The sequence below is a fragment of the Amia ocellicauda genome, chromosome 10, assembly GCF_036373705.1.
Source record: "Amia ocellicauda isolate fAmiCal2 chromosome 10, fAmiCal2.hap1, whole genome shotgun sequence".
In the NCBI taxonomy this organism is placed as follows: Eukaryota; Metazoa; Chordata; class Actinopteri; order Amiiformes; family Amiidae; genus Amia; species Amia ocellicauda.
This window is the reverse complement of record NC_089859.1, coordinates 41,988,492-42,130,327: the sequence shown is the minus strand read 5'-3', so window position 1 is coordinate 42,130,327 and position 141,836 is coordinate 41,988,492. Positions and strand designations below refer to the sequence as shown.

Here is a 141,836-nt window from a genome sequence, read left to right as displayed (position 1 = left end):
AAATCTGGAAAACACACTTTGAAAAACTTTACCAAAATGTTGAAAACAATCCAAAGCCAGAACAGGTTAAAATATTAAAAAACCTAAATAAATTGGAAGAAATCATTAAGAATAACCAAAATCCCTTAGATAACCCATTTACAATATAGGAACTAAAACATCAACTCAAAATCCTCAAACCCAGGAAAGCCAGCGGCCCCGACAGCATCAGCCCTGAGATGCTGAAGCACAGCAGCCCGCAGCTGCAGGAGGCTCTGCTCAAACTCTTTAACCTGGTGCTGAGAGCCGGGTGTTTCCCTGAGGTCGGGAATCAAGGATTGATCACCCCGATTTTTAAAAGTGGAGACAAATTAGACCCCAATAACTACTGGGGCAGCTGTGTGAGCAGTAACCTGGGGAAGGTGTTCTGCAGTATCATCAACGCCCAGATACTGGCCTTCCTTACCAAGCACAGTGTCCTGAATAAGAGTCAGATTGGCTTCCTACCAAAACACCGCACAACCGATCATATTTACACTCTACACACCCTCATAAATAAATATACCCAAAACAATAAAGGAAAAATATTTGCCTGTTTTGTAGACTTTAGAAAGGCATTTGACTCAATCTGGCACAAGGGATTATTTTATAAACTTCTACAGAGTGGTGTAGGGGGTAAAGTTTATGACATCATTAAATCAATGTATTCTGAAAACAAATGCGGAGTTCAAATTGGCAACTCAAGAACAGAGTTCTTCACTCAGGGGCGGGGAGTGAGACAGGGCTGCAGTCTGAGTCCAACACTGTTCAACATCTACATCATCGAGTTGGCCACAGTGTTGGAGCAGTCTGACGCCCGCAGCCTAACTCTCCATGACACAGAGATCAAGTTCCTGCTCTATGCAGACGACCTGGTGCTGCTGTCGCCCACAGAGCAGGGGCTTCAGCAGAACCTGGCGCTGCTAGAGCAGTACTGTCAGAAATGGGCCCTGGCAGTCAATCTGGACAAGACCAGAGTTATGGTTTTCCAGAAAAAAGCCCCATCTCAGGGAAACAGGTACCGCTTCACTCTGGGCAGCACTGGATTAGAGCACTGCACCAGATACAACTACCTTGGCCTGACCATCAGTGCGTTAGGGAGCTTCAGCCTGGCTATAAACGCATTAAAAGACAAGGCACGCCGGGCATTTTATGCCATAAAGACACAATTTGGGAAAACAACAATACCAATAACTATTTGGATTAAAATATTAAACTCCATCATCCAACCAATCCTGCTATATGGGAGCGAAGTGTGGGGTCCCCTCATGAACCTCAATAACAACAATTGGGACAAAAGCCCCATGGAAATATTCCACCTAGAATTTAATAAAAACATCTTACACGTACACAGAAACGCCCCCACGGCTCTGAGGCTCACAGAGCCCGAACACACAATGACCAAAACAACAACAATTGGGAAAATTGACATGTACCTGAAAAGCAAATACACAAAAGATTAGAGACACGAATTAGAATTACAAAACAAATTGGAATGCTACCGGGCCCTGAATAGAAACATTACATTGGCTGAATACTTAAAAATCCAAAATATAAAAGAGAGACAAAATCTAACTAAATACAGGCTCAGTGACCACAGCCTCGCCATTGAAAAAGGCCGCTACAGAAAATTCTGGGTTGCCAGAGAAGAGCGGCTGTGCAGCCAGTGTGACCTAGGGGAGGTCGAAACACAGGCGCATTTCCTGCTGTCCTGCCCTAAATACACAAAAATCAGGGAGACATACTTTAAAATATTAAAAATGCATATCCCTGAGTTCAGCATGATCCCCGATTGCTGCAAACTCCCCGTCCTGCTGGGAGAGGAGGAGCGCACTGCCTTCTTAGCAGCGCAATATGTATCCACCTGCCACAGCCTGCGAGACAGTGTGTAGACACCAGCCTGTGGCACTCCATTTGCAAAACAAAATAAAAACAGTGATTTTTCTGATGTCATGACACAAATTTTGATACAAACAACAAATATGGTTTATATCCTACTTAATTTTATTTCAATGTGTACTATATTTGTTCCACTGAATCTTGTATTGCAATGTTTTGTCTTGATTGATAGAACATTTGTATCTGCTTTGGCAATATTGTGATAGATCATGCCAATAAAGAACCTTTGAATTGAATTGAAATGAATTGACAGACAGACAGACACACGCACACACACACACACACACACACACACACACACACAGAGCCAGCCAGCCAGACAGCCAGCCAGCTCAGCCATGACATCACGAGCCTCTCTCAGCTGACTGCTATGACATCACAGAGCACGTACATTCCATTGCTTGCCGTCTGTCAACCACTCAGTCACTGCCAGCCAGACTGGCTGGCTGGCTGGATGGGGGGGCTGCTTGCTGCTGCTGCGTATCTTAGCAAGCTAATTTGCCTGACCGGCCTTCCTACTCCTATGCCCAAATGCCCACCTAAGCCTCGTTTGTAATGCATGTCATTGTATTTCAAAAAGGAATCTGGAAATAGTAAACCTATTTTCTTTATTTGAATGTATTAAAGATCACATTTTATTACATTTTCTTTTTCTGTACTTCATTACATTATATTGAGATTCATAATTCTATTATTTATTTTCCGTATGTATGTATGTATGTATTATTGTATGGAAGGAAAGTTAGAAATGATTTTCTCAAACCTGTTTTTCTCTCTTGTATACTTAAGAAAGATAAGGTCAAGCTAGAAGGTCAGGAGGCCATAAGGTAGTTTGATTTCTGTTTGTTATTTACGATGAGAACCTTGGAGACAATGTCAAACGGTATGACCTACGTGCCTGTTCCTTAAAACCATGTGTAGATCTATGAACTCTGTTCTATAATGAAATATGTTCTGCTTAGTTAGCCTTTAAGATAACATAGTAATGATTTTCTAGCATGTATGTATGTATGTATGTATGTCCAATTGCTTTGACAATGAATTGAATTGAGAGGGAGAGAGAGAGAGAGAGAGAGAGAGAGACAGACAGACTGACAAACACAAACAGACACACACACACACACACACACACACACACACACACACAGACACACACACAGCCAGCCAGCCAGCTCAGCGATGACATCACAAGCCTCTCTCAGCTGACTGCTATGACATCACAGAGCATAAACATTCCATTGCTTGCCGTCTGTCAACCACTCAGTCACTGCCAGCCAGACTGGCTGGCTGGCTGGATGGGGGGGCTGCTTGCTGCTGCTGTGTACCTTAGCAAGCTTATTTGCTTGACCGGCCTTCCTACTCCTCTGCCCACATGCCCACCTATGCCCGATCTGCTGTTCACCTGGATCACAGCTCCGCCCCAACAAGGCAGATCCTCCCAAAAATGGTACAAACTGATCCACGTTCCCCTCCACAGAAAGCTTTAGCCCAAAATAAGGGACACATTCTGCCCAATATGTCAGCGCCAACCACAGCCTGAGGGACACAGTGACACACGAGCACCGGCTGTAAATATAATGTAAATACTCGTTTGTAATGCATGTCATTGTATTTCAAAAAAGGAATCTGGAAATGGTATACCTATTTTCTTTATTTGTATGTATTAAAGATCACATTTTATTACATTTTCTTTTTCTGTACTTCATTACATCTTATTGTGATTCATAATTCTATTATTTATTTTCCGTGTATATGTATGTATGTATGTATTGTGACAAACCAAGGGGCAGGGTCATACATGGCAGATATGTCAGGCCAGGTCTGCTGCAAGGTGTGTACTCTAGGGTAGAATACCGACCCTAGGCAACTACACTCCCCAGAAACCCTCAGGCAGCCATTCTAGCACCTAATGTGGTCACTTGGTGTTACTTCCTCAATTATTCACCAGGTATATAAGGCGGGCCTGAGAGAGAGAGAAGTGAGAGACAATAGGGTGAGTTATCTGGAAAACAGAGGTAGCTCATAAGGAGAAAGCCAAGACTTATTTATTCCAGACTTTGTTTAAAATAGAATGATTATGTAAGATTAGTTACAACTCCAGTGTGAGTTAGGTTTTGTTTTCAGATTTGTTTTGTTTGAAGTAAACATACAGGCACAGCCCTGTATTTGCAACCTCCTCCCTGGGTCATGACTGGTTTTTACTCCTAAGAAGATCACAGAGAAGACCCGCACATGTGTACAGCCAAGGCGTTTTGTCACATTTGGTGTAGAATGCGGGCAGCACCTCATGAAACCCAGACTGGCTGAGTGAATTTTTTTATCCAAAAAAAAAAAAACTACAGGCTGTAATAGCCCAACAGGAAGCGACCAGGGTGCAGCAGGTGGCTCACCAGGATGCTATGCGGATGCATCAGGAAGCACTGCAGGTCCAGCATGATACAAATAAAATGTTTAGAGAAGAGCAGGAAAAGGTGACTAAAGAGCTGAAAGAGAGTGTTGAAGCACTTGCAACCAGGATTGGGCCACAGGGGGCTGCAACCCATTCCACTCCCCGCACCAATCACTTTCTGCAGAAAATGACAAAACAGGACGATGTTGAGGCCTTCCTTATGACCTTTGAGAGGACAGCGGAGAGAGGGATGGCCAAAAGATTCCTGGGCAGGGCTTGTGGCACCTTATCTGGCAGGGGATGCACAGAAAGCGTACTTTGATCTGGAGCTGAAGGACGCCCAGGACTATGATAAATTGAAAGCGGAGATAATGACCCGATTGGGCGTGACCACCGCAGTGAGGGCACATCGGTTTCAGCAGTGGGCCTACCAACCAGGACAACCAATCCGAACGCAGATGTTTGATCTGATCCATCTGGCCAGGAAATGGCTACAGCCAGAGGTCCATTCATCAGCCGAGGTGGTGGAGGCCATAGTCCTTGACAACTACCAACGCTGTTTGCCCAAGGACGTTCGACGCTGGGTTGGCCAGAATGAGGTGCTGTCCGCTGACACCTTGGTGGCCATTGTAGAGCGGTTCTATACAGCCGGAGCAGCAGAGCATGTACCGGAGGTTAAAAACTCGTTCCCCAGGCCATGACGAACCAGCGGACCGGGTAAGATGGTTCCAAAGTTCTCTGGGAAACATGACGCGCTGGGTTGGAAGAAAAGAGCAAGACTGGGGGGGGCAAAGGTGGGGCCTAAAGCCGAGACTAAGGGTTATAGGGGGTCACCATCACAACCAATTGTCTGCTACAATTGTGACAAAGTAGGACATATTGCGGCCCACTGCCCAGGTAGAGAGGAACCAATGCAATGTAATGTGTGTGATATGGGGAAAGAGAAACCGGTATTTTATGCCTGCCCTGTTGGGACGGATGTTTTCATAGGCGGAGTACCTAATCCAAAACACATGTGTACAGTGATAGTCGATGAGAAAGAAGTGGCTGCTCTACTCGACTCTGGCAGTATGGTTACACTGGTCACAGAAAAATTAGTAGCGACCAACAAGCTGGATAGACATCAGGAGCTCAGTATCACATGCACACATGGTGACACACGCCCCTATCCCACAGCCCTTGTAAACATACAGACAGAGGCCGGGAAACTAGATTACGAAGTCGGTGTGGTACCCAACATGCCATATGATGTGATACTGGGACGATATTTTCCTAATTTTGGAAAACTAGATAGAAAACATAGTAAATTGGAAATGCACACTGAAAACTGTAAGCCAGAAGTTGCCTCGATCCCACAACTAGAGCTAAAAGTAGACCTGGTTCCAGTTGAGTCGACAGTGAAGGTTTTGGTTGGGGAAAATTAAACTGAAAACATAGGGGTGGAATGTAGTGACGTAGATGACCCTATGGAGGGTGAGGAACCCAGCACTAGCAGGGTGGGTGAGAATCCATTCATAGAGACCCCTGAAGCTGACAATGTAGAAGTGTCAGTGTTAGAGGGACTCCCCACTGATTTTGGCAGCGCACAGGTGCGAGATCTCACTCTACACTATGCTAAAGAAAATGTGAAGGTAGTAAATGGGACCCCTATGACTACTGCAGACCCGCCAACAGCTTATCCTTATTTTATGGTAAAAAATGACCTATTGTACCGTGTAAATAAGATAGGGGTGGACATTGTGGAGCAATTGCTAGTTCCCACCCCATTCAGACGAACAGTTCTCAATCTGGCACATGGGCATATCCTGGGGGGACATCTGGGGATGGACAAAACCAAGGATAGACTCCTGAGGAGGTTTTACTGGCCAGGCGTACATGCAGACGTGACAGAACATTGTAGCTCATGTCCTGAATGTCAACTACATGCTCCTAAACCAGCCTTCAGAAGCCCACTGGTCCCTTTGCCCATCATAGAGACCCCCTTTGCTAGGATAGCTATGGATGTGGTGGGACCTCTCCCGAAATCAGCCAGAGGGCATCAGTATATACTGGTTATTTTGGATTATGCCACCAGGTACCCAGAAGCCATTCCACTGCGGACCATGGCTTCAAAAGGTATTGCAAAAGAGCTAATGTTGATGTGTAGTAGGGTGGGGATACCGAGGGAGATATTAACAGATCAGGGCACACCCTTTATGTCTAAGGTTATGACCGATCTGTGTAAATTGTTGCAGGTTAAGCAGTTGAGAACATCAGTCTACCACCCACAAACAGATGGGTTGGTTGAGAGATTTAATAGGACCCTGAAGTCCATGCTAAGAAAGGTAATCGATAAGGATGGGAAAAATTGGGAATTCATGCTGCCCTACTTGATGTCTGCCATTAGGGAAGTCCCACAGGCTTCCCTGGGCTTTTCGCCTTTTGAACTGTTATATGGGAGGCACCCCAGGGGGATATTAGACATAGCCCGTGAAACGTGGGAACACGAGTCCACTCCTTTCCGGAGTGTAGTCGAGCACATCAATGCTATGCAAGCGAGAATAGCCACAGTCACTCCCATTGTGAGAGAGCACCTAAGGCAGGCACAGGAACACCAACAATTCGCCTATAATCGTCAGGCTACACTGAGGGTGTTCCAGCCTGGTGATAGGGTGTTGGTGTTGGTTCCCACTGTAGAATGTAAATTTCTGGCTACGTGGATGGGACCTTATGAGATTATAGAGCGAATACGGGAAGTGAACTATAAGGTTCAGCAACCCGGCCGCCGACCCCCAGAACAAATATATCATGTCAACTTAATAAAAGCCTGGAAGGACAGGGAAGTGTTGATGTTGACTTACCCCCCTCAGCCACTAGGGACACCGAAGGTGAATATTGCAGCTGCCTTGTCACCTGACCAGTTGAAGGAGGTGAACGACTTGATAATACGTAATAGGGAAGTTTTCTCAGGCATACCGGGGCGTACCCATTTAGTCTCTCACAACATTGTGTCTCTCCCAGGAAAGAAGGTAAATATGAGGCCTTACAGGGTACCAGAAGCTCGCAGGAACACTATTAGAAATGAGGTTAAGGAAATGCTGGAGGCAGGGGTTATTGAAGAATCCCACAGTGAGTGGTCCAGCCCTATAGTCATGGTTTCCAAACCTGATGGCTCCTGGAGATTCTGTAATGATTTTAGAAAGGTTAATGAAATTTCAAAGTTTGATGCATACCCAATGCCCCGAGTAGATGAATTGTTAGAGAATATTGGGAATGCTCGCTATATTTCAACTATTGACTTAGCCAAGGGCTACTGGCAGATTCCCTTGACCCCGGGTGCCAAAGAAAAAACAGCCTTTGCAACCCCAGATGGTCTGTTTCACTACACAGTGATGCCCTTTGGCCTGCATGGTGCTCCTGCCACCTTTCAAAGGTTGATGGACCACATACTTAGACCACACAGGACGTATGCGGCAGCATATTTAGATGATGTGGTCATTCACAGTCCAGATTGGGAATCACATTTGTCTCAGCTCCAAGCGGTATTGGATTCAATACATGCAGCAGGCCTGATGGCTAATCCAACCAAATGCAATTTGGGGTTGGAAGAGGCCAAATACTTGGGCTATACAGTAGGGAGGGGTATGGTGAAACCCCAAATATCCAAGGTTGAAGCCATAAACTCTTGGCCTAGGCCTGTCAATAAAAAGCAGGTTAGGGCATTTTTAGGGTTAACTGGGTATTACCGGAGGTTTATTCCCAACTATGCTACCTTAGCGGCCCCTCTGACTGATATGACTAAGGCTACAGAACCCAATATGGTTAGATGGGGTGATACAGCAAACCGGGCTTTCCGGAGCCTACAGGAGGCGCTCTGCCGCAACCCCGTTTTAATGGTACCTGACTTTCAGAAAGAATTTATAGTCCAGACGGACGCCTCTGAGGTGGGGATCGGAGTGGTTTTGTCCCAAAGAATGGGTGATCACGAACACCCGGTGTTGTTCCTTAGCAGAAAGTTGGAATCCAATGAAATAAATTATTTGGTAGTTGAAGAAGAATGTTTGGCAGTGAAGTGGGCTTTGGACAGTCTTCGATACTATTTGTTGGGCAGGCACTTCACCCTGATCACTGACCATGCCCCCCTCACTTGGATGCATCGTTCGAAAGACAGGAATGCCCGTGTGATGAGGTGGTTTTTGAGTCTCCAACATTTTCATTTCACCCTGCAGCACAGGCCAGGGAAGGCCATGGGGAATGTTGATGGGCTGTCCCGGGTGCATGCTTTTTTGCGGCTGTCGCTCGACCTATGGGGTCGCAGCTGGGGGGGAGGATGTGGGACAAACCAAGGGGCAGGGTCATACATGGCAGACATGTCAGGCCAGGTCTGCTGCAAGGTCTGCACTCTAGGGAAGAAAACCAACCCTAGACAACTACACTCCCCAGAAACCCTCAGGCAGCCTAATGTGGTCACTTGGTGCTACTTCCTCAATTATTCACCAAGTATATAAGGCGGAAAGATAGAGTCAAGCTAGAAGGTCAGGCCAGAAGCTAGTTTGATTTCTGTTTGTTATTTACGATGAGAACCTTGGAAACAATGTCAAACGGTATGACCTACGTGCCTGTTCCCTAAAACCATGTGTAGACCTATGGACTCTGTTCTATAATGATATATGTTCTGCTTAGTTAGCCTTTAAGATAACATAGTAATGACTTTCTAGCATGTATGCATGTATGTATGTATATATATATATATATATATGTATGTATGAATGTATGTATGTCCAATTGCTTTGACAATACAAATGAATTGAATTGAGAGGGAGAGAGAGAGAGAGAGAGAGAGAGAGAGAGAGACAGACAGACTGAAAAACAGACAAACAGACACACACACACACACACACACACACACACAGACATACACACACACACACAGAGCCAGCCAGCCAGCCAGCTCAGCGATGACATCACGAGCCTCTCTCAGCTGACTGCTATGACATCACAGAGCACGTACATTCCGTTGCTTGCCGTCTGACAACCACTCAGTCACTGCCAGCCAGACTGGCTGGCTGGCTGGATGTGGGGGATGCTTGCTGCTGCTGCGTACCTTAGCAAGCTTATTTGCTTGACCGGCCTTCCAACTCCTCTGCCCACATGCCCACCTATGCCCGATCTGCTGTTCACCTGGTCACAGCTCCGCCCCAACAAGGCAGATTCTCCCAAAAATGGTACAAACTGATCCACGTTCCCCTCCACGGAAAGCTTTAGCCCAAAATAAGGGACAAATTCTGTAACAACATAATGGATGCCCACCCAACCTGTGACAAAACTGAGAAAAAAGAAAAACGCCAGTCCTCCTGGGGGAGGGACACACAGCCACCCTGGCTGCCCAATATGTCAGCGCCTACCACAGCCTGAGGAACACAGTGACACACGAGCACCGGCTGTAAATATAATGTAAATACTTGTTTGTTATGCATGTCATTGTATTTCAAAAAAGGAATCTGGAAATAGTAAACCTATTTTCTTTATCTGTATGTATTAAAGATCACATTTTTTTACATTTTCATTTTCTGTACTTCATTACATCTTATTGTGATTCATAATTCTATTATTTATTTTCCGTGTAGATGTATGTATGTATGTATGTATGTATGTATATGTATGTATGTCCAATTGCTTTGACAATACAAATGAATTGAATTGAGAGGGAGAGAGAGAAAGAGAGAGAGAGAGAGAGAGAGAGAGGAATATGAGCTCCTAAAAAACATTTGTTTTTATACATAAGCGGATTTAATTTGTCATTTACAAATGAATATATAGCACTATAAACATACACAGAAGACATGGAATAGAAATTCAGAAGAAAAAGTATTCAAAAAATAATAATTTTAAGAGAAACACAAAAAGAAGAAAGCAGAGAGACAGTTCAGGAAGAAAAGTCAGAAAAGAAAAGCTGAAGACAAGAATTGGAGGTAAGACCTTTCACCTATAGAGACAAATAATTAAACAAAAAAATATGTATTAATAAAATAAATAAGCATTCTCAGTAGTTGACTCAGCCAATGAAAATGCAGAGCTCCAATTTGAATAGAGTGACAGTAGGAGAGAGCCCAACTGCCACTGAGACTGATACAAATCTATCGAACAGCAGTCTGACTGCAGAGCTGCCTTTTGAAATCCGATACCCTGAAGACATTCGCTCTGCACAGGCTAAGAAGGACTACAAACAAGCTGTGATGAGAGCATCTCCTGAGACCCTCATCCTAGACTACACCGGTAAAGGAGAAAACAGGGTCAAGAACAATCTACTGTTCTACACCGCCTTTCACAAAACCCTGTGCCAGACATACCCCAATAACAACAAGAGGGGCATTAGCAGAGGCAGGCAGATCTCAGTGCTGGTAGAGAAAGACACAGACAGTGTGATGCTCACTTTTAATGTATACCACAACGGGACCATCATGGTGCAGGACAGCGAGAGCAGCCTGGACCAATTATCTCTCGGCTTCCACACCTCAAAGCAGCAGACTGAGGTAGAGAAACACGAGCCAGAGCCGGCCACCCTGCAGTCTGCCCCCAGCCACACGGAGCCAGACAGTGCCCCATCTCCCACAGACTGCCCCCCTGTCTCCCCAAAACTCTCCAGCAACATTAAAACACTAAAGGAATGCCTATCAGTGCTGGAGCTGAAGTTTGCGGAGTTCAGGGACTAAAGATGCACCACAAGGCTGAGATCCATAAGCTGAGAGCAGCAGTAAGAGACCAGGAGGAGCAGAGCCAAACCCTGAGGACGGAGCTGCACAGAGCGAGGGAGGAGCTGACCAGGACACCCCAGCACAGCCAGCTGAGGAGCCTGCAGAGCCAGCTGGAGAAGCTAAGAGAGGAGCACAGAGACTGCACTGCACTGACCCCACAACACCTACAACCCCTGACGCACCCACTGACGCACCCACTGATCCACCCACACTCCCCACCACTCCTGACACCCCCACTATCACCAGACCTGCCACTAATACACAAACCCCTGAAACGCCACTCCCCTAAAACACACCCGCTGCCCCCACCACTCCCGACGCAAAACCCGGAGTGGCAGGTCAACACAGAGGTGGTCATTCTGAGCGACTCCAATGGGAAGTTCCTGGATGAGAGGCGCCTCTTCCCTGGGCGAAAAGTGAAAAAGCTTTGGTGCCCGACAGCACAGAGAGCCCTGGAGCTGCTCTCCAAGAGGAGGCTGTGCCAGGTCAAATACATCCTCATCCACACTGGCACTAACGACCTGAGTGCCCGCAGGGGCGATGTGGCCTCAGCCCTGAGACAGGTGGCAAAGAAAGCCACAGAGGAATTCCAAACTGCCAAAATCACCATCTCCACACTGCTGCCCCGCACAGACGTGCCCCTGCACATCATCCAGGCCATCAACGCAGAAGTATCCCGAAGATGTGCCCTCCTCCCCAACGTCCACCTGGCACACCACTGAGACATCCAGCCACATCACCTGTATGACCACGTCCACCTCAACAAGACGGGTGTGAGGAAGGTCCGTTTTTAGTGTTTCTCTGAACACATCCAAGCTTACCTAGGCGCTACATATTATTTTCAATTACCCGTAATTCTGATCTGTATTTTGGCTTGTTAATAGAAGTTATTGAAGTTGGACTCCTAATTCAAAATAACCAATATGTATCTCAACGTAATTTACTGACAGACATCACTCTTTATCACTTTCACTTTTGAAGGAACTGCTTTGTATTCTGTGTATTGTTTTATTGTAGTGCTGCTTCCTTTCTTGGCCAGGTTTTACTTGCAAAAGTGATTTTATTCTCAATGTAAGCTCAAAGTCAAATAGTTTAAATAAGAAAACAATGTATTGAAATGAGAACATCATGAACCTGTGTAATTGTGCTGAAGGACAAGCACTGAAAGCAGAGAGAATTTTGTGTTTGGCATTGAATAGCCTTAAAGAAAACTATGCCGTTTTTGGAAACTTTCATATTTAAGTTGAATGTAGGCAAAAACATTCCAGTCACTCTGAAGAGAGAATACAGTTTACTGTTCGAATAAGTAGCCCCTGAATTGAAGATAAAAATCAAAAGTGCTGTTCGTAATTAGTTTACACTTTTACATCAGATGTCTTGTTTTTGCGTTCCAAATTGAGGAGTTGTGGCATATAATGTAAATGAAGTTACTTCACTAGTAGTGCGATTTCTACGTTGTGTATGTGTGTTTGTATATATGAACTCATACATTTTTTAAAGATTGTATTTGGAAAACAAATTCAGGTATAGCACGTGTCCCCCTTTTGAATGGGTTCTATATATAACATTTTAAAACGAATGGTTCTGTGTAGAACGCTATGTTTGGGGGTTCTTCATGTAACCCCTTTGAAGGGGTTCTACATAGAACCATAAAGGGATCCACCAGAGCGATTACTCGAGGAACCCTTTATGGTTCTGTGCAGAACAATTTCTTCTAAGAGTGTGGAGTGTCGCCACACAATTTCTCTCAGAGGGCTTTTGACCAATGGCAATCCAATCCTGAATGACGTCACCACTATCCTGTTGTACTTTATGGGAGAGATGTATTAAGTAGTTTATAATGAGAAGAATAACAATAATCACCTGTTTTTCATAGGTTTTGTATCCATGGTCTCCTTCATATTAGGAAAGGAAGTTGATCCATAGCCTACTCAGAGACAACTGAGAGTTGGTCTCTGAGCAGCAGCACAAAGGGGTCGAGTCTCTCAATGTCCGTGTGTTGGAGATATTCCACCATATTGGTCCCAGCCTTTAAAACAATGTTAAAGAAGATGTTAAAGATATTGTAGAAATATATTGCAGAAGAGCAGAACTACAATCACACTTTTTCAATGCTATTGCTGTTTTCTACCTCCCTGGTGAGGTACCAATGCGGGAAGTTTGAGAGAGTATTTCTAAAATGTGTATGATCCAATACACACAGTTATTTAAAAAGCTGACGTCTTGTACATGCTCACCAGAACCAAGCCTAATTAAATAACACATTTAATATTAAATAAGTACATGTGCAGTAGCCACTTGGACAATTACAGATCCCCAGGTCAAAACACAACAGAAAGACATGGAAGATCGTATTTTCAAATCACATCTGTGGCCCCCATAACTGTAATTTGGTATTAGTGGGTCAAAGGATTTATTTGGTTCAAGTGATAATAAGATCATATTTTGAAATGAAACACTACAGGATGTCATATTTAAAATGACTGTGAGTACCTTTCATTAGTGACGGTTCTGAGGGGGGCAGGGATTAGTTGAGTGTGCTAATTGGAGCTGTGAAGTGTGCAGAGAAAATACAAATGTTTTCTTTTAATATGAAAACAAAGAACTTTTTTTTAACACCGACCTGGGATTGTGTTTCTTTCCAAGTTTCCTTATTGTTTCTGAGAAGAGACTGTTCACTTGCAAAGTGAACTGGACCCGTGTGACTCGCAGGTAAGGAGAGCCCGTGTTGAACTAAGATGGCTACAGTGAGTTTTCCTGGACAAAGCTCGGGCAAAGGATAGCGCAGAGTGCACCTGCACCTGAGATTGTGTTGAGAAGCTTTGTGATAAGAGCAGGTAAAGAGGGAAAAGAAACACAAGTATTTTCTTTGTTTGAAGAACACATTTTGTTTTAACTGAAACGGGACTACAACTTTTGAAAGGGAAATAGTTGCTAGTGCACTGTATTTTTATTGAGTTTATTAGAAGAAAAAAGCTTATATTTTGGACAGAACGAACTCGTTTGGCATGCAACTAGCAGCAAACGATGTGAAGCAAACAAAACAGTTAGCAAGTTAGCAAGTTAGCAAGTTACAGTCTGTCCTAGGTCCGGGGGTGCTTATGGTTGTTTATGGGTTCCCTTACCTTAGCCAGTGTCATGTACGGGTGTCCGTACCTTACTGGAGTGTTTGTTTTTATTATAATATATATACATAAAATAATATATAATAATGTAATATTTCAGATAAATCGTCACAGTGAGTGACACCAGCATTATTGGTTTTTTGAGAAATAAAAAAACAGAATGTAGAGAAGAAAATGTTGGAAGGAAGTTGGGAGAAAGACTGGTCTCCGAAGGAGCACCGGGACTGGTGGAAGCAACAACAACCAGATAAGACAGAGAAAGGAATTGTGATATTGTGTCAGGTTGGTGAGAATCAAGAAAAGAAAATAACAGAAATGGAAGATCATCATAAACAGTAATGTGAATTGAGAGAAGAAGTTGTGAAAAATACGATAGAATTAATAGAACTACAAGGCAAATTAGAAGGGCAAGAAAAGTGGTCAGAAAAGGTGAAGGTGTAGGTGCGCGATGTGCTGCCGTGTTAGCAGCGCGTCGCGACACAGATCACTCCGAGGACGACAGGCCCGATTGGGATGATTTAGATCGCAAAGCATGGGAATATGAAAAAGGAGGTTTTGCTAGCGCTCCTCCCCCATATAATCCGGAATATAAATCAATCACTGATTTTGGTTATAATAATACATTGTATCCAGATCTGACCGCTCTGAAAACGGTCCCAGCTGCACCCATGCAAGTCAAAACTAGACAGAGTAAAGAGGAAGGTCAATCAATAGTCTATACGACTAAACCCATGTCCCCTTCTCCCCAGGAGAAAAAGAAATGATATGGGTGTCCCTCCCAAAATTAAAACCAAACCAGGGTAACACAACTTTTTGGGATATTCTAGATGAAAAGATGGTTATTCACCTCCTTCACCCGCACGATGTACACATCATCGTGAAGGCTAAATGTCCGCCCAACATTTGGATACAGTTACTACGAGAATATCAGACCGGGGAGTGGGCTAATGTAGCCTCTACAGATGAGGAGGAAATAACAGAACTTTTTCACAATGGATCAAGAAAACTGAGATAGTGAAATAATGAAATAATCGAGTGGGATTATTTGACATTTTATTCTAAATAATCATAAGCTTAAATAATAAGTTATAAGGGCTGTTTGAGACACTGCAGGGTCAATAAAACATGCCACAGATCGGATATCTGAATTATCTTTAGATATCAATGTGTATGTGCTTTGTGTGTTTATGAATATGTATAGTTTGAAGGTGATATAAGGTAAATGTCTATGTTTTGGCAATCATTTTAGAATTATATTTAAAAATGTAACAACAGATTTATCATATTCATGAGGATCTTTGGCTCTATACAGAGTGCCTCAAGCATCAGAAATCAGAAAGAAAGACTATTATAAGAAAAGTAATCCAAAATATACATTGAATAAACAGATGGATAATAATAGTAATACATAAATAGTCATGGTGTCTCCACAAGAAGAACCAGAATTTGTTTGTTAAACATCATGTTATGGACAAGCTCTGTCAAAAGTCAAATTCAAGGAAACGAAAGGCTAGAAGAGAGCCTGGTGCAGCCCTGACAGCCTGTGAAAGCAGGAGAATGTAAACAGTCTGGTGACATGTTACAGTCTTTCAGAAAATGTTTGGTTATTGGTGCCTAGCATATAATACCTGAAATGAAAGTCAAAGTAGACCATGGTTTTAAGATGAGTGATGTAGGAAAAGGGTAAGATACCGCAGAAGTATAAGATTACAACTATAGAATAAGTAAGCTCAAGTAATATAAAATGCTTTACAGGAGAAAAGTAAGAATGGAAAGGAAGAGTAAAAGAGAAGGTGTCCTAGGATTATGGGAATCATTATTGAGATCAATGGCCTATTGGCTAATATTTTGTTAGGTACATATATGACTTCAATAAACGAATAATGGAGTGACATCTGTATAAATATAAATAAAACATATTGATAAAAAAACCTGAATACATTTCTTGTAAGAAATTAAGAATAGGAGAAAGAATAGCTGTTAGAATGCAGAGCAATGTTAACCAAAGTTGAAGAGGGTTTGAGTAAGTTGACGAGGGTCTGAGTAAGTTGATAAGGCTTGGGAAGCAGGAAAAGGTGAGTTTGATGTGTGTGAGACAAATGTGCTGCCACTTTTAGCACAGAGAGCTTCTGATGGTGATTGAATGAAACGTGGGAAAATAAATAAACTTGATGTAGGATAAATGAATAAATAATTGAATGAGATATGAGCCGCAGAGACCTCCCACATTGGAAAGTGGACTACAGCAGATAATCCTCTCCTCTCCCAGGGCAGGGTGATTAAGTGGGGACGCGTGTGAAGAGTGCAGGTGGACCCAGGTGAGTTGTGAAAGAAAGAAGAAACAAAAATAATAAGGCACGCGTGCAAACAATCAAAATAATACTAAGTGAATAACAAATTAAACAATAAAGTGAAAGATAATCAACACACAAAATAATGGCAATATAGAACCAAACAAAATACACAAGCCATATTGCATAAAGTGAAGTGAAATATAAATATAATAAGTAATGGTGATTAAGGAGCTAATTAACACCGTCCGTGACATTTACATTGGTTGGGTGTGTGGATACCAGTAATAATTTTTGTTTTATTGAAATACAAAATAATTCTATTTTTCCGAAGTGCTGAACTTTAATACAGTCTAGAAAGATTAATATTTTTTGTCTTGGGCTATATTATTATTACCATAGTTTTTCTATTGTATAAGTATCTTGGAGTAGAGGCATAGGTGGGCATGTGGGCAGAGGAGTAGGAAGGCCGGTCAAGCAAATAAGCTTGCTAAGGTACGCAGCAGCAGCAAGCAGCCCCCACATCCAGCCAGCCAGCCAGTCTGGCTGGCAGTGACTGAGTGGTTGACAGACGGCAAGCAACGGAATGTACGTGCTCTGTGATGTCATAGCAGTCAGCTGAGAGAGGCTCGTGATGTCATCGCTGAGCTGGCTGGCTGGCTGGCTGGCTGGCGGGCTGGCTGGCTCTGTGTGTGTGTGTGTTTGTGTGTGTGTCTGTTTTTCTGTTTGTCAGTCTGTCTGTCTGTCTCTCTCTCTCTCTCTCTCCCTCTCAATTCATTTGTATTGTCAAAAGCAATTGGACATACATACATTCATACATATATATATATATATATATATATATATATATATATATACATGCATACATACATGCTAGAAAGTCATTACTATGTTATCTTAAAGGCTAACTAAGCAGAACATATATCATTATCGAACAGAGTTCATAGGTCTATACATGGTATTAGTGAACAGGCACGTAGGTCATTCTGTTTGACATTGTCTCCAAGGTTCTCATTGTAAATAACAAAGAGAAATCAAACTACCTTATGGCCTCCTGACCTTCTAGCTTGACCTTATCTTTCTTAAGTATACAAGAGAGAAAAACAGTTGTGAGAAAAGAATTTCTAACTTTCCTTCCACACATACATACATACATACATACATACATACATACATACAAACCAGAGGCATGCAAAAAAATATAAAGAGGAAGAAAATGTTGTATAGCACATACAAAAGGGATGGTGATGAAACAAAATACATAGAATATGTTGAGCTGCAAAGAGATCTTAAGAAAGGGATCAGGAAAGCAAAGAGGGAAATAGAAAGAAACATAGCTCTTGGAGCTACAACCAATGCAATGAGCTTTTTTCAAAATTACAACAGCAAGCGGTCAATTAAGGAGGAGGTGAAACAGATAAAGGGCAAAAATGGAGGTATCTTGGAAAACGAACAAGATGTGGCAAATATTCTAAATGAGTATTTCACAGAGGTTTTTACAAAAGAAAAAACAGATGACATGCCACAGGTTGACAATCAATCCAGTCAAACCCTAAGAGAGATCAGGATAAATGAGGAGGAGGTACTAAAGGGACTAGCAGAATTAAAATCAAACAAATCACCTGGGCCAGATGGGATATTTCCAACAGTACTTAAAGAAATGAGGGAAATTATGTATAGGCCGTTAACTCGATTATTTCAAATGACACTTAGAACAGGGGATGTTCCCACTGACTGGAAGACAGCAAATTTCATACCAATCCACAAGAAAGGGGACAAAACTGAGCCAGGAAATTACAGACCAATCAGTCTCACCTGCATCACCTGTAAAATGTTGGAAAAAATGATTAGACAGAAAATAGAGGAGCATCTCAATGAAAACCATATTCTTGGAGATAGTCAACATGGGTTTAGACGAGGCAGATCATGTCTTACTAACTTAATACATTTTTTTGAACATGCAACTGCAGCTGTAGATCACGTGAAAGCATATGATATGATATACTTAGATTTCCAAAAAGCTTTTGATAAGGTTCCACACCAAAGACTGATCCTCAAATTGGAAGCTGTAGGCATTCAGGGTCATGTAAGTAGATGGATTATGAACTGGTTGATGTATAGGAAACAGATTAGAGGAGTCACTTCTAACTGGAGTGAGGTTGTTAGTGGAGTTCCACAGGGATCAGTACTAGGGCCTTTGCTTTTTCTAATCTATATTAATGATCTGGACTCTGGGATACTTAGCAACCTTGTCAAATTTGCAGATGATACTAAAATAGGTGGCTTAGCACATACAATCTTGGCAGCACATGCTATTCAGAGGAACTTAGATAAATTCAGTTGTGGGCTGACACCTGGCAAATGAAATTCAATGTGGACAAGTGCAAGGTAATACATGCAGTAAAACAAAAATGTCCACTATAATTACACTATGGGAGGTACAGATCTAGATGAAGTAATGCATGAGAAAGACCTAGGAATCTATGTGGATTCACTTTCTCCATCCAAACAATGTGGGGAAGCAATACAAAAGGCATACAGAATGCTAGGGTATATCGTCAAAAGTGTAGAATTTAAGTAATGTTAAGACTGTACAATGCGCTAGACCTCATCTGGAATACTGTGTACAGTTCTGGGCACCACACTTCAAGAAGGATATTGCTGCTTTAGAGACAGTTCAGAGGAGAGCAACCAGACTTATTCCAGGTCTGAAGGGAAAGTCCTACTCGGAGAGACTGAGGGAACTGAACCTTTTCACCCTGGAACAGAGGAGATTACGTGGGGACTTGATCCAAGTCTTCAAAATCATGAAAGGTTCCTCAAACCAGAGGAGCTTTTCCAGATCAGCAGGGACACACGCACCAGGGGACAACAAATGGAAATTGGGCTTCAAGGCATTCAAGATGGAAAGTGGTAGAAGCTGAAAGTTTGAGAACATTTAAAAATAGACTGGATAGGATCCATGGATCACTTAGATATTAATGGACACCAAACGAGCATGATGGGTCGAATGGCCTCCTCTCGTTTGTAAACTTTCTTATATTCTTATGTTCTTATGAATGTTCCCTAAGCATGTTTCAAATGTTCCCTAATTTATGTTACAAATGTGCCTTAGCACCTCTCTCTCTCTCTCTCTCTCTCTCTCTCTCTGTCTCAATTCAGGATTTAGCATTTCCTCTCCATTTTGATAAGTATCCTTAATCATTTCTGCAAAATACTTCTATGATACCTATGTATGTTTTTTACTTGTACTATATTATACTATCAAGTATCAGTGTACACATACAATGTGACCTGTTACATTAATACAGAGGCCACGGAAGGCCAGATCAGTAATAGCCACTGTCCCCTGATATTACACTTTTTTACAATCACTTTGGCACTCATTTCAGAACCTTGATGTCATTTTTCAAAACTCTAGACACAAAACTCACACCCGATGATCAAAATGCACATTTTTCAATTGCTTGGATACAATACACATCAACCTCAGATCATTTGTTCATTGAACTAAAATGATACAACTTAACGTCAAAGTATTACCATTTCAAAATGCAATTCACACATTACATCTGAGATCACTGTCTATTCATTTCATTACAAAGATCTAACTATCAATTGATACAGCTGCTCAAAATGATAAGTGACTGTTGCATTACTCTTAATTCATAGTTTTATGGAAACTGACGAACAGTATTCCATGTTTCGATCATGAAAGTTTCAGGATAATGAGATCCATTGACACCAATAACCGAGGAGCATGAACCAGTTGAACTACATTATCTATGGATGTAATATTTCATCATCATTCATCATCATGTAGCACTTTTCCACACCATGTTTTCAGTGTGGAAGGAAAGTTAGAAATTCTTTCTCTAATACCTGTTTTTCTCTCTTGTATACTTAAGAAAGATAAGGTCAAGCTAGAAGGTCAGGCCAGAAGGTAGTTTGATTTCTGCTTGTTATTTACGATGAGAATCTTGGAGACAATGTCAAACAGTATGATTGAAGTGCCTGCTCCCTAATCCATGTGTTGATCTATGAACTCTGTCCTATAATGATATAAATTCTGCTTAGCTAACTTTTAAGATAACATAGTAATGACTTTCTGATTATAACCAGCTCTTTGATTTTTGTGTATAAAAGCTCTGACTGTTAAAATGAAGGCAGAGCGACTTTGGGATCTTCTTGAGTCACTGTTCCTCTCCACGCTGCGTGTATTAAAGGCATTGCAACTAACGCTCCAACCTGGTTGAAGATGATTGTTCTTCCACATCAGATTTGACATTACTGTACGTATGCAGGCCCTTGTAATTGCTATTCCAATACTGCCAACTGGTTATTGATGATTGATTTCACATTGTGGTACGAGTATCGAGTGAAATGAGTGCTATCCACCCGAGCAACACAGTGATAACATGGAGCCGGCAGGTCATCCAGGTCACAATAGAGGTCAAGCAGTGGGAGGAGGAAGACGTGGTGGTCAAAGGAATGGAAGGGGACATGCACCCCTTCTGAGAGGTGGTCGTGGGCCTCGTCATAGAGGAGGGCTTAGGCCTCACCAGAGAGGCAGCCATGGGCCTCATTTGAGAGGTGTTGGGGGAACGTGGTAGAGGACAAGGCCACGGACCAGACAGCGGCAGCAACAGCAAATAGTGTCCAGTGAAATCCGAGAAATAGTTGTAGAACATGTTGTAAATCATGGCATGACCATGACTGAGGCAGCTACAATGATTCAATCAAACCTCAGAATCAACTCAGGATCAACTGTGGCCTCAATCATCAGAAATGTCCGTACTGAGAAGCGGCAAGTCTTCAGCATGCACTAAACATTAGGCTACTCTCAATTGTCAAATGACTGTATACTGCATACCAATGTGTAGCACAGAGTATAGTGTGCCTTTTGAAAGAAATGCAGACAGAGTGAAGCAGCTGATGACTGAGTATGTTCAGGTATGTTCAGTTTCAAGATGCCTCTTGTGAAAAATGGTTGTGAGAACCTGAACCTGAACACAGGGCTGATGGAAATTTAGAAGTACAGTAATCAATCCTTTGTTTTGCTTTTTACACTAAGCCAGGTGAGGAACACTGCAGTTGACATTTTACTGTAGTTTTGTTCGTTTTTGTAGCTAATTATTTTTGCATGGATTCAAAGAAACCTATGGTGTGATTTGATTGTATTGCATCAATACATTTCAGATTTTGTTCAATGATTCCACTGTGTCTGTAGTATTCTCTCTACTAGTCCTTTTACAGTGATGTATTTATGTGTAGTACCATAATGAAACATGTATCACATATTTTGTACTACAATATTTAATGATTGTACGAACAACTACACAGTGAAACTATCGGTATCTTCTGTGTTACTATGTTACTATGGTATTTCATGATAAATGAGTTATTTGAACCAACAAGTCTGCAAGTGCTAGGTTTCTATAAAGATATGAATGCACAATGCAATGTTTTGAACATTGGACAGCCTGTGTTACAAGTGATGACCGTTTTGAGTTTTGTGTCTAGAGTTTTGAAAAATGACATCAAGGTTCTGAAATTAGTGACAAAGTGATTGTAAAAAACTGTATATTCATCCTATTTAATGTGCTCTTTTAAAATGTACTTTTCTTTTTTATGTTGCCATTTCTGTTCTACCAATGTTTCAGTTGTTAGCCAAAGATTGACAGAGTACATCTCATACACACAGGCCAGACAGCAAAGATTTCTTTTTGAAATTCAATTACAAATGCTGCATGAACTCATCAATACGATTAGAGCTCCTGAAAGCAATATAACTAACTCACTCTACAGCATCTCATTAGCAGTGAAAAGAAACCAAGAAAGTTGGGACAGTCGACTGTTTACCACTATGTAACATCACCTTTTCTTTTAATAACACTTATTAAGCACTTGGGCACTGAAGACACCACTTGGTTAAGTTTAGCAAGCGGGATTTTCCCCCATTCATCCATTATGCATTTCCTCAGCTGCGCAACTGCACAGGGCCTTCGTTGTCTTAATTTGCACTTCATAGTGCGCCACACATTCTCAATTCGGAGACAGGTCAGGACTGCAGGCAGGCCATGCTAGCACCCGCACTCTCTGCCTATGCAACCATGCGCTTGAAATCTGGGCAGAATGTGGTTTGGCGTTATCCTGCTGAAAAATGCAGGTACGTCCCTGGAAAAGATGATGTCTGGATGGCAGCATATGTTGCTCCAAAATCTGTACATCTCTTTCTGCAAAAATGGTGCCCTCACAGATGTGCGAGTTACATGACAGACACTCATACACACTGTCACACCCATACACACACAAACACACACTTTCACAGACAGACACACGCACACACACACACACACACACACACTTTCACAGACAGACAGACAGACACACACACTTTCACACACAATCACTTTCACAGACAGACACACACACACACTTTCACACAGAGACAGACACACACACACTTACATACATACATACATACATACATACAGTGAGGGAAAAAAGTATTTGATCCCCTGCTGATTTTGTACGTTTGCCCACTGACAAAGAAATGATCAGTCTATAATTTTAATGGTAGGTGTATTTTAGCAGTGAGAGACAGAATAACAACAAGAAAATCCAGAAAAACGCATTTCAAAAAAGTTATAAATTGATTTGCATGTTAATGAGGGAAATAAGTATTTGATCCCCTATCAATCAGCAAGATTTCTGGCTCCCAGGTGTCTTTCATACAGGTAACGAGCTGAGATTAGGAGCACTCTCTTAAAGGGAGTGCTCCTAATCTCAGCTCGTTACCTGTATAAAAGACACTTGTCCACAGAAGCAATCAATCAATCAGATTCCAAACTCTCCACCATGGCCAAAGAGCTGTCCAAGGATGTCAGGGACAAGATTGTAGACCTACACAAGACTGGAATGGGCTACAAGACCATCACCAAGCAGCTTGGTGAGAAGGTGACAACAGTTGGTGCGATTATTCGCAAATGGAAGAAACACAAAATAACTGTCAGTCTCCCTCAGTCTGGGGCTCCATGCAAGATCTCACCTCGTGGAGTTTCAATGATCATGAGAACGGTGAGGAATCAGCCCAGAACTACATGGGAGGATCTTGTTAATGATCTCAAGGTAGCTGGGACCATAGTCACCAAGAAAACAATTGGTAACACACTATGCCGTGAAGGACTGAAATCCTGCAGCGCCCGCAAGGTCCCCCTGCTCAAGAAAGCACATGTACAGACCCGTCTGAAGTTTGCCAATGAACATCTGAATGATTCAGAGGAGAACTGGGTGAAAGTGGTCTCAGATGAGACCAAAATCAAGCTCTTTGCCATCAACTCAACTCGCCGTGTTTGGAGGAGGAGGAATGACCCCAAGAACACCATTCCCACCATCAAACATGGAGGTGGAAACATTATGCTTTGGGGCTGTTTTTCTGCTAAGGGGACAGGACAACTGCACCGCATCAAAGGGACGATGGACGGGGCCATGTACCGTCAAATCATGGGTGAGAACCCTAAGCCAGGGCATTGAAAATGGGTCAAATACTTATTTCCCTCATTAACATGCAAATCAATTTTATAACTTTTTTGAAATGCATTTTTCTGGATTTTCTTGTTGTTATTCTGTCTCTCACTGCTAAAATACACCTACCATTAAAATTATAGACTGATCATTTCTTTGTCAGTGGGCAAACGTACAAAATCAGCAGGGGATCAATTACTTTTTTCCCCCACTGTACATACATATATATGGAAAAGAAACATTACAAGTATAAATCACAATAAGATGTAATAAAGTACAGATAAACAAAATGTAATAAAATGTGATCTGTTTGAAAATGCAGGGACGTCACTGGAAAAGATGATGTCTGGATGGCAGCATATGTTGCTCCAAAATGTGTACATCTCTTCTGCAAAAATGGTGCCCTCACAGATGTGCGAGTTACATGACAGACAGACAGACAGACACTCACACACACTGTCACACCCACACACACACTTTCACAGAGAGACATATACACACACACACACACACACACACACACACACTATCACACAGAGACAGGCACACACACGTACAGACACACACACTAACTTTCACACAGAGACAGACACACACACACACACACACACACATACATACATACATATGGAAAAGAAACAATACTTTTATAAATCACAATAAGATGTAATAAAGTACAGAAAAACTAAATGTAAGAAAATGTGATCTTTAATACACACAAATATGTATGGCTGGTCGGATGCGTCTTGGACTCGGGTTCCTCTTCATTACGTATAACGCTTTTGCCTTTTGCTAAAGCTTTCCGTGGAGGGGATCGTGGGTGAGTTTGTACCATTCTTGGGGGGCTCTGCCTTGTTGGGGCGGAGCTGTGATCCAGGTGAACAGCAGATCGGGCATAGGTGGGCATGTGGGCAGAGGAGTAGGAAGGCCGGTCAAGCAAATAAGCTTGCTAAGGTACGCAGCAGCAGCAAGCAGCCCCCCCATCCAGCCAGCCAGCCAGTCTGGCTGGCAGTGACTGAGTGGTTGACAGACGGCAAGCAACGGAATGTACGTGCTCTGTGATGTCATAGCAGTCAGCTGAGAGAGGCTCGTGATGTCATCGCTGAGCTGGCTGGCTGGCTGGCTCTGTGTGTGTGTGTGTCTGTGTCTGTCTGTTTTTCTGTTTGTCAGTCTGTCTGTCTGTCTCTCTCTCTCTCTCTCTCTCTCTCTCAATTCAATTCATTTGTATTGTCAAAGCAATTGGACATACATACACACATACATACATATATGTAGCGTAAGGTACACTTATACATTTCAATTAAAGAAGTGAATTCATAGTATCACCTTATCACGAATCCTGGAGTCTTGTAGAACTCAATTTCTGTAATAATTGGACGCAGACACCAATTCCAAAGATATAAATTGTCAAATTTATTTAAAAACAAAGACTAAATGTAGCACTACACTAATTATACAAAAGGGAAAAACTAATTAAAATTCAACTCTAGATCAACAAATCAAAGACAAATCACTTCCGTGACCAAATCAAAGACCATGGGATCCCATAGGATAACACACAAATCGTTAAACAAAAAAGGTTATAAACACATTGACTACAATACCGGTTAGTAATTCTAGGAATCACTAAGAAACAGTTGAAAGTGCTAAATTGCAGTTTCAGAAGATGAAAAAAAACTGTAACTGATGGGATATGTAGTACTTTATACTCGAGTGGTCTATGCGATTACACCCTGTTGGTGTTATTAAGAACGCCAAGTACCAGAATGCAGAGCGGGACTGTTTTTTGTGCCGTGACTTGTCGGGGGAAAAAGGCGCAGAAAAAACGGACGAGAAGGTGAAGGTAGTATGGCGGTGATGCACGCGTTGGTGAAGTGGGAAAGCGGGGTCGACAAAGACTCTTACAGCGTGATTCCCACTGCTTGCTTTCGCAATTTTGATTTATTCAGCATTGCTGATGATGACGAAGAGACGACTCGAAACTTCAGAGCAGAGTGGAGAGACACGAACAAACCTCCAAAAGGTGGATGGCCTGTCCATGAAGCGCAGATCATTATGACTGGTAACAATGTTTATTTAAAAAAAAAACATTAAAGTCTTTACATGCTATTTGATATATACAATCACAGTATATTTGAAATGAATGTTTAAGTTATTAATGTGTTGTACTTCTAACATACTCTTATAACATGGTAGGTGGTGGTGAGGGCGCTAAAAACTCGTCATACTTGACTGGCATTTGTAAGAACGATTTATTGTGTGTTGTGCTTTACAATAAAATCCCCCAAATCACAAAATAAATTAAACCAGATATAATTTAACTTCAGTTTTGATTCAGTGTTGGCTGTTCATCTTAATTTGTATGGTCAAAGCACAGTATTTTTATGACAAATAAATATAATCCCCAAATATCTGTGGACATAATGCAGGGTTTTATTTATTTTATTTTTATTTTAGGAAAAGAAGGCAAACTAAGAAGAAAACTTAATGACCTAACAAAAATGCCCTCTCCTAAAATGAAGAGAGTACCTAAACCAAACAAAAAACTTCAAATTTCAGATGATAGTGACCTTGATGAACCACAGTTACCGGTGAGATAATTACTGCAAATATTAAATAAATGTATTGCAGGATTGTTTTTTTTTAAATCATTTTCATATATATATATATATATATATATATATATATATATATATATATATATATATTCATTTTAAACTCTTTTCCTCTCTGAATACAGCACAAAATAAGAAAAAACCGATGGAGCTTCAAGAATTAGATCCCGTCATATTCTACAGACATTTAAAGAGTCCAGTGAAGTTGAGCTACAGCAAAAAGTTAAGCAGCTCGAAAAGGAAAACACTTAAAAAGACTTAAAAATGAAAACCAATGTCTTCGAAACCGTATGGTTGATGGTAAGTTTTTTTATTTATAGCAAATAATTCCTTACCTTGATAAATGTTATTCTTCAGTAATTTATATTCCAGAGTAATGTATTATAGTTGATCATACTGAAGTAATCTAGAACCACAATACAGACTCTTAATGTGCACTGTCTAATAGTTTAATAATACTGATTATTAAATAAAGTTTTTCAACATAACTTCATAATCCTACATTAATGACTATATGCATTACATTAGACCTGGTAATTCTTGTATTTTATCTTTTTTATATTTTTCGTAGCTAATGTTAATGACCCACAAAAAGGTCAGTTTGCCAATAACATAGAGCAAGTCTCTCAAGTATAATTGCAGGCATTGATGGTTTTGTTTTCACTTTGTATTAAATATATTATTAGAAATGATTATCATTTAATACTAAGGTTTTTTTCTCCAGAGATTCCAGACCTTTTGGACAATCTGAAAAAAATTGTAACAAAAGCCACATTTATCAGCAATGAAGACAAAAGTGTGTCACCATCAAGTGGTTCTGACAGCCCCACAGCAAATTGTTCTGAATCTGACAAAGAATCACCAAAACAGGTATAACACTCTTGGTCTACAATATTACAAAGACAAGGTAAAAATATATATATTGAAAACAAATATTGGTTGTAAACAATCTAATGATGCTACATTATCAGTTATATTCATAGTTATAGTTGATAATAAGAATGTAATTGAATTATGGGTGTCACAGATTCACTGACTTTATTATGTCTGTAAATTAATAAACTTAGAATTGAGACATACTGTGGTCTTTAATAACACATTTCTGTAACAAAATCACAGCCTTACTGATAATGTATTCCACTTAACATAATATAAGAATAGTTTGGGGATAAACTTGTTTTTTATTTACCATTGTCTTTTAGGTGGAAATATTCCCAGGCACTGGAGTTTACATTGACAAACTGTCCTGGATCCTTGCAGAGAGGTGCAGCACGAATACGTCATATGCAAGAACCCTGACGGTTGCTGTCTTTGACTTTCCAACATTATTAAAGAGCAATCTTCGTGGTGGTGGCAGCAAGAGAGATCCAACTTCGGAGAAAAAGACACCTCTGGATCGCTTAAAGGTGGAAGCCATATATGGTATGTAAATGCTGTTGTACAAAATTTCTAACTCTCCTTTTTAACTGTATAGAACACAAAGGGTTAGCATTTGAAATGTTCCTTTGGCCTTTGTTTTAGTTTCAGAGACTAGAGTTAATTTATTAATAAATAATAATACCTTACATGTAGCAGCTGGAAAGATCCCAAAGTGCTCTACAGACTCACTTCACCCACCACCCTCTGGGGTGCAGCCATTTTGTACCAGCAGATTACTACACAGCAGTAAAGGTGGAGTCATAACAAATTTGTTAGACCTGATTGAGGGAAGCCTGACTTAGAATTCAGCCACGTCACTCTTTCAACAACACCTTGTAAATCACCTTGGATTAATGCTTCAGACATATTAATACATAATAATAATGAATAGTGCCATGGGATCCTTGACAATATAAACTTTCATGTCTCATTTAAATTTGACTTTTGAGCAAATACTTCACATTTCAGTCCAGTTGTGCCACATCAATGTAATGCTTAAGCAAGGTATTAATGGAGAAAAGACTGCCTTTGCATAGCTGCTTCGCCAAGTACAGATTTTACTATGAACTAGTGTAAGACAAGTTTAAGAGCATACACCAAAACGTTTAAATACACCCACACACAAAAATGTTGATTTACTGTGGCAATATGTAACTAATGAACCCTTCTCAAAGATATGTGGTATGTTTATTAAAAGATTTTTATATATCTATGTGCAAGTCATTAAATCTATGTGATACATGTTTTTTAGGGGCTACCTTGAAAAAATTGCCCAGTAACCCAAAGAGTGTAATTGGTGGTGCAATTAACAGCAAGATAAATGAACTACGACACAGAATGAAACCAGAGTGAAGATTTGAAGAACCAGATCTGTATTTTTTGTTTTGTTTTCAACAGGGTTGGGGTCAATTCCAATTAAATTTTTAATTCCCTTTTCAATTCAATTCCAATAAAGAATATTCTGTGAATGCAAAAAGTAATTGCAATTTTGAATTGATTTGTAGGAGGAATTGGAATTGAAAAACAGGAATTGACCCCAACCATGGTTTTCAGTGAGTGTTGTACAAATTGATAGGTCAGGGTTTCTGTAAAAACTTAATAGAGGCCAGCAGGCGTGCACGATCTGGGAAAAACTGCTCCACTACAACAGACCTCTTTCCCTTCGTTTTCTCTAAAAACCTCCTGATATCCTTCACTGCAGCTCTGACTCACCGAGGACGAGGAGGCGAGAGAGGAATCCGTGAAGCCGCCCTCACTGTCACTCCGAGCCCGAGGCGTCCCCGGTGGCTGCCGCGATGCTCCAGCGTGTAGCCGGACCTTTCCCCACCAAGCCGCTCGCTACCCCAGCTTCACTACTGTGCCACCACTTCTTTTACTGCCACTATTTACCAACACCGTCCGTGCTCCCTCCCAGCACCTTCTTAGTGCGTTTTTTCCACCCGGTGCCTCGGCTTGTACCGCCGAGCCTGGCCCTGCCTCCTCCTCGGCTACACCCTGTGTGTCTGTCCGCCCGTCTGCTGGCTGCTGAGGTTGTTCCTCGTCACTAACCAGCGCCCCGTGCACCGCCTCAACACCATCTCCCCCCGGCGTCTCGGTCGTCACTATCCCCCGCTGCCTCGACCCCGTCCCCCAGCTGTGCGTCATCGCCTCCGGGCAGCTCTTCCCCCGTCACGGCATCAGTGGTACCATCGGTCCGACCGGCGACTGTCTCCTCCGCCGGGGCTCGATCTCTGTCTGCCCGCTGCATCTGTGGCTGCGGGCCGGTGTCTCTATTCCTCCCCGCGTCGCCCCGCTCCTCCTCCCGCTCCCTGTCCTGTTCGGGACAGTTCCTCACGACATGCCCCTCGCTCCCACACCTGAAACACTTCATGGACTCCGAAGTAGCGAACACGACGTAGTCGGTATTGTCGATCTTAAATTTAAAAATGACATTAAGATCCTCATTGATGTTATTGAGGATCATATACAGCTGCCTTCGGAAGGACACGACGTGTTTCAGTTGCGGGGCTTTGCAGCCCAGCGGGACCCTCTTAATGCCGGACATCAGCTGCCCGAGCCGGTGCGGATGAACGGAGGGACGTTAGACAGCGTTACCTTCCGGGCAGGAGCAGCGAGCGGCAACACCGGGGTGAAAGTGTCGTCTAACACTGTGCCATTAGCCACTAGCTGATTGAGCAGATCAGTGGTTTTTAAGAAGATAACAATGGCAGCAGACTTGATATTTTCACACCCTGCTACCTCCCCAACCGCTAACACACACTGCTCTAGGGGGCAGAACTGCACCGGAGCGATCTTGACTCCATGGCGTCGGGTCAGTTTTTCAAAAGACGCATTCAGGGGGTCCGACCCCCCGACCCGGGAAGAACTACCGGTACTCCCCCCTCCCCTCCCCTGTTCCCCCACAATAAGAAAAGCACTGAAAACAGAAGACAAAATAAACAAACTGAAAAAAGTAAAGCAACAAAAAAACGCAGCCAAAGGACAGAGCTCTCAGCAGCACTCCCGCTCACTGCAGACCCCTCCCACACACTCCCAGCTGAGAGAGAGAGAGAGAGAGAGAGAGAGAGAGAGAGAGAGAGTTAGTGTCTGTCTGTCTCTCTCTCTCTCTCTCTGTAGATGCATCATAGGGAACATATGTAACAATCTCTCTTTTTGTTTACCAAAAATGAGAATGAACGTATTTCAAGTGGGTGTTGCCTTGGTTGGAAACGTTTTAAGATTATTTATGAAGTGTAAAGTGGATTTGTCTCAGTTCTCCGTAGTTTTCAATGTATGTGCCATTCAGTAGCGTTCATGTTACAGATGTGCCCTATGCAGTGGTAGGGTCAATAAAATGTCAGTAAAACTTTATTTTAGCAATTATGGAGGGGAAGAACTGCAAATAGCGGGTCCCCACTAATTATCTAACTTACCAACAACGTTTAAAATTAGGTCTTGCGAAGCTGCCAAATAATGCTGTATAATCGTATGTGTCTTCATACACCGGCTGCTATAGTCTGATAGCTTTGATTATATATACATATTTTCTCGTGAACCACAAATGCTATTTGCTTGATTTTTACAGAGTATGTTATAAATACCATTGTTATGAAGCCTGACAAATTGTATGCTGTAATTATGAATATTTTCAAATCATTTGTTTGTTTTTCCTAACATGTTACAAATGTTCCCTATGTGAAAGATGCATTATATCTTAATAACGTCTAAACAATTAAAGATATACAGATTATTATTTTCGGTAAAGTTATAACACATTGCTATTAACTATGTGTGTCAGTAAAAGTTTAAAAAATCCTAATAATTTTTTATTGATCCTGCAAAATAGGTGTTTAGGGAACATTTGTAACATTAGGGTTACGATTTGCCATAGACGCGGAATGAGTTTGATTGTGATGTTAAATGGGGTTTAAAGACGCAGTCGCCTCGGTGCTGATTACTATTGCTGTGTTTCTCCACTTCTACTCCATGCTTGGGAACGCCCACATCCAGTGACGTCAAAACCGGTGGAAAAGCGGGCCGGTTCAAAAAAGATCAGCTGGATCCCAGGCCGAGCAGCAGCTCCGGCTCCAGCACCGGCACCATGTCGCTGGAAAAGCGCTAAGTGAGCTCACAGTGAGCTCAGTGTAATGTCTGCTCTGGTGAGCTCACAGTGTGACCTAGTCGTGAGTTCACGTCTTCACTGGGTAGTCCTTGACAACTTAATTGACTCAATTCTTGGGCTTAATTGGTCAAAATGACCATTGGTTGAAGGTACTCAGGGACTGATGTGTAGAGAGACTTATTAAACCTGCAGGATTGTGGTTTTCCCAGAACAGAATTAACCAGTGTAGCGTTATGTTGGGTGTATTCTGATAAGAGCATTTTAGCTCTGAGCTGAAGCACTGATCTAAAGAAGACCTCTCCCCCCCAAATTTATCAGATTTCCTTAACTCATCAGCATGTGAACTGGTTTACATCAAAGTGACAGTCTTGGGAGGATGGCACCGAGAATAGGCCAAATAGTTTGGAATCCTGCTATGAGATAGGAGAAAGGGGCCTGTAGGTAATAAAAACTCTTTGAAGTGGACGAGAGCCGAAATCCCGACATAGAGCTACGAACCCGGGCCAACCGGCATTTCCAAAAGATAGCATGGATTGACATCAGTCATAAATCAAGCCCCCCTCCAATAGGACACTGGGGGCTGAAACCGAAATCCAATCTAAAAAAATCAAGAACCAATCACCTATTGATCTGACAGACTATAAAGAACAGCGTACGGTCTCTCTCTCTTACTCTCTCTCTCACCTGAACCAGAAACTCGCAACCTGTAGCTCTGTTGCCAGAACCGGAACCAGAAACCAACCAAGTCTTTGCCGGTAACAGAAGAATTAAACTGGGAGAAGGAGATTGAGCCGTACGAAGAATTCTTTTAAAGGACTTTATTAAATAAATAACTTTACAGACCCACCTGATCAGTGGAGTTTTACAGCTGGACAATTGACTAAGTCGACTGAATACGAAAGTGTCAGTCATTTAAATAGCTATTTGAGTCTTAAGAAACTTGACCCTTGGAACGAACAGGGCCCTGCTTTCCTCAAAGACTTTGTCTTCAAGTAACTACGGTGGAACCCTGCTTACAAAGAAGATTTTGTGCACAACCTTGGAGCCTTCAAACCAATGGAAAATCTGTTTGGAAAAGACTCTACATTCGCGAAACCCCAACTTCCAGGTGCATCGACTGAGTGGAAGTTCTTGGACAAAGCCGAACCGGACTGCCTTTGTTCCAAACCACACGGACCTCGTGCCGTGTGCTGTTATCTGAGCCCGAAGCCAGAGAGGCCTCTCTGCGACGAAGTTCACATAAGTTTAACAGTTTGGAGTTTGTGATTCATGACATTTAAGAAATCAATTAGAAATGTTAATCTGTGATTCATAACTCTAGAATGTGTAATATCATTTAGTTTTCTTAAATATAAATGTGTGTTGCATTCAACTGTTTTGTTGATAATTTTAGAAATAAAATCTGTCAACGCCGAGAAATATCTTCTCATTCCTGTTTAACTGTTTAGTCTGAAATTGACACAAGTGAATAGACATTAGATTATTGGTGGCCCTGCCTATCCTTAATCATTGAATAATAATCAGTTAAGGGAAATTGTGGTAACAAGTAATGATAGGATCTTTCTCTGTACCTAAACGTTAATGAGACTGATATATATATATATATATATATAACGAGAAGTTACCTGACATAAATACTAACCTGCGTAGTTATTTAATGTCTGACTAACAATACTAATGAGAGACTCACCTTCGTCTTACTAACCGGTGTTGTAGTCAATGTGTTTATAACCTTTTTTGTTTAAAGATTTGTGTGTTATCATATGCGATCCCATGGTCTTTGATTTGGTCACGGAAGTGATTTGTCTTTGATTTGTTGATCTAGAGTTGAATTTTAATTAGTTTTTCCCTTTTGTATAATTAGTGTAGTGCTACATTTAGTCTTTGTTTTTGAATAAATTTGACAATTTATATCTGTCTGCGTCCAATTATTACAGAAATTGAGTTCTACAAGACTCCAGGATTCGTGATAAGGTAATACTATAAATTCACTTCTTTAATTGAAATTTATAAGTGTACCTTATACATAATGTATCTATTAAATTAACTGAACAATATGAAGCTAGTAACTATGTTTAATTAGTGCTGGTTTTACAGTTATAAATTGCTCAAATATTGTAAGAAAGACAATTTGACCGCCTGTTCTAAAGTGAAAGTTATATTCACATTAATTATTGCACTAATTCAGTGATATTTATGTTTATTGGCCTAGAATAAGGCAATAATTATGGCTAAACTGCCAACAACACAGTACTAAAGAGAATTGGACTCCCTGTTGTAAAGATTTACACTAGGGGTGTCCCGAAGCACAATACCTTATTCGGAAAGGCACGGATAATGGCTTCAAAACCAATAACGAATAATTTTGCCGAATAATATGCGGCTAAGGCTGAGACAGTCACAGCTTGTGTTTGATGGATAACAGGTGAGCCAGGGGATCATATCACGAAACTTAAATGTCTGAAATCACTAGGCAATAATGTCCGTGTGAAATGAATGTGTGTAAACTTTAGGAATGAAATGAGCGCAAATCAAATAGCAGCTCTCTGCGCTTCTCTCTGAAATCAGAGCTTTAACGGGGTGCTTGAATATGATTTCACTTTTCTAACTTTAGTTAGTGTGTAATGTTGCTGTTTGAGCATAAACAACATCTGCAAAGTTACGAAGCTCAAAGTTCAAAGCAAAGGGAGATATTTGCTGTTAAAGAAATCGTTTTTTAAGGACTACAACAAACGGCTGGGTTAGTGACATCACTAACCCTAGAATTGACATAAACCCCGTCCCCTGAACACAATTCAGAGATTATCAAGACAGAATATGCTAATCAATGAGTAGAAGATAACTAAACATAGTCCAGTTAACATAATAGATGGTGAGGTACATTACTACACACAAATAATATGGTTTGCTAAGTTGTTAATATGAAAGAATGTTGATCCTTCAAATGTTTAATACATGTTAAATAATGGGTAATATGTCCTTACTAATCAGAATTACTAGTGTACTTATGCTTAACTAATGCATCATTCTGGACTATTCAAATAAAGTGTTACCACAGTTCTTAATGACATGCATATTTTGGACATAGTCAGGTGCAAAAACAAGAAGGTTACTTTGTTGTCGGTGTTTGCGCAGAGGTTGCGTATGTTTGCGCACAGATAGCGGATAATCGCTCGCACCTTGGAACCTATTTCCGGGAGCGCGTTGTTGAGCCACCAGGCTCTGTTTTGTGCGGATGGGCGGCCGGAGCGCGTTAAGGGTTTTCTGTTACAACGTTGTCGTTAATAACTAATGATCTTCGCATGCAAGTCAATCAATCAAAACTAACTTGAGCTGGACAATAACTTTATTCTAGAGCTGCTGTAAAGCCAAAACAATCTCTGTCACTTTCATTTCTTATCACTGGAAAGCTGCTTTCAAACAATTCATATTGTTAAAAGCGCTATATAAATGAAGGTGATTGACTTCCCTTGCATAGACTTTTTGTCACTGCTGGTTTTACTGTTCTAAATAACAGTAGGACTTAGCCTAGATTTAATACCAGATTTCTTTGTTTTTTAAGTTCAAATGTATTATTATGTGAATTGGTACTTAAGTAAATGGTGTGTGATTATATGCATGACATTCATTCGGTGACAGTGGAATACAAACAGTCTTACCGGTGTATTCTCAACATCAGTTTCATCTGAATCCGTATATCCGTGTATCATAACAGCTTCACATTATTTATTGGCCCCGACAGTGTAAAAACAAATTAAATGCATTAGATAGGTCTACTTACTGCTCACAAACTTGATAGAGGCAGCGTACACTGGCCAGCCATGTTTTGGCTTTTTCCCTTTCTGCCATCCCACAGCAGCTGAACAGTCAGTTTGCGGGTATCCATCGTCATCCATCTTGGTGTCATCATATTTACGTATGGCTTCGGTTTCCACCTCGCTATACATCCCAGCATCCTCCCCACTGACCCATTGGACCACTGCAAACTTTCTCATCACACCTTGGGCTTTAGAAGAGTTTGGCTTTTAGTGAATTTAGATCACGGCTGTTTCATCAGATCTCACATGGGAAGGTCACAGTTTTGTGTCTTGTGAGTCTGATTGTAGCGTCATGGGCATCATTTTTGCTTTGTAAGACCAGTTTGCCAGACACAGACATAATGCTAGGCCAGCTAAATGTCAGCTGCATGCAAGTTAGCTGCAGATCTGTGAAAGATTAGTACAATCGATAATGAGGGCTGTCGATTTAACGCGGTAATCTGATTCATTAACGTTAGTTGTGAGAAACTAACGCGATTCAAATATTTTAACTCAATTAACCCACCCGCCCCTGACCAACGTAGGTAGATTTGTGTAATGAAATAGATTCAAAACTGAATCGCTTGACAGTAAAAAAAGTAAATGTAGTCTAATGTTAACGGTATAATACCCATTCAACATAAACCAACAAATACATGAATCCAGTTCACGTTACCTAAATACACGAAGCAAGGGCAATATCAAAGTTGTTGCTGGCTCAGTTAGCTCCTAGCAAGGTAACCTTAACTCTTGCAACTGTTGTCTTATTGAACAAACCAACTACTTTGCTTATAAATTACTAAATGAACCAACCTGAATCAACACAAATCCCTGAGTAATAATTACAACAAGATACAATTATTCTTTCCTTCGGGGTGACGTTAGAAATCCATGTTTAATCGATCTGAAACCTCTGTTGAAACTTAAAGCAACGGCCCGTTTTACCGCTGTCTGGCTGCTTCAATGAGTCAGTGATCTGGATTTCTATTGGATCCCGCGCAGCAGTTCAAACATCAACCAATCGGCATATTGTATGGTCTTATGGCCCTAATGCACTTGCCTACATGTAGCGATGTGTTTTCTATTATGCAAAATGGCGAAACGAAAATTGTGTTGCTTTAACAGTTGCCAAGAAGAAAGAATGATTCCTCGTCGTACTCGGACCAGGTGGAAAACAAGGCAAAACTTGTTTTTCCAGCAAAGTTTTGGTCATATTGATAATTTATAGGCCCTAGAAATGTGTGTATTAAATATGATAAACTATAATATATTCATAAATAGGCATTATACTTATTGTTGAACATAATTGTACAAATAATGTTTAGTTTAAGTTATGTTAAGTTTTAAGGTTTTAAAAATGTGTTTAAAATGTTGTAAAATGCATTGACAAACATATCTGAAGGCGAGTAGATTTCCCACTACAGCTGGTCATGTTGTTTTTAAATGCTGCCCGTGAACTGAACAATGAACGAAGTCACCATATCTAAATATTCACAACAAACACCCTTTCGACATGAAACCAAGAAATGAGAGCAATGCTTTCACTGCTCGCCATAGCGTCTCAATGTTAGTGTCCCTCAGCAGGATATGTCGCCCATTTTAGGTTTACAGACATTCTATAAATTAGCAGCCTGGCATTAGTACTGTCAGTAAAATATTATGCATGGCTAATAATTTTATGTCATAATAATATATTCATCTGTAGCCTATGGAGATGGCTTCCATCTCAAGACACCAATATAAATCTAAGCACAACAGCAATGCTAAAATGTAATGTATTATTGTGTCTGTAAAAGTGAAAGGAGCATACAGGTAGATGGTGGGGTGGGTTGTGAACACTAGCTTTAATCTTGATGAACATCCTGGGAATTAATAACAGTCAAAACAGCTTGCCATATTGTTGAACAAGAATATCAACATTTAGAGTAAAACAGGTTTCTTTTGGTACACACTTTGCTTATGATCACTCAAATTTGGATTCTTTCCCATTTGTTACAGAATACCAACCAATCAAACCTGGTGTCTTCAGGTCCCTCAAATGACCATGTCACAGATGCCAGTTGGCTGAACATCCTCGCATTTTCCATGAAGCACAATGTAACAGAGGCTTTAATGGAGGACCTACTGAAGCTGTTAAGGTTATGTAGTGGGGATGCTGCAAGCATCCCAAGTAGCAAGTACATGCTAGAGAAGGAGTTTAAAGATTATGTAGACAAATCAGAATACCATCTGTGAGACAAAGTTTAGAGCTGGGTCAATTTTTTATTTGTATACCTTTGAGGAATCAACTTCAAGCTCTTTTGGAGAATGAGCCTATTCCAAATATTTACAATGACCAAAACAGATGGAATAACAGATTTTTCAGATGGGAAGTTGTACAAATATCTGAAATCAGTTAGTGATTCATTCTTTTCCCTGTCTTTCAATTGTGATGGAGTGCCAGTGTTCCAGTCATCTAAATACAGCATATGGCCCTTACTATGCTCTGTTAATGAATTACCCCCAGAGGAAAGAGATACAAATGTCATACTATGTGCCTTGTGGTTTGGGTCATCAAAACCACAAATGACTAGCTTCCTCAAACCTTTTGTGGAGGAATGCAAAAGTCTTGGACAAACAGGTCTTCAGTGGCAGGATCCAGTAGATCACTCAATCAAAATGACAAAGGTCTATGCATTATGTGCCATATGTAAACGTCATGTAAAGAATTATACTAGATATGACTTGCACTTGGAGTGCCAAAGATTAGGCCAGTGTCTGAAAATAATATGAATGCATTGCATGCATTGCTAGATGTACCTGGGACCTCTATTGGCAGGTACTACAACAGAATAGTTATCAACGGAGAGGTCATTCAAAGCCAAACATACACAAAGACAAAGAAAAGGAACAACTCGGTTGTGATATTGAAAGATGGCAGTATTTTCACGGTTTCACACTTTCTCTGTGTCAGTGATGACCAATATCACTTATATGCAGTTGGCAAATTTGGAAATTGTACAGTGCAGAAACTGGTTCGAGGATCTGCTGTCAAAATATCACTGACCTTTATGCGGACTGTTCATTTTCCTACAGGATTTGAAAGAGCAGTTGATCTAAGGTTGATTATACAGTATATGACCATGTTTGATTATAGGCATAGGGCTCCACTTAGGACAAGGCAAGAGCATGAGTTAAGTACAGCCTTATACTGCTAAACTGCACTGTGTTTTATACATGTCTTCATATGCTGGACATTCATATTAAATTTGCACTATTTTCCTATGTTTTTACTTCATCAAAAACTATATGCCTTTAGTTGTATGTAGGACATATATGATTAAAAATACATTAATATTATGCAATTTATATATGTGTTTTTTGCAGCATATATGTCCCTTACAATATTCGGTTTGAACATATAAGAATCACAGGTTTTTTTAGGAAAAGGAAAGGATCCAAGTGCAGGCTTTAGAGTTGAAGCAGATAATCCAATAAGGGCAAAACGAGAGAGCATAAACAGGGACAGTCCAGGTCAAACGATCAAGCGAACAGGCTAGTAGAGAGATCCGAAAGGGGTAAACGAGAGAAGGAAGCAAGAGGTCAAAAATACACGGGAAGGCAATCAAGAAACAAGGCTTAGAATTGATTCAGGAGAGAATGCAAGACTTCGCGATGAATCTAGGAAACAGAGGGGTACTGTGTACTGTGAAGGAGAGAGGGATTGAACGAGGTGAATGAAGGATTGACCAATGATAGGAGAGGAGGACAGAACAGGTGCACCTGGTAGGGAAGAATGTGGAAAGACTGGTTTGACTGGACAAAGGACAAGAGAAGCACTAAACTAGTATTTGGGAGAGGGAGACCTCTGGTGGTGAACTAAGGTAGAAGCAGGGGAGACCGTGACAGTCTCCTAGGTTCTCATCGTAAATAACAAACAGAAATCAAACTACCTTCTGGCCTGACCTTCTAGCTTGACCTTATCTTTCTTAAGTATACAAGAGAGATTAACAGGTGTGAGAAAAGAATTTCTAACTTTCCTTCCACACATACATACATACATACATACATACATACATACATACATACATACGGAAAATAAATAATAGAATTTTGAATCACAATAAGATGTTATCAAGTACAGAAAAAGAAAATGTAATAAAATGTGATCTTAAATACATACAAATAAAGAAAATTGGTTTACTATTTCCAGATTCCTTTTTTGAAATACAATGACATGCATTACAAATGAGTATTTACATTATATTTACAGCCGGTGCTCGTGTGTCACTGTGTCCCTCAGGCTGTGGTAGGCGCTGACATATTGGGCAGCCAGGGTGGCTGTGTGTCCCTCCCCCAGGAGGACTGACCGTTTTTCTTTTTTCTAAGTTTTGTCACAGGTTGGGTGGGCATCCATTATGTTGTTACAGAATGTGTCCCTTATTTTGGGCTAAAGCTTTCCGTGGAGGGGAACGTGGATCAGTTTGTACCATTTTTGGGAAGATCTGCCTTGTTGGGGCGGAGCTGTGATCCAGGTGAACAGCAGATCGGGCATAGGTGGGCATGTGGGCAGAGGAGTAGGAAGGCCGGTCAAGCAAATAAGCTTGCTAAGGTACGCAGCAGCAGCAAGCAGCCCCCCCATCCAGCCAGCCAGCCAGTCTGGCTAGCAGTGACTGAGTGGTTGACAGACGGCAAGCAACGGAATGTACGTGCTCTGTGATGTCATAGCAGTCAGCTGAGAGAGGCTCGTGATGTCATCGCTGAGCTGTCTGTCTGTCTGTCTGTCTCTCTCTCTCTCTCTCTCTCTCTCTTCCTCTCAATTCAATTCATTTGTATTGTCAAAGCAATTGGACATACATACATACATACATACATATATACACTCACCTAAAGGATTATTAGGAACACCATACTAATACTGTGTTTGACCCCCTTTCGCCTTCAGAACTGCCTTAATTCTACGTGGCATTGATTCAACAAGGTGCTGAAAGCATTCTTTAGAAATGTTGGCCCATATTGATAGGATAGCATCTTGCAGTTGATGGAGATTTGTGGGATGCACATCCAGGGCACGAAGCTCCCGTTCCACCACATCCCAAAGATGCTCTATTGGGTTGAGATCTGGTGACTGTGGGGGCCAGTTTAGTACAGTGAACTCATTGTCATGTTCAAGAAACCAATTTGAAATGATTCGACCTTTGTGACATGGTGCATTATCCTGCTGGAAGTAGCCATCAGAGGATGGGTACATGGTGGTCATAAAGGGATGGACATGGTCAGAAACAATGCTCAGGTAGGCCGTGGCATTTAAACGATGACAATTAGCACTAAGGGGCCTAAAGTGTGCCAAGAAAACATCCCCCACACCATTACACCACCACCACCAGCCTGCACAGTGGTAACAAGGCATGATGGATCCATGTTCTCATTCTGTTTACGCCAAATTCTGACTCTACCATCTGAATGTCTCAACAGAAATCGAGACTCATCAGACCAGGCAACATTTTTCCAGTCTTCAACTGTCCAATTTTGGTGAGCTTGTGCAAATTGTAGCCTCTTTTTCCTATTTGTAGTGGAGATGAGTGGTACCCGGTGGGGTCTTCTGCTGTTGTAGCCCGTCCGCCTCAAGGTTGTACGTGTTGTGGCTTCACAAATGCTTTGCTGCATACCTCGGTTGTAACGAGTGGTTATTTCAGTCAAAGTTGCTCTTCTATCAGCTTGAATCAGTCGGCCCATTCTCCTCTGTCCTCTAGCATCAACAAGGCATTTTCGCCCACAGGACTGCCGCATACTGGATGTTTTTCCCTTTTCACACCATTCTTTGTAAACCCTAGAAATGGTTGTGCGTGAAAATCCCAGTTACTGAGCAGATTGTGAAATACTCAGACCGGCCCGTCTGGCACCAACAACCATGCCACGCTCAAAATTGCTTAAATCACCTTTCTTTCCCATTCAGACATTCAGTTTGGAGTTCAGGAGATTGTCTTGACCAGGACCACACCCCTAAATGCATTGAAGCAACTGCCATGTGATTGGTTGGTTAGATAATTGCATTAATGAGAAATTGAACAGGTGTTCCTAATAATCCTTTAGGTGAGTGTATATATATATATATATATATACATACATACATACATCCATACATGCTAGAAAGTCATTACTATGTTATCTTAAAGGCTAACTAAGCAGAACATATATCATTATAGAACAGAGTTCATAGGTCAACACATGGTTTTAGGGAACAGGCACATAGGTCAAACCGTTTGACATTGTCTCCAAGGTTCTCATCGTAAATAACAAACAGAAATCAAACTATCTTCTGGGCTGACCTTCTAGTTTGACCGTATCTTTCTTAAGTATACAAGAGAGAAAAACAGGTGTAAGAAAATAATTTCTAATTTTCCTTCTACACATATATACATACATACATACATATGTAGCGTTATGTTGGGTGTATTTGGATAAGAGCATTTGGGCTCTGAGCTGAAGCACGGATCTAAAGAAGACCTCTCCCCCCCCAAAGTTATCAGATTTCCTTAGCTCATCAGCTTGGAACTGGTTTGCATCAAAGTGACAGTTTTGGGGAGGATGGCACCGAGAAGAGGCCAAATAGTTTGGAATTCTGCTATGAGATGTCTGGAGAAAGGGGCCTGTAGGTGATAAAAACTCTTTGAAGTGGATGAGAGCCGAAATCCCGACATAGAGCTACGAACCCGGGCCAACCGGCATTTCCAAAAGATGGCATGGATTGACATCAGTCATAAATCAAGCCCCCCTCCAATAGGACACTGGGGGCTGAAACCGAAATCCAATCTCAAGAACTCAGGGACCAATCACCTACTGATCTGACAGACTTTAAGGAACAGCGGACAGTCTTTCTCTCTCTCTTTCTCTCACCTGAACCAGAAACTCGCTGCCACAGCTCAACCTGTAGCTCTGTTGCCAGAACCGGAATCAGAAACCAACCAAGTCTTTGCCGGCAACAGAAGAGTTAAACTGGGAGAAGGAGATTGAGCCGTACGAAGAATTCTTTTAAAGGACTTTATTAAATAAATAACTTTACAGACCCACCTGATCAGTGGAGTTTTACAGCTGGACAATTGACTAAGTCGACTGAATACGATAGTGTCAGTCACTTAAATAGCTATTTGAGTCTTAAGAAACTTGACCCTTGGAACAAACAGGGCCCTGCTTTCCTCAAAGACTTCGTCTTCAAGTAACTACGGTGGAACCCTGCTTACAAAGAAGATTTTGTGCACAGTCTTGGAGCATTCAAACCAGTGGAAAATCTGTTTGGAAAAGACTCTACATTCCCGAAACCCCAACTTCCAGGTGCATCGACTGAGTGGAAGTTCTTGGACAAAGCCGAACCAGACTGCCTTTGTTCCAAACCACACAGACCTCGTGCCGTGTGCTGTTATCTGAGCCCGAAGCCAGAGAGGCCTCTCTGCGACGAAGTTCAGATAAGTTTAACAGTTTGGAGTTTGTGATTCATGACATTTGAGAAATCAATTAGAAATGTTAATCTGTGATTCATAACTCTAGAATGTGTAATATCATTTAGTTTTCTTAAATATAAATGTGTGTTGCATTAAACTGTTTTGTTGATAATTTTAGAAATAAAATCTGTCAACGCCGAGAAATATCTTCTCATTCCTGTTTAACTGTTTAGTCTGAAATTGACACAAGTTAATAGACATTAGATTATTGGTGGCCCTGCCTATCCTTAATCATTGAATAATAATCAGTTAAGGGAAATTGTGGTAACAAATAGGATCTTTCTCGGCACCTAAACGTAAATGAGACTGATATATATATAACGAGAAGTTACCTGACATAAATACTAACCTGCGTAGTTATTTAATGTCTGACTAATAATACTAACGAGAGACTCACCTTCGTCTTACTAACCGGTATTGTAGTCAATGTAATTATAACCTTTTTTGTTTAACGATTAGTTAAACGGAATGTACGTGCTCTGTGCTGTCATAGCAGTAAGCTGAGAGAGGCTCGTCATGTCATCACTGAGCTGGCTGGCTGGCTGGCTCTCTGTGTGTGTGTGTGTGTGTATGTGTGTCTCTCTGTCTGTCTGTCTGTCTCTCTCTCTCTCTCTCTCTCTCCCTCTCAATTCAATTCATTTGTATTGTCAAAGCAATTGGACATGCATACATACATACATACATATATATGGAAAATAAACAATATGTGTACATCTCTTTCGGCATTAGTGGTGCCCTCACAGATGTGCAAGTTACATGACAGACAGACAGACAGACACACACACACTTTCACACACAGACAGACAGACACACACAGAAACACACACACATACTTTGACAGACAGACAGACAGACAGACACACGCATATTATGGGTCTTTGTTGGGTAGTGAAATGGATAGCATCAGTCGCAGTGTGGGTAATGTCAGGGAGCCAATCATAGTCCCCGTTATTTGCATATCGTGGCGCAAAGCATTCTGGGAAAAGCAACTAAACACGTTTAGTCATGTATTTGTCCATAGTTTACACATGAGATGAAAGAGACAGTATGACGTATTGAGCACCTGGGATTCCTCATGTGTATGTGAGGGGCAGAGGAACCGGATCCCAAGTGTGCGTCCCAGGTGCTATAGGTTTCAAAGCATGCAGGGGAATAGGCACCCCACCCTGACACCTATAGAAGACTGGATAGGGAGATATAAATAGCAATGGGGAGACTCTTGTACTTGGTGTGGCTCTATCCATATAGTGGGGCCAGCAGGTGCAGCAATAGAAGCTCAGCCTGGGGAGACTGGATTTAGCATTTCCTCTCCATTTTGATAACTATCCATAATCATTTCTGCAAAATACTTCTATGATACCTATGTATGTTTTTTACTTGTACTATATTATACTATCAAGTATCAGTGTACACATACAATGTGACCTGTTACATTAATACAGAGGCCACGGAAGGCCAGATCACTAATAGCCACTGTCCCCTGATATTACACTTTTTTACAATCACTTTGGCACTCATTTCAGAACCTTGATGTCATTTTTCAAAACTCTAGACACTAAACTCACACCCGATGATCAAAATGCACATTTTTCAAAACTCTAACACTTTTTTACAATTGCTTGGATACAATACACATCAACCTCAGATCATTTGTTCATTGAACTAAAATGACACAACTTAACATCAAAGTATTACCATTTCAAAATGCAATTCACACATTACATCTGAGATCACTGTCTATTCATTTCATTACAAAGATCTAACTATCAATTGATACAGCTGCTCAAAATGATAAGTGACTGTTGCATTACTCTTAATGCATAGTTTTATGGAAACTGACAAACAGTATTCCATGTTTCGATCATGAAAGTTTCAGGATAATGAGATCCATTGACACCAATAACCGAGGAGCATGGTTTCTTAGGGTTACCATAGACTTGACTGTGTCTTCTTGTTTGTGAAGGAACAGGACTGTGTTTTCCTGTCTGGGTTCCCGCAGGCTTAAGTGTGTTTGTAAACTGCAGCGTAGGTTTGACCTACTATTAGAAAAAAAAAAAAAAAGGAGCGCTAATTAATTGTTCAATATCTGATACGCCGGTGATAATATAAAATAACATGTTTATAGTTTATAGAAGTTTATAGTGTTTATGGTAAATGAAGAAAAGTCATTAAGTTATATACAAGTTCTATAAATGCAAACATTGAAAAGCATGTTTGTTGTTATTCCTATATAGGATTTAGTATTATTTGTGTTTTCTTGTTTTTTGCTATGTTTTCTCCCCTGTCGTTTATTGTTATTTTGCGGGCTTGCACGCCTTGGTTGTTGTGTACAAAACGATACATAGAAAATGGGAAAACGTGTTACTGTGTGGGAACAGCTCTAGTAAGACGGGCGACCCGCCACTTAAAGGTACACATGTAAGGTACATGTATGATAACTATGGAGTGAAGCGGTGCGTTTGACTGGACAATAGGTGACAGAAAATTAAGGTTTCCAGAAGATGGGACTTTTGATTCAGATAGACTTGAGCACCTAAAAACGGTTTTGCAAAATAGGAATACAAAGCATTAAGAAATGAGAAACCAAAGCTAGCTATCTTAAAACATTTGTTAGAGAAAAGAAAGAAAAGACAACAGGCATAATTCAATCTGAATGCCCCGAAGACAAATTAAATATATATATATATATATGTTTTTCAGTATAAATGACAGTCCTCAAGATACTGAAGGAAAATTACTAGATAAGTAATAAATAAGGGTAGTTTGAGACACTGCAGGTCAATATAACATGCCAACCAAAACCATGGTATCTGAATTTACTATGGATATAAATTAATATGTGTCTCTTTGTATGTTTGTACGTTTTCAGTTTGCGCAAGGTAAATGTCCATAATTTGACTTTTTCATGTACTGTATAGTCCAGAATATGACTAAGAGAGTCATAAGTCACAAATAGTTACAGAATGATAGCTAAAAAACGCCAGTTAAATATGTTGTAATAACAGACCTACAAGAAAGTCAGCATTTAACTGTACACAGAATGCTATTGCAAACAGAAATAATAATACAAAATTAAGTTATTTAAATAGGTCTTACGAATACAGAAGTTAAAAGTAACATGTTAGAAATGGAATTAGAGCCAAATTTAGAAATAGGAATCCGAGGCAACCACAAACATTCGGTGAAGGTTTCTTACATATTGATAAATAGATAACCAGATACTCCAGGAAATTAACGATGTGCTCATTTGGAAGCTATGAGTTCCACAATGAAGAGTTTTTAAATCCCTAGAAATAGATCCCTAAATACAATGTGTAGGTAAGAAATTAACTATTGATCAGTTCAATCTGGATTCGGGAACAGTTCTTCTGAACCTGTACTGGTGTAGATTGGACTTCAATAGGAGGAAGTGACACAATAAAGACATGAGCCGCGCAGGAGGACAGTCTTAGTGCCCACGCAGGTTCTTAGTTGGGGAAATCATTGACTGGACACATTTTTTGAAAATGTGCTTTCCTGAAGTACCTGGACATCATTATTGAGATCAATGAAAAGGCTTATTTTCCAAAGATTAAATACATTCATTAACTACAATAATGTAGTGAAATGTATATAAATAGTAATAATACAAATCGATCAAATATAACTTGCATTTTCTTGTAAGAAATTAGGAATAGGAGAAAGAACAGCTGTTGGGATGCAGTGCGATGTTATCCAAAATTGAAAGCGGTTGAGAAAGGAGAGTTTGTTCTGTGTGAGACAAATGTACTGCCACGAGAGACTCTGATGGTGATTGACTGGAATATGAGGGAAAATAATGAAGTTACTACAGGTATAACTAAAGGTGTAACATAACTAATTTAATGAAACATAGTCATGGCAAGTTATAAAACTGTTTGGAAATAGTCCTTTCACAAACAGAAATACCCTATCAATTAGGAAGAGGGGGGCAGGGGGCAAGGGCCGTATGTGCTCCTCTGCTCCCCCTGTTCGCCTGAGCAGACAAGCAGCCTGAGATGAGAGAGAGAGAGAGAGAGAGAGAGAGAGAGAGAGAGAGAGAAGTCAGAGACAAGGCAGAGACTGTAAGTACGTGTAAGGGTTCATAACTTATTACAAACAGAGCAAGAGTGTAATGAATGGTAATTTACACTGCTTGTATTAATAATGATAATAATATTGATGTTGATACAGACGAATACATCACATACTAGATGACAACCGCATAAAACTAATAATAATGAAAATAGGAATAATAGGAGTATGGAAATAATTTCAAATTATGGTTTATTGGTAAAAAATGAATTGAGAAACAAAGATTAATAACTGCCATCATTTACCCAACTACTATTAACTATGGTGTTGAAGGAGCTGCTGTAATAGTTATTGTAATGTTCTCAGGTATTTAAGTTAGATAAAAGGACAAAGATAAGCACATTGTTTTGAAACTTTGACAACTCCACACAAAAAGAGTATCTACACTAGGAAGTAAAGCTGATTCAATAAACACAGGAGATATGATGCTGCTGACGACAGCTGAGTGCTGTACTGAAATAATTTGATAAATGAGATAAATTGGAATCAAGATTATTATTATTTTGAATTGTCCCTTTACTAGAAACCTTATAGATTGTGCGAATGTCAACTAATGTGATAGAGATGCCTTTTATAAGGACGATCTCTGATGTTGTGTGAACCACACATTGTGTCTTCAGACTGATTTATTCCACATGGCAGATATGCATATTATGAATCGTGTCCTGAAGGAACCGATGTCTGACCCATATGGAGAAGATGCTGGTGTTCTTGTTGAGACACAGTAGGCCGAGGGCGCGGCTTTAAAGACAGCCTCACAGCAACTTGAACAGACCAATGCTGAGGTCCACTACGCTGAAGTGATGCTTGACTCAGTGGAGAAATAAGTTAAAATACTATAATTAAAGGTTTTCCAGATTATAGGAATCTACAATATATTGTGAAACTGCTCAGATGACGTCCGCAGTAGCACATATTCTTCTATTGATAGTTTAATTTATAATGTACTATTAGTGGAGATGTCACATTATTCAAATGAATAGAATGACAGCCATGAAGTCAGAATCAGTCCATTGCCCTTCACTTAAGATTTGTACAATGTATAATGTTTATAAATCAAAACGCAACAAATATATGTACAATACAGTTTACAAACTGAATTTGTAAAAAAGAATGTTTTGCTGACTTTTGTATTCTCTTTGAAGCAACAAAATGTATGTGTTATGTATGTCGTAACTAGGGTTTGACTTTTATGACCTGGGGCTGGATGAAATTTAATTTGAGATGCACTGTAAAAGCTCCAGGAAATTGCAACTGGCCACTGCACCTTCCATAAGAGAGCTCAAACATTTGCTAATGCATTGGTTGCCTCACAGGCACTCTTTCCCTGGTTTGCCCATGTGGCGCATGGTGTTGGCCACACGGGCAAAGGGGGGATGTGTGCATCAGTCTTTTAAATTGGTTTGCCCCAGGTTTTATAGTAACAGCTTAGCAATATTGTAGAACTTGCCACATTTGTCAAGCTCATAATCCTGCAATATGCAAATAGATTGTGTTCAAAAGCTTAAATGTTGTGGATATGAATATATACTTGTAATAATATATAGGTGTTCTAAATGGGTTGAAGCCTATCCCGTAGGAAGGCTGAAGTAGTAAAAGTAGCAAAAATACAGTTAAGGGATGTTATATGTAGATTTCGCATTCCAGGGAAATTTCCAGTGATAGGAACACTCACTTCACTGGGACAATAGTGCAGGAACTATGCAAAGCCCTGCGAGGTAAACAACATTTTCACTGCCCCATCAGGCTCAGTCAGCTGGAGCAGTGGAGAAACAAAATGGGATATTAAAGAATAAGCTGTCTAATATATGCAAACAAACAGGACTCAAACGTCCAGATCCCCTTCCTATAGTCCTAATGACAATGAAATCGTCAGCAAATTGAGAAAAACAGGTCTTTCTCTGTGTGAGATTATTATGGGATGACTTATGAGACTCTCCATCACTCCTCCATTGTCTGTAAGGGAAATGGACATCCACTTGATGGATGATGCTCTGTTGTCTTTTTGTATGGGACTAACACGTGCTTTCGAAGCTGTCCATTCACAGATGAAAGCCGCCCAGACTGAACCATCCCAGCAGGTTTACCACCCCTTCCAGCAAGGTGACTGTGTATATCAAAGCACACAAGAGAAAGTCCTCCCAACAGCCCAGGTGGACAGGGCCCTACCAGGTGCTCCTGACCACCCACACAGCTGTGAAGTGCCTAGGAACGACGACATGGATCCACTCCTCACACTGCAAACTTGCCAATCGAGGCGAACAGCACAACCCTGGTGGAGAACAGAGGGATAAAGGAATTGTTCTTCCACATCAGATTTGACATTACTGTATGTATGCAGGCCCTTGTAATTGCTTTTCCAATACTGCCAACTGGTTATTGATGATTGATTTCACATTGTGGTACGAGTATCGAGTGAAATGAGTGCTATCCACCTCAACAACACAGCGATAACATGGAGCCGGCAGGTGATCCAGGTCACAATAGAGGTCAAGCAGTGGGAGGAGGAAGACGTGGTGGTCAAAGGTGTAGCGTAAGGTACACTTATAAAATTCAATTAAAGAAGTGAATTTATAGTATCACCTTATCACGAATCCTGGAATCTTGTAGAACTCAATTTCTGTAATAATTGGACGCAGACACCAATTCCAAAGATATAAATTGTCAAATTTATTCAAAAACAAAGACTAAATGTAGCACTACACTAATTATACAAAAGGGAAAAACTAATTAAAATTCAACTCTAGATCAACAAATCAAAGACAAATCACTTCCGTGACCAAATCAAAGACCATGGGATCGCATATGATAACACACAAATCATTAAACAAAAAAGGTTATAAACACATTGACTACAATACCGGTTAGTAAGACGAAGGTGAGTCTCTCATTAGTATTGTTAGTCAGACATTCAATAACTATGCAGGTTAGTATTTATGTCAGGTAACTTCTCGTTATATATATATCAGTCTCATTAACGTTTAGGTGGAGAGAAAGATCCTATCATTACTTGTTACCACAATTTCCCTTAACTGATTATTATTCAATGATTAAGGATAGGCAGGGCCACCTATAATCTGGTGTCTATTCACTTGTGTCAATTTCAGACTAAACAGTTAAACAGGAATGAGAAGATATTTCTCGGCGTTGACAGATTTTATTTCTAAAATTATCAACAAAACAGTTGAATGCAACACACATTTATATTTAAGAAAACTAAATGATATTACACATTCTAGAGTTATGAATCACAGATTAACATTTCTAATTGATTTCTCAAATGTCATGAATCACAAACTCCAAACTGTTAAACTTATGTGAACTTCGTCGCAGAGAGGCCTCTCTGGCTTCGGGCTCAGATAACAGCACACGGCACGAGGTCCGTGTGGTTTGGAACAAAGGCAGTCCGGTTCGGCTTTGTCCAAGAACTTCCACTCAGTCGATGCACCTGGAAGTTGGGGTTTCGCGAATGTAGAGTCTTTTCCAAACAGATTTTCCACTGGTTTGAAGGCTCCAAGGTTGTGCACAAAATCTTCTTTGTAAGCAGGGTTCCACCGTAGTTACTTGAAGACAAAGTCTTTGAGGAAAGCAGGGCCCTGTTTGTTCCAAGGGTCAAGTTTCTTAAGACTCAAATAGCTATTTAAATGACTTTCGTATTCAGTCGACTTAGTCAATTGTCCAGCTGGATGGCTGGGCACAGGCGGGCAGCGCAGTCTGTAAAGTTCTTTATTTAATAAAGTCCTTTAAAAGAATTCTTCGTACGGCTCAATCTCCTTCTCCCAGTTTAACCCTTCTGTTGCTGGTAAAGACTTAGTTGGTTTCTGGTTCCGGTTCTGGCAACAGAGATACAAGTTGAGCTGTGGCAGCGAGTTACTGGTTTAGGTGAGAGAGAGAGAGAGATGCCGTGCGTTACCCTTTATACGCCTGTCAGATCAATAGGTGATTGGTTCTTTAGTTTGTGAGATTGGATTTCGGCTTCAGCCCCCAGTGTCCTATTGGAGGGGGGCTTGATGTATGACTGATGTCAATCCATGCCATCTTTTGGAAATGCCGGTTGGCACGGGTTCGTAGCTCTGTGTCGGGATTTCGGCTCTCGTCCATTTCAAAGAGTTTTTATTTCCTACAGGCCCCCTTCCCCAGACATCTCACAGCAGGGATTCCAAGCTATTTGGCCCATTCTTGGTGCCATCCTCCCAAGACTGTCACTTTGATGTAAACCAGTTCACATGCTGATGAGTTAAGGAAATCTGATAAATTTGGGGGGGAGAGGTCTTCTTTAGATCAGTGCTTCAGCTCAGAGCTAAAATGCTCTTATCAGAATACACCCAACATAACGCTACACTGGTTAATTCTGTTCTGGGAAAACCACAATCCTGCAGGTTTAATAAGTCTCTCTACACATCAGTCCCTGAGTACCTTCAACCAATGGTCATTTTGACCAATTAAGCCCAAGAATTGAGTCAATTAAGTTGTCATGGACTACCCAGTGAAGACGTGAACTAACGACTAGGTCACACTGTGAGCTCACCAGAGCAGACATTACACTGAGCTCACTGTGAGCTCACTTAGCGCTTTTCCAGCGACATGGTGCCGGTGCTGGAGCCGGAGCTGCTGCTCGGCCTGGGATCCAGCTGATCTTTTTTGAACCGGCCCGCTTTTCCACCGGTTTTGACGTCACTGGATGTGGGCGTTCCCAAGCATGGAGTAGAAGTGGAGAAACACAGCAATAGTAATCAGCACCGAGGCGACTGCGTCTTTAAACCCCATTTAACATCACAATCAAACTCATTCCGCGTCTATGGCAAATCGTAACCCTAATGTTACAAATGTTCCCTAAACACCTATTTTGCAGGATCAATAAAAAATTATTAGGATTTTTTAAACTTTTACTGACACACATAGTTAATAGCAATGTGTTATAACTTTACCGAAAATAATAATCTGTATATCTTTAATTGTTTAGACGTTATTAAGATATAATGCATCTTTCACATAGGGAACATTTGTAACATGTTAGGAAAAACAAACAAATGATTTGAAAATATTCATAATTACAGCATACAATTTGTCAGGCTTCATAACAATGGTATTTATAACATACTCTGTAAAAATCAAGCAAATAGCATTTGTGGTTCACGAGAAAATATATATATATAATCAAAGCTATCAGACTATAGCAGCCGGTGTATGAAGACACATACGATTATACAGCATTATTTGGCAGCTTCGCAAGACCTAATTTTAAACGTTGTTGGTAAGTTAGATAATTAGTGGGGACCCGCTATTTGCAGTTCTTCCCCTCCATAATTGCTAAAATAAAGTTTTACTGACATTTTATTGACCCTACCACTGCATAGGGCACATCTGTAACATGAACGCTACTGAATGGCACATACATTGAAAACTACGGAGAACTGAGACAAATCCACTTTACACTTCATAAATAATCTTAAAACGTTTCCAACCAAGGCAACACCAACTTGAAATACGTTCATTCTCATTTTTGGTAAACAAAAAGAGAGATTGTTACATATGTTCCCTATGATGCATCTACAGAGAGAGAGAGAGAGAGACAGACAGACACTAACTCTCTCTCTCTCTCTCTCTCTCTCTCTCTCTCTCTCTCAGCTGGGAGTGTGTGGGAGGGGTCTGCAGTGAGCGGGAGTGCTGCTGAGAGCTCTGTCCTTTGGCTGCGTTTTTTTGTTGCTTTACTTTTTTCAGTTTGTTTATTTTGTCTTCTGTTTTCAGTGCTTTTCTTATTGTGGGGGAACAGGGGAGGGGAGGGGGGAGTACCGGTAGTTCTTCCCGGGTCGGGGGGTCGGACCCCCTGAATGCGTCTTTTGAAAAACTGACCCGACGCCATGGAGTCAAGATCGCTCCGGTGCAGTTCTGCCCCCTATAGCAGTGTGTGTTAGCGGTTGGGGAGGTAGCAGGGTGTGAAAATATCAAGTCTGCTGCCATTGTTATCTTCTTAAAAACCACTGATCTGCTCAATCAGCTAGTGGCTAATGGCACAGTGTTAGACGACACTTTCACCCCGGTGTTGCCGCTCGCTGCTCCTGCCCGGAAGGTAACGCTGTCTAACGTCCCTCCGTTCATCCGCACCGGCTCGGGCAGCTGATGTCCGGCATTAAGAGGGTCCCGCTGGGCTGCAAAGCCCCGCAACTGAAACACGTCGTGTCCTTCCGAAGGCAGCTGTATATGATCCTCAATAACATCAATGAGGATCTTAATGTCTCCGAAGTTGGATCTCTCTTGCTGCCACCACCACGAAGATTGCTCTTTAATAATGTTGGAAAGTCAAAGACAGCAACCGTCAGGGTTCTTGCATATGACGTATTCGTGCTGCACCTCTCTGCAAGGATCCAGGACAGTTTGTCAATGTAAACTCCAGTGCCTGGGAACTTTTCCACCTAAAAGACAATGGTAAATAAAAAACAAGTTTATCCCCAAACTATTCTTATATTATGTTAAGTGGAATACATTATCAGTAAGGCTGTGATTTTGTTACAGAAATGTGTTATTAAAGACCACAGTATGTCTCAATTCTAAGTTTATTAATTTACAGACATAATAAAGTCAGTGAATCTGTGACACCCATAATTCAATTACATTCTTATTATCAACTATAACTATGAATATAACTGATAATGTAGCATCATTAGATTGTTTACAACCAATATTTGTTTTCAATATATATATTTTTACCTTGTCTTTGTAATATTGTAGACCAAGAGTGTTATACCTGTTTTGGTGATTCTTTGTCAGATTCAGAACAATTTGCTGTGGGGCTGTCAGAACCACTTGATGGTGACACACTTTTGTCTTTATTGCTGATAAATGTGGCTTTTGTTACAATTTTTTTCAGATTGTCCAAAAGGTCTGGAATCTCTGGAGAAAAAAACCTTAGTATTAAATGATAATCATTTCTAGTAATATATTTAATGCAAAGTGAAAACAAAACCATCAATGCCTGCAATTATACTTGAGAGACTTGCTCTATGTTATTGGCAAACTGACCTTTTTGTGGGTCATTAACATTAGCTACGAAAAAAATAAAAAAGATAAAATACAAGAATTTCCAGGTCTAATGTAATGCATATAGTCATTAATGTAGGATTATGAAGTTATGTTGAAAAACTTTATTTAATAATCAGTATTATTAAACTATTAGACAGTGCACATTAAGAGTCTGTATTGTGGTTCTAGATTACTTCAGTATGATCAACTATAATACATTACTCTGGAATCTAAATTACTGAAGAATAACATTTATCAAGGTAAGGAATTATTTGCTATAAATAAAAAAACTTACCATCAACCATACGGTTTCGAAGACATTGGTTTTCATTTTTAAGTCTTGTGTTTTCCTTTTCGAGCTGCTTAACGTTTTGCTGTAGCTCAACTTCACTGGACTCTTTAAATGTCTGTAGAATATGACGGGATCTAATTCTTGAAGCTCCATCGGTTTTCTTTCTTATTTTGTGCTGTATTCAGAGAGGAAAAGAGTTTAAAATGAAAATATATATATATATATATGAATATGATTAAAAAAAAACAATCCTGCAATACATTTATTTAATATTTGCAGTAATTATCTCACCGGTAACTGTGGTTCATCAAGGTCACTATCATCTGAAATTTGAAGTTTTTTGTTTGGTTTAGGTACTCTCTTCATTTTAGGAGAGGGCATTTTTGTTAGGTCATTAAGTTTTCTTCTTAGTTCGCCTTCTTTTCCTAAAATAAAAATAAAATAAATAAAACCCTGCATTATGTCCACAGATATTTGGGGATTATATTTATTTGTCATAAAAATACTGTGCTTTGACCATACAAATTAAGATGAACAGCCAACACTGAATCAAAACTGAAGTTAAATTATATCTGGTTTAATTTATTTTGTGATTTGGGGGATTTTATTGTAAAGCACAACACACAATAAATCGTTCTTACAAATGCCAGTCAAGTATGACGAGTTTTTAGCGCCCTCACCACCACCTACCATGTTATAAGAGTATGTTAGACGTACAACACATTAATAACTTAAACATTCATTTCAAATATACTGTGATTGTATATATCAAATAGCATGTAAAGACTTTAATGTTTTTTTTTTTTAAATAAACATTGTTACCAGTCATAATGATCTGCGCTTCATGGACAGGCCATCCACCTTTTGGAGGTTTGTTCGTGTCTCTCCACTCTGCTCTGAAGTTTCGAGTCGTCTCTTCGTCATCATCAGCAATGCTGAATAAATCAAAATTGCGAAAGCAAGCAGTGGGAATCACGCTGTAAGAGTCTTTGTCGACCCCGCTTTCCCACTTCACCAACGCGTGCATCACCGCCATACTACCTTCACCTTCTCGTCCGTTTTTCCCCCGACAAGTCACGGCACAAAAAACAGTCCCGCTCTGCATTCTGGTACTTGGCGTTCTTAATAACACCAACAGGGTGTAATCGCATAGACCACTCGAGTATAAAGTACTACATATCCCATCTGTTACAGTTTTTTTTCTTCTTCTGAAACTGCAAGCGCACTACATAAAGTTTGGCAAATGAAGAAATTTGGATGATGAGTTTACAATCTTATAAACAGTATTTAAGTAAACCTAGATATGCAATTCCAAAAAGAACAGCATCGAGATGGAGAAACAGGATACAAAAATAATAATACAATGTTTATACTTTTTGTATTTTAATTACAGTATGTAATTATTGCCTTTTGATTTACATTTACAGAAAAAGAACGGCGGCAAACGTGGACTACCCAACAAGAAGCAACAAAGTTACTAAAATATCAGATTCTCAGGTAAGCTTCATGCAGCCATACATGTATAATTATAAAATCAATCCAAAAAATAGACCTTGTTTACCCTACAACTGATTTGAGTGTTAATTCTATTTAAGATATAAAAAAATATTTTATTTTCTGAACTAATAATCTGTGAACATTCTATTATCTCTATAATTTTAATTAATACATTTATTTTATTATTGGTGGAACATTATGTTTTTCAGCTCAGATGATTTCACGTACCATCAATTTTTCTGTTAATAAATGTGCAAAAACAAATCAGATGGATAGGCCCCTACATATGAACATTAAGTTAAAGGTCTAGAGTGAGTGTTCTTCACTTCCAGTCATGGCGGGCCACAATCCAGCTCTTTGTAACTCATCAACAACCAAAGACCTGGGAAAAGGGTTAAATGGCTTCAGTTAAGCCAATTAGGTAATTAAGAGCTCAACTGGAAAAAAAACAGCAGGCATAGGGGTACTTTAGGACCACAGTCACTGATATAACCTACAATGTTGTTGTAATGAAAATCAGCAGACAGTGGGCCTCCTCCAGGACTAAGGTTGAGAAGCACTGGTCTTGAAGACCACAATAACAATCGACCTCAAGGGCTAGGGATATTCGAGGTGATGCTAAACCAGTCCTGAATGTTTAAATATAATGTTATTTTCTTGTAGTGTGCCGTTGCTGTTAATGCAACCAGTTATATTGAGCCATCAAATACAGAAGCTGACGAAAGACATCAACATGTAAATTTAGTTGTAAATTTAAAGTGTGTGTGAAAAGTATTTTGTATATGGAGATTAACCCATAGTTTCACAGATAAATTGTGGACCAGTGATATTCAGGATCTTCAAAACAAGTCCTGAATGCTCAAACTTAACACTTCTTTTTTTAGAGTGTCGTTGCTGTCAATCCAGCCAGTGATGTGGAGCCATCAGATACAGAAGCTGATGAAAAACAACATGTAAATTTCCTAAATTAATATGGTGCATCAAAATACTTATTTAGCACTTTCAACTGTTTCTTTGTGATTCCTAAAATTACTTTACAGGCTGGGGCTGGGGGAAGACACTGCGCCCGCCTGGAGAAGCCTGTACAAGCCCCCCTCAATAAGAGAGCTGGCAATCTGCAGTGGAGGGTGTTACACACCATTATTGCTGTCAATTCTTTTATTACTGTTCTTAACCCTGCTGTGTCCGACGCCTGCCCATTCTGTGCTCAGAGAGAGACCGTGTTTCACTGTTTCAGCACTTGCTCTCGGTTGTCACCCATTTTTAGTCTTTTAACTCGTCTTTTTACTGATCTTAACCTGATTTTTAACACAAAGGTTTTTATTTTAGGGGCGCGATACACCAGAAAGACCAAACATGTGGACCAGCTGGTAAACTTCTTGCTGGGCCAGGCTAAAATGGCCGTCTATAAGACTAGGAAGAACAGAGTGTGTGGGGAGGGCAGTGAGGATGCAGTGAGAGTGTTTGCCATGCTGGTCAAGTGCAGAGTCAGACTAGAGTTTAACTATTACAGGCTGATGAATGATTTGGAGAGTTTTGAACAGGTCTGGTGTATTAATGATGCCCTTTGTGAATTGTATGACGGGGAGTTGGTTTTTATTATGTAATTCATTTATAGGGTTTAGTATTTGATGGTTGTTTTGTTGTGTGTATTGGGTTGCTTTCTTTAAAAGTGTACAGATCAGTGGCGGAGTTAATGCTTGTTGGGGGGAGACAAACAAAGGGGAACACTATTTTTTATTTATTTATTTTCTTTTGTATGAATTATTGCGTGTTGCAAACAGGCAATGAAGTCTGATAAAAGTCAAAAAGTCTCTCTCTCTCTCACACACACACACACAGCCAGCAAGACACACAGAGCCAGCCAGCTCAGCGATGACATCACAAACATCTCTCTCAGGTGACTCCTATGACATCACAGAGCACGTACATTCCGTTGCTTGCCGTCTGTCAACCACTCAGTCACTGCCAGCCAGACTGGCTGGCTGACTGGATGGTGGGGCTGCTTGCTGCTGCTGCGTACCTTAGCAAGCTTATTTGCTTGACCGGCCTTCCTCCTCCGCCCACATGCCCACCTATGTCCGATCTGCTGTTCACCTGGATCACAGCTCCGCCCCAACAAGGCAGAGCCCCCCAAGAATGGTACAAACTCACCCACGATCCCCTCCACGGAAAGCTATAGCAAAAGGCAAAAGCATTATACGTAATGAAGAGGAACCCGAGTCCAAGACGCATCCGACCAGCCATACATATTTGTGTGTATTAAAGATCACATTTTATTACATTTAGATTTTCTGTACTTTATTACATCTTTTTGTGATTTTTAAATGTATTGTTTCTTTTCCTTATATATGTATGTATGTATGTATGTATGTGTGTGTGTGTCTGTGTGAAAGTGTATGTGTTTGTGTGTCTCTGTGTGAAAGTGAGTGTGTGTGTGTCTGTCTCTGTGTTTGTGTGTCTGTCTCTGTGTGAAAGTGAGTGTGTGTGCGTGTGTCTGTCTGTGAAAGTGTGTGTGTGTGTGTGGGTGTGACAGTGTGTATGAGTGTCTGTCTGTCATGTAACTCGCACATCTGTGAGGGCACCATTTTTGCAGAAAGAGATGTACACATTTTGGAGCAACATATGCTGCCATCCAGACATCGTCTTTTCCAGGGACATCCCTGCATTTTTCAGCAGGATAACGCCAAACCACATTCTGCCCAGATTACAAGCGCATGGTTGCGTAGGCAGAGAGTGCGGGTGCTAGCATGGCCTGCCTGCAGTCCTGACCTGTCTCCGAATTGAGAATGTGTGGCGCACTATGAAGTGCAAATTAAGACAACGAAGGCCCTGTGCAGTTGCGCAGCTGAGGAAATGCATAATGGATGAATGGGGGGAAATCCCACTTGCTAAACTTAACCAAGTGGTGTCTTCAGTGCCCAAGTGCTTAATAAGTGTTATTAAAAGAAAAGGTGATGTTACATAGTGGTAAACAGTCGACTGTCCCAACTTTCTTGGTTTCTTTTCACTGCTAATGAGATGCTGTAGAGTGAGTTAGTTATATTGCTTTCAGGAGCTCTAATCGTATTGATGAGTTCATGCAGCATTTGTAATTGAATTTCAAAAAGAAATCCTTGCTGTCTGGCCTGTGTGTATGAGATGTACTCTGTCAATCTTTGGCTAACAACTGAAACATTGGTAGAACAGAAATGGCAACATAAAAAGAAAAGTACATTTTAAAAGAGCACATTAAATAGGATGAATATACAGTTTTTTACAATCACTTTGTCACTAATTTCAGAACCTTGATGTCATTTTTCAAAACTCTAGACACAAAACTCAAAACGGTCATCACTTGTAACACAGGCTGTCCAATGTTCAAAACATTGCATTGTGCATTCATATCTTTAAAGAAACCTTGCACTTGCAGACTTGTTGGTTCAAATAATTCATTTATCATGAAATACCATAGTAACATTTATTTAGATCACCCACACAGAAGATACCGATAGTTTCACTGTGTAGTTGTTCGTACAATCATTAAATATTGTAGTACAAAATATGTGATACATGTTTCATTATGGTACTACACATAAATACATCACTGTAAAAGGACTAGTAGAGAGAATACTACAGACACAGTGGAATCATTGAACAAAATCTGAAATGTATTGATGCAATACAATCAAATCACACCATAGGTTTCTTTGAATCCATGCAACAATAATTAGCTACAAAAAAGAACAAAACTACAGTAAAATGTCAACTGCAGTGTTCCTCACCTGGCTTAGTGTAAAACAAAGGATTGATTACTGTACTTCTGAATTTCCATCAGCCCTGTGTTCAGGTTCAGGTTCTCACAACCATTTTTCACAAGAGGCATCTTGAAACTGAACATACCTGAACATACTCAGTCATCAGCTGCTTCACTCTGTCTGCATTTCTTTCAAAAGGCACACTATACTCTGTGCTACACATTGGTATGCAGTATACAGTCATTTGACAATTGAGAGTAGCCTAATGTTTAGTGCATGCTGAAGACTTGCCGCTTCTCAGAACGGAAATTTCTGATGATTGAGGCCACAGTTGATCCTGAGTTGATTCTGAGGTTTGATTGAATCATTGTAGCTGCCTCAGTCATGGTCATGCCATGATTTACAACATGCTCTACAACTATTTCTCGGATTTCACTGGACACTATTTGCTGTTGCTGCCGCTGTCTGGTCCGTGGCCTTGTCCTCTACCACGTTCCCCCAACACCTCTCAAATGAGGCCCATGGCTGCCTCTCTGGTGAGGCCTAAGCCCTCCTCTATGACGAGGCCCACGACCACCTCTCAGAAGGGGTGCATGTCCCCTTCCATTCCTTTGACCACCACGTCTTCCTCCTCCCACTGCTTGACCTCTATTGTGACCTGGATGACCTGCCGGCTCCATGTTATCACTGTGTTGCTGGGGTGGATAGCACTCATTTCACTCGATACTCGTACCACAATGTGAAATCAATCATCAATAACCAGTTGGCAGTATTGGAAAAGCAATTACAAGGGCCTGCATACATACAGTAATGTCAAATCTGATGTGGAAGAACAATCATCTTCAACCAGGTTGGAGCGTTAGTTGCAATGCCTTTAATACACGCAGCGTGGAGAGGAACAGTGACTCAAGTAGATCCCAAAGTCGCTCTGCCTTCATTTTAACAGTCAGAGCTTTTATACACAAAAATCAAAGAGCTGGTTATAATCAGAAAGTCATTACTATGTTATCTTAAAGGTTAGCTAAGCAGAATTTATATCATTATAGGACAGAGTTCATAGATCAACACATGGATTAGGGAGCAGGCACTTCAATCATACTGTTTGACATTGTCTCCAAGATTCTCATCGTAAATAACAAACAGAAATCAAACTACCTTCTGGCCTGACCTTCTAGCTTGACCTTATCTTTCTTAAGTATACAAGAGAGAAAAACAGGTATTAGAGAAAGAATTTCTAACTTTCCTTCCACACTGCAAACATGGTGTGGAAAAGTGCTACATGATGATGAATGATGATGAAATATTACATCCATAGATAATGTAGTCCAACTGGTTCATGCTCCTCGTTTATTGATGTCAATGGATCTCATTATCCTGAAACTTTCATGATCGAAACATGGAATATTGTTTGTCAGTTTCCATAAAATTATGCATTAAGAGTAATGCAACAGTCACTTATCATTTTGAGCAGCTGTATCAATTGATAGTTAGATCTTTGTAATGAAATGAATAGACAGTGATCTCAGATGTAATGTGTGAATTGCATTTTGAAATGGTAATACTTTGATGTTAAGTTGTGTCATTTTAGTTCAATGAACAAATGATCTGAGGTTGATGTGTATTGTATCCAAGCAATTGTAAAAAAGTGTTAGAGTTTTGAAAAATGTGCATTTTGATCATCGGGTGTGAGTTTAGTGTCTAGAGTTTTGAAAAATGACATCAAGGTTCTGAAATGAGTGCCAAAGTGATTGTAAAAAAGTGTAATATCAGGGGACAGTGGCTATTAGTGATCTGGCCTTCCGTGGCCTCTGTATTAATGTAACAGGTCACATTGTATGTGTACACTGATACTTGATAGTATAATATAGTACAAGTAAAAAACATACATAGGTATCATAGAAGTATTTTGCAGAAATGATTATGGATAGTTATCAAAATGGAGAGGAAATGCTAAATCCAGTCTCCCCAGGCTGAGCTTCTATTGCTGCACCTGCTAAGTGGCTGCTGGCCCCACTATATGGATAGAGCCACACCAAGTACAAGAGTCTCCCCATTGCTATTTATATCTCCCTATCCAGTCTTCTATAGGTGTCAGGGTGGGGTGCCTATTCCCCTGCATGCTTTGAAACCTATAGCACCTGGGACGCACACTTGGGATCCGGTTCCTCTGCCCCTCACATACACATGAGGAATCCCAGGTGCTCAATACGTCATACTGTCTCTTTCATCTCATGTGTAAACTATGGACAAATACATGACTAAACGTGTTTAGTTGCTTTTCCCAGAATGCTTTGCGCCACGATATGCAAATAACGGGGACTATGATTGGCTCCCTGACATTACCCACACTGCGACTGATGCTACCCATTTCACTACCCAACAAAGACCCATAATATGCGTGTGTCTGTCTGTCTGTCTGTCAAAGTATGTGTGTGTGTTTCTGTGTGTGTCTGTGTCTGTCTGTCTGTGTGTGAAAGTGTGTGTGTGTCTGTCTGTCTGTCTGTCATGTAACTTGCACATCTGTGAGGGCACCACTAATGCAGAAAGAGATGTACACATATTGTTTATTTTCCATATATATGTATGTATGTATGTATGCATGTCCAATTGCTTTGACAATACAAATGAATTGAATTGAGAGGGAGAGAGAGAGAGTAAGAGAGAGAGAGAGAGAGACAGACAGACAGACAGACAGAGAGACACACACACACACACACACACACACACAGAAAGCCAGCCAGCCAGCTCAGCGATGACATGACGAGCCTCTCTCAGCTTACTGCTATGACATCACAGAGCACGTACATTCCGTTTAACAAATCGTTAAACAAAAAAGGTTATAAACACATTGACTACAACACCGGTTAGTAAGACGAAGGTGAGTCTCTCGTTAGTATTATTAGTCAGACATTAAATAACTACGCAGGTTAGTATTTATGTCAGGTAACTTCTCGTTATATATATATCAGTCTCATTTACGTTTAGGTGCCGAGAAAGATCCTATTTGTTACCACAATTTCCCTTAACTGATTATTATTCAATGATTAAGGATAGGCAGGGCCACCAATAATCTAATGTCTATTAACTTGTGTCAATTTCAGACTAAACAGTTAAACAGGAATGAGAAGATATTTCTCGGCGTTGACAGATTTTATTTCTAAAATTATCAACAAAACAGTTTAATGCAACTCACATTTATATTTAAGAAAACTAAATGATATTACACATTCTAGAGTTATGAATCACAGATTAACATTTCTAATTGATTTCTCAAATGTCATGAATCACAAACTCCAAACTGTTAAACTTATGTGAACTTCGTCGCAGAGAGGCCTCTCTGGCTTCGGGCTCAGATAACAGCACACGGCACGAGGTCCGTGTGGTTTGGAACAAAGGCAGTCCGGTTCGGCTTTGTCCAAGAACTTCCACTCAGTCGATGCACCTGGAAGTTGGGGTTTCGGGAATGTAGAGTCGTTTCCAAACAGATTTTCCATTGGTTTGAAGGCTCCAAGGTTGTGCACAAAATCTTCTTTGTAAGCATGGTTCCACCGTAGTTACTTGAAGACGAAGTCTTTGAGGAAAGCAGGGCCCTGTTTGTTCCAAGGGTCAAGTTTCTTAAGACTCAAATAGCTATTTAAGTGACTGACACTTTCGTATTCAGTCGACTTAGTCAATTGTCCAGCTGTAAAACTCCACTGATCAGGTGGGTCTGTGAAGTTATTTATTTAATAAAGTCCTTTAAAATAATTCTTCGCTCAATCTCCTTCTCATAGTTTAACTCTTCTGTTGCCGGCAAAGACTTGGTTGGTTTCTGATTCCGGTTCTGGCAACAGAGCTACAGGTTGAGCTGTGGCAGCGAGTTTCTGGTTCAGGTGAGAGAGAGAGAGAGAGAAAGACTGTCCGCTGTTCCTTATAGTCTGTCAGATCAGTAGGTGATTGGTCCCTGAGTTCTTGAGATTGGATTTCGGTTTCAGCCCCCAGTGTCCTATTGGAGGGAGGCTTTATTTATGACTGATGTCAATCCATGCCATCTTTTGGAAATGCCGGTTGGCCTGGGTTCGTAGCTCTATGTCGGGATTTCGGCTCTCATCCACTTCAAAGAGTTTTTATCACCTACAGGCCCCTTTCTCCAGACATCTCATAGCAGAATTCCAAACTATTTGGCCTCTTCTCGGTGCCATCCTCCCCAAAACTGTCACTTTGATGCAAACCAGTTCCAAGCTGATGAGCTAAGGAAATCTGATAACTTTGGGGGGGGAGAGGTCTTCTTTAGATCAGTGCTTCAGCTCAGAGCCCAAATGCTCTTATCCAAATACACCCAACATAACGCTACATATGTATGTATGTATGTATATATGTGTAGAAGGAAAATTAGAAATTATTTTCTTACACCTGTTTTTCTCTCTTGTATACTTAAGAAAGATACGGTCAAGCTAGAAGGTCAGCCCAGAAGATAGTTTGATTTCTGTTTGTTATTTACGATGAGAACCTTGGAGACATTGTCAAACGGTATGACCTACGTGCCTGTTCCCTAAAACCATGTGTTGACCTATGAACTCTGTTCTATAATGATATATGTTCTGCTTAGTTAGCCTTTAAGATAACATAGTAATGACTTTCTAGCATGTATGGATGTATGTATGTATGTATATATATATATATATATATATATATATATGTATGTATGTCCAATTGCTTTGACAATACAAATGAATTGAATTGAGAGGAAGAGAGAGAGAGAGAGAGAGAGAGAAAGAGAGAGAGAGAGACAGACAGACAGACAGACAGCTCAGCGATGACATCACGAGCCTCTCTCAGCTGACTGCTATGACATCACAGAGGACGTACATTCCGTTGCTTGTCGTCTGTCAACCACTCAGTCACTGCTAGCCAGACTGTCCCTAAGACAAAGTGTACAATACTTCAATTATATCTCCTCCAGACAGATAAAGAGTATTAAGAGCTACGATGAAGATACCCAGGAGACGTAAAAAGCTTGCATCACCTGGTATTTCCTGGAGGTCACCCATCCAAGTACTAACCAGGCCCTGGCCCGTTTAGTTTCCAAGGTCTGACGAGACCGGGCACGTTCAGGACGGTGTGGCCGCAAGCCGAGATGCCTGGCTGCATGATGTCTCTTAAAGGCTGGCGGGTATTGACGGAATTTCCAGCAAAAAATAAAAAATAAAAAAATAAAAAAATGGAGGGAAAAATATCAGTTCAGCAAAGGGTGTTGAAAGTAGCCGGGAACGTGTACATTTCTTCAATTATATCTCCTCCAGACAGAAAGAGAGTATTAAGATCTACGATGATGTTACCCAGGAGACGTATAAAGCTTGCAGCACCTGGTATTTCCAGGAGGTCACCCATCCAAGTACTGACCAGGCCCTGCCCTGTATAGCTTCCGAGATCTGATGAGATCGGTCGCGTTCAGTACGGCGTGGCCGCAAGCCGAGACGCCTGGCAGCATGATGTCTCTTAAAGGCGGGCGGGTTTTGACGGACCTTCCAGCAAAAAAAAAAAGAAAAATGAAAAATGGAGGGAAAAATATCAGTGCAGCAAAGGGTGTTGAAAGTTGCCGGGTACGTGTACATTTCTTCAATTGTATCTTCTCCTGACAGAAAGAGAGTATTAAGAGCTACAATGAAGTTACTCAGGAGACTAAAAAGCTTGCAGCACCAGGTATTTCCAGAAGGTCTCCCATCCAAGTACTGACCAGGTCTTGCCCCGTTTAGCTTCTGAGATCTGATGAGATCGGGCGCGTTCAGGACGGTGTGGCCGCAAACCTAGAGGCCTGGATGTATGAAGTCTCTTAAAGGCTGGCGGGTATTGACGGAAGTTCCAGCAAAAAAAAAAGAAATAAGAAAAATGGAGGGAAAAATATCAGTGCAGCAAAGGGTGTTAAATGTAGCTGGGTACGTGTACAATACTTCAATTATATCTCCTCCAGACAGAAAGCGAGTATGAAGAGCTACGATGAAGTTACCCAAGTGATGTAAAAAGCTTGCAGCACCTGGTATCTCCAGGAGGTCTCCCATCTAAGTACTGACCAGGCCCTGCCCCGTTTAGCTTCCGAGATCTGACGAGATCGTGCGCATTCATGATGGTGTGGCCACAAGCCGAGATGCCTGGCTGCATGATGTCTCTTAAAGGCTGGAGGATATTGACAGAACTTCCAGCAAAATAAAGAAGAAAAAAGAAAAATGGAGGGAAAAATATCAGTGCAGCAAAGGGAGTTGAAAGTAGCCGGGTACGTGTACAATTCTTCAATTATATCTCCTCCAGACAGAAAGAGAGTATTAAGAGCTATGATGAAGTTACCCAGGAGACGTAAGAAGCTTGCAGCACCTGGTATTTCCAGGAGGTCTCCCATCCAAGTACAGAATAGACACTGCCCCGTTTAGCTTCCGAGATCTGATGAGATTGGGCGCGTTCAGGATGGTGTGGCCGCAAGCCGAGAGGCCTGGCTGCATGATGTCTCTTAAAGGCTGGCGGGTATTGACGGAACTGCCAGCAAAAAAAAAAGAAAAAAGAAAAATGGAGTGAAAAATTTCAGTGCAGCAAAGGGAGTTGAAAGTAGCCGGGTACGTGTACAATTCTTCAATTATATCTCCTCCAGACAGAAAGAGAGTATTAAGAGCTATGATGAAGTTACCCAGGAGACGTAAGAAGCTTGCAGCACCTGGTATTTCCAGGAGGTCTCCCATCCAAGTACTGATCAGGCCCTGCCCCGTTCAGCTTCCGAGATCTGACGAAATCGGGCACGTTCAGGACGGTGTGGCCGCAAACAAAGAGGCCTGGCTGCATGATGTCTCTTAAAGGCTGGCGGGTATTGATGGAACTTCCAGCAAAAAAAATAAGAAAAAAGAAAAATGGAGAGAAACAAATCAGTGCAGCAAAGGGTTTTGAAAGTAGCCGGGTACGTGTACAATTCTTCAATTATATCTCCTCCAGACAGAAAGAGAGTATAAAGAGCTACGATGAAGTTTCCCAGGAGACGTAAAAATCTTGCAGCACCTTGTATTTCCAGGAGGTCACCCATCGAAGTACTGACCAGGCCCTGCCCCATTTAGCTTCCGAGATCTGACGAGATCGGGCGCGTTCATGACGGTGTGGCCGAAAGCCAAGAGGCCTGGCTGCATGATGTCTCTAAAAGGCTGGCGGGTATTGACGGAACATCCAAGAAAAAAAAATAAAAAAAAAATAGAAAAATGGAGAGAAAAATATCAGTGCAGGAAAGGGTGTTGAAAGTAGCCGGGTACGTGTACAATACTTCAATTATATCTCCTCCAGACAGAAAGAGAGTATTAAGAGCTACGATGAAGTTACCCAAGTGACGATAAAAGCTTGCAGCACCTGGTATTTCCAGGAGGTCACCCATCCAAGTACTGACCAGGCCCTGCCCCGTTCAGCTTCCGAGATCTGACAAGATCGGGCGCGTTCAGGACGGTGTGGCCGCAAGCCGAGAGGCCTGGCTGCATGATGTCTCTTAAAGGCTGGCGGGTATTGACGGAACTTCCAGCAAATAAAAAAAAAAAAAAAAAAAAGAAAAACGGAGGGAAAAAAATCAGTGCAGCAAAGGGTGTTGACAGTAGCCGGGTACGTGTACAATTCTTCAATTAAATCTCCTCCAGACAGAAAGAGAGTATTAAAAGCTACGACGAAGTTCCCCAGGTGACGAAAAAAGCTTGCAGCGCCTGGAATTTCCAGAAGGTCTCACATTCAAGTAATGACCAGGCCCTGCCCAGTTTAGCTTCCGAGAGCTGACGAGATGGGGCGCGTTCAGGACGGTGTGGCCGCAAGCCAAGAGGCCTTGCTGCATGATGTCTCTTAAAGGCTGGCGGATATTGACGGATCTTCCAGAAAAAAGAAAAAAGAAAAAGAAAAATGGAGGGAAAAATATCAGTGCAGCAAAGGGTGTTAAAAGTAGCCGAGTACGTGTACAATACTTCAATTATATCTCCTCCAGACAGAAAGAGTGTATTAAGAGCTAAGATAAAGTTACCCAGGAGACGTAAAAGCTTGCAGCACGAGGTATTTCCAGGAGGTCTCACATTCATGTACTGACCAGGTCCTGCCCCGTTTAGCTTCCGAGATCTGACGAGATCGGGCGCGTTCAGGATGGTGTGGCCGCAAGCTGAGATGCCTGGCTGCATGATGTCTCTTAAAGGCTGGCGGGTATTGACGGAACTGCCAGCAAAAAAAAAAAAGAAAAATAGAGGGAAATATACCAGTGCAGCAAAGGGTGTTGAAAGTAGCCGGGTACGTGTACAATTCTTCAATTATATCTCCTGGAGACAGAAAGAGAGAATTAAGAGCTACGATGAAGTTACCCAGGAGACGTAAAAAGCTTGCAGCACCTGGTATTTCCAGGAGGTCTCCCATCCAAGTACTGAGCAGGCCCTGCCCCGTTTAGCTTCCGAAATCTGATATGATCGGGCGCGTTCTGGACGGTGTGACTACAAGCCAAGAGGCCTGGCTGCATGATGTCTCTTAAAGGCTGGCGGATATTGATGGAACTTCCAGCAAAAAAATAAAATAAAAAGAAAAATGGAGGGAAAAATATCAGTGCAGCAAAGGGTGTTGAAAGTAGCCTAGTACGTGTACAATTCTTCAATTATATCTCCTCCAGACAGAAAGAGAGTATTAAGAGCTACGATGAAGTTACCCAGGAGACGTAAAAGGCTTGCAGCACCTGGTATTTCTCGGAGGTCTCCCATTCAAGTACTGACCAGGCCCTGCCCCGTTTAGCTTCCGAGATCTGACGAGATCGGGCGCGTTCAGGATGGTGTGGCCGCAAGCCAAGATGCCTGGCTGCATGATGTCTCTTAAAGGCTGGCGGGTATTGACGGAACTGCCAGCAAAAAAAAAAAAGAAAAATAGAGGGAAATATACCAGTGCAGCAAAGGGTGTTGAAAGTAGCCGGGTACGTGTACAATTCTTCAATTATATCTCCTGGAGACAGAAAGAGAGTATTAAGAGCTACGATGAAGTTACCCAGGAGACGTAAAAAGTTTGCAGCACCTGGTATTTCTAGGAGGTCTCCCATCCAAGTACTGACCAGGCCCTGCCCCGTTTAGCTTCCGAGATCTGACGAGATCGGGCGCATTCAGGACGGTGTGGCCGCAAGCCGAGAGGCCTGGCTACATGATGTCTCTTAATGGCTGGCGGGTATTGACGGAACTTCCAGCAAAAAAAAAAAAAAAAAAAAAAGAAAAAGAAAAATGGAGGGAAAAATATCAGTGCAGTAATGGGTTTTGAAAGTAGCCGGGTACGTGTACAATACTTCAATTATATCTCCTCCAGACAGATAGAGAGTATTAAGAGCTACGATAAAGTTACCCAGGAGAAGTAAAAGCTTGCAGCACCAGGTATTTCCAGGAGGTCTCACATTCATGTACTGACCAGGTCCTGCCCCGTTTAGCTTCCGAGATCTGACGAGATCGGGCGCGTTCAGGATGGTGTGGCCGCAAGCCGAGATGCCTGGCTGCATGATGTCTCTTAAAGGCTGGCGGGTATTGACGGAACTGCCAGCAAAAAAAAAAAAGAAAAATAGAGGGAAATATACCAGTGCAGCACAGGGTGTTGAAAGTAGCCGGGTACGTGTACAATTCTTCAATTATATCTCCTGGAGAAAGAAAGAGAGTATTAAGAGCTACGATGAAGTTACCCAGGAGACGTAAAAAGCTTGCAGCACCTGGTATTTCCAGGAGGTCACACATCCAAGTACTGACCAGGCCCTGCCCCGTTTAGCTTCCGAAATCTGATATGATCGGGCGCGTTCAGGACGGTGTGACTACAAGCCAAGAGGCCTGGCTGCATGATGTCTCTTAAAGGCTGGCGGATATTGACGGAACTTCCAGCAAAAAAATAAAATAAAAAGAAAAATGGAGGGAAAAATATCAGTGCAGCAAAGGCTGTTGAAAGTAGCCTAGTACGTGTACAATTCTTCAATTATATCTCCTCCAGACAGAAAGAGAGTATTAAGAGCTACGATGAAGTTACCCAGGAGACGTAAAAAGCTTGCAGCACCTGGTATTTCTAGGAGGTCTCCCATCCAAGTACTGACCAGGCCCTGCCCCGTTTAGCTTCCGAGATCTGACGAGATCGGGCGCATTCAGGACGGTGTGGCCGCAAGCCGAGGAGCCTGGCTACATGATGTCTCTTAATGGCTGGCGGGTATTGACGGAACTTCCAGCAAAAAAAAAAAAAAAAAAAAAAGAAAAAGAAAAATGGAGGGAAAAATATCAGTCCAGTAATGGGTTTTGAAAGTAGCCGGGTACGTGTACAATACTTCAATTATATCTCCTCCAGACAGATAGAGAGTATTAAGAGCTACGATAAAGTTACCCAGGAGACGTAAAAGCTTGCAGCACCAGGTATTTCCAGGAGGTCTCACATTCATGTACTGACCAGGTCCTGCCCCGTTTAGCTTCCGAGATCTGACGAGATCAGGCGCGTTCAGGATGGTGTGGCCGCAAGCCGAGATGCCTGGCTGCATGATGTCTCTTAAAGGCTGGCGGGTATTGACGGAACTGCCAGCAAAAAAAAAAAAGAAAAATAGAGGAAAATATACCAGTGCAGCAAAGGGTGTTGAAAGTAGCCGGGTACGTGTACAATTCTTCAATTATATCTCCTGGAGACAGAAAGAGAGTATTAAGAGCTACGATGAAGTTACCCAGGAGACGTAAAAAGTTTGCAGCACCTGGTATTTCTAGGAGGTCTCCCATCCAAGTACTGACCAGGCCCTGCCCCGTTTAGCTTCCGAGATCTGACGAGATCGGGCGCATTCAGGACGGTGTGGCCGCAAGCCGAGAGGCCTGGCTACATGATGTCTCTTAATGGCTGGCGGGTATTGACGGAACTTCCAGCAAAAAAAAAAAAAAAAAAAAAAGAAAAAGAAAAATGGAGGGAAAAATATCAGTGCAGTAATGGGTTTTGAAAGTAGCCGGGTACGTGTACAATACTTCAATTATATCTCCTCCAGACAGATAGAGAGTATTAAGAGCTACGATAAAGTTACCCAGGAGAAGTAAAAGCTTGCAGCACCAGGTATTTCCAGGAGGTCTCACATTCATGTACTGACCAGGTCCTGCCCCGTTTAGCTTCCGAGATCTGACGAGATCGGGCGCGTTCAGGATGGTGTGGCCGCAAGCCGAGATGCCTGGCTGCATGATGTCTCTTAAAGGCTGGCGGGTATTGACGGAACTGCCAGCAAAAAAATAAAATAAAAAGAAAAATGGAGGGAAAAATATCAGTGCAGCAAAGGCTGTTGAAAGTAGCCTAGTACGTGTACAATTCTTCAATTATATCTCCTCCAGACAGAAAGAGAGTATTAAGAGCTACGATGAAGTTACCCAGGAGACGTAAAAAGCTTGCAGCACCTGGTATTTCTAGGAGGTCTCCCATCCAAGTACTGACCAGGCCCTGCCCCGTTTAGCTTCCGAGATCTGACGAGATCGGGCGCATTCAGGACGGTGTGGCCGCAAGCCGAGAAGGCTGGCTACATGATGTCTCTTAATGGCTGGCGGGTATTGACGGAACTTCCAGCAAAAAAAAAAAAAAAAAAAAAAGAAAAAGAAAAATGGAGGGAAAAATATCAGTCCAGTAATGGGTTTTGAAAGTAGCCGGGTACGTGTACAATACTTCAATTATATCTCCTCCAGACAGATAGAGAGTATTAAGAGCTACGATAAAGTTACCCAGGAGACGTAAAAGCTTGCAGCACCAGGTATTTCCAGGAGGTCTCACATTCATGTACTGACCAGGTCCTGCCCCGTTTAGCTTCTGAGATCTGACGAGATCAGGCGCGTTCAGGATGGTGTGGCCGCAAGCCGAGATGCCTGGCTGCATGATGTCTCTTAAAGGCTGGCGGGTATTGACGGAACTGCCAGCAAAAAAAAAAAAGAAAAATAGAGGGAAATATACCAGTGCAGCACAGGGTGTTGAAAGTAGCCGGGTACGTGTACAATTCTTCAATTATATCTCCTGGAGAAAGAAAGAGAGTATTAAGAGCTACGATGAAGTTACCCAGGAGAAGTAAAAAGCTTGCAGCACCTGGTATTTCCAGGAGATCACACATCCAAGTACTGACCAGGCCCTGCCCCGTTTAGCTTCCGAAATCTGATATGATCGGGCGCGTTCAGGACGGTGTGACTACAAGCCAAGAGGCCTGGCTGCATGATGTCTCTTAAAGGCTGGCGGATATTGACGGAACTTCCAGCAAAAAAATAAAATAAAAAGAAAAATGGAGGGAAAAATATCAGTGCAGCAAAGGGTGTTGAAAGTAGCCTAGTACGTGTACAATTCTTCAATTATATCTCCTGGAGACAGAAAGAGAGTATTAAGAGCTACGATGAAGTTACCCAGGAGACGTAAAAGGCTTGCAGCACCTGGTATTTCTAGGAGGTCTCCCATCCAAGTACTGACCAGGCCCTGCCCCGTTTAGCTTCCAAGATCTGACGAGATCGGGCGCAATCAGGACGGTGTGGCCGCAAGCCGAGAGGCCTGGCTGCATGATGTCTCTTAAAGGTTGGCGGGTATTGACGGAACTTCCAGCAAAAAAAAAAAAAAAAAAGAAAAATGGATGGAAAAATATCAGTGCAGCAAAGGGTGTTGACAGTAGCTGGGTACGTGTACAATACTTCAAATATATCTCCTCCAGACAGATAGAGAGTATTAAGAGCTACGATAAAGTTACCCAGGAGACGTAAAAGCTTGCAGCACCAGGTATTTCCAGGAGGTCTCACATTCATGTACCGACCAGGTCCTTCCCCGTTTAGCTTCCAAGATCTGACGAGATCGGGCGAGTTCAGGATGGTGTGGCCGCAAGCCGAAAGGCCTGGCTGCATGATGTCTCTTAAAGGTTGGCGGGTATTGACGGAACTTCCAGCAAAAAAAAATAAAAAAAAAATAGAAAAATGGAGGGAAAAATATCAGTGCAGGAAAGGGTGTTGAAAGTAGCCGGGTACGTGTACAATTCTTCAATTATATCTTCTGCAGACTGAAAGAGAGTATTAAGAGCTACGATAAAGTTACCCAGGAGACGTAAAAGCTTGCAGCACCTGGTATTTCCAGGAGGTCTCACATTCAAGTACTGACCAGTTCCTGCCCCGTTTAGCTTCCGAGATCTGACGATATCATGCGCATTCAGGACGGTGTGGCCAAAAGCCGAGAGGCCCCGCTGCATGATGTCTTTTTAAGGCTGGCGGGTATTGACGGAACTTCCAGCAAAAAAAAAAAGAAAAAAGAAAAATGGAGGGAAAAATATCAGTGCAGCAAAGGCTGTTGAAAGTAGCCGGGTACGTGTACAATACTTCAATTATATCTCCTCCAGACAGATAGAGAGTATTAAGAGCTACGATGAAGTTTCCCAGGAGACGTAAAAAGCATGCAGCACCTGGTATTTCCAGGAGGTCTCCCATCCAAGTACTGACCAGGCCCTGCCCCGTTTGGCTTCCGAGATCTGACGAGATCGGGCGTGTTCAGGACGGTGTGGCCGCAAGCCAAGAGGCCGGGCTGCATGATGTCTCTTAAAGGCTAGCGGGTATTGACGGAACTTCCAGCAAAAAATAAAAAATAAATAAATAGAAAAATGGAGGGAAAAATATCAGTGCAGGACAGGGTGTTGAAAGTAGCCGGGTACATGTACAATTCTTCAATTATATCTCCTCCAGACTGAATGAGAGTATTAAGAGCTACTCTGAAGTTACCCAGGAGATGTAAAAAGCTTTCAGCACCTGGTATTTCCAGGAGGTCACCCATCCAATTACTGACCAGGCCCTGCCTAGTTTCTCTTCCGAGATCTGACGAGATCTTGCGTCTTCAGGACGGTGTGGCCTCAAGCCAAGAGGCCTGGCTGCATGATGTGTCTTAAAGGCTGGAGGGTATTGATGGAACTTCCAGCAAAAAACAAAAGAAAAAAGAAAAATGGAGGGAAAAATATCAGTGCAGCAAATGGTGTTGACAGTAGCTGGGTACGTGTACAATTCTTCAATTATATCTCCTCCAGACAGATAGAGAGTATTAAGAGCTACGATAAAGTTACCCAGGAGACGTAAAAGATTGCAGCACCAGGTATTTCCAGGAGGTCTCACATTCAAGTACTGACCAGGTCCTGCCCCGTTTAGCTTCCGAGATCTGACGAGATCGGGCGCGTTCAGGACGGTGTGGCCGCAAGCCGAGATGTCTGGCTGCATGATGTCTCTTAAAGGCTGGCGGGTATTGACGGAACTTCCAGCAAAAAAAAAAAAAAAAAGAAAAATGGATGGAAAAATATCAGTGCAGCAAAGGGTGTTGACAGTAGCTGGGTACGTGTACAATACTTCAATTAAATCTCCTCCAGACAGATAGAGAGTATTAAGAGCTACGATAAAGTTACCCAGGAGACGTAAAAGCTTGCAGCACGAGGTATTTCCAGGAGGTCTCACATTCATGTACTGACCAGGTCCTGCCCCGTTTAGCTTCCGAGATCTGACGAGATCGGGCGCGTTCAGGATGGTGTGGCTGCAAGCCGAGATGCCTGGCTGCATGATGTCTCTTAAAGGCTGGCGGGTATTGACGGAACTGCCAGCCAAAAAAAAAAAGAAAAATAGAGGGAAAAATACCAGTGCAGCAAAGGGTGTTGAAAGTAGCCGGGTACGTGTACAATTCTTCAATTATATATTCTCCAGACAGAAAGAGAGTATTAAGAGCTACGATGAAGTTCCCCAGGAGACGTAAAAAGCTGGCAGCACCTGGTATTTCCAGAAGGTCTCCCATCCAAGTACTGACCAGGCCCTGCCCCATTTAGTTTCCGAGATCTTCCGAGATCGGGCGGGTTCAGGACTGTGTGTCCGCAAACCGAGAGGCCTGGTTGCATGATGTCTCTTAAAGGCTGGCGGGTATTGACGGAACGTCCAGCAAAAAAAAAAAAAAAAAAAAAAAAAAAAAAAATGGATGGAAAAATATCAGTGCAGCAAAGGATGTTGACAGTAGCTGGGTACGTGTACAATACTTCAATTATATCTCCTCCAGACAGATAGAGAGTATTAAGAGCTACGATAAAGTTACCCAGGAGACGTAAAAGCTTGCAGCACCAGGTATTTCCAGGAGGTCTCACATTCATGTACTGACCAGGTCCTGCCCCGTTTAGCTTCCGAGATCTGACGAGATCGGGCACGTTCAGGATGGTGTGGCCGCAAGCCGAGATGCCTGGCTGCATGATGTCTCTTAAAGGCTGGCGGGTATTGACGGAACTGCCAGCAAAAAAAAAAAGAAAAATTGAGGGAAATATACCAGTGCAGCAAAGGGTGTTGAAAGTAGCCTAGTACGTGTACAATTCTTCAATTATATCTCCTGGAGACAGAAAGAGAGTATTAAGAGCTACGATGAAGTTACCCAGGAGACGTAAAAGGCTTGCAGCACCTGGTATTTCTAGGAGGTCTCCCATCCAAGTACTGACCAGGCCCTGCCCCGTTTAGCTTCCGAGATCTGACGAGATCGGGCGCATTCAGGACGGTGTGGCCGCAAGCCGAGAGGCCTGGCTGCATTATGTCTCTTAAAGGTTGGCGGGTATTGACGGAACTTCCAGCAGAAAAAAAAAAAAAAAAGAAAAATGGATGGAAAAATATCAGTGCAGCAAAGGATGTTGACAGTAGCAGGGTACGTGTACAATACTTCAATTATATCTCCTCCAGACAGATAGAGAGTATTAAGAGCTACGATAAAGTTACCCAGGAGACGTAAAAGGCTTGCAGCACCTGGTATTTCCAGGAGGTCTCACATTCATGTACTGACCAGGTCCTGCCCCGTTTAGCTTCCGAGATCTGACGAGATCGGGCACGTTCAGGATGGTGTGGCCGCAAGCCGAGATGCCTGGCTGCATGATGTCTCTTAAAGGTTGGCGGGTATTGACGGAACTTCCAGCAGAAAAAAAAAAAAAAAAAGAAAAATGGATGGAAAAATATCAGTGCAGCAAAGGGTGTTGACAGTAGCTGGGTACGTGTACAATACTTCAATTATATCTCCTCCAGACAGATAGAGAGTATTAAGACCTACGATAAAGTTACCCAGGAGACGTAAAAAGCTTGCAGCACCTGGTATTTCTAGGAGGTCTCCCATCCAAGTACTGACCAGGCCCTGCCCCGTTTAGCTTCCGAGATCTGACGAGATCGGGCGCGTTCAGGACGGTGTGGCCGCAAGCCGAAAGCCCTGGCTGCATGATGTCTCTTAAAGGCTGGCGGGTATTGACGGAACTGCCAGCAAAAAAAAAAAAAAAAAAAAAAAAAAAAAGAAAAATGGATGGAAAAATATCAGTGCAGCAAAGGATGTTGACAGTAGCTGGGTACGTGTACAATACTTCAATTATATCTCCTCCAGACAGATAGAGAGTATTTAGAGCTACGATAAAGTTACCCAGGAGACGTAAAAGCTTGCAGCACCAGGTATTTCCAGGAGGTCTCACATTCATGTACTGACCAGGTCCTGCCCCGTTTAGCTTCCGAGATCTGACGAGATCGGGCACGTTCAGGATGGTGTGGCCGCAAGCCGAGATGCCTGGCTGCATGATGTCTCTTAAAGGCTGGCGGGTATTGACGGAACTGCCAGCAAAAAAAAAAAAGAAAAATAGAGGGAAATATACCAGTGCAGCAAAGGGTGTTGAAAGTAGCCTAGTACGTGTACAATTCTTCAATTATATCTCCTGGAGACAGAAAGAGAGTATTAAGAGCTACGATGAAGTTACCCAGGAGACGTAAAAGGCTTGCAGCACCTGGTATATCTAGGAGGTCTCCCATCCAAGTACTGACCAGGCCCTGCCCCGTTTAGCTTCCGAGATCTGACGAGATCGGGCGCATTCAGGACGGTGTGGCCGCAAGCAGAGAGGCCTGGCTGCATTATGTCTCTTAAAGGTTGGCGGGTATTGACGGAACTTCCAGCAGAAAAAAAAAAAAAAAAGAAAAATGGATGGAAAAATATCAGTGCAGCAAAGGATGTTGACAGTAGCTGGGTACGTGTACAATACTTCAATTATATCTCCTCCAGACAGATAGAGAGTATTAAAAGCTACGATAAAGTTACCCAGGAGACGTAAAAGCTTGCAGCACCAGGTATTTCCAGGAGGTCTCACATTCATGTACTGACCAGGTCCTGCCCCGTTTAGCTTCCGAGATCTGACGAGATCGGGCACGTTCAGGATGGTGTGGCCGCAAGCCGAGATGCCTGGCTGCATGATGTCTGTTAAAGGTTGGCGGGTATTGACAGAACTTCAAGCAAAAAAAAAAATAAATAAAAAAAAAAAAATGGATCGAAAAATATCAGTGCAGCAAAGGGTGTTGACAGTAGCTGGGTACGTGTACAATACTTAAATTATATCTCCTCTGGACAGATAGAGAGTATTAAGAGCTACGATGAAGTTACCCAGGAGACGTAAAAGGCTTGCAGCACCTGGTATTTCTAGGAGGTCTCCCATCCAAGTACTGACCAGGCCCTGCCCCGTTTAGCTTCCGAGATCTGACGAGATCGGGCGCGTTCAGGATGGTGTGGCCGCACGCCAAGATGCCTGGCTGCATGATGTCTCTTAAAGGCTGGCGGGTATTGACGGAACTGCCAGCAAAAAAAAAAAAGAAAAATAGAGGGAAAAATACCAGTGCAGCAAAGGGTGTTGAAAGTAGCCGGGTACGTGTACAATTCTTCAATTATATCTTCTCCAGACAGAAAGAGAGTATTAAGAGCTACGATGAAGTTACCCAGGAGACGTAAAAAGCTGGCAGCACCTGGTATTTCCAGGAGGTCTCACATTTAAGTACTGACCAGGCCCTGCACCGTTTAGCTTCCGAGATCTGACGAGATCGGGCGCGTTCAGGACGGTGTGGCCGCAAGCCGAAAGCCCTGGCTGCATGATGTCTCTTAAAGGCTGGCGGGTATTGACGGAACTGCCAGCAAAAAAAAAAAAAAAAAAAATGGATGGAAAAATATCAGTGCAGCAAAGGATGTTGACAGAAGCTGGGTACGTGTACAATACTTCAATTATATCTCCTCCAGACAGATAGAGAGTATTAAGAGCTACGATAAAGTTACCCAGGAGACGTAAAAGCTTGCAGCACCAGGTATTTCCAGGAGGTCTCACATTCATGTACTGACCAGGTCCTGCCCCGTTTAGCTTCCGAGATCTGACGAGATCGGGCACGTTCAGGATGGTGTGGCCGCAAGCCGAGATGCCTGGCTGCATGATGTCTCTTAAAGGCTGGCGGGTATTGACGGAACTGCCAGCAAAAAAAAAAAAGAAAAATAGAGGGAAATATACCAGTGCAGCAAAGGGTGTTGAAAGTAGCCTAGTACGTGTACAATTCTTCAATTATATCTCCTGGAGACAGAAAGAGAGTATTAAGAGCTACGATGAAGTTACCCAGGAGACGTAAAAGGCTTGCAGCACCTGGTATTTCTAGGAGGTCTCCCATCCAAGTACTGACCAGGCCCTGCCCCGTTTAGCTTCCGATATCTGACGAGATCGGGCGCATTCAGGACGGTGTGGCCGCAAGCCGAGAGGCCTGGCTGCATTATGTCTCTTAAAGGTTGGCGGGTATTGACGGAACTTCCAGCAGAAAAAAAAAAAAAAAAGAAAAATGGATGGAAAAATATCAGTGCAGCAAAGGATGTTGACAGTAGCTGGGTACGTGTACAATACTTCAATTATATCTCCTCCAGACAGATAGAGAGTATTAAGAGCTACGATAAAGTTACCCAGGAGACGTAAAAGCTTGCAGCACCAGGTATTTCCAGGAGGTCTCACATTCATGTACTGACCAGGTCCTGCCCCGTTTAGCTTCCGAGATCTGACGAGATCGGGCACGTTCAGGATGGTGTGGCCGCAAGCCGAGATGCCTGGCTGCATGATGTCTCTTAAAGGTTGGCGGGTATTGACAGAACTTCAAGCAAAAAAAAAAAAAAAAAAAAAAAAAAAAATGGATGGAAAAATATCAGTGCAGCAAAGGGTGTTGACAGTAGCTGGGTACGTGTACAATACTTAAATTATATCTCCTCTGGACAGATAGAGAGTATTAAGAGCTACGATGAAGTTACCCAGGAGACGTAAAAGGCTTGCAGCACCTGGTATTTCTAGGAGGTCTCCCATCCAAGTACTGACCAGGCCCTGCCCCGTTTAGCTTCCGAGATCTGACGAGATCGGGCGCATTCAGGACGGTGTGGCCGCAAGCCCAGAGGCCTGGCTGCATTATGTCTCTTAAAGGTTGGCGGGTATTGACGGAACTTCCAGCAGAAAAAAAAAAAAAAAAAGAAAAATGGATGGAAAAATATCAGTGCAGCAAAGGGTGTTGACAGTAGCTGGGTACGTGTACAATACTTCAATTATATCTCCATCCAGACAGATAGAGAGTATTAAGAGCTACGATAAAGTTACCCAGGAGACGTAAAAGCTTGCAGCACCAGGTATTTCCAGGAGGTCTCACATTCATGTACCGACCAGGTCCTGCCCCGTTTAGCTTCCAAGATCTGACGAGATCGGGCGAGTTCAGGATGGTGTGGCCGCAAGCCGAGACGCCTGGCTGCATGATGTCTCTTAAAGGTTGGCGGGTATTGACAGAACTTCAAGCAAAAAAAAAAAAAAAAAAAAAAAAAAAAATGGATGGAAAAATATCAGTGCAGCAATGGGTGTTGACAGTAGCTGGGTACGTGTACAATACTTCAATTATATCTCCTCCAGACAAATAGAGAGTATTAAGAGCTACGATAAAGTTACCCAGGAGACGTAAAAGCTTGCAGCACCAGGTATTTCCAGGAGGTCTCACATTCATGTACCGACCAGGTCCTGCCCCGTTTAGCTTCCGAGATCTGACGAGATCGGGCGAGTTCAGGATGGTGTGGCCGCAAGCCGAGACGCCTGGCTGCATGATGTCTCTTAAAGGCTGGCGGGTATTGACGGAACTGCCAGGAAAAAAAAAAAAGAAAAATAGAGGGAAATATACCAGTGCAGCAAAGGGTGTTGAAAGCAGCCTAGTACGTGTACAATTCTTCAATTATATCTCCTGGAGACAGAAAGAGAGTATTAAGAGCTACGATGAAGTTACCCAGGAGACGTAAAAGGCTTGCAGCACCTGGTATTTCTAGGAGGTCCCCCATCCAAGTACTGACCAGGCCCTGCCCCGTTTAGCTTCCGAGATCTGACGAGATCGGGCGCATTCAGGACGGTGTGGCCGCAAGCCGAGAGGCCTGGCTGCATTATGTCTCTTAAAGGTTGGCGGGTATTGACGGAACTTCCAGCAGAAAAAAAAAAAAAAAAGAAAAATGGATGGAAAAATATCAGTGCAGCAAAGGATGTTGACAGTAGCTGGGTACGTGTACAATACTTCAATTATATCTCCTCCAGACAGATAGAGAGTATTAAGAGCTACGATAAAGTTACCCAGGAGACGTAAAAAGCTTGCAGCACCTGGTATTTCTAGGAGGTCTCCCATCCAAGTACTGACCAGGCCCTGCACCGTTTAGCTTCCGAGATCTGACGAGATCGGGCGCATTCAGGACGGTGTGTCCACAAGCCGAAAGCCCTGGCTGCATGATGTCTCTGAAAGGTTGGCGGGTATTGACGGAACTTCCAGCAAAAAAATAAAAGAAAAAAAGAAAAAAGAAAAATGGATGGAAAAATATCAGTGCAGCAAATGGTGTTGACAGTAGCTGGGTACGTGTACAATACTTCAATTATATCTCCTCCAGACAGATAGAGAGTATTAAGAGTTACGATGAAGTTACCCAGGAGACGTAAAAAGCTTGCAGCACCTGGTATTTCTAGGAGGTCTCCCATCCAAGTACTGACCAGGCCCTGCACCGTTTAGCTTCCGAGATCTGACGAGATCGGGCGCGTTCAGGACGGTGTGGCCGCAAGCCGAAAGCCCTGGCTGCATGATGTCTCTTAAAGGCTGGCGGGTATTGACGAAACTGCCAGCAAAAAAAAAAAAAAAAAAAAAAAAAAAAAAGAAAAATGGATGGAAAAATATCAGTGCAGCAAAGGATGTTGACAGTAGCTGGGTACGTGTACAATACTTCAATTATATCTCCTCCAGACAAATAGAGAGTATTAAGAGCTACGATAAAGTTACCCAGGAGACGTAAAAGCTTGCAGCACCAGGTATTTCCAGGAGGTCTCACATTCATGTACCGACCAGGTCCTGCCCCGTTTAGCTTCCGAGATCTGACGAGATCGGGCGAGTTAAGGATGGTGTGGTCGCAAGCCGAGACGCCTGGCTGCATGATGTCTCTTAAAGGCTGGCGGGTATTGACGGAACTGCCAGGAAAAAAAAAAAAGAAAAATAGAGGGAAATATACCAGTGCAGCAAAGGGTGTTGAAAGTAGCCTAGTACGTGTACAATTCTTCAATTATATCTCCTGGAGACAGAAAGAGAGTATTAAGAGCTACGATGAAGTTACCCAGGAGACGTAAAAGGCTTGCAGCACCTGGTATTTCTAGGAGGTCTCCCATCCAAGTACTGACCAGGCCCTGCACCGTTTAGCTTCCGAGATCTGACGAGATCGGGCGCATTCAGGACGGTGTGTCCACAAGCCGAAAGCCCTGGCTGCATGATGTCTCTTAAAGGTTGGCGGGTATTGACGGAACTTCCAGCAAAAAAATAAAAGAAAAAAAGAAAAAAGAAAAATGGATGGAAAAATATCAGTGCAGCAAAGGGTGTTGACAGTAGCCGGGTACGTGTACAATACTTCAATTATATCTCCTCCAGACAGAGAGAGAGTATTAAGAGCTACGATAAAGTTACCCAGGAGACGTAAAAGCTTGCAGCACTAGGTATTTCCAGGAGGTCTCACTATCATGTACTGACCAGGTCCTGCCCCGTTTAGCTTCCGAGATCTGACGAGATCGGGCGCGTTCAGGATGGTGTGGCCGCAAGCCGAGATGCCTGGCTGCATGATGTCTCTTAAAGGCTGGCGGGTATTGACAGAACTGCCAGCAAAAAAAAAAAAAGAAAAATAGAGGGAAATATACCAGTGCAGCAAAGGGTGTTGAAAGTAGCCGGGTACGTGTACAATTCTTCAATTATATCTCCTGGAGACAGAAAGAGAGTATTAAGAGCTACGATGAAGTTACCCAGGAGACGTAAAAAGCTTGCAGCACCTGGTATTTCTAGGAGGTCTCCCATCCAAGTACTGACCAGGCCCTGCCCCGTTTAGCTTTCGAGATCTGACGAGATCGGGCGCATTCAGGACGGTGTGGCCGCAAGCCAAGAGGCCTGGCTACATGATGTCTCTTAAAGGTTGGCGGGTATTGACGGAACTTCCAGCAAAAAAAAAAAAAAAAAAGAAAAATGGATGGAAAAATATCAGTGCAGCAAATGGTGTTGACAGTAGCTGGGTACGTGTACAATACTTCAATTATATCTCCTTCAGACAGATAGAGAGTATTAAGAGTTACGATGAAGTTACCCAGGAGACGTAAAAAGCTTGCAGCACCTGGTATTTCTAGGAGGTCTCCCATCCAAGTACTGACCAGGCCCTGCCCCGTTTAGCTTCCGAGATCTGAGGAGATCGGGCGCATTCAGGACGGTGTGGCCACAAGCCGAAAGGCCTGGCTGCATGATGTCTCTTAAAGGTTGGCGGGTATTGACGGAACTTCCAGCAAAAAAAAAAAAAAAAAAAAATAGAAAAATGGAGGGAAAAATATCAGTGCAGGAAAGGGTGTTGAAAGTAGCCGGGTACGTGTACAATTCTTCAATTATATCTCCTGCAGACTGAAAGAGAGTATTAAGAGCTACGATAAAGTTACCCAGGAGACGTAAAAGTTTGCAGCACCTGGTATTTCCAGGAGGTCTCACATTCAAGTACTGACCAGGTCCTGCCCCGTTTAGCTTCCGAGATCTGACGATATCATGCGCATTCAGGACGGTGTGGCCGAAAGCCGAGAGGCACGGCTGCATGATGTCTCTTTAAGGCTGGCGGGTATTGACGGAACTTACAGCAAAAAAAAAAAGAAAAAAGAAAAATGGAGGGAAAAATAGTGCAGCAAAGGGTTTTGAAAGTAGCCGGGTACGTGTACAATTCTTCAATAATATCTCCTACAGACTGAAAGAGAGTATTAAGAGCTATGATGAAGTTACCCAGGAGACGTAAAAAGCTTGCAGCACCTGGTATTTCCAGGAGGTCACCCATCCAAGTACTGACCAGGCCCTGCCCCGTTAGCTTCCGAAATCTGATGAGATCGGGCGCGTTCAGGACGGTGTGGCCGCAAGCCAAGAGGCCTGGCTGCATGATGTCTCTTAAAGGCTGGCGGGTATTGACGGAACTTCCAGCAAAAAATAAAAAATAAATAAATAGAAAAATGGAGGGAAAAATATCAGTGCAGAACAGGGTGTTGAAAGTAGCCGGGTACATGTACAATTCTTCAATTATATCTCCTCCAGACTGAATGAGAGTATTAAGAGCTACGCTGAAGTTACCCAGGAGATGTAAAAAGCTTTCAGCACCTGGTATTTCCAGGAGGTCACCCATCCAATTACTGACCAGACCCTGCCCAGTTTTTCTTCCGAGATCTGACGAGATTTTGCATCTTCAGGACGGTGTGGCCTCAAGCCAAGAGGCCTGGCTGCATGATGTCTCTTAAAGGCTGGAGGGTATTGATGGAACTTCCAGCAAGAAACAAAAGAAAAAAGAAAAATGTGGAGAAAAATATCAGTGCAGCAAAGCGTGTTGAAGGTAGCCAGGTACGTGTACAATTCTTCAATTATATCTCCTCCAGACAGATAGAGAGTATTAAGAGCTACGATAAAGTTACCCAGGAGACGTAAAAGCTTGCAGCACCAGGTATTTCCAGGAGGTCTCACATTCAAGTACTGAACAGGTCCTGCCCCGTTTAGCTTCCGAGATCTGACGAGATCGGGCGCGTTCAGGACGGTGTGGCCGCAAGCCGAGATGTCTGGCTGCATGACGTCTCTTAAAGGCTGGCGGGTATTGACGGAATTTCCAGCAAAAAAAAAAAAAAAAAAATAGAAAAATGGAGGGAAAAATATCAGTGCAGGAAAGGGTGTTGAAAGTAGCCGGGTACGTGTACAATTCTTCAATTATATCTCCTGGAGACAGAAAGAGAGTATTAAGAGCTACGATGAAGTTACCCAGGAGACGTAAAAAGCTTGCAGCACCTGGTATTTCTAGGAGGTCTCCCATCCAAGTACTGACCAGGCCCTGCCCCGTTTAGCTTCCGAGATCTGACGAGATCGGGCGCATTCAGGACGGTGTGGCCACAAGCCGAAAGGCCTGGCTGCATGATGTCTCTTAAAGGTTGGCGGGTATTGACGGAACTTCCAGCAAAAAAAAAAAAAAAAAATGGATGGAAAAATATCAGTGCAGCAAAGGGTGTTGACAGTAGCTGGGTACGTGTACAATACTTCAATTAAATCTCCTCCAGACAGATAGAGAGTATTAAGAGCTACGATAAAGTTACCCAGGAGACGTAAAAGCTTGCAGCACGAGGTATTTCCAGGAGGTCTCACATTCATGTACTGACCAGGTCCTGCCCCGTTTAGCTTCCGAGATCTGACGAGATCGGGCGCGTTCAGGATGGTGTGGCCGCAAGCCGAGATGCCTGGCTGCATGATGTCTCTTAAAGGCTGGCGGGTATTGACGGAACTGCCGGAAAAAAAAAAAAAGAAAAATAGAGGGAAAAATACCAGTGCAGCAAAGGGTGTTGAAAGTAGCCGGGTACGTGTACAATTCTTCAATTATATCTTCTCCAGACAGAAAGAGAGTATTAAGAGCTACGATGAAGTTCCCCAGGAGACGTAAAAAGCTGGCAGCACCTGGTATTTCTAGGAGGTCTCCCATCCAAGTACTGACCAGGCCCTGCCCCGTTTAGCTTCCGAGATCTGACGAGATCGGGCGCATTCAGGACGGTGTGGCCGCAAGCCGAGAGGCCTGGCTACATGATGTCTCTTAATGGCTGGCGGGTATTGACGGAACTTCCAGCAAAAAAAAAAAAAAAAAAAAAAAGAAAAAGAAAAATGGAGGGAAAAATATCAGTGCAGTAATGGGTTTTGAAAGTAGCCGGGTACGTGTACAATACTTCAATTATATCTCCTCCAGACAGATAGAGAGTATTAAGAGCTACGATAAAGTTACCCAGGAGAAGTAAAAGCTTGCAGCACCAGGTATTTCCAGGAGGTCTCACATTCATGTACTGACCAGGTCCTGCCCCGTTTAGCTTCCGAGATCTGACGAGATCGGGCGCGTTCAGGATGGTGTGGCCGCAAGCCGAGATGCCTGGCTGCATGATGTCTCTTAAAGGCTGGCGGGTATTGACGGAACTGCCAGCAAAAAAAAAAAAGAAAAATAGAGGGAAATATACCAGTGCAGCACAGGGTGTTGAAAGTAGTCGGGTACGTGTACAATTCTTCAATTATATCTCCTGGAGAAAGAAAGAGAGTATTAAGAGCTACGATGAAGTTACCCAGGAGACGTAAAAAGCTTGCAGCACCTGGTATTTCCAGGAGGTCACACATCCAAGTACTGACCAGGCCCTGCCCCGTTTAGCTTCCGAAATCTGATATGATCGGGCGCGTTCAGGACGGTGTGACTACAAGCCAAGAGGCCTGGCTGCATGATGTCTCTTAAAGGCTGGCGGATATTGACGGAACTTCCAGCAAAAAAATAAAATAAAAAGAAAAATGGAGGGAAAAATATCAGTGCAGCAAAGGCTGTTGAAAGTAGCCTAGTACGTGTACAATTCTTCAATTATATCTCCTCCAGACAGAAAGAGAGTATTAAGAGCTACGATGAAGTTACCCAGGAGACGTAAAAAGCTTGCAGCACCTGGTATTTCTAGGAGGTCTCCCATCCAAGTACTGACCAGGCCCTGCCCCGTTTAGCTTCCAAGATCTGACGAGATCGGGCGCATTCAGGACGGTGTGGCCGCAAGCCGAGAAGCCTGGCTACATGATGTCTCTTAATGGCTGGCGGGTATTGACGGAACTTCCAGCAAAAAAAAAAAAAAAAAAAAAAAGAAAAAGAAAAATGGAGGGAAAAATATCAGTCCAGTAATGGGTTTTGAAAGTAGCCGGGTACGTGTACAATACTTCAATTATATCTCCTCCAGACAGATAGAGAGTATTAAGAGCTACGATAAAGTTACCCAGGAGACGTAAAAGCTTGCAGCACCAGGTATTTCCAGGAGGTCTCACATTCATGTACCGACCAGGTCCTGCCCCGTTTAGCTTCCGAGATCTGACGAGATCGGGCGCGTTCAGGATGGTGTGGCCGCAAGCCGAGATGCCTGGCTGCATGATGTCTCTTAAAGGCTGGCGGGTATTGACGGAACTGCCAGCAAAAAAAAAAAAGAAAAATAGAGGGAAATATACCAGTGCAGCACAGGGTGTTGAAAGTAGCCGGGTACGTGTACAATTCTTCAATTATATCTTCTCCAGACAGAAAGAGAGTATTAAGAGCTACGATGAAGTTCCCCAGGAGACGTAAAAAGCTGGCAGCACCTGGTATTTCCAGGAGGTCTCACATTTAAGTACTGACCAGGTCCTGCCCCGTTTAGCTTCCGAGATCTGACAAGATCGGGCGCGTTCAGGACGGTGTGGCCGCAAGCCGAGATGTCTGGCTGCATGATGTCTCTTAAAGGCTAGCGGGTATTGTCGGAATTTCCAGCAAAAAAAAAAAAGAAAAATAGAGGGAAATATACCAGTGCAGCAAAGGGTGTTGAAAGTAGCCGGGTACGTGTACAATTCTTCAATTATATCTCCTGGAGACAGAAAGAGAGTATTAAGAGCTACGATGAAGTTACCCAGGAGACGTAAAAAGTTTGCAGCACCTGGTATTTCTAGTAGGTCTCCCATCCAAGTACTGACCAGGCCCTGCCCCGTTTAGCTTCCGAGATCTGACGAGATCGGGCGCATTCAGGACGGTGTGGCCGCAAGCCGAGAGGCCTGGCTACATGATGTCTCTTAATGGCTGGCGGGTATTGACGGAACTTCCAGCAAAAAAAAAAAAAAAAGAAAAAGAAAAAGAAAAATGGAGGGAAAAATATCAGTGCAGTAATGGGTTTTGAAAGTAGCCGGGTACGTGTACAATACTTCAATTATATCTCCTCCAGACAGATAGAGAGTATTAAGAGCTACGATAAAGTTACCCAGGAGAAGTAAAAGCTTGCAGCACCAGGTATTTCCAGGAGGTCTCACATTCATGTACTGACCAGGTCCTGCCCCGTTTAGCTTCCGAGATCTGACGAGATCGGGCGCGTTCAGGATGGTGTGGCCGCAAGCCGAGATGCCTGGCTGCATGATGTCTCTTAAAGGCTGGCGGGTATTGACGGAATTTCCAGAAAAAAAAAAAAAAAAAAATAGAAAAATGGAGGTAAAAATATCAGTGCAGGAAAGGGTGTTGAAAGTAGCCGGGTACGTGTACAATTCTTCAATTATATCTCCTGGAGACAGAAAGAGAGTATTAAGAGCTACGATGAAGTTACCCAGGAGACGTAAAAAGCTTGCAGCACCTGGTATTTCTAGGAGGTCTCCCATCCAAGTACTGACCAGGCCCTGCCCCGTTTAGCTTCCGAGATCTGACGAGATCGGGCGCGTTCAGGACAGTGTGGCCACAAGCCGAAAGGCCTGGCTGCATGATGTCTCTTAAAGGTTGGCGGGTATTGACGGAACTTCCAGCAAAAAAAAAAACAAAAAAAGAAAAAAGAAAAATGGATGGAAAAATATCAGTGCAGCAAAGGGTGTTGACAGTAGCCGGGTACGTGTACAATTCTTCAATTATATCTCCTGCAGACTGAAAGAGAGTATTAAGAGCTACGATAAAGTTACCCAGGAGACGAAAAAGCTAGCAGCACCTGGTATTTCCAGGAGGTCACCCATCCAAGTACTGACCAGGACCTGCCCCGTTTAGCTTCCGAGATCTGATGAGATTGGGCGCGTTCAGGACGGTGTGGCCGCAAGCCAAGAGGCCTGGCTGCATGATGTCTCTTAAAGGCTGACGGGTATTGACGGAACTTCCAGCAAAAAAAAAATGGATAAAGAAAAATGGAGGGAAAAATATCAGTGCAGCAATGGGTGTTGAAAGTAGCCGGGTACGTGTACAATACTTCAATTATATCTCCTCCAGACAGAAAGAGAGTATTAAGAGCTACGATGAACTCACCTAAAGGATTATTAGGAACACCATACTAATACTGTGTTTGACCCCCTTTCGCCTTCAGAACTGCTTTAATTCTACGTGGCATTGCTTCAACAAGGTGCTGAAAGCATTCTTTAGAAATGTTGGCCCATATTGATAGGATAGCATCTTGCAGTTGATGGAGATTTGTGGGATGCACATCCAGGGCACGAAGCTCCCGTTCCACCACATCCCAAAGATGCTCCATTGGGTTGAGATCTGGTGACTGTGGGGGCCAGTTTAGTACAGTGAACTCATTGTCATGTTCAAGAAACCAATTTGAAATGATTCGACCTTTGTGACATGGTGCATTATCCTGCTGGAAGTAGCCATCAGAGGATGGGTACATGGTGGTCAAAAAGGGATGGACATGGTCAGAAACAATGCTCAGGTAGGCCGTAGCATTTAAACGATGCCCAATTGGTACTAAGGGGCCTAAAGTGTGCCAAGAAGACATCCCCCACACCATTACACCACCACCACCAGCCTGCACAGTGGTAACAAGACATGATGGATCCATGTTCTCATTCTGTTTACGCCAAATTCTGACTCTACCATCTGAATGTCTCACCTCTTTTTCCTATTTGTAGTGGAGATGAGTGGTACCCGGTGGGGTCTTCTGCTGTTGTAGCCCATCCGCCTCAAGGTTGTACGTGTTGTGGCTTCACAAATGCTTTGCTGCATACCTCGTTTGTAACTAGTGGTTATTTCAGTCAAAGTTGCTCTTCTATCAGCTTGAATCAGTCGGCCCATTCTCCTCTGACCTCTTGCATCAACAAGGCATTTTCGCCCACAGGACTGCCGCATACTGGATGTTTTTCCCTTTTCACACCATTCTTTGTAAACCCTAGAAATGGTTGTGCGTGAAAATCCCAGTAACTGAGCAGATTGTGAAATACTCAGACCGGCCCGTCTGGCACCAACAACCATGCCACGCTCAAAATTGCTTAAATCACCTTTCATTCCCATTCAGACATTCAGTTTGGAGTTCAGGAGATTGTCTTGACCAGGACCACACCCCTAAATGCATTGAAGCAACTGCCATGTGATTGGTTGATTAGATAATTGCATTAATGAGAAATTGAACAGGTGTTCCTAATAATCCTTTAGGTGAGTGTATATGTATGTATGTGTATGTATGTCCAATTGCTTTGACAATACAAATGAAATGAATTGAGAGAGAGAGAGAGAGAGAGAGAGAGAGAGAGAGAGAGGAATATGAGCTCCTAAAAAACATTTGTTTTTATACATAAGCGGATTTAATTTGTGATTTACAAATGAATATATAGCACTATAAACATACACAGAAGACATGGAATAGAAATTCAGAAGAAAAAGTATTCAAAAAATAATAATTTTAAGAGAAACACAAAAAGAAGAAAGCAGAGAGACAGTTCAGGAAGAAAAGTCAGAAAAGAAAAGCTGAAGACAAGAATTGGAGGTAAGAGACAAATAATTAAACAAAAAAATATGTATTAATAAAATAAATAAGCATTCTCAGTAGTTGACTCAGCCAATGAAAATGCAGAGCTCCGATTTGAATAGAGTGACAGTAGGAGAGAGCCCAACTGCCACTGAGACTGATAGAAATCTATCGAACAGCAGTCTGACTGCAGAGCTGCCTTTTGAAATCCGATACCCTGAAGACATTCGCTCTGCACAGGCTAAGAAGGACTACAAACAAGCTGTGATGAGAGCATCTCCTGAGACCCTCATCCTAGACTACACCGGTAAAGGAGAAAACAGGGTCAAGAACAATCTACTGTTCTACACCGCCTTTCACAAAACCCTGTGCCAGACATACCCCAATAACAACAAGAGGGGCATTAGCAGAGGCAGGCAGATCTCAGTGCTGGTAGAGAAAGACACAGACAGTGTGATGCTCACTTTTAATGTATACCACAACGGGACCATCATGGTGCAGGGCAGCGAGAGCAGCCTGGACCAATTAGCTCTCGGCTTCCACACCTCAAAGCAGCAGACTGAGGTAGAGAAACAAGAGCCAGAGCCGGCCACCCTGCAGTCTGCCCCCAGCCACACGGAGCCAGACAGTGCCCCATCTCCCACAGACTGCCCCCCTGTCTCCCCAAAACTCTCCAGCAACATTAAAACACTAAAGGAATGCCTATCAGTGCTGGAGCTGGAGTTTGCGGAGTTCAGGGAGCAGACCTTGAGCACCCTGGCCCAGACCTCCTTGTGTGATCAGCTCCGGGATGAGATGCACAGACTAAAGATGCAGCACAAGGCTGAGATCCATGAGCTGAGAGCAGCAGTGAGAGACCTGGAGGAGCAGAGCCAAACCCTGAGGACGGAGCTGCGCAGAGCGAGGGAGGAGCTGACCTGGACACCCCAGCACAGCTAGCTGAGGAGCCTGCAGAGCCAGCTGGAGGAGCTAAGAGAGGAGCTACACATCACTGGAGCACAGAGACTGCACTGCACTGACCCCACAACACCTCCAACCCCTGACGCACCCACTGATCCACCCACACTCCCCACCACTCCTGACACACCCACTATCACCAGACCTGCCACTAATACACAACCCCCTGAAACGCCACTCCCCCAAAACACACCCGCTGCCCCCACCACTCCCGACGCAAACCCGGAGTGGCAGGTCAACGCAGAGGTGGTCATTCTGAGCGAATCCAATGGGAAGTTCCTGGTTGAGAGGCGCCTCTTCCCTGGGCGAAAAGTGAAAAAGCTTTGGTGCTCCACAGCACAGAGAGCCCTGGAGCTGCTCTCCAAGAGGAGGCTTTGCCAAGTCAAACACATCCTCATCCACACCGGCACTAACGACCTGAGTGCCCGCAGGGGCGATGTGGCCTCAGCCCTGAGACAGGTAGCAACGAAAGCCACAGAGGAATTCCCAACTGCCAAAATTTCCATCTCCACACTGCTGCCCCGCACAGACGTGCCCCTGCACATCATCCAGGCCATCAACGCAGAAGTGTCCCGAAGATGTGCCCTCCTCCCCAACGTCCACCTGGCACACCACTGAGACATCCAGCCACATCACCTGTATGACCACGTCCACCTCAACAAGACGGGTGTGAGGATCATCTCAAAGGTCCTCAAGGACACAACCCTGGGCCGAAACCCCACACACCCCCACCTCGAGACCAGGAGCAAACCCCCCAGCCCCCGGCCACATCCCCAGCCACCGGCTCCACCCCAGCCCCAGCCCCTGAGACCCCGCGGCCCCATTCCCCACCCCCCCATCCCCAGAGGGCCCGTCCAGCACAGCAGAGCGGACAGCCGGGGACCAGCACAGCCACACAGCCACGCAGCAGCGGCTTCCAGAGCCTGGAGGCCCGATGCTGCCCAGCTGGCCCAGATAAGGCAACTCCTCAGTGTCATCTGTTCCACACTGCTGAGTTAACTGAGCCTCAACACACATATATATGGTTGTGGAGATGGAGAGTAAGAAAAAATGTGATTTAATTATTCTGATATTTTGATGCAAACATAAAATCTTTGAGTGATTATTATGTATATCCATATATAATTATTAATAGTAATATAATATCAGTTGTAGACCACAAATTAAACTTTCTTATGTAGAAGAGACAAGTATAATAAAATATATTAACATGTCCTTTAAAATAAGCAGTTGGAATATGCAGGGTTTACGCTCCTCAACTTTTGGAATGAAGAGCACAGGCCCTGAACTGATCAACACTGTAAATAGTTCAGATGTTTTCATTCTTGTAGAGACTTGGTGCTGTGCAGATATGTCTATACACTGGATGGATACAATGGATATAGGGAGCTGATTGTGCCCTCCTATATAAAACCCAAAGTCAGGTGTGGCAGGGCCTCGTGGGGGATTATCGTGTGGTACAGGGAGGAGCTCCGAGCAGCCCTATGCCCAGTACAGAGAGGAGACACACACCTGTGGATGAAAATCAGAAAAGACACCCTACAAAATAACACAGATATATACCTATGTGCAATTTATATGCCACCCGCAGACTCCCCCTACTATAATGAGGAAGGCTTTCATGAGCTTCAAAACGAAATCTGCCACTTCCAGACCCTGGGCTCTGTACTGCTGTGTGGCGATCTCAATGCCAGGACTGGCAGAGAGATGGACTACATCAATACAGAGGGGAACACACACCTGTTCGGAGACTCCCCGCTGTGCCACACACACACCTCCACACTGACACAGCCACGACAGCGTGGTAAACAAGAGCAGGAAGCAGGTAGTGCGCCTATGTAAAAGCCTGGGTCTATATATCATCAATGGCAGGACCAGGGGGTACTCTCTGGGGAGATTCACATACTGCTCGGCTCTGGGCAGCAGTGTGGTGGACTACGCCATAACTGACCTGGACCCACAAGCCAACAATGCATTTATAGTCAGACAACAATCTCCACTATCAGACCACAGCCAAATAACACTTTACCTAAAAAGATCAGCGCAGCCACAAGTCAGAGCCAAACTTCCCACAAAACTGGTCTCCCTGCCACCCAGTTAGAGATGGTCAGAGCCCAGCACAGAGAACTACACAAGAGCCCTGAATAGTGATGAGATTGAAAACATGTTAGACAGATATCAATCCTCACACTATCAAATAAACCAAAACGGAATAAACTCAGCCACCAAAACACTGAATGAAATATTTGAGAGACTGGCTTTAAAATCAAACATTAAAACAATTAAAAACCAAAATATGAAATCGTCTAAAAGAAAAAAAGAACAGTGGTGTGACCAGGAGTGTGAAACTTCTAGGAAACACCTGAGACATCTCTCCAACACTAAACACAGAGAGCCCGACAACCAGGAGGCTCGCCTCAGCTACTGCCAGGCCCTGCGGCACTACAAGCAACTCCTCAGTAAGAAAAAAGACCACTATATGGGCAGAATAAATACCCCAAAAACAAAAAATGAAATACCAATTCAAAATGGAGAAATCTGGAAAACACACTTTGAAAAACTTTACCAAAATGTTGAAAACAATCCAAAGCCAGAACAGGTTAAAATATTAAAAAACCTAAATAAATTGGAAGAAATCATTAAGAATAACCAAAATCCCTTAGATAACCCATTTACAATATAGGAACTAAAACATCAACTCAAAATCCTCAAACCCAGGAAAGCCAGCGGCCCCGACAGCATCAGCCCTGAGATGCTGAAGCACAGCAGCCCGCAGCTGCAGGAGGCTCTGCTCAAACTCTTTAACCTGGTGCTGAGAGCCGGGTGTTTCCCTGAGGTCGGGAATCAAGGATTGATCACCCCGATTTTTAAAAGTGGAGACAAATTAGACCCCAATAACTACTGGGGCAGCTGTGTGAGCAGTAACCTGGGGAAGGTGTTCTGCAGTATCATCAACGCCCAGATACTGGCCTTCCTTACCAAGCACAGTGTCCTGAATAAGAGTCAGATTGGCTTCCTACCAAAACACCGCACAACCGATCATATTTACACTCTACACACCCTCATAAATAAATATACCCAAAACAATAAAGGAAAAATATTTGCCTGTTTTGTAGACTTTAGAAAGGCATTTGACTCAATCTGGCACAAGGGATTATTTTATAAACTTCTACAGAGTGGTGTAGGGGGTAAAGTTTATGACATCATTAAATCAATGTATTCTGAAAACAAATGCGGAGTTCAAATTGGCAACTCAAGAACAGAGTTCTTCACTCAGGGGCGGGGAGTGAGACAGGGCTGCAGTCTGAGTCCAACACTGTTCAACATCTACATCATCGAGTTGGCCACAGTGTTGGAGCAGTCTGACGCCCGCAGCCTAACTCTCCATGACACAGAGATCAAGTTCCTGCTCTATGCAGACGACCTGGTGCTGCTGTCGCCCACAGAGCAGGGGCTTCAGCAGAACCTGGCGCTGCTAGAGCAGTACTGTCAGAAATGGGCCCTGGCAGTCAATCTGGACAAGACCAGAGTTATGGTTTTCCAGAAAAAAGCCCCATCTCAGGGAAACAGGTACCGCTTCACTCTGGGCAGCACTGGATTAGAGCACTGCACCAGATACAACTACCTTGGCCTGACCATCAGTGCGTCAGGGAGCTTCAGCCTGGCTATAAACGCATTAAAAGACAAGGCACGCCGGGCATTTTATGCCATAAAGACACAATTTGGGAAAACAACAATACCAATAACTATTTGGATTAAAATATTAAACTCCATCATCCAACCAATCCTGCTATATGGGAGCGAAGTGTGGGGTCCCCTCATGAACCTCAATAACAACAATTGGGACAAAAGCCCCATGGAAATATTCCACCTAGAATTTAATAAAAACATCTTACACGTACACAGAAACGCCCCCACGGCTCTGAGGCTCACAGAGCCCGAACACACAATGACCAAAACAACAACAATTGGGAAAATTGACATGTACCTGAAAAGCAAATACACAAAAGATTAGAGACACGAATTAGAATTACAAAACAAATTGGAATGCTACCGGGCCCTGAATAGAAACATTACATTGGCTGAATACTTAAAAATCCAAAATATAAAAGAGAGACAAAATCTAACTAAATACAGGCTCAGTGACCACAGCCTCGCCATTGAAAAAGGCCGCTACAGAAAATTCTGGGTTGCCAGAGAAGAGCGGCTGTGCAGCCAGTGTGACCTAGGGGAGGTCGAAACACAGGCGCATTTCCTGCTGTCCTGCCCTAAATACACAAAAATCAGGGAGACATACTTTAAAATATTAAAAATGCATATCCCTGAGTTCAGCATGATCCCCGATTGCTGCAAACTCCCCGTCCTGCTGGGAGAGGAGGAGCGCACTGCCTTCTTAGCAGCGCAATATGTATCCACCTGCCACAGCCTGCGAGACAGTGTGTAGACACCAGCCTGTGGCACTCCATTTGCAAAACAAAATAAAAACAGTGATTTTTCTGATGTCATGACACAAATTTTGATACAAACAACAAATATGGTTTATATCCTACTTAATTTTATTTCAATGTGTACTATATTTGTTCCACTGAATCTTGTATTGCAATGTTTTGTCTTGATTGATAGAACATTTGTATCTGCTTTGGCAATATTGTGATAGATCATGCCAATAAAGAACCTTTGAATTGAATTGAAATGAATTGACAGACAGACAGACACACGCACACACACACACACACACACACACACACACACACACACACACACACACACACACACAGAGCCAGCCAGCCAGACAGCCAGCCAGCTCAGCCATGACATCACGAGCCTCTCTCAGCTGACTGCTATGACATCACAGAGCACGTACATTCCGTTGCTTGCCGTCTGTCAACCACTCAGTCACTGCCAGCCAGACTGGCTGGCTGGCTGGATGGGGGGGCTGCTTGCTGCTGCTGCGTATCTTAGCAAGCTAATTTGCCTGACCGGCCTTCCTACTCCTATGCCCAAATGCCCACCTAAGCCTCGTTTGTAATGCATGTCATTGTATTTCAAAAAGGAATCTGGAAATAGTAAACCTATTTTCTTTATTTGAATGTATTAAAGATCACATTTTATTACATTTTCTTTTTCTGTACTTCATTACATTATATTGAGATTCATAATTCTATTATTTATTTTCCGTATGTATGTATGTATGTATTATTGTATGGAAGGAAAGTTAGAAATGATTTTCTCAAACCTGTTTTTCTCTCTTGTATACTTAAGAAAGATAAGGTCAAGCTAGAAGGTCAGGAGGCCATAAGGTAGTTTGATTTCTGTTTGTTATTTACGATGAGAACCTTGGAGACAATGTCAAACGGTATGACCTACGTGCCTGTTCCTTAAAACCATGTGTAGATCTATGAACTCTGTTCTATAATGAAATATGTTCTGCTTAGTTAGCCTTTAAGATAACATAGTAATGATTTTCTAGCATGTATGTATGTATGTATGTATGTCCAATTGCTTTGACAATGAATTGAATTGAGAGGGAGAGAGAGAGAGAGAGAGAGAGAGAGACAGACAGACTGACAAACACAAACAGACACACACACACACACACACACACACACACACACAGACACACACACAGCCAGCCAGCCAGCTCAGCGATGACATCACAAGCCTCTCTCAGCTGACTGCTATGACATCACAGAGCATGAACATTCCGTTGCTTGCCGTCTGTCAACCACTCAGTCACTGCCAGCCAGACTGGCTGGCTGGCTGGATGGGGGGGCTGCTTGCTGCTGCTGTGTACCTTAGCAAGCTTATTTGCTTGACCGGCCTTCCTACTCCTCTGCCCACATGCCCACCTATGCCCGATCTGCTGTTCACCTGGATCACAGCTCCGCCCCAACAAGGCAGATCCTCCCAAAAATGGTACAAACTGATCCACGTTCCCCTCCACAGAAAGCTTTAGCCCAAAATAAGGGACACATTCTGCCCAATATGTCAGCGCCAACCACAGCCTGAGGGACACAGTGACACACGAGCACCGGCTGTAAATATAATGTAAATACTCGTTTGTAATGCATGTCATTGTATTTCAAAAAAGGAATCTGGAAATGGTATACCTATTTTCTTTATTTGTATGTATTAAAGATCACATTTTATTACATTTTCTTTTTCTGTACTTCATTACATCTTATTGTGATTCATAATTCTATTATTTATTTTCCGTGTATATGTATGTATGTATGTATTGTGACAAACCAAGGGGCAGGGTCATACATGGCAGATATGTCAGGCCAGGTCTGCTGCAAGGTGTGTACTCTAGGGTAGAATACCGACCCTAGGCAACTACACTCCCCAGAAACCCTCAGGCAGCCATTCTAGCACCTAATGTGGTCACTTGGTGTTACTTCCTCAATTATTCACCAGGTATATAAGGCGGGCCTGAGAGAGAGAGAAGTGAGAGACAATAGGGTGAGTTATCTGGAAAACAGAGGTAGCTCATAAGGAGAAAGCCAAGACTTATTTATTCCAGACTTTGTTTAAAATAGAATGATTATGTAAGATTAGTTACAACTCCAGTGTGAGTTAGGTTTTGTTTTCAGATTTGTTTTGTTTGAAGTAAACATACAGGCACAGCCCTGTATTTGCAACCTCCTCCCTGGGTCATGACTGGTTTTTACTCCTAAGAAGATCACAGAGAAGACCCGCACATGTGTACAGCCAAGGCGTTTTGTCACATTTGGTGTAGAATGCGGGCAGCACCTCATGAAACCCAGACTGGCTGAGTGAATTTTTTTATCCAAAAAAAAAAAACTACAGGCTGTAATAGCCCAACAGGAAGCGACCAGGGTGCAGCAGGTGGCTCACCAGGATGCTATGCGGATGCATCAGGAAGCACTGCAGGTCCAGCATGATACAAATAAAATGTTTAGAGAAGAGCAGGAAAAGGTGACTAAAGAGCTGAAAGAGAGTGTTGAAGCACTTGCAACCAGGATTGGGCCACAGGGGGCTGCAACCCATTCCACTCCCCGCACCAATCACTTTCTGCAGAAAATGACAAAACAGGACGATGTTGAGGCCTTCCTTATGACCTTTGAGAGGACAGCGGAGAGAGGGATGGCCAAAAGATTCCTGGGCAGGGCTTGTGGCACCTTATCTGGCAGGGGATGCACAGAAAGCGTACTTTGATCTGGAGCTGAAGGACGCCCAGGACTATGATAAATTGAAAGCGGAGATAATGACCCGATTGGGCGTGACCACCGCAGTGAGGGCACATCGGTTTCAGCAGTGGGCCTACCAACCAGGACAACCAATCTGAACGCAGATGTTTGATCTGATCCATCTGGCCAGGAAATGGCTACAGCCAGAGGTCCATTCATCAGCCGAGGTGGTGGAGGCCATAGTCCTTGACAACTACCAACGCTGTTTGCCCAAGGACGTTCGACGCTGGGTTGGCCAGAATGAGGTGCTGTCCGCTGACACCTTGGTGGCCATTGTAGAGCGGTTCTATACAGCCGGAGCAGCAGAGCATGTACCGGAGGTTAAAAACTCGTTCCCCAGGCCATGACGAACCAGCGGACCGGGTAAGATGGTTCCAAAGTACTCTGGGAAACATGACGCGCTGGGTTGGAAGAAAAGAGCAAGACTGGGGGGGGCAAAGGTGGGGCCTAAAGCCGAGACTAAGGGTTATAGGGGGTCACCATCACAACCAATTGTCTGCTACAATTGTGACAAAGTAGGACATATTGCGGCCCACTGCCCAGGTAGAGAGGAACCAATGCAATGTAATGTGTGTGATATGGGGAAAGAGAAACCGGTATTTTATGCCTGCCCTGTTGGGACGGATGTTTTCATAGGCGGAGTACCTAATCCAAAACACATGTGTACAGTGATAGTCGATGAGAAAGAAGTGGCTGCTCTACTCGACTCTGGCAGTATGGTTACACTGGTCACAGAAAAATTAGTAGCGACCAACAAGCTGGATAGACATCAGGAGCTCAGTATCACATGCACACATGGTGACACACGCCCCTATCCCACAGCCCTTGTAAACATACAGACAGAGGCCGGGAAACTAGATTACGAAGTCGGTGTGGTACCCAACATGCCATATGATGTGATACTGGGACGATATTTTCCTAATTTTGGAAAACTAGATAGAAAACATAGTAAATTGGAAATGCACACTGAAAACTGTAAGCCAGAAGTTGCCTCGATCCCACAACTAGAGCTAAAAGTAGACCTGGTTCCAGTTGAGTCGACAGTGAAGGTTTTGGTTGGGGAAAATTAAACTGAAAACATAGGGGTGGAATGTAGTGACGTAGATGACCCTATGGAGGGTGAGGAACCCAGCACTAGCAGGGTGGGTGAGAATCCATTCATAGAGACCCCTGAAGCTGACAATGTAGAAGTGTCAGTGTTAGAGGGACTCCCCACTGATTTTGGCAGCGCACAGGTGCGAGATCTCACTCTACACTATGCTAAAGAAAATGTGAAGGTAGTAAATGGGACCCCTATGACTACTGCAGACCCGCCAACAGCTTATCCTTATTTTATGGTAAAAAATGACCTATTGTACCGTGTAAATAAGATAGGGGTGGACATTGTGGAGCAATTGCTAGTTCCCACCCCATTCAGACGAACAGTTCTCAATCTGGCACATGGGCATATCCTGGGGGGACATCTGGGGATGGACAAAACCAAGGATAGACTCCTGAGGAGGTTTTACTGGCCAGGCGTACATGCAGACGTGACAGAACATTGTAGCTCATGTCCTGAATGTCAACTACATGCTCCTAAACCAGCCTTCAGAAGCCCACTGGTCCCTTTGCCCATCATAGAGACCCCCTTTGCTAGGATAGCTATGGATGTGGTGGGACCTCTCCCGAAATCAGCCAGAGGGCATCAGTATATACTGGTTATTTTGGATTATGCCACCAGGTACCCAGAAGCCATTCCACTGCGGACCATGGCTTCAAAAGGTATTGCAAAAGAGCTAATGTTGATGTGTAGTAGGGTGGGGATACCGAGGGAGATATTAACAGATCAGGGCACACCCTTTATGTCTAAGGTTATGACCGATCTGTGTAAATTGTTGCAGGTTAAGCAGTTGAGAACATCAGTCTACCACCCACAAACAGATGGGTTGGTTGAGAGATTTAATAGGACCCTGAAGTCCATGCTAAGAAAGGTAATCGATAAGGATGGGAAAAATTGGGAATTCATGCTGCCCTACTTGATGTCTGCCATTAGGGAAGTCCCACAGGCTTCCCTGGGCTTTTCGCCTTTTGAACTGTTATATGGGAGGCACCCCAGGGGGATATTAGACATAGCCCGTGAAACGTGGGAACACGATTCCACTCCTTTCCGGAGTGTAGTCGAGCACATCAATGCTATGCAAGAGAGAATAGCCACAGTCACTCCCATTGTGAGAGAGCACCTAAGGCAGGCACAGGAACACCAACAATTCGCCTATAATCGTCAGGCTACACTGAGGGTGTTCCAGCCTGGTGATAGGGTGTTGGTGTTGGTTCCCACTGTAGAATGTAAATTTCTGGCTACGTGGATGGGACCTTATGAGATTATAGAGCGAATACGGGAAGTGAACTATAAGGTTCAGCAACCCGGCCGCCGACCCCCAGAACAAATATATCATGTCAACTTAATAAAAGCCTGGAAGGACAGGGAAGTGTTGATGTTGACTTACCCCCCTCAGCCACTAGGGACACCGAAGGTGAATATTGCAGCTGCCTTGTCACCTGACCAGTTGAAGGAGGTGAACGACTTGATAATACGTAATAGGGAAGTTTTCTCAGGCATACCGGGGCGTACCCATTTAGTCTCTCACAACATTGTGTCTCTCCCAGGAAAGAAGGTAAATATGAGGCCTTACAGGGTACCAGAAGCTCGCAGGAACACTATTAGAAATGAGGTTAAGGAAATGCTGGAGGCAGGGGTTATTGAAGAATCCCACAGTGAGTGGTCCAGCCCTATAGTCATGGTTTCCAAACCTGATGGCTCCTGGAGATTCTGTAATGATTTTAGAAAGGTTAATGAAATTTCAAAGTTTGATGCATACCCAATGCCCCGAGTAGATGAATTGTTAGAGAATATTGGGAATGCTCGCTATATTTCAACTATTGACTTAGCCAAGGGCTACTGGCAGATTCCCTTGACCCCGGGTGCCAAAGAAAAAACAGCCTTTGCAACCCCAGATGGTCTGTTTCACTACACAGTGATGCCCTTTGGCCTGCATGGTGCTCCTGCCACCTTTCAAAGGTTGATGGACCACATACTTAGACCACACAGGACGTATGCGGCAGCATATTTAGATGATGTGGTCATTCACAGTCCAGATTGGGAATCACATTTGTCTCAGCTCCAAGCGGTATTGGATTCAATACATGCAGCAGGCCTGATGGCTAATCCAACCAAATGCAATTTGGGGTTGGAAGAGGCCAAATACTTGGGCTATACAGTAGGGAGGGGTATGGTGAAACCCCAAATATCCAAGGTTGAAGCCATAAACTCTTGGCCTAGGCCTGTCAATAAAAAGCAGGTTAGGGCATTTTTAGGGTTAACTGGGTATTACCGGAGGTTTATTCCCAACTATGCTACCTTAGCGGCCCCTCTGACTGATATGACTAAGGCTACAGAACCCAATATGGTTAGATGGGGTGATACAGCAAACCGGGCTTTCCGGAGCCTACAGGAGGCGCTCTGCCGCAACCCCGTTTTAATGGTACCTGACTTTCAGAAAGAATTTATAGTCCAGACGGACGCCTCTGAGGTGGGGATCGGAGTTGGTTTTGTCCCAAAGAATGGGTGATCACGAACACCCGGTGTTGTTCCTTAGCAGAAAGTTGGAATCCAATGAAATAAATTATTTGGTAGTTGAAGAAGAATGTTTGGCAGTGAAGTGGGCTTTGGACAGTCTTCGATACTATTTGTTGGGCAGGCACTTCACCCTGATCACTGACCATGCCCCCCTCACTTGGATGCATCGTTCGAAAGACAGGAATGCCCGTGTGATGAGGTGGTTTTTGAGTCTCCAACATTTTCATTTCACCCTGCAGCACAGGCCAGGGAAGGCCATGGGGAATGTTGATGGGCTGTCCCGGGTGCATGCTTTTTTGCGGCTGTCGCTCGACCTATGGGGTCGCAGCTTGGGGGGAGGATGTGGGACAAACCAAGGGGCAGGGTCATACATGGCAGACATGTCAGGCCAGGTCTGCTGCAAGGTCTGCACTCTAGGGAAGAAAACCGACCCTAGACAACTACACTCCCCAGAAACCCTCAGGCAGCCTAATGTGGTCACTTGGTGCTACTTCCTCAATTATTCACCAAGTATATAAGGCGGAAAGATAGAGTCAAGCTAGAAGGTCAGGCCAGAAGCTAGTTTGATTTCTGTTTGTTATTTACGATGAGAACCTTGGAAACAATGTCAAACGGTATGACCTACGTGCCTGTTCCCTAAAACCATGTGTAGACCTATGGACTCTGTTCTATAATGATATATGTTCTGCTTAGTTAGCCTTTAAGATAACATAGTAATGACTTTCTAGCATGTATGCATGTATGTATGTATATATATATATATATATATATATATATATATATATATATATGTATGAATGTATGTATGTCCAATTGCTTTGACAATACAAATGAATTGAATTGAGAGGGAGAGAGAGAGAGAGAGAGAGAGAGAGAGACAGACAGACTGAAAAACAGACAAACAGACACACACACACACACACACACAGAGCCAGCCAGCCAGCCAGCTCAGCGATGACATCACGAGCCTCTCTCAGCTGACTGCTATGACATCACAGAGCACGTACATTCCGTTGCTTGCCGTCTGACAACCACTCAGTCACCGCCAGCCAGACTGGCTGGCTGGCTGGATGTGGGGGATGCTTGCTGCTGCTGCGTACCTTAGCAAGCTTATTTGCTTGACCGGCCTTCCAACTCCTCTGCCCACATGCCCACCTATGCCCGATCTGCTGTTCACCTGGTCACAGCTCCGCCCCAACAAGGCAGATTCTCCCAAAAATGGTACAAACTGATCCACGTTCCCCTCCACGGAAAGCTTTAGCCCAAAATAAGGGACAAATTCTGTAACAACATAATGGATGCCCACCCAACCTGTGACAAAACTGAGAAAAAAGAAAAACGCCAGTCCTCCTGGGGGAGGGACACACAGCCACCCTGGCTGCCCAATATGTCAGCGCCTACCACAGCCTGAGGGACACAGTGACACACGAGCACCGGCTGTAAATATAATGTAAATACTTGTTTGTTATGCATGTCATTGTATTTCAAAAAAGGAATCTGGAAATAGTAAACCTATTTTCTTTATTTGTATGTATTAAAGATCACATTTTTTTACATTTTCATTTTCTGTACTTCATTACATCTTATTGTGATTCATAATTCTATTATTTATTTTCCGTGTAGATGTATGTATGTATGTATGTATGTATGTATGTATGTATATGTATGTATGTCCAATTGCTTTGACAATACAAATGAATTGAATTGAGAGGGAGAGAGAGAAAGAGAGAGAGAGAGAGAGAGAGAGGAATATGAGCTCCTAAAAAACATTTGTTTTTATACATAAGCGGATTTAATTTGTCATTTACAAATGAATATATAGCACTATAAACATACACAGAAGACATGGAATAGAAATTCAGAAGAAAAAGTATTCAAAAAATAATAATTTTAAGAGAAACACAAAAAGAAGAAAGCAGAGAGACAGTTCAGGAAGAAAAGTCAGAAAAGAAAAGCTGAAGACAAGAATTGGAGGTAAGACCTTTCACCTATAGAGACAAATAATTAAACAAAAAAATATGTATTAATAAAATAAATAAGCATTCTCAGTAGTTGACTCCAATTTGAATAGAGTGACAGTAGGAGAGAGCCCAACTGCCACTGAGACTGATACAAATCTATCGAACAGCAGTCTGACTGCAGAGCTGCCTTTTGAAATCCGATACCCTGAAGACATTCGCTCTGCACAGGCTAAGAAGGACTACAAACAAGCTGTGATGAGAGCATCTCCTGAGACCCTCATCCTAGACTACACCGGTAAAGGAGAAAACAGGGTCAAGAACAATCTACTGTTCTACACCGCCTTTCACAAAACCCTGTGCCAGACATACCCCAATAACAACAAGAGGGGCATTAGCAGAGGCAGGCAGATCTCAGTGCTGGTAGAGAAAGACACAGACAGTGTGATGCTCACTTTTAATGTATACCACAACGGGACCATCATGGTGCAGGACAGCGAGAGCAGCCTGGACCAATTATCTCTCGGCTTCCACACCTCAAAGCAGCAGACTGAGGTAGAGAAACACGAGCCAGAGCCGGCCACCCTGCAGTCTGCCCCCAGCCACACGGAGCCAGACAGTGCCCCATCTCCCACAGACTGCCCCCCTGTCTCCCCAAAACTCTCCAGCAACATTAAAACACTAAAGGAATGCCTATCAGTGCTGGAGCTGAAGTTTGCGGAGTTCAGGGACTAAAGATGCACCACAAGGCTGAGATCCATAAGCTGAGAGCAGCAGTAAGAGACCAGGAGGAGCAGAGCCAAACCCTGAGGACGGAGCTGCACAGAGCGAGGGAGGAGCTGACCAGGACACCCCAGCACAGCCAGCTGAGGAGCCTGCAGAGCCAGCTGGAGAAGCTAAGAGAGGAGCACAGAGACTGCACTGCACTGACCCCACAACACCTACAACCCCTGACGCACCCACTGACGCACCCACTGATCCACCCACACTCCCCACCACTCCTGACACCCCCACTATCACCAGACCTGCCACTAATACACAAACCCCTGAAACGCCACTCCCCTAAAACACACCCGCTGCCCCCACCACTCCCGACGCAAAACCCGGAGTGGCAGGTCAACACAGAGGTGGTCATTCTGAGCGACTCCAATGGGAAGTTCCTGGATGAGAGGCGCCTCTTCCCTGGGCGAAAAGTGAAAAAGCTTTGGTGCCCGACAGCACAGAGAGCCCTGGAGCTGCTCTCCAAGAGGAGGCTGTGCCAGGTCAAACACATCCTCATCCACACCGGCACTAACGACCTGAGTGCCCGCAGGGGCGATGTGGCCTCAGCCCTGAGACAGGTGGCAAAGAAAGCCACAGAGGAATTCCAAACTGCCAAAATCACCATCTCCACACTGCTGCCCCGCACAGACGTGCCCCTGCACATCATCCAGGCCATCAACGCAGAAGTATCCCGAAGATGTGCCCTCCTCCCCAACGTCCACCTGGCACACCACTGAGACATCCAGCCACATCACCTGTATGACCACGTCCACCTCAACAAGACGGGTGTGAGGAAGGTCCGTTTTTAGTGTTTCTCTGAACACATCCAAGCTTACCTAGGCGCTACATATTATTTTCAATTACCCGTAATTCTGATCTGTATTTTGGCTTGTTAATAGAAGTTATTGAAGTTGGACTCCTAATTCAAAATAACCAATATGTATCTCAACGTAATTTACTGACAGACATCACTCTTTATCACTTTCACTTTTGAAGGAACTGCTTTGTATTCTGTGTATTGTTTTATTGTAGTGCTGCTTCCTTTCTTGGCCAGGTTTTACTTGCAAAAGTGATTTTATTCTCAATGTAAGCTCAAAGTCAAATAGTTTAAATAAGAAAACAATGTATTGAAATGAGAACATCATGAACCTGTGTAATTGTGCTGAAGGACAAGCACTGAAAGCAGAGAGAATTTTGTGTTTGGCATTGAATAGCCTTAAAGAAAACTATGCCGTTTTTGGAAACTTTCATATTTAAGTTGAATGTAGGCAAAAACATTCCAGTCACTCTGAAGAGAGAATACAGTTTACTGTGCGAATAAGTAGCCCCTGAATTGAAGATAAAAATCAAAAGTGCTGTTCGTAATTAGTTTACACTTTTACATCAGATGTCTTGTTTTTGCGTTCCAAATTGAGGAGTTGTGGCATATAATGTAAATGAAGTTACTTCACTAGTAGTGCGATTTCTACGTTGTGTATGTGTGTTTGTATATATGAACTCATACATTTTTTAAAGATTGTATTTGGAAAACAAATTCAGGTATAGCACGTGTCCCCCTTTTGAATGGGTTCTATATATAACATTTTAAAACGAATGGTTCTGTGTAGAACGCTATGTTTGGGGGTTCTTCATGTAACCCCTTTGAAGGGGTTCTACATAGAACCATAAAGGGATCCACCAGAGCGATTACTCGAGGAACCCTTTATGGTTCTGTGCAGAACAATTTCTTCTAAGAGTGTGGAGTGTCGCCACACAATTTCTCTCAGAGGGCTTTTGACCAATGGCAATCCAATCCTGAATGACGTCACCACTATCCTGTTGTACTTTATGGGAGAGATGTATTAAGTAGTTTATAATGAGAAGAATAACAATAATCACCTGTTTTTCATAGGTTTTGTATCCATGGTCTCCTTCATATTAGGAAAGGAAGTTGATCCATAGCCTACTCAGAGACAACTGAGAGTTGGTCTCTGAGCAGCAGCACAAAGGGGTCGAGTCTCTCAATGTCCGTGTGTTGGAGATATTCCACCATATTGGTCCCAGCCTTTAAAACAATGTTAAAGAAGATGTTAAAGATATTGTAGAAATATATTGCAGAAGAGCAGAACTACAATCACACTTTTTCAATTCTATTGCTGTTTTCTACCTCCCTGGTGAGGTACCAATGCGGGAAGTTTGAGAGAGTATTTCTAAAATGTGTATGATCCAATACACACAGTTATTTAAAAAGCTGACATCTTGTACATGCTCACCAGAACCAAGCCTAATTAAATAACACATTTAATATTAAATAAGTACATGTGCAGTAGCCACTTGGACAATTACAGATCCCCAGGTCAAAACACAACAGAAAGACATGGAAGATCGTATTTTCAAATCACATCTGTGGCCCCCATAACTGTAATTTGGTATTAGTGGGTCAAAGGATTTATTTGGTTCAAGTGATAATAAGATCATATTTTGAAATGAAACACTACAGGATGTCATATTTAAAATGACTGTGAGTACCTTTCTTTAGTGACGGTTCTGAGGGGGGCAGGGATTAGTTGAGTGTGCTAATTGGAGCTGTGAAGTGTGCAGAGAAAATACAAATGTTTTCTTTTAATATGAAAACAAAGAACTTTTTTTTAACACCGACCTGGGATTGTGTTTCTTTCCAAGTTTCCTTATTGTTTCTGAGAAGAGACTGTTCACTTGCAAAGTGAACTGGACCCGTGTGACTCGCAGGTAAGGAGAGCCCGTGTTGAACTAAGATGGCTACAGTGAGTTTTCCTGGACAAAGCTCGGGCAAAGGATAGCGCAGAGTGCACCTGCACCTGAGATTGTGTTGAGAAGCTTTGTGATAAGAGCAGGTAAAGAGGGAAAAGAAACACAAGTATTTTCTTTGTTTGAAGAACACATTTTGTTTTAACTGAAACGGGACTACAACTTTTGAAAGGGAAATAGTTGCTAGTGCACTGTATTTTTATTGAGTTTATTAGAAGAAAAAAGCTTATATTTTGGACAGAACGAACTCGTTTGGCATGCAACTAGCAGCAAACGATGTGAAGCAAACAAAACAGTTAGCAAGTTAGCAAGTTAGCAAGTTACAGTCTGTCCTAGGTCCGGGGGTGCTTATGGTTGTTTATGGGTTCCCTTACCTTAGCCAGTGTCATGTACGGGTGTCCGTACCTTACTGGAGTGTTTGTTTTTATTATAATATATATACATAAAATAATATATAATAATGTAATATTTCAGATAAATCGTCACAGTGAGTGACACCAGCATTATTGGTTTTTTGAGAAATAAAAAAACAGAATGTAGAGAAGAAAATGTTGGAAGGAAGTTGGGAGAAAGACTGGTCTCCGAAGGAGCACCGGGACTGGTGGAAGCAACAACAACCAGATAAGACAGAGAAAGGAATTGTGATATTGTGTCAGGTTGGTGAGAATCAAGAAAAGAAAATAACAGAAATGGAAGATCATCATAAACAGTAATGTGAATTGAGAGAAGAAGTTGTGAAAAATACGATAGAATTAATAGAACTACAAGGCAAATTAGAAGGGCAAGAAAAGTGGTCAGAAAAGGTGAAGGTGTAGGTGCGCGATGTGCTGCCGTGTTAGCAGCGCGTCGCGACACAGATCACTCCGAGGACGACAGGCCCGATTGGGATGATTTAGATCGCAAAGCATGGGAATATGAAAAAGGAGGTTTTGCTAGCGCTCCTCCCCCATATAATCCGGAATATAAATCAATCACTGATTTTGGTTATAATAATACATTGTATCCAGATCTGACCGCTCTGAAAACGGTCCCAGCTGCACCCATGCAAGTCAAAACTAGACAGAGTAAAGAGGAAGGTCAATCAATAGTCTATACGACTAAAACCCATGTCCCCTTCTCCCCAGGAGAAAAAGAAATGATATGGGTGTCCCTCCCAAAATTAAAACCAAACCAGGGTAACACAACTTTTTGGGATATTCTAGATGAAAAGATGGTTATTCACCTCCTTCACCCGCACGATGTACACATCATCGTGAAGGCTAAATGTCCGCCCAACATTTGGATACAGTTACTACGAGAATATCAGACCGGGGAGTGGGCTAATGTAGCCTCTACAGATGAGGAGGAAATAACAGAACTTTTTCACAATGGATCAAGAAAACTGAGATAGTGAAATAATGAAATAATCGAGTGGGATTATTTGACATTTTATTCTAAATAATCATAAGCTTAAATAATAAGTTATAAGGGCTGTTTGAGACACTGCAGGGTCAATAAAACATGCCACAGATCGGATATCTGAATTATCTTTAGATATCAATGTGTATGTGCTTTGTGTGTTTATGAATATGTATAGTTTGAAGGTGATATAAGGTAAATGTCTATGTTTTGGCAATCATTTTAGAATTATATTTAAAAATGTAACAACAGATTTATCATATTCATGAGGATCTTTGGCTCTATACAGAGTGCCTCAAGCATCAGAAATCAGAAAGAAAGACTATTATAAGAAAAGTAATCCAAAATATACATTGAATAAACAGATGGATAATAATAGTAATACATAAATAGTCATGGTGTCTCCACAAGAAGAACCAGAATTTGTTTGTTAAACATCATGTTATGGACAAGCTCTGTCAAAAGTCAAATTCAAGGAAACGAAAGGCTAGAAGAGAGCCTGGTGCAGCCCTGACAGCCTGTGAAAGCAGGAGAATGTAAACAGTCTGGTGACATGTTACAGTCTTTCAGAAAATGTTTGGTTATTGGTGCCTAGCATATAATACCTGAAATGAAAGTCAAAGTAGACCATGGTTTTAAGATGAGTGATGTAGGAAAAGGGTAAGATACCGCAGAAGTATAAGATTACAACTATAGAATAAGTAAGCTCAAGTAATATAAAATGCTTTACAGGAGAAAAGTAAGAATGGAAAGGAAGAGTAAAAGAGAAGGTGTCCTAGGATTATGGGAATCATTATTGAGATCAATGGCCTATTGGCTAATATTTTGTTAGGTACATATATGACTTCAATAAACGAATAATGGAGTGACATCTGTATAAATATAAATAAAACATATTGATAAAAAAACCTGAATACATTTCTTGTAAGAAATTAAGAATAGGAGAAAGAATAGCTGTTAGAATGCAGAGCAATGTTAACCAAAGTTGAAGAGGGTTTGAGTAAGTTGACGAGGGTCTGAGTAAGTTGATAAGGCTTGGGAAGCAGGAAAAGGTGAGTTTGATGTGTGTGAGACAAATGTGCTGCCACTTTTAGCACAGAGAGCTTCTGATGGTGATTGAATGAAACGTGGGAAAATAAATAAACTTGATGTAGGATAAATGAATAAATAATTGAATGAGATATGAGCCGCAGAGACCTCCCACATTGGAAAGTGGACTACAGCAGATAATCCTCTCCTCTCCCAGGGCAGGGTGATTAAGTGGGGACGCGTGTGAAGAGTGCAGGTGGACCCAGGTGAGTTGTGAAAGAAAGAAGAAACAAAAATAATAAGGCACGCGTGCAAACAATCAAAATAATACTAAGTGAATAACAAATTAAACAATAAAGTGAAAGATAATCAACACACAAAATAATGGCAATATAGAACCAAACAAAATACACAAGCCATATTGCATAAAGTGAAGTGAAATATAAATATAATAAGTAATGGTGATTAAGGAGCTAATTAACACCGTCCGTGACATTTACATTGGTTGGGTGTGTGGATACCAGTAATAATTTTTGTTTTATTGAAATACAAAATAATTCTATTTTTCCGAAGTGCTGAACTTTAATACAGTCTAGAAAGATTAATATTTTTTGTCTTGGGCTATATTATTATTACCATAGTTTTTCTATTGTATAAGTATCTTGGAGTAGAGGCATAGGTGGGCATGTGGGCAGAGGAGTAGGAAGGCCGGTCAAGCAAATAAGCTTGCTAAGGTACGCAGCAGCAGCAAGCAGCCCCCACATCCAGCCAGCCAGCCAGTCTGGCTGGCAGTGACTGAGTGGTTGACAGACGGCAAGCAACGGAATGTACGTGCTCTGTGATGTCATAGCAGTCAGCTGAGAGAGGCTCGTGATGTCATCGCTGAGCTGGCTGGCTGGCTGGCTGGCTGGCGGGCTGGCTGGCTCTGTGTGTGTGTGTGTTTGTGTGTGTGTCTGTTTTTCTGTTTGTCAGTCTGTCTGTCTGTCTCTCTCTCTCTCTCTCTCCCTCTCAATTCATTTGTATTGTCAAAAGCAATTGGACATACATACATTCATACATATATATATATATATATATATATATATATACATGCATACATACATGCTAGAAAGTCATTACTATGTTATCTTAAAGGCTAACTAAGCAGAACATATATCATTATCGAACAGAGTTCATAGGTCTATACATGGTATTAGTGAACAGGCACGTAGGTCATTCTGTTTGACATTGTCTCCAAGGTTCTCATTGTAAATAACAAAGAGAAATCAAACTACCTTATGGCCTCCTGACCTTCTAGCTTGACCTTATCTTTCTTAAGTATACAAGAGAGAAAAACAGTTGTGAGAAAAGAATTTCTAACTTTCCTTCCACACATACATACATACATACATACATACATACATACAAACCAGAGGCATGCAAAAAAATATAAAGAGGAAGAAAATGTTGTATAGCACATACAAAAGGGATGGTGATGAAACAAAATACATAGAATATGTTGAGCTGCAAAGAGATCTTAAGAAAGGGATCAGGAAAGCAAAGAGGGAAATAGAAAGAAACATAGCTCTTGGAGCTACAACCAATGCAATGAGCTTTTTTCAAAATTACAACAGCAAGCGGTCAATTAAGGAGGAGGTGAAACAGATAAAGGGCAAAAATGGAGGTATCTTGGAAAACGAACAAGATGTGGCAAATATTCTAAATGAGTATTTCACAGAGGTTTTTACAAAAGAAAAAACAGATGACATGCCACAGGTTGACAATCAATCCAGTCAAACCCTAAGAGAGATCAGGATAAATGAGGAGGAGGTACTAAAGGGACTAGCAGAATTAAAATCAAACAAATCACCTGGGCCAGATGGGATATTTCCAACAGTACTTAAAGAAATGAGGGAAATTATGTATAGGCCGTTAACTCGATTATTTCAAATGACACTTAGAACAGGGGATGTTCCCACTGACTGGAAGACAGCAAATTTCATACCAATCCACAAGAAAGGGGACAAAACTGAGCCAGGAAATTACAGACCAATCAGTCTCACCTGCATCACCTGTAAAATGTTGGAAAAAATGATTAGACAGAAAATAGAGGAGCATCTCAATGAAAACCATATTCTTGGAGATAGTCAACATGGGTTTAGACGAGGCAGATCATGTCTTACTAACTTAATACATTTTTTTGAACATGCAACTGCAGCTGTAGATCACGTGAAAGCATATGATATGATATACTTAGATTTCCAAAAAGCTTTTGATAAGGTTCCACACCAAAGACTGATCCTCAAATTGGAAGCTGTAGGCATTCAGGGTCATGTAAGTAGATGGATTATGAACTGGTTGATGTATAGGAAACAGATTAGAGGAGTCACTTCTAACTGGAGTGAGGTTGTTAGTGGAGTTCCACAGGGATCAGTACTAGGGCCTTTGCTTTTTCTAATCTATATTAATGATCTGGACTCTGGGATACTTAGCAACCTTGTCAAATTTGCAGATGATACTAAAATAGGTGGCTTAGCAGATACAATCTTGGCAGCACATGCTATTCAGAGGAACTTAGATAAATTCAGTTGTGGGCTGACACCTGGCAAATGAAATTCAATGTGGACAAGTGCAAGGTAATACATGCAGTAAAACAAAAATGTCCACTATAATTACACTATGGGAGGTACAGATCTAGATGAAGTAATGCATGAGAAAGACCTAGGAATCTATGTGGATTCACTTTCTCCATCCAAACAATGTGGGGAAGCAATACAAAAGGCATACAAAATGCTAGGGTATATCGTCAAAAGTGTAGAATTTAAGTAATGTTAAGACTGTACAATGCGCTAGACCTCATCTGGAATACTGTGTACAGTTCTGGGCACCACACTTCAAGAAGGATATTGCTGCTTTAGAGACAGTTCAGAGGAGAGCAACCAGACTTATTCCAGGTCTGAAGGGAAAGTCCTACTCGGAGAGACTGAGGGAACTGAACCTTTTCACCCTGGAACAGAGGAGATTACGTGGGGACTTGATCCAAGTCTTCAAAATCATGAAAGGTTCCTCAAACCAGAGGAGCTTTTCCAGATCAGCAGGGACACATGCACCAGGGGACAACAAATGGAAATTGGGTTTCAAGGCATTCAAGATGGAAAGTGGTAGAAGCTGAAAGTTTGGGAACATTTAAAAATAGACTGGATAGGATCCATGGATCACTTAGATATTAATGGACACCAAACGAGCATGATGGGTCGAATGGCCTCCTCTCGTTTGTAAACTTTCTTATGTTCTTATGTTCTTATGAATGTTCCCTAAGCATGTTTCAAATGTTCCCTAATTTATGTTACAAATGTGCCTTAGCACCTCTCTCTCTCTCTCTCTCTCTCTCTCTCTCTCTCTGTCTCAATTCAGTGCATTTGTATTGTCAAAGCAATTGGACATGCATACATACATACATACATACATATATATGGAAAATAAACAATATGTGTACATCTCTGCATTAATGGTGCCCTAACAGATGTGCAAGTTACATGACAGACAGACAGACAGACACTCACACACACTTTCACACACACACACACACACACACTTTCACAGACAGACAGACAGACAGACAGACACACACACACACACACACACTTGTATACCTGACACGTATAGAAGACTGGATAGGGAGATATAAATAGCAATGGGGAGACTCTTGTACTTGGTGTGGCTCTATCCATATAGTGGGGCCAGCAGCCACTTAGCAGGTGTAGCAATAGAAGCTCAGCCTGGGGAGACTGGATTTAGCATTTCCTCTCCATTTTGATAAGTATCCTTAATCATTTCTGCAAAATACTTCTATGATACCTATGTATGTTTTTTACTTGTACTATATTATACTATCAAGTATCAGTGTACACATACAATGTGACCTGTTACATTAATACAGAGGCCACGGAAGGCCAGATCAGTAATAGCCACTGTCCCCTGATATTACACTTTTTTACAATCACTTTGGCACTCATTTCAGAACCTTGATGTCATTTTTCAAAACTCTAGACACTAAACTCACACCCGATGATCAAAATGCACATTATTCAATTGCTTGGATACAATACACATCAACCTCAGATCATTTGTTCATTGAACTAAAATGATACAACTTAACGTCAAAGTATTACCATTTCAAAATGCAATTCACACATTACATCTGAGATCACTGTCTATTCATTTCATTACAAAGATCTAACTATCAATTGATACAGCTGCTCAAAATGATAAGTGACTGTTGCATTACTCTTAATTCATAGTTTTATGGAAACTGACGAACAGTATTCCATGTTTCGATCATGAAAGTTTCAGGATAATGAGATCCATTGACACCAATAACCGAGGAGCATGAACCAGTTGGACTACATTATCTATGGATGTAATATTTCATCATCATTCATCATCATGTAGCACTTTTCCACACCATGTTTTCAGTGTGGAAGGAAAGTTAGAAATTCTTTCTCTAATACCTGTTTTTCTCTCTTGTATACTTAAGAAAGATAAGGTCAAGCTAGAAGGTCAGGCCAGAAGGTAGTTTGATTTCTGCTTGTTATTTACGATGAGAATCTTGGAGACAATGTCAAACAGTATGATTGAAGTGCCTGCTCCCTAATCCATGTGTTGATCTATGAACTCTGTCCTATAATGATATAAATTCTGCTTAGCTAACTTTTAAGATAACATAGTAATGACTTTCTGATTATAACCAGCTCTTTGATTTTTGTGTATAAAAGCTCTGACTGTTAAAATGAAGGCAGAGCGACTTTGGGATCTTCTTGAGTCACTGTTCCTCTCCACGCTGCATGTATTAAAGGCATTGCAACTAACGCTCCAACCTGGTTGAAGATGATTGTTCTTCCACATCAGATTTGACATTACTGTATGTATGTAGGTCATCCAGGTCACAATAGAGGTCAAGCAGTGGGAGGAGGAAGACGTGGTGGTCAAAGGAATGGAAGGGGACATGCACCCCTTCTGAGAGGTGGTCGTGGGCCTCGTCATAGAGGAGGGCTTAGGCCTCACCAGAGAGGCAGCCATGGGCCTCATTTGAGAGGTGTTGGGGGAACGTGGTAGAGGACAAGGCCACGGACCAGACAGCGGCAGCAACAGCAAATAGTGTCCAGTGAAATCCGAGAAATAGTTGTAGAACATGTTGTAAATCATGGCATGACCATGACTGAGGCAGCTACAATGATTCAATCAAACCTCAGAATCAACTCAGGATCAACTGTGGCCTCAATCATCAGAAATGTCCGTACTGAGAAGCGGCAAGTCTTCAGCATGCACTAAACATTAGGCTACTCTCAATTGTCAAATGACTGTATACTGCATACCAATGTGTAGCACAGAGTATAGTGTGCCTTTTGAAAGAAATGCAGACAGAGTGAAGCAGCTGATGACTGAGTATGTTCAGGTATGTTCAGTTTCAAGATGCCTCTTGTGAAAAATGGTTGTGAGAACCTGAACCTGAACACAGGGCTGATGGAAATTTAGAAGTACAGTAATCAATCCTTTGTTTTGCTTTTTACACTAAGCCAGGTGAGGAACACTGCAGTTGACATTTTACTGTAGTTTTGTTCGTTTTTGTAGCTAATTATTTTTGCATGGATTCAAAGAAACCTATGGTGTGATTTGATTGTATTGCATCAATACATTTCAGATTTTGTTCAATGATTCCACTGTGTCTGTAGTATTCTCTCTACTAGTCCTTTTACAGTGATGTATTTATGTGTAGTACCATAATGAAACATGTATCACATATTTTGTACTACAATATTTAATGATTGTACGAACAACTACACAGTGAAACTATCGGTATCTTCTGTGTTACTATGTTACTATGGTATTTCATGATAAATGAGTTATTTGAACCAACAAGTCTGCAAGTGCTAGGTTTCTTTAAAGATATGAATGCACAATGCAATGTTTTGAACATTGGACAGCCTGTGTTACAAGTGATGACCGTTTTGAGTTTTGTGTCTAGAGTTTTGAAAAATGACATCAAGGTTCTGAAATTAGTGACAAAGTGATTGTAAAAAACTGTATATTCATCCTATTTAATGTGCTCTTTTAAAATGTACTTTTCTTTTTTATGTTGCCATTTCTGTTCTACCAATGTTTCAGTTGTTAGCCAAAGATTGACAGAGTACATCTCATACACACAGGCCAGACAGCAAAGATTTCTTTTTGAAATTCAATTACAAATGCTGCATGAACTCATCAATACGATTAGAGCTCCTGAAAGCAATATAACTAACTCACTCTACAGCATCTCATTAGCAGTGAAAAGAAACCAAGAAAGTTGGGACAGTCGACTGTTTACCACTATGTAACATCACCTTTTCTTTTAATAACACTTATTAAGCACTTGGGCACTGAAGACACCACTTGGTTAAGTTTAGCAAGCGGGATTTTCCCCCATTCATCCATTATGCATTTCCTCAGCTGCGCAACTGCACAGGGCCTTCGTTGTCTTAATTTGCACTTCATAGTGCGCCACACATTCTCAATTCGGAGACAGGTCAGGACTGCAGGCAGGCCATGCTAGCACCCGCACTCTCTGCCTATGCAACCATGCGCTTGAAATCTGGGCAGAATGTGGTTTGGCGTTATCCTGCTGAAAAATGCAGGTACGTCCCTGGAAAAGACGATGTCTGGATGGCAGCATATGTTGCTCCAAAATGTGTACATCTCTTTCTGCAAAAATGGTGCCCTCACAGATGTGCGAGTTACATGACAGACACTCATACACACTGTCACACCCATACACACACAAACACACACTTTCACAGACAGACACACGCACACACACACACACACACACACACTTTCACAGACAGACAGACACACACACTTTCACACACAATCACTTTCACAGACAGACACACACACACACTTTCACACAGAGACAGACACACACACACTTACATACATACATACATACATACATACAGTGAGGGAAAAAAGTATTTGATCCCCTGCTGATTTTGTACGTTTGCCCACTGACAAAGAAATGATCAGTCTATAATTTTAATGGTAGGTGTATTTTAGCAGTGAGAGACAGAATAACAACAAGAAAATCCAGAAAAACGCATTTCAAAAAAGTTATAAATTGATTTGCATGTTAATGAGGGAAATAAGTATTTGATCCCCTATCAATCAGCAAGATTTCTGGCTCCCAGGTGTCTTTCATACAGGTAACGAGCTGAGATTAGGAGCACTCTCTTAAAGGGAGTGCTCCTAATCTCAGCTCGTTACCTGTATAAAAGACACTTGTCCACAGAAGCAATCAATCAATCAGATTCCAAACTCTCCACCATGGCCAAAGAGCTGTCCAAGGATGTCAGGGACAAGATTGTAGACCTACACAAGGCTGGAATGGGCTACAAGACCATCACCAAGCAGCTTGGTGAGAAGGTGACAACAGTTGGTGCGATTATTCGCAAATGGAAGAAACACAAAATAACTGTCAGTCTCCCTCAGTCTGGGGCTCCATGCAAGATCTCACCTCGTGGAGTTTCAATGATCATGAGAACGGTGAGGAATCAGCCCAGAACTACATGGGAGGATCTTGTTAATGATCTCAAGGTAGCTGGGACCATAGTCACCAAGAAAACAATTGGTAACACACTATGCCGTGAAGGACTGAAATCCTGCAGCGCCCGCAAGGTCCCCCTGCTCAAGAAAGCACATGTACAGACCCGTCTGAAGTTTGCCAATGAACATCTGAATGATTCAGAGGAGAACTGGGTGAAAGTGGTCTCAGATGAGACCAAAATCAAGCTCTTTGCCATCAACTCAACTCGCCGTGTTTGGAGGAGGAGGAATGACCCCAAGAACACCATTCCCACCATCAAACATGGAGGTGGAAACATTATGCTTTGGGGCTGTTTTTCTGCTAAGGGGACAGGACAACTGCACCGCATCAAAGGGACGATGGACGGGGCCATGTACCGTCAAATCATGGGTGAGAACCTCCTTCCCTAAGCCAGGGCATTGAAAATGGGTCAAATACTTATTTCCCTCATTAACATGCAAATCAATTTATAACTTTTTTGAAATGCATTTTTCTGGATTTTCTTGTTGTTATTATGTCTCTCACTGCTAAAATACACCTACCATTAAAATTATAGACTGATCATTTCTTTGTCAGTGGGCAAACGTACAAAATCAGCAGGGGATCAATTACTTTTTTCCCCCACTGTACATACATATATATGGAAAAGAAACATTACAAGTATAAATCACAATAAGATGTAATAAAGTACAGATAAACAAAGTGTAATAAAATGTGATCTGTTTGAAAATGCAGGGACGTCACTGGAAAAGATGATGTCTGGATGGCAGCATATGTTGCTCCAAAATGTGTACATCTCTTCTGCAAAAATGGTGCCCTCACAGATGTGCGAGTTACATGACAGACAGACAGACAGACACTCACACACACTGTCACACCCACACACACACTTTCACAGAGAGACATATACACACACACACACACACACACACACACACACACTTTCACACAGAGACAGGCACACACACGTACAGACACACACACTAACTTTCACACAGAGACAGACACACACACACACACACACATACATACATACATATGGAAAAGAAACAATACTTTTATAAATCACAATAAGATGTAATAAAGTACAGAAAAACTAAATGTAAGAAAATGTGATCTTTAATACACACAAATATGTATGGCTGGTCGGATGCGTCTTGGACTCGGGTTCCTCTTCATTACGTATAACGCTTTTGCCTTTTGCTAAAGCTTTCCGTGGAGGGGATCGTGGGTGAGTTTGTACCATTCTTGGGGGGCTCTGCCTTGTTGGGGCGGAGCTGTGATCCAGGTGAACAGCAGATCGGGCATAGGTGGGCATGTGGGCAGAGGAGTAGGAAGGCCGGTCAAGCAAATAAGCTTGCTAAGGTACGCAGCAGCAGCAAGCAGCCCCCCCATCCAGCCAGCCAGCCAGTCTGGCTGGCAGTGACTGAGTGGTTGACAGACGGCAAGCAACGGAATGTACGTGCTCTGTGATGTCATAGCAGTCAGCTGAGAGAGGCTCGTGATGTCATCGCTGAGCTGGCTGGCTGGCTGGCTCTGTGTGTGTGTGTGTCTGTGTCTGTCTGTTTTTCTGTTTGTCAGTCTGTCTGTCTGTCTCTCTCTCTCTCTCTCTCTCTCTCTCTCTCTCTCTCTCTCCCTCTCAATTCAATTCATTTGTATTGTCAAAGCAATTGGACATACATACATACATACATACATATATGTAGCGTAAGGTACACTTATACATTTCAATTAAAGAAGTGAATTCATAGTATGACCTTATCACGAATCCTGGAGTCTTGTAGAACTCAATTTCTGTAATAATTGGACGCAGACACCAATTCCAAAGATATAAATTGTCAAATTTATTTAAAAACAAAGACTAAATGTAGCACTACACTAATTATACAAAAGGGAAAAACTAATTAAAATTCAACTCTAGATCAACAAATCAAAGACAAATCACTTCCGTGACCAAATCAAAGACCATGGGATCCCATAGGATAACACACAAATCGTTAAACAAAAAAGGTTATAAACACATTGACTACAATACCGGTTAGTAATTCTAGGAATCACTAAGAAACAGTTGAAAGTGCTAAATTGCAGTTTCAGAAGATGAAAAAAAACTGTAACAGATGGGATATGTAGTACTTTATGCTCGAGTGGTCTATGCGATTACACCCTGTTGGTGTTATTAAGAACGCCAAGTACCAGAATGCAGAGCGGGACTGTTTTTTGTGCCGTGACTTGTCGGGGGAAAAAGGCGCAGAAAAAACGGACGAGAAGGTGAAGGTAGTATGGCGGTGATGCACGCGTTGGTGAAGTGGGAAAGCGGGGTCGACAAAGACTCTTACAGCGTGATTCCCACTGCTTGCTTTCGCAATTTTGATTTATTCAGCATTGCTGATGATGACGAAGAGACGACTCGAAACTTCAGAGCAGAGTGGAGAGACACGAACAAACCTCCAAAAGGTGGATGGCCTGTCCATGAAGCGCAGATCATTATGACTGGTAACAATGTTTATTTAAAAAAAAAACATTAAAGTCTTTACATGCTATTTGATATATACAATCACAGTATATTTGAAATGAATGTTTAAGTTATTAATGTGTTGTACTTCTAACATACTCTTATAACATGGTAGGTGGTGGTGAGGGCGCTAAAAACTCGTCATACTTGACTGGCATTTGTAAGAACGATTTATTGTGTGTTGTGCTTTACAATAAAATCCCCCAAATCACAAAATAAATTAAACCAGATATAATTTAACTTCAGTTTTGATTCAGTGTTGGCTGTTCATCTTAATTTGTATGGTCAAAGCACAGTATTTTTATGACAAATAAATATAATCCCCAAATATCTGTGGACATAATGCAGGGTTTTATTTATTTTATTTTTATTTTAGGAAAAGAAGGCGAACTAAGAAGAAAACTTAATGACCTAACAAAAATTCCCTGTCCTAAAATGAAGAGAGTACCTAAACCAAACAAAAAACTTCAAATTTCAGATGATAGTGACCTTGATGAACCACAGTTACCGGTGAGATAATTACTGCAAATATTAAATAAATGTATTGCAGGATTGTTTTTTTTTAATCATATTCATATATATATATATTTTCATTTTAAACTCTTTTCCTCTCTGAATACAGCACAAAATAAGAAAGAAAACCGATGGAGCTTCAAGAATTAGATCCCGTCATATTCTACAGACATTTAAAGAGTCCAGTGAAGTTGAGCTACAGCAAAAAGTTAAGCAGCTCGAAAAGGAAAACACAAGACTTAAAAATGAAAACCAATGTCTTCGAAACCGTATGGTTGATGGTAAGTTTTTTTATTTATAGCAAATAATTCCTTACCTTGATAAATGTTATTCTTCAGTAATTTAGATTCCAGAGTAATGTATTATAGTTGATCATACTGAAGTAATCTAGAACCACAATACAGACTCTTAATGTGCACTGTCTAATAGTTTAATAATACTGATTATTAAATAAAGTTTTTCAACATAACTTCATAATCCTACATTAATGACTATATGCATTACATTAGACCTGGTAATTCTTGTATTTTATCTTTTTTATTTTTTTCGTAGCTAATGTTAATGACCCACAAAAAGGTCAGTTTGCCAATAACATAGAGCAAGTCTCTCAAGTATAATTGCAGGCATTGATGGTTTTGTTTTCACTTTGTATTAAATATATTACTAGAAATGATTATCATTTAATACTAAGGTTTTTTTCTCCAGAGATTCCAGACCTTTTGGACAATCTGAAAAAAATTGTAACAAAAGCCACATTTATCAGCAATGAAGACAAAAGTGTGTCACCATCAAGTGGTTCTGACAGCCCCACAGCAAATTGTTCTGAATCTGACAAAGAATCACCAAAACAGGTATAACACTCTTGGTCTACAATATTACAAAGACAAGGTAAAAATATATATATTGAAAACAAATATTGGTTGTAAACAATCTAATGATGCTACATTATCAGTTATATTCATAGTTATAGTTGATAATAAGAATGTAATTGAATTATGGGTGTCACAGATTCACTGACTTTATTATGTCTGTAAATTAATAAACTTAGAATTGAGACATACTGTGGTCTTTAATAACACATTTCTGTAACAAAATCACAGCCTTACTGATAATGTATTCCACTTAACATAATATAAGAATAGTTTGGGGATAAACTTGTTTTTTATTTACCATTGTCTTTTAGGTGGAAATATTCCCAGGCACTGGAGTTTACATTGACAAACTGTCCTGGATCCTTGCAGAGAGGTGCAGCACGAATACGTCATATGCAAGAACCCTGACGGTTGCTGTCTTTGACTTTCCAACATTATTAAAGAGCAATCTTCGTGGTGGTGGCAGCAAGAGAGATCCAACTTCGGAGAAAAAGACACCTCTGGATCGCTTAAAGGTGGAAGCCATATATGGTATGTAAATGCTGTTGTACAAAATTTCTAACTCTCCTTTTTAACTGTATAGAACACAAAGGGTTAGCATTTGAAATGTTCCTTTGGCCTTTGTTTTAGTTTCAGAGACTAGAGTTAATTTATTAATAAATAATAATACCTTACATGTAGCAGCTGGAAAGATCCCAAAGTGCTCTACAGACTCACTTCACCCACCACCCTCTGGGGTGCAGCCATTTTGTACCAGCAGATTACTACACAGCAGTAAAGGTGGAGTCATAACAAATTTGTTAGACCTGATTGAGGGAAGCCTGACTTAGAATTCAGCCACGTCACTCTTTCAACAACACCTTGTAAATCACCTTGGATTAATGCTTCAGACATATTAATACATAATAATAATGAATAGTGCCATGGGATCCTTGACAATATAAACTTTCATGTCTCATTTAAATTTGACTTTTGAGCAAATACTTCACATTTCAGTCCAGTTGTGCCACATCAATGTAATGCTTAAGCAAGGTATTAATGGAGAAAAGACTGCCTTTGCATAGCTGCTTCGCCAAGTACAGATTTTACTATGAACTAGTGTAAGACAAGTTTAAGAGCATACACCAAAACGTTTAAATACACCCACACACAAAAATGTTGATTTACTGTGGCAATATGTAACTAATGAACCCTTCTCAAAGATATGTGGTATGTTTATTAAAAGATTTTTATATATCTATGTGCAAGTCATTAAATCTATGTGATACATGTTTTTTAGGGGCTACCTTGAAAAAAATGCCCAGTACCCCAAAGAGTGTAATTGGTGGTGCAATTAACAGCAAGATAAATGAACTACGACACAGAATGAAACCAGAGTGAAGATTTGAAGAACCAGATCTGTATTTTTTGTTTTGTTTTCAACAGGGTTGGGGTCAATTCCAATTCAATTTTTAATTCCCTTTTCAATTCAATTCCAATAAAGAATATTATGTGAATGCAAAAAGTAATTGCAATTTTGAATTGATTTGTAGGAGGAATTGGAATTGAAAAACAGGAATTGACCCCAACCATGGTTTTCAGTGAGTGTTGTACAAATTGATAGGTCAGGGTTTCTGTAAAAACTTAATAGAGGCCAGCAGGCGTGCACGATCTGGGAAAAACTGCTCCACTACAACAGACCTCTTTCCCTTCGTTTTCTCTAAAAACCTCCTGATATCCTTCACTGCAGCTCTGACTCACCGAGGACGAGGAGGCGAGAGAGGAATCCGTGAAGCCGCCCTCACTGTCACTCCGAGCCGCGATGCTCCAGCGTGTAGCCGGACCTTTCCCCACCAAGCCGCTCGCTACCCCAGCTTCACTACTGTGCCACCACTTCTTTTACTGCCACTATTTACCAACACCGTCCGTGCTCCCTCCCAGCACCTTCTTAGTGCGTTTTTTCCACCCGGCGCCTCGGCTTGTACCGCCGAGCCTGGCCCTGCCTCCTCCTCGGCTACACCCTGTGTGTCTGTCCGCCCGTCTGCTGGCTGCTGAGGTTGTTCCTCGTCACTAACCAGCGCCCCGTGCACCGCCTCAACACCATCTCCCCCCGGCGTCTCGGTCGTCACTATCCCCCGCTGCCTCGACCCCGTCCCCCAGCTGTGCGTCATCGCCTCCGGGCAGCTCTTCCCCCGTCACGGCATCAGTGGTACCATCGGTCCGACCGGCGACTGTCTCCTCCGCCGGGGCTCGATCTCTGTCTGCCCGCTGCATCTGTGGCTGCGGGCCGGTGTCTCTATTCCTCCCCGCGTCGCCCCGCTCCTCCTCCCGCTCCCTGTCCTGCTCGGGACAGTTCCTCACGACATGCCCCTCGCTCCCACACCTGAAACACTTCATGGACTCCGAAGTAGCGAACACGACGTAGTCGGTATTGTCGATCTTAAATTTAAAAATGACATTAAGATCCTCATTGATGTTATTGAGGATCATATACAGCTGCCTTCGGAAGGACACGACGTGTTTCAGTTGCGGGGCTTTGCAGCCCAGCGGGACCCTCTTAATGCCGGACATCAGCTGCCCGAGCCGGTGCGGATGAACGGAGGGACGTTAGACAGCGTTACCTTCCGGGCAGGAGCAGCGAGCGGCAACACCGGGGTGAAAGTGTCGTCTAACACTGTGCCATTAGCCACTAGCTGATTGAGCAGATCAGTGGTTTTTAAGAAGATAACAATGGCAGCAGACTTGATATTTTCACACCCTGCTACCTCCCCAACCGCTAACACACACTGCTCTAGGGGGCAGAACTGCACCGGAGCGATCTTGACTCCATGGCGTCGGGTCAGTTTTTCAAAAGACGCATTCAGGGGGTCCGACCCCCCGACCCGGGAAGAACTACCGGTACTCCCCCCTCCCCTCCCCTGTTCCCCCACAATAAGAAAAGCACTGAAAACAGAAGACAAAATAAACAAACTGAAAAAAGTAAAGCAACAAAAAAACGCAGCCAAAGGACAGAGCTCTCAGCAGCACTCCCGCTCACTGCAGACCCCTCCCACACACTCCCAGCTGAGAGAGAGAGAGAGAGAGAGAGAGAGAGTTAGTGTCTGTCTGTCTCTCTCTCTCTCTCTCTGTAGATGCATCATAGGGAACATATGTAACAATCTCTCTTTTTGTTTACCAAAAATGAGAATGAACGTATTTCAAGTGGGTGTTGCCTTGGTTGGAAACGTTTTAAGATTATTTATGAAGTGTAAAGTGGATTTGTCTCAGTTCTCCGTAGTTTTCAATGTATGTGCCATTCAGTAGCGTTCATGTTACAGATGTGCCCTATGCAGTGGTAGGGTCAATAAAATGTCAGTAAAACTTTATTTTAGCAATTATGGAGGGGAAGAACTGCAAATAGCGGGTCCCCACTAATTATCTAACTTACCAACAACGTTTCAAATTAGGTCTTGCGAAGCTGCCAAATAATGCTGTATAATCGTATGTGTCTTCATACACCGGCTGCTATAGTCTGATAGCTTTGATTATATATACATATTTTCTCGTGAACCACAAATGCTATTTGCTTGATTTTTACAGAGTATGTTATAAATACCATTGTTATGAAGCCTGACAAATTGTATGCTGTAATTATGAATATTTTCAAATCATTTGTTTGTTTTTCCTAACATGTTACAAATGTTCCCTATGTGAAAGATGCATTATATCTTAATAACGTCTAAACAATTAAAGATATACAGATTATTATTTTCGGTAAAGTTATAACACATTGCTATTAACTATGTGTGTCAGTAAAAGTTTAAAAAATCCTAACAATTTTTTATTGATCCTGCAAAATAAGTGTTTAGGGAACATTTGTAACATAGTTAGGGTTAGCCACTGGGTAAGGGTTACATCTTCAGCAGTAAGTTTATTCATGTTAATTATTCTCATCAATGTTAAAGAACAATAAGTTCTATCATGTGTGTCGATAAAATGCTGATATTCCATAACGTTTGCTTGTGTATTCTGCAAAACACATATTTAGGGAACATTTGTAACATTAGGGTTACGATTTGCCATAGACGCGGAATGAGTTTGATTGTGATGTTAAATGGGGTTTAAAGACGCAGTCGCCTCAGTGCTGATTACTATTGCTGTGTTTCTCCACTTCTACTCCATGCTTGGGAACGCCCACATCCAGTGACGTCAAAACCGGTGGAAAAGCGGGCCGGTTCAAAAAAGATCAGCTGGATCCCAGGCCGAGCAGCAGCTCCGGCTCCAGCACCGGCACCATGTCGCTGGAAAAGCGCTAAGTGAGCTCACAGTGAGCTCAGTGTAATGTCTGCTCTGGTGAGCTCACAGTGTGACCTAGTCGTGAGTTCACGTCTTCACTGGGTAGTCCTTGACAACTTAATTGACTCAATTCTTGGGCTTAATTGGTCAAAATGACCATTGGTTGAAGGTACTCAGGGACTGATGTGTAGAGAGACTTATTAAACCTGCAGGATTGTGGTTTTCCCAGAACAGAATTAACCAGTGTAGCGTTATGTTGGGTGTATTCTGATAAGAGCATTTTAGCTCTGAGCTGAAGCACTGATCTAAAGAAGACCTCTCCCCCCCAAATTTATCAGATTTCCTTAACTCATCAGCATGTGAACTGGTTTACATCAAAGTGACAGTCTTGGGAGGATGGCACCGAGAATGGGCCAAATAGCTTGGAATCCCTGCTGTGAGATGTCTGGGGAAGGGGGCCTGTAGGAAATAAAAACTCTTTGAAATGGACGAGAGCCGAAATCCCGACACAGAGCTACGAACCCGTGCCAACCGGCATTTCCAAAAGATGGCATGGATTGACATCAGTCATAAATCAAGCCCCCCTCCAATAGGACACTGGGGGCTGAAACCGAAATCCAATCTCACAAACTAAAGAACCAATCACCTATTGATCTGACAGGCCTATAAAGGATAACGCACGGCATCTCTATCTCTCTCTCACCTAAACCAGTAACTCGCTGCCACAGCTGAACTTGTATCTCTGTTGCCAGAACCGGAACCAGAAACCAACTAAGTCTTTGCCAGCAACAGAAGGGTTAAACTGGGAGAAGGAGATTGAGCCGTAGGAAGAATTCTTTTAAAGGACTTTATTAAATAAAGAACTTTACAGACTGCACATGCCCACCTGTGCCCAGCCATCCAGCTGGACAATTGACTAAGTCGACTGAATACGAAAGTCATTTATATAGCTATTTGAGTCTTAAGAAACTTGACCCTTGGAACGAACAGGGCCCTGCTTTCCTCAAAGACTTTGTCTTCAAGTTTGTGGTTAAAATACTTAATTTAATCCCTGTATTGTATGGAATAATAATAACAACTGTAAAACATAAGAGAAGGGCCTAATAATAAACACAATACACAATAGACTAGAACCCTTAGAATATAATAATACGAACATCTTCATGATTAGTATGATTGTACTTTGGATAATATATTAATGCAAGTTGATAACATATTTTACAGAAAATGGGTTTTAGGAATTGTGACCAAAAAACTAAAATAATTGCTTCAGGGACCACTGCTCCTTTTATCAAGACCAATGTATAGCCCACTTTTCTTTTAAATTATGTTTAAAACAAAATTGAAGAAGCAGTGGTTAGTTCTGAATCAAACATATTGACCCCCTCACTCAATCTGTAAGTCCTGCAGCAAACATTGGAATATGCATAGATATTTGCACAGACTGGTATAAATGTCCCTTATAACTAACCAAATGCCATTTTTGTTGTTTGAAAAGTGCCCAACATCTTACCAGTATGTCCTTTTAGTATGTCACAAAGGTTCCCTAAGGCACAGAAACTTAGAATACAGAGCAAACACAAGTTTCAACCATTGAAATACTTACTAATTTGATTGTTTCACGGACATCAATATCTGGACAATCATAAATATCAAGACTGGCCGTTTCTGGTGCACCTCCAAGCAGCACATGGATCATTGCAGGACTTCCGATATGGAGGGAATTAAGTGGTCAGGTTCTCCTTCAAATAACAATGTTTTATCAGTGATTCCTGAGGAGGGAGGAAATCAAATAAGAATACACATCAAATCACATATATATATATATATATATATATATATATATATACAGTGAGGGAAAAAAGTATTTGATCCCCTGCTGATTTAGTATGTTTGCCCACTCACAAAGAAATGATCAGTCTATAATTGTAATGGTAGGTGTATTTTAACAGTGAGAGACAGAATAACAACAAAAAAATCAAGAAAAACGCATTTCAAAAAAGTTATACATTGATTTGCATGTTAATGAGGGAAATAAGTATTTGACCCCTTCGACTTAGTACTTGGTGGCAAAACCCTTGTTGGCAATCACAGAGGTCAGACGTTTCTTGTAGTTGGCCACCAGGTTTGCACACATCTCAGGAGGGATTTTGTCCCACTCCTCTTTGCAGATCCTCTCCAAGTCATTAAGGTTTCGAGGCTGACGTTTGGCAACTCGAACCTTCAGCTCCCTCCACAGATTTTCTATGGGATTAAGGTCTGGAGACTGGCTCTCACCCAAGATTTGACGCTACATGGCCCCGTCAATCGTCCCTTTGATGTGGTGCAGTTGTCCTGTCCCCTTAGCAGAAAAACACCCCCAAAGCATAATGTTTCCACCTCCATGTTTGACGGTGGGGATGGTGTTCTTGGGGTCATAGGCAGCATTCCTCCTCCTCCAAACACGGCGAGTTGAGTTGATGCCAAAGAGCTCGATTTTGATCCCCTCTGACCACAACACTTTCACCCAGTTCTCCTCTGAATCATTCAGATGTTCATTGGCAAACTTCAGACGGGCCTCTACATGTGCTTTCTTGAGCAGGGGGACCTTGCAGGCGCTGCAGGATTTCAGTCCTTCACTGCATAGTGTTACTAATTGTTTTCTTGGTGACTATGGTCCCAGCTGCCTTGAGATCATTAACAAGATCCTCCCATGTAGTTCTGGGCTGATTCCTCACCGTTCTCATGATCACTGAAACTCCACGAGGTGAGATCTTGCATGGAGCTCCAGACCGAGGGAGACTGACAGTTATTTTGTGTTTCTTCCATTTGCGAATAATCGCACCAACTGTTGTCACCTTCTCACCAAGCTGCTTGGTGATGGTCTTGTAGCCCATTCCAGCCTTGTGTAGGTCTACAATCTTGTCCCTGACATCCTTGGACAGCTCTTTGGCCATGGTGGAGAGTTTGGAATCTGATTGATTGATTGCTTCTGTGGACAGGTGTCTTTTATACAGGTAATGAGCTGAGATTAGGAGCACTCTCTTAAAGGGAGTGCTCCTAATCTCAGCTCGTTACCTGTATAAAAGGGGACAATATTAGGTATAGATATCCTTAGAGAAGCCGGCGCACTAGTGGATGCTAATAATAATTGCATAATATGGACCAATACACACGGGAATAAAAAGAATACACAAAGATACGCAACAAATTGTGCTAGTATCTCACTCACACCGTCAACACCTCATATATGGCCAGACACACCACTTGGACACGTATGTCAGGAATTTCCTGATGTTTGGGCAACACATAAACTAGATTGTGGTCTGGCACAAATTGAACCTATAGTAATCCCAGGTCCAGTACACAAAGCACATAAACAGTATCCTATTAAACCAGAAGCTTTTACAGCAGTTCAGACAATTATTCAAACATTGCAAAATGAAGGAATAATACGCGAAACGCATTCAACCACTAATTCTCCAATCTGGCCAGTGGCAAAACCAGACGGCTCATGGTGACTCACAATTGATTACACACAATTGAATAAAGTTACACCCCGGTTACACCCGATTGTAGCCAATCCCAACACTATATTAAATGATTTGAAACCTGAACACTCTATTTTTACCGTCCTGGATATTAGCAATGGATTTTGGAGCCTGCCACTCCACTCTGATTCCCAAGATAAATTTGCGTTTACTGTATGTGACAAACAGTACACATGGACTAGAGTGCCACAGGGATTTCACAACAGTCCGACACTCTTTCACCAGGCAATGGCCAAGACCTTAGAAGGAATGGATCTGACACCCTGGAATAGTTTAATCATCCAGTACGTGGATGATCTTTTGATTGCGTCTCCTGATGAGTCCTCGGTGTCTTACAAAAGGCAGGATTTAAAGCAAGCCCTAAGAAAGCACAAATAGGCTTAACTAAGGTTCAATATCTCGGACACAACATTTCACAAGGACAAAAATCTATGACGCATAATAGGCAAGAAGCCATTCTAAATATGCCAAAACCACATAATGTTAGGGCTGTGCGTAAAGTTATGGGGCTCCTTAATGATTGTCGCACTTTCATCCCTAATTTCACACAAGCCACAGGTCCAATACAGGCGTTAATCAAAGGGAGCCCGGCTCCCTTGGACCCCATAGACTGGGGACATGAACAGGAAATAGCCTATCGTGTAATAAAACAGGCTCTCAGCAATGCCCCCGCCCTCGGGTTACCAGATCATATTAAACCATTTCACCTCTACTGTTCCCAAGATGGGATCTATTATACAGCAGTTCCGACACGTCCCGTCGCCTATTACTCCACAAAGCAACCTACGGTAGCAGCAGGCATGCATCGCTGTATGGCAGCAGTAGACTGCGCCTCTTGGGCAGTGCAGGCATGCGATTCGATTGTAATGAACACACAGTTGATTCTGCACACAGGACACACGTTAGTTGAATTATTACACACCGGCAAATTGCGTTCAGTCTCCGATAGTAGACGAGCTAGATGGGAAGCTGTTTTGCTCCCCAGAGATAAATCCATACAAATAATAAAAGACACACGAGTAAACCCAGCAGATGGGATGTTAGGGGAGGGAGAAGAGCATACATGCTCTGAGCTGGTTCTCCAGGAGGACCACAGTCGCTTCCTAGAAAACCCCCTCACAGACCCTGACTTGGAACTATATGTTGATGGATCCAGGAAAATAAAAGATGGAATTCCCCACACTGGGTGGGCGGTGGTATTGGATGATAGCACCGTCGTAAAAACAGGATCCCTGCCAGGACACTGTTCAGCCCAAGTGGCAGAACTCGTGGCGCTGACTGAGTCATTAAAAATAGCGAAAGACATTAAAGTTAACATTTTCACTGACAGTCACTATGCATTTGGAGTAGTACACGACTATATGGCAACCTGGGAACGTAGAGGGTTTATAACAACAGCAGGAGAAGTAATCAAAAATTATGAGTATGTCCTTAGTTGAATCATGGACAGATAACAAATGTATCCAAATGACACGCACCTATGCAAATGCCCTTAATAAAACAAAATGTTGGGTTTGTTCCCACATTCCACACGACACTAAGAAAGGGGTTCCAATGATCCCCATTCCAATTCCAGGATTTTCTGATTATTCACAACTTAGAGTTGCCTCTAATGTACGGTATGCATATGATTATGCCTTAGGCATCACAGGAGAATGGTACTTTAGACCGAAGATGGATCAGAATAATCAAAGCAACTACAAAGATACACCAGTCCTCCGGAGGAAAAACCCTCTGGGGATGGCTTGCTGATACCTTTGGTAATCTGGGTATGATTGTGTTACATGGATTGATATCGGTAGTTACTATTCTGCTATGTCTGTATGTTTCTTTTTTATGTCTTAAATACACTGTTCAAAGAGCATCTCAACAACTTTGTAAACCTCATAATGTATCTACTATGGTTACAGCTGCAATTAAAACACCCTCGTTGGCAGACTTTCTCTAAATTTCTACTAAACGACACCGTCCCTCACTCGGGAGGAGCAAAACTCACACACCCATTGACACAAATCTTATTCTATCCCCTTGGTTCTGGAGGCTCCATGTGACTGAGGACAAATGGATTTAGTATCAAAGGCAATAAACCTCATGACTCAAGGAAAACCAAAGGATGCATTGGAAAGATACTATTACAAAGGTCACTCTGCTCCATGAGACACCTTCAGGACATTCTGTACATTCACATTTAGGGACACACACTTATCGCTCTCCCAGACAGCAGGGACACCCTTACACTCGCCGTACACACATATACACCCCACGGGGAAGGGTTGGGATGAAGGAGCTGAAAACGCAGCGTCAAATCTTCCTAACCCCTAAGGGGATTTGCTTGTAACTGACAAACATAACTTTTTGGCTTCTTTCTGCTTTGCTCTATTGCCAAACAGCAGAGAATGAAGACTCTGTATAGGAAGTTGAAGAAAGTGTTTTGTGATAACTATATCATGTTTTATATTAATACTAGCATTAGAAGTAGTTTGTATACAGACTGAGCAGATTAGATTTAGCAGCACAAGTAAAGGGTCAACAAGGTTGGTTTGTTAGAAACTCCTGTCAGTAATGAAAGATCACACAGTGCCGAAATAGCCTACAGATGTCTGCTGAGAATTTGTTTATGACTTAATCGTTTCTCCAGATAGGCAGGAATTGTTTCTGTTAACGAGCGATTGACACTAGGTAAATGACGACCGTGGGATCGCATCTTCCTAGTGCACATCAAAGACGGACATCTGCTTTGGATCCATCACCTCTTCACGGGAGGACAGATCATAAAACGGACCCGGACCTGTATCTTCTGATTGGATGAACGGCCATAAGATGTTACGTCATTTTCCTATAAAGCTGCACTCATGTTGGTAAACATTAAGTTCTCACTGAAGGAATTATTCCTGACGTGGGGCTTCCGAGCGGCTCGATTAAAGTTCTATTTGCTTTATCTCCACGATTTCTCCACTTATTTCCCACACGGTTCTACACCATATAATCACAGTTTAAACGATATTAAATCAAATCGCAGCCAATCAGCTTTTCTTCATTTTGAAATCATTTAATGAGAGCATTACATTTATTTTGGTAAGACTAAATTAGAATGCATATTTCCTGTAACCAACTAAACACATTTATACATTTTGCTACAAGTAAGACTTTAAAAATAGATCATGTAGTACTGTATACCCGCTGCTACAGCCATCACTGTGATTCTCTCTCCGTCACAAAAGAGGCACGTCATCAGGGGCCCAGTTGATAAGGACAGTACAGGAACCTAAAACATGCACTGCAGCAGTCACATGATTCACAGCAAAAAAAATGTTACAATACAGCTTCATGTGAAACCCTCAAAACCCAGCACAGAAGACTGGTGAATAATCATGTACTGGCACTAGGAAACACATGAAAACGAAAAACAATAAGCTCGTACCTTATCCATATTAAGATCTCTTTGTAGTGGCCTTACATAGATCATGGCAGAGCCAATGTGGATTTCTGGGTCCCTTCAATATTTCATGAGTACCCCTCATCAGGGCAAGGAATAACATCCAAGATCCTGAAATCTTCATGAGTTCAAATCCAGCCTCTCACCCAGTTTAGGATACGATTCCAAGAACTGATTTCTGAATCCTTCACAACTGCGCTCACATCCTGACATGAAATACAACTCAAATGTGAATCTAATGAACATCTTACTCACTAATAGACAACCTTGGATTCACAATAGGTTTCTATTCTTTTCATTTGTATAGCATGTGCACGTAGAACAAGCGAATGGATCACAAACGGGCAAATATTCCCGATCTGAATTCCACACATTTCATTAGGAGAGGCATCTGAAAGGATTTGGGGAGCTTTCAAATTGTAATAGTTGATGATATTTCAGTAGCACAGGACAGTGCTTTAATAAAACGTCTAAAATATCCAAGGTACATATAACATTACATGTCACTCATATAGCTTGTTATAGTCTTGTTTTCCCAATGTTTCTTGTGCTGTGCAGTATATGTACAACTAAATAACACTTTATAAGATCTGTCTTCTAGATGTTTTACGGTGCTGCTCCGGTGGCGCTGCGGGTTAAACGCCCAGAGCATCAGAGCGGCGGTGTCGGAGCAGCACTGGGCCCCCAAACAGCGCGGCTCTAAACCTACATAGAGCCAAACATTTTAACCTTTTGACTTGTCCATTATAACCCCAATTAAATCATTAATATCATATAGAACTCTTTTAATAATCATTATTGTAATCATCGCTTCACTGCACCGGCTCTTTTCATGCTGTATTACAGCAGTGCTCTGTTCACACAATCTCTCTCTCTCTCTCTCAATTCAATTCAATTCAATTCAAGGGTGCTTTATTAGCATGACAAACAGTTTCGTAGTGTTGCCAAAGCAGTTAATATTATATACATAAATTGAAAAATAATAAAAGGTAAGAAAAATAATGTATAAATAAAATCTTAATAGACATGTACATTTACTTTATTTATACTTAACAAGTTTACAGCTGGTGCTCCTGTATGTTTTCACAGTGAGCCCCTCAGGCTGTGGCAGGCGGCTACATATTGGGCGGCCAGGGGGGCAGTGTGTCCCTCCCCCAGGAGGATAGCTATTTGTTTTTCATGTATCAATTCAGAAAATGATTTTACAATATTTATGAATTTATTAAAGAATGTGTCCCTTATTTTGGCATATTTATTGCAGTGGAGGAGGAAGTGCATCTCTGTCTGGACCTCTCCTGTCTCGCAGTGACCACAGCGCCGCTCCTCTCTGGGCAGCCAGCTCTGCCTGTGTCGGCCTGTCTCTATGGCCAGGCTGTGGTCACTGAGCCTGTACTTGGTCAGGATGCGTCTCTGCTTCGTATCTCTGACAGTGAAGAGATACTCTGTCAGGGTGTTTTCTCTGTTTAGGGCCCGATAGCAATCCAGTTTACTTTGGGAATTTGGTTTCATTGTTCCAATGTTCCAGATAGGAGGTTTTGATTATCTTTATGATTTGGTTGACTCTAATTGGGGGCAGGTAAGCAGTGCTGACCTGAAGCTGGTCTCTGTTCGCAGTATTAGCGGGGGTCAGTGCCGTGAGCTTCAGGGCCAGCTGACTCAGGGGACTCTTTTCAGGGCTGAACTCTTGGGTTTGGAGGACCTTGTACTGCAGTGAGTCTGACTCACTTTTCTTCAGGTGCACCAGAATTGCAGTGCTCTTTTCTTTATATTAATGAGAGTTGGGTAGCGGCCTTATTCTGCCCTGCATGCGTGGTTTGGTGTGTTCTTCTTCTGATTGTGTAGAAAGCTCTTCTTGTTTTGTCTTTGAGTGCCTTCACTGCCAGGTTAAAGTCAGGGGTGCTGAGGACCATGTTGAACAATTTAAGCTCAGCCTCCTGCAGTTGTGCGCTGCTGTGTTTGAGCATCTCAGTGCTGATGCTGTCCGGGATGCAGGCTTTTCTGGGTGGAAGTGCCTGGAGCTTTTTAGATATTTCCTGTAGGGTGATTGGAGCATCAGTTGGGTTTTGATTATTTTTAATTGATTGTTCGAGTAATTTCAGTTTTTCCCTGGGTTCAATTTGTTTGTGTGTCAGATCATTTTGTTGGATATCTTTATAAAGCTTTTCAAAGTATTTTTTCCAAATGGTTCCATTTTGTATTGCCAATTCTTGTTGTTTTGTTGAATTTAAATTGTTCCACATTTCCCAGAACTGGATGTTTTTGATTGGATAGGTGCCTTAAATTTGTTCGTATTGATTTACACTCATCATCAAACCATGTCTGTGTGTGTGTGTGATTCTGGTTTATCTTTTTCTTTGTCTTTTTAAGATTTGCCATTGTGGCTGCAATTTGAAATATTTGATTGATATCATTTATGGCCAGATTTAGTCCTGAGATGTCAGGCTGATACTGAGAGGTGAGGAAAGAGTTGATGATGTTGGTTATTTCTGTAGAACTGATTGCTTTGTTAAATTCCTCTGTGCTGTTTGGAGCCCATCTGTATGTTTAATTAAGGTTGTACAGCTTACCGGGCTGTGTCTGTGTGTTGCTGGCCTGACTTCTGCTTTTCAGAATCGATTTGCAATGGTCATTTTGACCAATTAAGCCCAAGAATTGAGTCAATTAAGTTGTCAAGGACTACCCAGTGAAGACGTGAACTCACGACTAGGTCACACTGTGAGCTCACCAGAGCAGACATTACACTGAGCTCACTGTGAGCTCACTTAGCGCTTTTCCAGCGACATGGTGCCGGTGCTGGAGCCGGAGCTGCTGCTCGGCCTGGGATCCAGCTGATCTTTTTTGAACCGGCCCGCTTTTCCACCGGTTTTGACGTCACTGGATGTGGGCGTTCCCAAGCATGGAGTAGAAGTGGAGAAACACAGCAATAGTAATCAGCACTGAGGCGACTGCGTCTTTAAACCCCATTTAACATCACAATCAAACTCATTCCACGTCTATGGCAAATCGTAACCCTAATGTTACAAATGTTCCCTAAATATGTGTTTTGCAGAATACACAAGCAAACGTTATGGAATATCAGCATTTTATCGACACACATGATAGAACTTATTGTTCTTTAACATTGATGAGAATAATTAACATGAATAAACTTACTGCTGAAGATGTAACCCTTACCCAGTGGCTAACCCTAACTATGTTACAAATGTTCCCTAAACACTTATTTTGCAGGATCAATAAAAAATTGTTAGGATTTTTTAAACTTTTACTGACACACATAGTTAATAGCAATGTGTTATAACTTTACCGAAAATAATAATCTGTATATCTTTAATTGTTTAGACGTTATTAAGATATAATGCATCTTTCACATAGGGAACATTTGTAACATGTTAGGAAAAACAAACAAATGATTTGAAAATATTCATAATCATACAATTTGTCAGGCTTCATAAGAATGGTATTTATAACATACTCTGTAAAAATCAAGCAAATAGCATTTGTGGTTCACAAGAAAATATATATATATAATCAAAGCTATCAGACTATAGCAGCTGGTGTATGAAGACACATACGATTATACAGCATTATTTGGCAGCTTCGCAAGACCTAATTTGAAACGTTGTTGGTAAGTTAGATAATTAGTGGGGACCCTCTATTTGCAGTTCTTCCCCTCCATAATTGCTAAAATAAAGTTTTACTGACATTTTATTGACCCTACCACTGCATAGGGCACATCTGTAACATGAACGCTACTGAATGGCACATACATTGAAAACTACGGAGAACTGAGACAAATCCACTTTACACTTCGTAAATAATCTTAAAACGTTTCCAACCAAGGCAACACCCACTTGAAATACGTTCACTCTCATTTTTGGTAAACAAAAAGAGAGACTGTTACATATGTTCCCTATGATGCATCTACAGAGAGAGAGAGAGAGAGAGAGAGAGAGAGAGAGAGGTGCTAAGGCACATTTGTAACATAAATTAGGGAACATTTGAAACATGCTTAGGGAACATTCATAAGAACATAAGAACATAAGAACATAAGAAAGTTTACAAACGAGAGGAGGCCATTCGACCCATCATGCTCGTTTGGTGTCCATTAATATCTAAGTGATCCATGGATCCTATCCAGTCTATTTTTAAATGTTCCCAAACTTTCAGCTTCTACCACTTTCCATCTTGAATGCCTTGAAGCCCAATTTCCATTTGTGTCCCCTGGTTCGTGTGTCCCTGCTGATCTGGAAAAGCTCCTCTGGTTTGAGGAACCTTTCATGATTTTGAAGACTTGGATCAAGTCCCCACGTAATCTCCTCTGTTCCAGGGTGAAAAGGTTCAGTTCCCTCAGTCTCTCCGAGTAGGACTTTCCCTTCAGACCTGGAATAAGTCTGGTTGCTCTCCTCTGAACTGCCTCTAAAGCAGCAATATCCTTCTTGAAGTGTGGTGCCCAGAACTGTACACAGTATTCCAGATGAGGTCTAGCGCATTGTACAGTCTTAACATTACTTCCCTTGTTTTAAATTCTACACTTTTGACGATATACCCTAGCATTCTGTATGCCTTTTGTATTGCTTCCCCACATTGTTTGGATGGAGAAAGTGAATCCACATAGATTCCTAGGTCTTTCTCATGCATTACTTCATCTAGATCTGTACCTCCCATAGTGTAATTATAGTGGACATTTTTGTTTCCTGCATGTATTACCTTGCACTTGTCCACATTGAATTTCATTTGCCAGGTGTCAGCCCACAACTGAATTTATCTAAGTTCCTCTGAATAGCATGTGCTGCCAAGATTGTATCTGCTAAGCCACCTATTTTAGTATCATCTGCAAATTTGACAAGGTTGCTAAGTATCCCAGAGTCCAGATCATTAATATAGATTAGAAAAAGCAAAGGCCCTAGTACTGATCCCTGTGGAACTCCACTAACAACCTCACTCCAGTTAGAAGTGACTCCTCTAATCTGTTTCCTATACATCAACCAGTTCATAATCCATCTACTTACATGACCCTGAATGCCTACAGCTTCCAATTTGAGGATCAGTCTTTGGTGTGGAACCTTATCAAAAGCTTTTTGGAAATCTAAGTATATCATATCATATGCTTTCACGTGATCTACAGCTGCAGTTGCATGTTCAAAAAAATGTATTAAGTTAGTAAGACATGATCTGCCTCGTCTAAACCCATGTTGACTATCTCCAAGAATATGTTTTTCATTGAGATGCTCCTCTATTTTCTCCACTTTCTTGTGGATTGGTATGAAATTTGCTGTCTTCCAGTCAGTGGGAACATCCCCTGTTCTAAGTGTCATTTGGAATAATCGAGTTAGCGGCCTATACATAATTTCCCTCATTTCTTTAAGTACTGTTGGAAATATCCCATCTGGCCCAGGTGATTTGTTTGATTTTAATTCTGCTAGTCCCTTTAGTACCTCCTCCTTATTTATCCTCATCTCTCTTAGGGTTTGACTGGACTGATTGTCAACCTGTGGCATGTCATCTGTTTTTTCTTTTGTAAAAACCTCTGTGAAATACTCATTTAGAATATTTGCCACATCTTGTTCGTTTTCCAAGATACCTCCATTTTTGCCCTTTATCTGTTTCACCTCCTCCTTAATTGACCGCTTGCTGTTGTAATTTTGAAAAAAGCTCATTGCATTGGTTGTAGCTCCAAGAGCTATGTTTCTTTCTATTTCCCTCTTTGCTTTCCTGATCCCTTTCTTAAGATCTCTTTGCAGCTCAACATATTCTATGTATTTTGTTTCATCACCATCCCTTTTGTATGTGCTATACAACATTTTCTTCCTCTTTATATTTTTTTGCATGCCTCTGGTTTGTATGTATGTATGTATGTATGTATGTGTGGAAGGAAAGTTAGAAATTCTTTTCTCACAACTGTTTTTCTTTCTTGTATACTTAAGAAAGATAAGGTCAAGCTAGAAGGTCAGGACAATGTCAAACAGAATGACCTATGTGCCTGTTCCCTAATACCATGTGTAGACCTATGAACTCTGTTCTATAATGATATATGTTCTGCTTAGTTAGCCTTTAAGATAACATAGTAATGACTTTCCAGCATGTATGTATATATATATATATATATGTATGAATGTATGTATGTCCAATTGCTTTGACAATACAAATGAATTGAGAGGGAGAGAGAGAGAGAGAGAGACAGACAGACAGACTGACAAACAGAAAAACAGACACACACACAAACACACACACACACAGAGCCAGCCAGCCCGCCAGCCAGCCAGCCAGCCAGCTCAGCCATGACATCACGAGCCTCTCTCAGCTGACTGCTATGACATCACAGAGCACATACATTCCGTTGCTTGCCGTCTGTCAACCACTCAGTCACTGCCAGCCAGACTGGCTGGCTGTCTGGATGGGGGGGCTGCTTGCTGCTGCTGCGTACCTTAGCAAGCTTATTTGCTTGACCGGCCTTCCTACTCCTCTGCCCACATGCCCACCTATGCCCGATCTGCTGTTCACCTGGTCACAGCTCCGCCCCAACAAGGCAGATCCTCCCAAAAATGGTACAAACTGATCCACGTTCCCCTCCACGGAAAACTTTAGCCCAAAATAAGGGACACATTCTGTAACAACATAATGGATGCCCACCCAACCTGTGACAAAACTGAGAAAAAAGAAAAACACTCAGTCCTCCTGGGGGAGGGACACACAGTCACCCTGGCTGCCCAATATGTCAGCGCCTACCACAGCCTGAGGGACACAGTGACACACGAGCACCGGCTGTAAATATAATGTAAATACTCGTTTGTAATGCATGTCGTTGTATTTCAAAAAAGGAATCTGGAAATAGTAAACCTATTTTCTTTATTTGTATGTATTAAAGATATTAAAGAATAAAGATTAAAGATCACATTTTATTACATTTTCTTTTTCTGTACTTGATTACATGATTCATAATTCTATTATTCATTTTCCGTGTATATGTATATATGTATGTATGTGTGTGTATATATATATATATATATATATATATATGTATATGTATGTATGTCCAATTGCTTTGACAATACAAATGAATTGAATTGAGAGGGAGAGAGAGAAATAGAGAGAGAGAGAGAGGAATATGAGCTCCTAAAAACATTTGTTTTTATACATAAGCAGATTTAATTTGTCATTTACAAATGAATATATAGCACTATAAACATACACAGAAGACATGGAATAGAAATTCAGAAGAAAAAGTATTCAAAAAATAATAATTTTAAGAAAAACACAAAAAGAAGAAAGCAGAGAGACAGTTCTGGAAGAAAAGTGAGAAAAGAAAAGCTGAAGACAAGAATTGGAGGTAAGACCTTTCACCTATAGAGACAAATTATTAAACAAAACAATATATATTAATAAAATAAATAAGCATTCTCAGTAGTTGACTCAGCCAATGAAAATGCAGAGCTCCGATTTGAATAGAGTGACAGTAGGAGAGAGCCCAACTGCCACTGAGACTGATACAAATCTATCGAACAGCAGTCTGACTGCAGAGCTGCCTTTTGAAATCCGATACCCTGAAGACATTCGCTCTGCACAGGCTAAGAAGGACTACAAACAAGCTGTGATGAGAGCATCTCCTGAGACCCTCATCCTAGACTACACCGGTAAAGGAGAAAACAGGGTCAAGAACAATCTACTGTTCTACAGCGCCTTTCACAAAACCCTGTGCCAGACATACCCCAATAACAACAAGAGGGGCATTAGCAGAGGCAGGCAGATCTCAGTGCTGGTAGAGAAAGACACAGACAGTGTGATGCTCACTTTTAATGTATACCACAACGGGACCATCATGGTGCAGGGCAGCGAGAGTAGCCTGGACCAATTATCTCTCGGCTTCCACACCTCAAAGCAGCAGACTGAGGTAGAGAAACGTGCCAGAGCCAGCCACCCTGCAGTCTGCCCCCAGCCTCACGGAGCCAGACAGTGCCCCATCTCCCACAGACTGCCCCCCTGTCTCCCCAAAACTCTCCAGCAACATTAAAACACTAAAGGAATGCCTATCAGTGCTGGAGCTGGAGTTTGCGGAGTTCAGGGACTAAAGATGCAGCACAAGGCTGAGATCCATGAGCTGAGAGCAGCAGTGAGAGACCTGGAGGAGCAGAGACAAACCCTGAGGACGGAGCTGCGCAGAGCGAGGGAGGAGCTGACCAGGACACCCCAGCACAGCCAGCCTGCAGAGCCAGCTGGAGGAGCTAAGAGAGGAGCTACACATCACTGGAGCACAGAGACTGCACTGCACTGAACCCACAACACCTCCAACCCCTGACACCTCCAACACTGATGCACCCACTGATCCACCCACACTCCCCACCACTCCTGACACCCCCACTATCACCAGACCTGCCACTAATACACAAACCCCTGAAACGCCACTCCCCCAAAACACACCCGCTGCCCCCACCACTCCCGACGCAAACCCGGAGTGGCAGGTCAACACAGAGGTGGTCATTCTGAGCGACTCCAATGGGAAGTTCCTGGATGAGAGGCGCCTCTTCCCTGGGTGAAAAGTGAAAAAGCTTTGGTGCCCGACAGCACAGAGAGCCCTGGAGCTGCTCTCCAAGAGGAGGCTGTGCCAGGTCAAACACATCCTCATCCACACCGGCACTAACGACCTGAGTGCCCGCAGGGGCGATGTGGCCTCAGCCCTGAGACAGGTGGCAACGAAAGCCACAGAGGAATTCCCAACTGCCAAAATCACCATCTCCACACTGCTGCCCTGCACAGACGTGCCCCTGCACATCATCCAGGCCATCAACGCAGAAGTGTCCCGAAGATGTGCCCTCCTCCCCAACGTACACCTGGCACACCACTGAGACATCCAGCCACATCACCTGTATGACCACGTCCACCTCAACAAGACGGGTGTGAGGATCTTCGCAAAGGTCCTCAAGGACACAACCCTGGGCCGAAACCCCACACACCCCCACCCCATATCTTGTTCATTTTCCAAAATACTTCAATTTTTGCCCTCTATCTGTTTCACTTCATCCTTTATTGACCTCTTGCTGTTGTAGTATTGAAAAAAGCTCTTTGCATTCGTTATAGAGCTATGTTTCTTTCTATTTCCCTCTTTGCTTTCCTGATCCCTTTCTTAAGATCTATTTGCAGTTCACCATATTCTTTGTATTTTGTTTAGTCTCTATCCCTTTTGTATGCGCTATACCACATTTTCTCTCTCTTCAAATTTTTTTGCATACTTCCATTAAACCATTTTGGCCAATGTTTTTTGGTCCTCAATTTGCTAAGTTTTGGTATAAATTTCTCCTGAGCCTCAAGTAGTATATTCTTAAATATACCCATCCATTTTCAACTGAATCTGATCCAGTGTGCTCCAGTCTACCTCTTCCAAGTGTCGCCTCATACCTTCAAGGTTTGCTTTTCTAAAATTGTAGACCATTGCTTTAGACTTGGGCCTTGTTTCTAGAAAGAATGCCTCAAAGATGACCATATTGTGATCACAGTTTGCTATTGATTCTATAACTAATGTCCCTCTGACTCTATCTAACATCTCGGTTATTTGAAGGGAAATCTGTCAAGGTCACTGTTAAGGTACAACGCTTCAGTTGAAGCAGCCCTTCGGATCCCAGTGAATCGGGCAGTCAGGCCAGTCAGCGTTTCAGCTACAGGGGAGACTTTTCAGCAGGAGACGAGCGCTCGGGAAGAAAAATGCACAGACACAGAAGTAGTCCGTTCGTTTATCTTCAGTTTATTTAAAGTTTCACACAGCCTTTATACAGTCTAACAAACATCTTCAGTGATAGTTACGGGGCAGTCCCGATATGTAGTTACACACCATAATAGTACTGATTTTGCAGTGTTCCCACAAGCAGGTACACATGTCATGCCTCGTGGGAATGTTATTGTCCGAGGATGTGTGTAACCCATAATATATTTGTGTTTCGGGAAGGGGAAAATGTAGCACATACTGTACGAACAACATGTTTTGTGTCTGCCACAGCTGCTTGGATTACAAGCAGTTCTGCAAGCTATTTCAGCAGTGTGCATAAGACATAGATAATAAGTAAAGTTATGAATAACTCACAGTTCCTAACTAGTAACTTACTGGAAAGTTTCCTATATTTTCTAACAGTTATACAGTGGGTATATACAATACATAGGAGGCAATTTTACCCCAACAGTCACCGTTGACAATTGGAAACAGCTCCTCAGTGGAAATAGGCCAGTAATGAGGACATAAGTGTACAAACATAAAGAAAGTCCTGCTATTACAAACTGCCAGCAAATGCATGTAATGCATTACTCATCTATTCAAAATACCTAGTTTACTGCATTAC

The 141,836-nt window shown here is 42.2% G+C and overlaps 27 non-coding genes and 41 pseudogenes across 27 annotated transcripts; 2 read left to right on the top strand and 66 right to left on the bottom strand.

Annotated features, from left to right (window-relative positions):
* Nucleotides 1-24,731: 24,731 nt before the first annotated feature.
* LOC136762263 (U5 spliceosomal RNA) lies at nt 24,732-24,846 on the top strand. Its single transcript, XR_010820469.1, has one exon. It is a non-coding gene; the product is annotated as a U5 spliceosomal RNA (small nuclear RNA).
* Nucleotides 24,847-57,905: 33,059 nt separating this feature from the next.
* On the bottom strand, nt 57,906-58,020 carry LOC136762332 (U5 spliceosomal RNA). Its single transcript, XR_010820535.1, has one exon. It is a non-coding gene; the product is annotated as a U5 spliceosomal RNA (small nuclear RNA).
* Nucleotides 58,021-64,524: 6,504 nt separating this feature from the next.
* LOC136761343 (uncharacterized) lies at nt 64,525-64,643 on the bottom strand (annotated as a pseudogene).
* A 221-nt stretch (nt 64,644-64,864) lies between these two features.
* LOC136761074 (uncharacterized) lies at nt 64,865-64,983 on the bottom strand (annotated as a pseudogene).
* Nucleotides 64,984-65,198: 215 nt separating this feature from the next.
* Nucleotides 65,199-65,317, bottom strand: LOC136761133 (uncharacterized; annotated as a pseudogene).
* Nucleotides 65,318-65,532: 215 nt separating this feature from the next.
* On the bottom strand, nt 65,533-65,651 carry LOC136761294 (uncharacterized; annotated as a pseudogene).
* Nucleotides 65,652-65,867: 216 nt separating this feature from the next.
* On the bottom strand, nt 65,868-65,986 carry LOC136761830 (uncharacterized; annotated as a pseudogene).
* Nucleotides 65,987-66,201: 215 nt separating this feature from the next.
* On the bottom strand, nt 66,202-66,320 carry LOC136761067 (uncharacterized; annotated as a pseudogene).
* Nucleotides 66,321-66,536: 216 nt separating this feature from the next.
* Nucleotides 66,537-66,655, bottom strand: LOC136761864 (uncharacterized; annotated as a pseudogene).
* A 220-nt stretch (nt 66,656-66,875) lies between these two features.
* On the bottom strand, nt 66,876-66,994 carry LOC136760625 (5S ribosomal RNA). The gene has a single exon (XR_010820244.1). It is a non-coding gene; the product is annotated as a 5S ribosomal RNA (ribosomal RNA).
* A 222-nt stretch (nt 66,995-67,216) lies between these two features.
* LOC136762145 (uncharacterized) lies at nt 67,217-67,335 on the bottom strand (annotated as a pseudogene).
* Nucleotides 67,336-67,550: 215 nt separating this feature from the next.
* LOC136761680 (uncharacterized) lies at nt 67,551-67,669 on the bottom strand (annotated as a pseudogene).
* Nucleotides 67,670-67,879: 210 nt separating this feature from the next.
* LOC136761493 (uncharacterized) lies at nt 67,880-67,998 on the bottom strand (annotated as a pseudogene).
* A 216-nt stretch (nt 67,999-68,214) lies between these two features.
* LOC136762555 (5S ribosomal RNA) lies at nt 68,215-68,333 on the bottom strand. Its single transcript, XR_010820751.1, has one exon. It is a non-coding gene; the product is annotated as a 5S ribosomal RNA (ribosomal RNA).
* Nucleotides 68,334-68,543: 210 nt separating this feature from the next.
* On the bottom strand, nt 68,544-68,662 carry LOC136762473 (5S ribosomal RNA). The gene has a single exon (XR_010820671.1). It is a non-coding gene; the product is annotated as a 5S ribosomal RNA (ribosomal RNA).
* Nucleotides 68,663-68,887: 225 nt separating this feature from the next.
* LOC136761195 (uncharacterized) lies at nt 68,888-69,006 on the bottom strand (annotated as a pseudogene).
* Nucleotides 69,007-69,216: 210 nt separating this feature from the next.
* LOC136761359 (uncharacterized) lies at nt 69,217-69,335 on the bottom strand (annotated as a pseudogene).
* A 216-nt stretch (nt 69,336-69,551) lies between these two features.
* Nucleotides 69,552-69,670, bottom strand: LOC136760833 (5S ribosomal RNA). The gene has a single exon (XR_010820293.1). It is a non-coding gene; the product is annotated as a 5S ribosomal RNA (ribosomal RNA).
* A 225-nt stretch (nt 69,671-69,895) lies between these two features.
* LOC136761449 (uncharacterized) lies at nt 69,896-70,014 on the bottom strand (annotated as a pseudogene).
* A 210-nt stretch (nt 70,015-70,224) lies between these two features.
* On the bottom strand, nt 70,225-70,343 carry LOC136762472 (5S ribosomal RNA). The gene has a single exon (XR_010820670.1). It is a non-coding gene; the product is annotated as a 5S ribosomal RNA (ribosomal RNA).
* Nucleotides 70,344-70,568: 225 nt separating this feature from the next.
* LOC136761194 (uncharacterized) lies at nt 70,569-70,687 on the bottom strand (annotated as a pseudogene).
* Nucleotides 70,688-70,903: 216 nt separating this feature from the next.
* On the bottom strand, nt 70,904-71,022 carry LOC136760821 (5S ribosomal RNA). Its single transcript, XR_010820291.1, has one exon. It is a non-coding gene; the product is annotated as a 5S ribosomal RNA (ribosomal RNA).
* Nucleotides 71,023-71,247: 225 nt separating this feature from the next.
* On the bottom strand, nt 71,248-71,366 carry LOC136761273 (uncharacterized; annotated as a pseudogene).
* A 210-nt stretch (nt 71,367-71,576) lies between these two features.
* Nucleotides 71,577-71,695, bottom strand: LOC136761292 (uncharacterized; annotated as a pseudogene).
* A 216-nt stretch (nt 71,696-71,911) lies between these two features.
* Nucleotides 71,912-72,030, bottom strand: LOC136762574 (5S ribosomal RNA). The gene has a single exon (XR_010820770.1). It is a non-coding gene; the product is annotated as a 5S ribosomal RNA (ribosomal RNA).
* Nucleotides 72,031-72,245: 215 nt separating this feature from the next.
* LOC136761963 (uncharacterized) lies at nt 72,246-72,364 on the bottom strand (annotated as a pseudogene).
* Nucleotides 72,365-72,918: 554 nt separating this feature from the next.
* Nucleotides 72,919-73,037, bottom strand: LOC136762520 (5S ribosomal RNA). Its single transcript, XR_010820717.1, has one exon. It is a non-coding gene; the product is annotated as a 5S ribosomal RNA (ribosomal RNA).
* Nucleotides 73,038-73,258: 221 nt separating this feature from the next.
* Nucleotides 73,259-73,377, bottom strand: LOC136762213 (uncharacterized; annotated as a pseudogene).
* Nucleotides 73,378-73,592: 215 nt separating this feature from the next.
* LOC136761076 (uncharacterized) lies at nt 73,593-73,711 on the bottom strand (annotated as a pseudogene).
* Nucleotides 73,712-73,925: 214 nt separating this feature from the next.
* LOC136761720 (uncharacterized) lies at nt 73,926-74,044 on the bottom strand (annotated as a pseudogene).
* Nucleotides 74,045-74,596: 552 nt separating this feature from the next.
* On the bottom strand, nt 74,597-74,715 carry LOC136761399 (uncharacterized; annotated as a pseudogene).
* A 209-nt stretch (nt 74,716-74,924) lies between these two features.
* LOC136762524 (5S ribosomal RNA) lies at nt 74,925-75,043 on the bottom strand. The gene has a single exon (XR_010820721.1). It is a non-coding gene; the product is annotated as a 5S ribosomal RNA (ribosomal RNA).
* A 216-nt stretch (nt 75,044-75,259) lies between these two features.
* LOC136761328 (uncharacterized) lies at nt 75,260-75,378 on the bottom strand (annotated as a pseudogene).
* Nucleotides 75,379-75,595: 217 nt separating this feature from the next.
* Nucleotides 75,596-75,714, bottom strand: LOC136761357 (5S ribosomal RNA). Its single transcript, XR_010820347.1, has one exon. It is a non-coding gene; the product is annotated as a 5S ribosomal RNA (ribosomal RNA).
* A 226-nt stretch (nt 75,715-75,940) lies between these two features.
* On the bottom strand, nt 75,941-76,059 carry LOC136761398 (uncharacterized; annotated as a pseudogene).
* A 210-nt stretch (nt 76,060-76,269) lies between these two features.
* Nucleotides 76,270-76,388, bottom strand: LOC136762506 (5S ribosomal RNA). The gene has a single exon (XR_010820703.1). It is a non-coding gene; the product is annotated as a 5S ribosomal RNA (ribosomal RNA).
* Nucleotides 76,389-76,603: 215 nt separating this feature from the next.
* Nucleotides 76,604-76,722, bottom strand: LOC136761397 (uncharacterized; annotated as a pseudogene).
* Nucleotides 76,723-76,943: 221 nt separating this feature from the next.
* LOC136762470 (5S ribosomal RNA) lies at nt 76,944-77,062 on the bottom strand. The gene has a single exon (XR_010820668.1). It is a non-coding gene; the product is annotated as a 5S ribosomal RNA (ribosomal RNA).
* A 210-nt stretch (nt 77,063-77,272) lies between these two features.
* LOC136761466 (uncharacterized) lies at nt 77,273-77,391 on the bottom strand (annotated as a pseudogene).
* A 211-nt stretch (nt 77,392-77,602) lies between these two features.
* On the bottom strand, nt 77,603-77,721 carry LOC136761396 (uncharacterized; annotated as a pseudogene).
* Nucleotides 77,722-77,931: 210 nt separating this feature from the next.
* LOC136762517 (5S ribosomal RNA) lies at nt 77,932-78,050 on the bottom strand. Its single transcript, XR_010820714.1, has one exon. It is a non-coding gene; the product is annotated as a 5S ribosomal RNA (ribosomal RNA).
* Nucleotides 78,051-78,265: 215 nt separating this feature from the next.
* Nucleotides 78,266-78,384, bottom strand: LOC136761395 (uncharacterized; annotated as a pseudogene).
* Nucleotides 78,385-78,605: 221 nt separating this feature from the next.
* Nucleotides 78,606-78,724, bottom strand: LOC136762512 (5S ribosomal RNA). The gene has a single exon (XR_010820709.1). It is a non-coding gene; the product is annotated as a 5S ribosomal RNA (ribosomal RNA).
* Nucleotides 78,725-78,941: 217 nt separating this feature from the next.
* LOC136761890 (uncharacterized) lies at nt 78,942-79,060 on the bottom strand (annotated as a pseudogene).
* A 220-nt stretch (nt 79,061-79,280) lies between these two features.
* On the bottom strand, nt 79,281-79,399 carry LOC136761658 (uncharacterized; annotated as a pseudogene).
* Nucleotides 79,400-79,609: 210 nt separating this feature from the next.
* Nucleotides 79,610-79,728, bottom strand: LOC136760727 (5S ribosomal RNA). Its single transcript, XR_010820282.1, has one exon. It is a non-coding gene; the product is annotated as a 5S ribosomal RNA (ribosomal RNA).
* A 216-nt stretch (nt 79,729-79,944) lies between these two features.
* Nucleotides 79,945-80,063, bottom strand: LOC136761089 (uncharacterized; annotated as a pseudogene).
* A 225-nt stretch (nt 80,064-80,288) lies between these two features.
* LOC136762602 (5S ribosomal RNA) lies at nt 80,289-80,407 on the bottom strand. The gene has a single exon (XR_010820796.1). It is a non-coding gene; the product is annotated as a 5S ribosomal RNA (ribosomal RNA).
* A 227-nt stretch (nt 80,408-80,634) lies between these two features.
* Nucleotides 80,635-80,753, bottom strand: LOC136762029 (uncharacterized; annotated as a pseudogene).
* Nucleotides 80,754-80,963: 210 nt separating this feature from the next.
* Nucleotides 80,964-81,082, bottom strand: LOC136761027 (uncharacterized; annotated as a pseudogene).
* A 224-nt stretch (nt 81,083-81,306) lies between these two features.
* Nucleotides 81,307-81,425, bottom strand: LOC136761917 (uncharacterized; annotated as a pseudogene).
* Nucleotides 81,426-81,636: 211 nt separating this feature from the next.
* LOC136762469 (5S ribosomal RNA) lies at nt 81,637-81,755 on the bottom strand. Its single transcript, XR_010820667.1, has one exon. It is a non-coding gene; the product is annotated as a 5S ribosomal RNA (ribosomal RNA).
* Nucleotides 81,756-81,971: 216 nt separating this feature from the next.
* Nucleotides 81,972-82,090, bottom strand: LOC136762522 (5S ribosomal RNA). The gene has a single exon (XR_010820719.1). It is a non-coding gene; the product is annotated as a 5S ribosomal RNA (ribosomal RNA).
* Nucleotides 82,091-82,642: 552 nt separating this feature from the next.
* On the bottom strand, nt 82,643-82,760 carry LOC136762681 (5S ribosomal RNA). The gene has a single exon (XR_010820874.1). It is a non-coding gene; the product is annotated as a 5S ribosomal RNA (ribosomal RNA).
* A 555-nt stretch (nt 82,761-83,315) lies between these two features.
* Nucleotides 83,316-83,434, bottom strand: LOC136761086 (uncharacterized; annotated as a pseudogene).
* A 219-nt stretch (nt 83,435-83,653) lies between these two features.
* LOC136762034 (5S ribosomal RNA) lies at nt 83,654-83,772 on the bottom strand. The gene has a single exon (XR_010820426.1). It is a non-coding gene; the product is annotated as a 5S ribosomal RNA (ribosomal RNA).
* Nucleotides 83,773-83,981: 209 nt separating this feature from the next.
* On the bottom strand, nt 83,982-84,100 carry LOC136761678 (uncharacterized; annotated as a pseudogene).
* Nucleotides 84,101-84,310: 210 nt separating this feature from the next.
* On the bottom strand, nt 84,311-84,429 carry LOC136762481 (5S ribosomal RNA). The gene has a single exon (XR_010820679.1). It is a non-coding gene; the product is annotated as a 5S ribosomal RNA (ribosomal RNA).
* A 226-nt stretch (nt 84,430-84,655) lies between these two features.
* Nucleotides 84,656-84,774, bottom strand: LOC136761192 (uncharacterized; annotated as a pseudogene).
* A 210-nt stretch (nt 84,775-84,984) lies between these two features.
* Nucleotides 84,985-85,103, bottom strand: LOC136761358 (uncharacterized; annotated as a pseudogene).
* Nucleotides 85,104-85,319: 216 nt separating this feature from the next.
* Nucleotides 85,320-85,438, bottom strand: LOC136762492 (5S ribosomal RNA). Its single transcript, XR_010820690.1, has one exon. It is a non-coding gene; the product is annotated as a 5S ribosomal RNA (ribosomal RNA).
* Nucleotides 85,439-85,664: 226 nt separating this feature from the next.
* Nucleotides 85,665-85,783, bottom strand: LOC136761478 (uncharacterized; annotated as a pseudogene).
* Nucleotides 85,784-85,993: 210 nt separating this feature from the next.
* Nucleotides 85,994-86,112, bottom strand: LOC136761590 (uncharacterized; annotated as a pseudogene).
* A 210-nt stretch (nt 86,113-86,322) lies between these two features.
* On the bottom strand, nt 86,323-86,441 carry LOC136762667 (5S ribosomal RNA). Its single transcript, XR_010820861.1, has one exon. It is a non-coding gene; the product is annotated as a 5S ribosomal RNA (ribosomal RNA).
* A 225-nt stretch (nt 86,442-86,666) lies between these two features.
* On the bottom strand, nt 86,667-86,785 carry LOC136761191 (uncharacterized; annotated as a pseudogene).
* Nucleotides 86,786-87,003: 218 nt separating this feature from the next.
* LOC136762596 (5S ribosomal RNA) lies at nt 87,004-87,122 on the bottom strand. Its single transcript, XR_010820790.1, has one exon. It is a non-coding gene; the product is annotated as a 5S ribosomal RNA (ribosomal RNA).
* A 223-nt stretch (nt 87,123-87,345) lies between these two features.
* On the bottom strand, nt 87,346-87,464 carry LOC136760826 (uncharacterized; annotated as a pseudogene).
* A 30,092-nt stretch (nt 87,465-117,556) lies between these two features.
* Nucleotides 117,557-117,671, top strand: LOC136762261 (U5 spliceosomal RNA). Its single transcript, XR_010820467.1, has one exon. It is a non-coding gene; the product is annotated as a U5 spliceosomal RNA (small nuclear RNA).
* Nucleotides 117,672-141,836: the final 24,165 nt, after the last annotated feature.